The sequence below is a fragment of the Alexandromys fortis genome, unplaced genomic scaffold, assembly GCF_014885135.2.
Source record: "Alexandromys fortis isolate MF-2015 unplaced genomic scaffold, M_Fortis_MF-2015_v1.1 scaffold_11, whole genome shotgun sequence".
NCBI lineage: Eukaryota > Metazoa > Chordata > Mammalia > Rodentia > Cricetidae > Alexandromys > Alexandromys fortis.
Genome location: NW_026067912.1, coordinates 14453936 through 14598114, shown reverse-complemented (window position 1 = coordinate 14598114; position 144179 = coordinate 14453936). Strand labels below are relative to the sequence as shown.

Sequence of the window (144179 nt, the reverse complement as noted above, 5' to 3'; positions counted from 1 at the left end):
AAAAAAAAAAAAAAAAAAAAAAAAAAAAAAAGAAAAAAGAAAAAAAAAAAGGAAAGCAGTATTTCAAACATGATTAATTTGTAGCACTTGGGAACTAAGGTTTTACTGAAAATTTAACTTCAGGAATATTATAATTTAAGTTAGGTTTATTCAAAAGTGAATTTATAACTGAAAGGTTAGCTATGGTGCTTTATTCCTCTGTGAAGCTAAAGGTTGGTCAGAAAGCTATGTTGATCTTTACCCTGAAGCTGGCTAATAAGGAAGCATTCTTACTGATAAGTGGGGAAATTGTATGGGAATGAGTACTCACGCTGGTCAATTGTAACTATCTCGTTCATCTGTTGTTCTTGGCTTGCCAAAACATCTGAAGAACACACAAAAGAAATTCATTTTCACTTAAAACCAAAAATATAATTCCCAATCCAGTAAAACTAAGTTTAGCAAACACAATTTTTTTTAAAAAAATCCCCATAGTAAAACCAAAACCAGTATATATATTAAACAACTGAAACTTAGCAGGATAACAAACACCAAACTCTCGAGATGTTTTAATTATAACATTCACTTTTGAATAAACCTTCCTTAAATTTGTAACATTCCTGAAGTTAAATTTTCAGTAAAACCTTAGTTGTCCTAAATGCTACAAATTAACCATGAGTTCAGTTTATCAGTTCAGTTCCTTAGAGAACTGGAACTAACAGACCTGAACATAATACTCTACAAAACCATTCATTAATCTGTCACTCTTCCCAGATCAAATGCCATTCTTACCCTGTGACAAAAGCACACATCCCAGTTTCCAGCACTTCAGACAACTATGCCGATCATAAGTATGCCTGTGTGTTGAAACTGAACCTGTCAGTGATCATTCTGAGACTGAGTGAGTTCTAAGATTGGGTCCCCAAGAAGATTCTAAAGGATGTACTGCCTGGGTAGAATCTGAGATACAAGAGCAGAGAAGGGCTGGGAGATTAAGACAAGGTCTGGAGCCTACTCACCAGGTGGAATTTTCTTTGGGACTCATAAGTTTCAGGGATTAATTATTTAGGACTAGCTTCAGAGAGACAGGGGTTTAGATCTTAGTAATCACCACTGCTTAGGTAACATTTTGACCCCGATATTCTTCCCAGCTAAGTGAGATCTCATACAGCACAAAAGGCTGTAGTTAATGTTAAAGAAAGCTTTTTAAGATGCACACTACAAAGTTAACTTTTTTGGAAAATTGAGTATTGTATTTTTTTTCAGACCTCTAGTTCTGAATATTCTACCTCAGAACTATTTATTCTCTCTTAAAAGCTTTGTGGTAGATTTTTCCTCAGTACTTTAAAAGATTCAATGAAGAAAAGTGCTATTAAAACTGAAATTATTCCATCTGTTACTAAATGAACAGAAGTGGCTCAGCCTTAAAGGAGACATCAGAAGCCGGGCGGTGGTGGTGCACACCTTTAATCCCAGCACTTGGGAGGCAGAGGCAGGCGGATCTCTGTGAGTTCTAGACCAGCTTGGTCTACAGAGCTAGTTCCAGGACAGGCTCCAAAACCACAGATAAACCCTGTCTCGAAAAACCCAAAAAAAAAAAAAAAAAAAAAAAAAGGAGACATCAGAAAGGAGCCATTAGACAACCTGGAAACTTGCTTCCAAAACCTTCCTTCTCAGACTTGAGTTTGATATTGTTTTTAAGAGACTCTCAAGACAGAAAGCAGAATACACAAAGTGACAGGTTTTTGAATGCTTAATCTAATAAAATAAAGAAGCGTGAATACAATATATCCTCTAAAGTTCCCCAAATCTTGGCCATGCATGAAGGAAACAGAATGTTTAGAAGCAAAGTCCTGGGGGACATGGGCGGCTTATGAGGAAACATTAGACCCTAAGGGCACAAAGCTGAAGCAGTTCCTTTCCCTTAAGACCATAGTCTTTGGCAACAAGACAGATGTTCACATCAAAAGCATGCTGAGGAATTTGTATCCTGAAACATTTTTCTATCTTCACCAAATATAACAGAATCTGAAAGAAATTTTAACTTGGGAACTGCATCAAGAGGGCCAAGTGGTGTGACCAAGGTACAAAAGGAGTCCTCTCTCTTTAGACAGCGTCACAAGAGATCTCTAAGGCTGACGAGGCGGCAGGCTGCTCAGCAGCAGTTCTGTCCCAGGAAACAGTACCTTCCCGAATAAACTATAGGCCTTTCTTCTTTCTGCTCACTTGGGAAGTAATCCAAGAACATTTAAAAACTACAGATAATCTGTCAGAAACAGCCTTATAGATCATCGTGCCCATCTGTAAATAGGCCTTAGATTCAAAAACCAAATGCCATTTCCTTACAAGAGCAGAGCAAAGATGCTGGACAAGCAAGCAAATCTATGAGATATTTACTGAGGCTGTACAACTTCAGTGCAGAGCTTCTCTGAGAAAACTCATTCTACTGTATGGAAAAAGAAGGATAAAAAGACTCTTGCCTCCTGACTAGGAAAAGCAAGTGAGTAATAACTTTTCAGTTTGAGAAACAGCAGGTGAATCAAAATGTGACAAGTACAAGAATGCTATCTGGGAGAGACTATGAAAACCACAACTTCAGAAGAAACTACTTTAAGAATTCCAACAAGAAAATGTTTGAATGAACATGATTCTGGTGAGACTATGAAAGCGCAACCAAGACATTCAACTTACTCGTGTATCAGAACTGAAGCTGGTAGTAACCCTATATACTCAATGGATATACAATCTCTTAATAGCACTTAAAAACCATCTACGAGATTCCACTTAAGAGGCAACAAGCAGAGGTTCTTTCCAGAGCTCATCTCTTACTCAATATCAGAGTGACCCTTGGGTGAAAACGCTAACCATCAAACTGCTGTGTAAGACTCTCTTTCCCTACCAGTATAGCAGAACAAAGTAGGAGTCATGGCATTTCCATCCTAATGTCAACAAAAAGAACAGCATCTATCCACTTAAAAACTGAAAACTAACAGCGGTCTGACTAACATTACTGATAGAAAAAACAGTGAAGAGGGTGGGCTGCTAAGATTGTTTAAGAGATACCATAAAAGTAATTAACGTATGGGATGGATTAAACAAAAAGTTCACATTTATTTGAACTCTAGTCAGCCAGGCAGTTTCCAAGCTTTCCTCATAGTCCCTTAATCATAACCTCCGTGGGAAACTGCAACAAGAGGTTCCTGCATTAGGGCTAGCCTAATAATTAAGGTTAGCACACAGTAACACCTGTCTCAAAAAGAAAAACAAAAAGAGAGACCTTGGAATAAGGTATAAGCCTGAGTTAGAGTCTTAGTTTGGACAATCCCTAGGGGTTCAACACTCTGTAGGGATCTTACAGCCTCAGTCTCACACAGAAAAACTAAAAAAATCAGGAAAGTAATACTTTATGGCGTTACTATAGGAATTGAGATAAAGAAACTCTTCACACTACTTGCAACAATAAATGTCAATTACTATAGCACATGTTTGCTTATTAACAATTAATAAAGTAAAAACATAGTTACAAAAAAATAAAATTAAGCTTTAGTTACAATGCAAATAGATAATAAGTCTAATTTTATACATTTTCGAAGAAGCTCCAGATGACTCCAGAGAATTTCTCCCCGAGGGACCCGCTGAAAAAAATCTTCTTGGTTGAGACTACATAATTCTCTTCCCGAAATGTTGAGTGTGGTGAGGTCTATATCAGTCATGCTGAACTCCTTCATTACCCAAACTACCCAATGCAGGACTTGGTCTGTGGACCACTGTATAGGATCTAGAAAGAAAAATATTACCTTTAGCCTAGTTCCATCTTAGATAAATTTACAGTTCATTTCTCAATACACATATATACACATATGAAATCCAGACAGATGTTTTTCCCAAGTGAAGCAAACTGATTCTATGAAGAACAACTTTTATGCTGATGCTGCATTTTCTCCTTAACTTTTTCCCAAGTTCTCAATCTGGTTCCAAAGGAGTCACTTGGTTCTGTATCAGTTAGTCTGGAATTTTATCACAAAAACCAAACTATAAAATTGTTCTCTGGTGGGCCAGATGACAACTGAAGTATATTATCTTGGAGATAATGGAGAATACTGACCAAGCTCAAAATATTATTTTGTAGCACTATATAGTTTGGTGTCTTAAAAAAAATTAAATGGGATCCTAAGGAGCTGTCGTCACTCTTCAAATTGCGCACAATGCACCCTTTCTCCAGCCCTTCCAATAAAAGATTAGCTACCTTGGTGGCACTTATATGATATTCTACCTGTTCACTCAGTTGCTTCCCCATTGGCAACAAGGCTGTAATTCCAAAGACTGTGTCTGGTAAATCTGACTTCACTGTCTATAAAGTGCCTTGAATAGATATTTGTTGACTTTACACAAAGAATACCCAAATTATTTCATCTTTTCTGCTACTTTTGTATTTATAAGCTAATTGAATTTACAAACAGAAGAAAAAGATTGCCAGTACATGCAAAGACTATGTCACTATATCTCTGGCACCTAAAAGAAAATGTTATCTGTGGGAACTTGATGCTGAATTGATTTTGGCACTGGCATTCATGTTCGAAGATGACTATCTACTCAAATAATAGTGATCGCCCAATGAAAGTTATTCAGTAAGAAAATATGTGAAGTAATAATCAGATTTTTTTCAAGGAACAATCTATAGTAAATATAAACACAGGATTGAAAGCAAGAAGAGAAGTATAGAAAGATGGGAATAAAGTTTGATTTCTCCGAATATACAAAGAGACACAGAAAGCAACTCAGGGTAAAACCAGAAGCCTATAAGTAAATCCTCACAAAAACCAAACAGCAATACCCAGGAGACAAAATATCTACCACAAAGTCCATAATATACACGGATGAAGACAAATCCATTTTTATAAGATACTGGTGTGGTGGAACACTCTTGTAAACCCAACTGTTACGGAAACTTGAGGGCAGCTGAGCCAACAGTCAGCTCTCATCTCAGGTTAAAAAAAAATGCAGAAGAAAGCAGAAAAAAATCATGGAAAAGAATGCAGAGGGAAGCAAAATGGTATGACTCATTCTGAGCACAGGAAGTCTGAATTCAAACAAGAAGCAGTCACTGGAAGCACAGTAGGCCAAAAAATAAAAAACAAAAACAAAGGCTAAGGAATAGTTTTCCGAATGCAGCACCAGCTGAATGCAGGGTCCAGAGAGGGAATGAGAACAAAAGTGAGAAGCACAGGGCCAGACAACAAGGAAATGCACAGAGAAGGCCCAGGTGAAAGGAGATTAGGAAGGAAGAAATAAAAGAAAAAAAAAAAGAACAAAATAGACAATGAGCGTGGTAGTGCAGACCTATAAACCTGGTGTCCTTTTCAATTTCTTTCTTCAAAGACTTAAAGTTCTTGTCAAATAGATCTTTCACTTCCTTGGTCAGAGTTACTCCAAGATATTTTATGCTATTTGTGGCTATCATGAAAGGTGATGCTTCTCTGATTTCCCTCTGTTTCCTTATCCTATGACAATGGGGATGTTCTATCGGGAACTCACCAAGGCCAGCTGGCCTGTGTCTGAAAAAACCTGGGATAAAACCGGACTCGCTGAACATAGCGGACAATGAGGACTACTGAGAACTCAAGAACAATGGCAATGGGCTTTAGATCCTACTGCATGTACTGGCTTTGTGGGAGCCCAGGCAGTTTGGATGCTCACCTTACTAGACCTGGATGGAGATGGGTGGTCCTTGGACTTCCCACAGGGCAGGGAACCCTGATTGCTCTTTGGGCAGACGAGGGAGGGGGACTTGATTGGAGGATGGGGGGGGGGAAATGGGAGGTGGTGGCGGGGAAGAGACAGAAATCTTTAATAAATAAATAAATTAAAAAAAAGATACAATACCAAAAAAAAAGATACAATAATCAAGAACTTGAATTAAGGGGCCTCTAAATGCTTTATATGGCAACAATGACGGAATGGGGTCATCAAATACAAAAGTGAAATTGTCAACATTAATGTACTATACACTACCATAAGTAGATCTGAGTAAAATAAGAATTGTTTGAAAGTGTAAAGCCAAAAATCTTTTTTTTTTTTTTTTTTTTCAAGACAGGGTTTCTCTGTGGTTTTGGAGCCTATCCTGGAACCAGCTCTTGTAGACCAGGCTGGTCTTGAACTCACAGAGATCCACCTGCCTCTGCCTCCCAAGTGCTGGGATTAAAGGTGTGTGCTACCACCGCCAAAAATCTTAAGAAACCCTTTCTAGAGAACCTATAAACAGAATAAAAGATGGGAGTAAAATAGGCTGAAGCTACAAAAACAGGAAGTGGAGGACTCTGCACTACACTGGAAAAAGGCTAAGACAACAGCTCTGAAGATATGGAGACTGCTTCCAGACAGACATGAGAACGAGAACTAATGGCTAATTAAAGCAGGAGAAAGACTGTCTTGATCTGTACACAAGCTTATGTAACTACAGACTTAAGAGGCTGAGCAGGAAGGCCACTTCAAGGACAAGGACAAGCTGGGCTAGATGGTGAATTCTAGGATAGCCTGGGCTACAGTGAGACTGTCTTATAAACAATCAATCAATCCTGAACTTAGGAACCCTAAAAGCTGTCTAACAAGGTTCTACAACCTTGTTAGTCTAGATACCTAGACTAACTTAGACGAAAGTTACAAAGCAGTTTGTAAAAACAGAAAGTGAAGCCAAGTGCCTGAAATTCCAGTAAATGGATAGTCTTAGGCTGGATGACCACAAGCTAAAGTGCATATGGGCGACGTAGGAAGACTTTATCTCAAAGAACACAATAAAGCAAACCATATACACACCACACACCAGCCAAGTCACCAAAATGAAAGAGAGCAAACTCTGCTGTACACAGAAGCCAGATAATTCTCATTCACTACAAGGTGCATTAGTGATGAAGAAAAACAGTAAAGTACAAAGCAGGATTGCTGACAGGAAGGCTGAACAGAACTGGCTTCTGAGAAGCTTTTCTTTCTATCTATCAGACCTGTGAGAGAAGTTAAACAAAGGAGTTTACCAATGTGAAGAAGATAGAGCTATGGAACTGGACAGCCAGCCAGTTAAGACACAATCTTTAATACTTTTCTTGTGTGAATATTATTTATATTCAAGAATTTACATATATGTTCTTGAATGTTAGTATCGGGCAAAAACATGACTTTTTAAAAATTACTTTAAAAAAAGAATACAAACCTAGCTATCATTTCAATATCCATATTTCATAAAGGAAAAATACATATTTGACTGAATTTGTTTTTTATTGTTTTAACATTTTGTATAGCCCATCTCTTTGACAGATTTCTAACTTGTACACAATTATTAACTTCATCTTCAGATTAGTTTAATGGGCAATTCTAAGAAATATTCACATATACAACCACCTGAATGAAGAAGTGTCTAAGTTGCTGTCAAGATAGAAAACTGCTTTATATTAATGTGAACTTTAAGGGATTTCCCAATGTGGGTAAGTAATTCAAAGAGATTTAAAATAGCTTTAAATAGTTAATTATATCCCAGTGATGATTAGAATTAATAAATTTGTCAGGGAACTGCATGTAGATAAAGAAAGAGAAGTTTGAAATGATAGTTTTCTGAGAAAACGCTACTCATCTGTAAGATTGCTGTGGTATTTTGAATGTAACTGAATGTGTGTGTCAGCTGTATCCCTGAATGGAATAGAGAAGCCAGTATGTGAAGCTGTGAAGTTGAAGCCTGGGTTGCCATGGACTGAACCTCTGAACTGTAATCTGCCACCTCAATTAAGTGTTTTCCTTTGTAGGAGTTGCCGTGGTCGGGTGTCCCTTCACAGCAAAAGAAACCCTAAGACAGTTGCCTAGTAGATAAAAATTTCATGACGAAGAATCTAATCAGAAGATGATCTCAAGTATTTTAAATGTACTTTTAAGTAAATGATATTCTTGGTAGGACTTGCGCCACAGAGAATCAATCATTATGCTACCTACGGTCATCTTCATGTATTACTTCCTGTAACTGAAGATGTCTTGTGGAAAATACAGCAAATGCCGCAGAAAAACACTATTCAGAGTTTTCATGTCCCATTCTTCCCTTCTCAGCATTTCCTCTCAGGTGATTCCTAACTTGCTATCAAAAAGGTCAAAAAAAAAAAAAAAATTCCACACTAGCTTCCACATGCCAAAAGTAAATTTCTACATGTCACAGTAAGAACTGCCCCCACTCCTCAGAGATACCAAATTCCCCAGACTCTAAGTCCCCTACAAAAGAGTGCAGCATTTACTTATAAAGGATGTATAGGAACACATGTAACTAACTTCAATCATTTCTAAATAAAATACCTAATGCAATGTGAATACTGTTAAGTTGTTCTATGAGGGAACAGTGATAAGGGCACACTACCAACTTTCCCATTGTACTAACTGTATAATTTGCTTCCCCAATTTTTTTCTTCTATATTGCCTCAAAAAAATTCTAATCAATGTTCTCTATTTCTCAGTTGTTGCCTATCTAACTTAAACCCATCTGAACAATAATTCTATGATTATCAAACTGATGCTACTCCATAGTTTTGACTTTCTCAAAAGAATCTCAAGGGTCTTAACACCTAATAAGTCTCCCTAAATAGCAGTGATATTATACAGTTATTTCCCAGACTTCGGCTGTACCATTGATAAGGGTTTATTTTGGAGACAGGATCTTGCTAGGCAGGCCTGGCTGGCCCAGAACTTAAAGAGATCTGCCTGCCTCTGCCACTGGAGTGCTAAGATTAAAGATGTGTGCTGTTGTACCTGGCATCATTAATGTTTTCTTGTTTCCCTTCTCCTTCCCCTGCCCTACAGGTTATAATGTGTTCTTGTCCATACTGTTTCTCTCAAAAGACTTTCATCTTTATGTTTTTAAAAACAAACCGATCCCGAGAGTTTGTGCTCTTAAAACTATGTTAAGGCTACACTAAACCGATTACATACTTTACTTCAAAATCAAGTGCTATCAACACCCCCCCACCCAAGACATCATTGTATTAGACATCTCTACTTCCTCCAAAAGACGTTCAAAGTATGCCTAGCTGTTAGGAATGTAGTTTAAATGTCAAGTGCTTGCCTAGCTAGAATAAGGCACTGAGGCCAGTCCTATACAGGGTTTGGGGTGTCAAAGGCATGCTCTGTTCTTACATATCATCATTAGCCCAGAATTTACCACAGTGTCTGGTAAACAGTATCATTCCATTGTAATGAAGATGTAACCAATTTGTATAAAAACTATCGCCCTAGTCATTCAAGCTCTCAAAGTTAGGTCAGTGCTTGAATATCCTCTCTCCATGTTTACACTCTGCCAACCTTATCACTGTTTTCACCCATCTCTTCCTTTTTGCTACAAAAGAAACCACATAGTCTATGCTAATCTGAACCACATTACTACTGTACAAATGACAAAAATATGTTCTTGTTTTCTCTCAGTCACAATGTGCCTTATGGGACATTTGGGCAATATTTGTTTTTTTAGTTTTCCCTTTCACTGAGCAAAACCAGTTCTATGATGTCAGAAATAACTCTTGATACGATATGTTCTAAGTACCCTTCGTTCATCCAGGTCTAAGCTTTGTTTTGAATGTTTCCCGTTTGTATAATTTCTCAGAATACACTCCCTCCCATTTTCTTCAGAGTACTCTGATCCCTGTGACACTCTTGTTTGCGTTCTGAGAAAGGGCATGCTACGTAAGCTCGCCCTGAATCCGTGAACTGCTTCAACTCCATTTGTCATTCCTCCAAATGGCTAGGTTATCCCTTTGAGGCTCTAAACACACGCTGTGTTTCTATTAGTCACTGACAGGTTAAACTTCCTATGGCAGTCACCTTTTTTATTTATCTTCTCACTACACTGTGAACATGCTATAGGCAGAATTTCTTCTAATTATTCTTTGTATTTCATGCAATCAGCATAGCATTTGTCCACCATGTGTTCAGTATGTTACAGTTCAAAACTAAATAAGATACATAAAAATCAATAATCTTTCTAAAATATCTACATTACAGAATATTCTATCTTACCCGAGTGGCATTTTCTACATCTAACTGAACTGTTACCGCACCCAACCAACAGTTGTCTCTTTACCATAGGGGATCCCGAGGCGTTCCTGCTCTTTCCTGTAGCCTTCCAGTGCAGCAGCCCATCTTGTCACTTGCTCTGAGGTTTCATCAGAAATAGTTGTGATATGCTTGGTGCCATCTAGAGTTATCACTTGAGCTTCTTCAACGAGATGTGCCTCTGCTTCTGCATGGTGGGCATCTGGATCAATGACCACTTCAACCGTTTCCGCAGTTTTAACAATTTCAAGAATGTTTAGCTTTGGCTCAATTCCTAACAGTGAATAGAAAAAAAAAATACAAATTTAAATAAAACCATAAGACACAAAGAGCTAAAAGTAAAGTTTATTTTTCCAAATTAAGAGTAAAAATGATGTTCCTAAAATAATGAGAAACTGAAAAGATCTTATTTTTAAATACAACTCAACAGAAACAGTACCATTTTAGTAATTATAATGTGATTGCACAGAAGAATGCTCGAGCACTGTTTTACTGCCATGCTGGGGATCAAACACAGGGTCTCACACGTAAGAGGGAAGTACTCTGACACAGTTGTATCCCCAGTCTAGGATCAGAAGCTGATAATATATTTAAAGATCGAAAATAATCATGTCCAAAATTTATCCTGAAATGTTGAAAAATAAAAAAGTGTGCTTGAAGAAAAAAAAAGAGCAAATGTATTAAAATTTAACATCTAGTATTCTAAGGCTTAGCAATAATTCACACCTAAGCACACACACTTTTAAATGTTACCAACATACACCACATGGTGCCACTTCTTACATGAGTAATAAAGAAAAAAGACGAAGGTACTGACAAGAATAAAAAAAAAAAGAAACTAGAGAGTGCAAAGGAGGAGCTACATATTCTTCAAGATTTTACAAACTTTCTAAGAGAGCTAAAAATCAGACTGTCCTCTTTCTCAAACAAACAGGACCTCATGAAGCCCAGCCTAGCAACAAACTCACTACAAAGTTTAGGAGCAGTTCAAATTCCTATTCCCTGCTTCTGCCTTCCAAGTGTCTGGACGACAAACTGACTGTGCTTGGTCATCCGCCTTCTTTTGACTTTACTGCTCGTAGGGTTGTGTGTGTGTGTGTGTGTGTGTGTGTGTGTGTGTGTGTGTGTACAGGTGTGTAAGTAGAGGTATGTGTATGCACATGAAAGGCAGAGTTGATGTGGGGCGTCTTCTATCTTTCTCCACCTTATTTTTTCAGTCAGGATATTTCAGTGAGCCTGACCCTCACCAATTCATTTTGACTGGAAAGTCAGCCAGCCACAAAGGGTTTCCTTTTTCTGTTCCCCAACACTGCCATCACAGGTAAGAACTACTGTGTCCACTTTTACACAGCGCTGGGATCTTGACTCAGTTCTTCATGCTCACTCACAAGCACTGTACAGACTGAGCCATCTCCTCAGCCCTTGTCTTCCATCCTAAACATCCTGCTGACTTTGCTCAATTAAATTCACATCAATTAACCCAAATCCTAAAGATATTCAAACCCTATTATTATTAAGAACTGTAGTTCCTGTGGAAAGGACAGAAACAAAGTTGAAGTGATTATCACTATGGAGACTCCTCCAGTGGAGATTTAGTCAGGCAAAAACTTAAAGCTATTTCAGAATTATGTTTAGAAATTATACCCTAAGAACAATGGTATACAACTAACTGTACATGAGATAAATAGTACTTATTAAAAATAAAATGAAATGTTAAGGGCAGGAGTGGGGTGAATATGATAAAAATAAAATGAAATTCTCAAGGAGTAAAAATGTTAGAAGTCAGGAGGTGGGTGGCACATGCCTTTAAGCCCAGCACTGGGGAGGCAGACCGATCTTTTATTAAGCCATCAGAGAAACAAGAGCTCAATTTGTAAACACCTGCCAATAAAGTAACTCACCTTGGTAAGAAATTACCTGTACACTAAGCTGTACAGTTCCATCTGTTTTGACGCCTTGGTCAAATAAACTTCGCTCTGGATCCAGCTAAACATGTGTAAGAGAGTAAGCAGAGTATTTTAGTTTAATCATCAGACAAGTTACTATCTATGGTTAGTATAAAGCAGTGTACCAAACAGAATAATTTCTGAGCATACTAATCAAATTATAAGAATGCATTTAATTATCAAAGATGTCATACCATTTATTTGCTAAAACTAAAAATATTTTCACCTCTGAAGAAGTGGAAGCCAGCAAAAACCCACCAAATTAATTTTTCTATTCTGGTGGGGCTGAGGACTAACTACAGTCAGGGAGGGCCTCATGTGCCAAGCAGACATTCTGCAGCCATTCCCTACTGCTGCAAAATTATTTTAAGTGGCAGTTTTTCTAGGGGAGCTGCAATCTCAGCTGGGATCTTAAATAACATCCAAGGGGAATTCATTCTGCAATTACATTTAAAGTACAAGATAACGCAATGTTTATCAGAAAAGGAAGGATGTTAATTAGTGGCTGACAACTTATCTACGTTTACTAACATATTCATGCCGTATCGACCTTGTAACCAATGCCACATATTAAATCTTAGGATTCACTCTGAAGTCTCTGACCACAAAGTTAATAAAATTAAAGGACTCACGACCGAATACTGGATCTACTTTGGTCATAATTCCTTATCCTTGGAACACTGGCACTATTTTCCCTGTATATCTCCTTCTAATGAATGCATTTCCTACCATGGCTTATTAAGAAAATAAAAATAATCTTGACCTCTGATATTGTATCACTATCTTAGAACAGACTTCCATCATAAGTACCTTATGTGTCTAGATGTGTCTGCACATACATTGCTGAACACACAAATTGTCCTTTCACTCTTTTTTTTTTTTTTCGAGACAGGGTTTCTCTGTGGCTTTGGAGCCTGTCCTGGCACTAGCTCTGTAGACCAGGCTGGTCTCGAACTCACAGAGATCCGCCTGCCTCTGCCTCCCGAGTGCTGGGATTAAAGGCGTGCGCCACCATCGCCTGGCTTCCTTTCACTCTTAATATCAAGAATTCAGTCATGTTACAATCACAATTTCCATTATTTACAATATCTTATACATAAAACCTACAGTATTAAGTGGACTTTATATCCAATTTTAACAGGAACAAAACAAACATATAACACATTGGATTGGCTACATATGGCAGTTTCTATTCCTTAATGTAAATCTTTGCTAAACACTGAAGTCTTGTCTGGACATCAAGATTTTCCTCCAGGTCTAGGGACACTAGCATTATCCCCTAGAAGCTGTGGTCTATGTCTCAGTTCCTGAATATGGCAGCACACTAAGAGAAGGACAAACAGGGACACAGCTCCAGCATGGTTGCTTGTGTAACATATTCCTCACAGAAGTACATCTCATTGATTGCTCCTGTAACTTTTAAGTTAGCATTTATCTGACGATGCCAAGGCTTTCCCAGAAGTAGCAGGTACTAATGCCAAATGCATGTTTGCACTGAAGGGGAACAGAAGCTGCCAGGCTCACATTCTTTGTTCAGCTGAAGAAACACGTTAGGAGGGTGTGAAAAGCCTACAGACCCAAGTAGCTCAAGTTAATGATATGATTCACACATCCATTTATCCAGAAAATGCTTACTGGGAAACTATGATAAAATAGGTACTTTGTAGGCCATATTTCATTATGAGGCCAAGTATTCTATCTATCATTGCAGATATAACTAATAAAATGGTGATTTTTAATGATAGTTGGGATCATTTGGAAGTGTTTTGCAAGTGTTTAACTCAATATAGCTCTTGCTCAGACTTTTAGTGACTACTTTGAATTCTGAATTTATGTATTGAAAACTCTATTTTAAACATTTACTTTTATGATACTTATAAACATACACTCATGCAGGTGAGCATTATGTAGGAACAATTCCTTGAAGTAAAACTGTTGGGCATTTCATACTTCTAATAAGATACTAAATGTCAATTGCTTTCAAAATACCATATTCATTTATCTTCTCATTACTAAGAAGAAAATTTAACATGTTCTTTTAAGTGCATACAACCATTGTCCCTAATTTTAGAAGAGCAATATCTAATTACCATTAACATTTACCATACACACATTAAAAGAAAAAGGTTAAAATATCACTAATAGCAACTAATGCATAAATTCTATTAACACATTTCAATTTACTTTATAACAGAACCTTGTTTAATAGTAATTGAAGAGGACCTGAATTTTTAAAATATTAAGTCAAAGTTCTGTGATATATGGAAAAATGGTATTTCAAGACAGGCGTGATGATTACAAACAGCAAAGATTAAAGTGAAGCAAGCAATTCCAAAGAATGACAAAATATACATTCATGTTAATGTGAGAAAAGTGAACAGATGCTAGGAGTAAGTTTAAGAAAAGTCTTGAAAAACTATTTCCACAATCTTACTCAGGTTACTACTTCTTATACATCAAAGAAGTATCACCTGGGAAAAGGTGAAACAAGTCTGTGAGAATGACTGAAACATACTATAATTCTACAAGGGAAACATTTCAAACTTAATACCAGAACCAATGCAAACGCAGTTGATGTGGGATTCCCCTCTGTATGTTGTGAATACCATTGGCTACTAAAGGAACTGGCTTGGCCTGTTGATAGGGTAGAACAGAGCTAGGTGGGGAAAACTAAACTGAATGCTGGGAAAAAGAAGGCAGAGTCAAAAGAAGCCATGTAGCCCTGCCGGAGACAGATGCTGGAACTTTATCCCGTAAACCACAGCCTTGTAGAGATACACAGATTAATGGAGATAGGTTAATTTAAGATATGAGCTAGTCCGAGACACGCTAAGTTACTGGCCAAACAGTATTGCAAATAATATGGTTTCTGTGTGATTATTTTGGGGCTGAGTAGTCGGGAAACAAACAAGCGGCCTTCCTACTACAGGCAATACAGTTTAGTCAATGGACCTCCTCCTATAGAAGTCAAGTCAGCCAGCACAGACTGCAGTGCTTCCCATTACTCCATTTTTATATTGATTTTATTTCAGATTTATGAAAGTAAAAAGTAACAAGTGACTTATTATTCAATTTTATTACTCAACCCTTTAAATTTCAGATACAGGTAATTTTATAAAAGAATTTTCATTTCTAAATGGTCAAAAATATAAAATCATAGATTTAGTCTACTTATCAATATCCATAGAGATGAACCTTACCTGAATATCTTGCAGGCAAATTTCATGAGCATCTAAAGAACACTGCAGTCTTGGTTCTAGTAGTTTCTTTAAATTGCCTATTGGTTCATTGATGTCTATGGCCTGGCTTATACATTCAGCTGGTGTATAGGTCTGTTCCACAATGCTAATTATTAATGGAGATGAAGGTTAATAATTACATTATCCTGATGTAAAGGTAACACTATGCTCAAAACAAAATTAATACCAAAACACACAGTCTTTGAAATTCTTGTCTATGTTCTGTACTAGTTTCTTCTTTGATGCTGTTAAGACTAATGTTGTTGATGTGAACACCAATCTCATAGCTAATTTGAAACTTAAAGCACTCCTGAAAACATACTTAGTCATGCATACAAATATATGCCAGCACATAAGTATTAGGTGTATACTCTCTATACAGAAGTGTGCACCTTTATATTACATCTCAAGTTATTTTCAAGATTTTAGGCCTAAAAACATGGCAATACACTATACCCTTAAAATCTGTAAAGCTTATTGGGAAGGTGGCACAAGCCTGTAATCATAGCATTTAGGATCACAGAGGGAAGAGAATCAGTTCAAGGCCATTCTCCAGCCTTAGTTCTACAGAGAAATATAAACCAGCCTGGGCTATATGAGACCCTATGTCAAAACCCAAAACAAAATGAAACAACAATAAAATCAAAACTTTGTATATCATTTCTACTAATCAATTTCCTTCCTGATATAATCTAGTAAATATAAATTGCTAAGGTCTGACAATATAAATACTTCCAATTTGATGTGAATACCAGTTATTGGGTTTTTGAGACACAGTTTCTCTTCATAGCCCTAGCCGTCCTGAACTCACTATACAGACCAAGCTGGCCTAGAATTCATGGAGACCTACCTGCCTCTCTACCTCCTGAGTGCTTAAAGGCTTGCAGCACCACTGCCCAGATGGTCTTGGGAAATTATTGCTCCTTAAACCTTACTTAGCTCTTTTGCCCTGTTACTTCACAATCCAAATAGGTTTAAAGCCTTGACAAGCAGTTGCACACATCTCTTGTAAATGCTTAGAGGGAAAAGAGAAGACTGAGAAAGTAGTATTTACTGAATTAAATTTCACAACATATTTACTTTAAATATAATTTAAATAAAAATCTCTTTACAGTTAATAAAATATGTATCAAAAGTAAGTATGAAGCGGCAGCTGGACATGAGCTGGTTCTGAGCACCCATGTCAGGTGCCTCTCACCTCAACGTTGGCTAGTTGCATGGTGAGCTGATGCTTTTGCCTCTGCTGGTACCTGAATTCACCTACATATACTAAGACACATAACTAAAACACACCTAATTAAAAATAAAGCCAGGTGGTGGTGACATACACCTTAAATCCGAGCACTCAGGAGGCAGAGACAGGTCTATCTCTATGAGTTCAAGGCCAGCCTGGTCTACAGAGTGAGTTCCAGGACAGGCTCTAAAGCTACAGAGAAATCCTTTCTCGAAAAATCAAAAAAAATAAAATAAAATAAAATAATAAAAATAAAAAGGTAAAAATTTTTATTAAAATGCAGCACAGGTGAATGGCTAGGGATGACTCAATAGGCTAGCACTTGCTGTACAGGTCAAGGATCAGCATTTGCATCCTCTGAACCCATGTAAAGCCAGGCATGGTAGCCCACATCTCAGCTGTGCTCCTACAGTAAGATGGGAGACAAGGAAGGAAAGTCTTAGGCCAGTTGGGTGAGACTAGGCAGCAGTAAACACAAGAGCTCTGTTTAAACAAGCTGGATACCGAGGACCCACATCTGAGGCTGACCTCTGACTTCCACATGTGTGCTGTGGCATGCAGGCATCCACATTCAAAACACAAACATGCATAAATGTGTGAGTGTACACACATACATACACAATTTATTATTTTATTTTTACTTATTTTTCAAATATAAGGATATACATATAAATATATACATTTGTCCTTAAAATATTTAAAATTTACAAAACAGAACCATTCATGATTAAAAACAATATTATTTCAAAGTAACAGTACATTATTACTATTGGTCAATGTAATGAATGTTCTGTTGATTAAAAGAACACTTTGGGCATATTTTTTGGCTATTAAGCACAGAAACCTGTCCTTTTTAGTAACAATGATTTTTAAAAGATCCAAATGTTACTTTAAAGCAGATTATAAAATTTCACTTTTATGAATACTGAGTATTAAGTTCTCCAAAGTTTCCTGTTGTAAAGTTACAAACCTTGGGAATCTAAAAATCTTAATATGCAGTTTCTTTTGAAGGAATATGGTTAATCATACATTACTGTTTCTCAATTCCAGCAATGGCCTCCATGTTAGCCACATGGTAACAGCTAGTCTCCCACCCAGACATATGCAAAGGGCCTGTGATAAATACTACAGACTCTATGAAGCATTTGGAGGTGTCTGAGTGCATAGAAAAAGACATGCTAGGCTCCAATTTTGTAGCTCCTTCCAACCTGAACAAGGGTTGAGCTGAGTGACCAAACGCTGCAAGGTTTCTTAGGCTGAGTTATGTAAAAGGCACCATGGCTTCTACCTTGGTCCCCCTCAGCTTAGCTGAAAAGCCATAGAGAAAGCTTCACTGGACACACGGACATTTCCTTCCCAAAATAGCAAGAGTGATCTTTTGGCATATACTATAGCTTCAGATCACTCTCAGGTGACTGCAGACCATACTGACAACTTAACTACACGCTCTTAAACTACTTGAGTCAAAGCCACCCAGCTAGGCTGATCCCTAGTTCCTGACTCTCTGAAACACTCATCAGTAATAAAATAAGAGAATCACTCATTCGGTTCTTCTGCTGCATTAAGGACAAATAAATGGAATGCTCTTTTCAGCACTGATGTTTAAATTTTAGCTATCTTCACAGCTTAGCACCCTCTAGATCTAAGTCATCCCACCGGCCTTTTGCTACTCTACAGAAGTCCACTAGAGCCTTTCAGTTCCACTGTTTTGTCTCCAGCTTTAGAGTAAAAGAGCACCTCAGCTACCACCTCCCACAACCTTCTTATGGACTCCAGTCTGTCTCTATCAGTCTCTCCCTTGACTCTGAATCATCATAGCCTCCTCTGTCATTCCAAGAAGTGGCATGTTTACTGTGCTGGACCAGTATGTCTCCTCAAATATTATAAGACTTTCATAAGGTCATTTCAATATCTTATTTTACTTATTTTATTCCTGACAGTTACCAATATACAGCAGTTATTCATAAATAACTATTGTTAAATTCAGGTTGAATTAAACTGTCTTTGAAATAAAAGTGACCAGCATTTAGTGAAAGAATTAAAAAAAAAAATCAAGGAAATGCCTTTTAGATGGGGGTGGGGCTGGTTTTTTTTTTTTTATAACTGTGTGATCATTAATTATCAACTAAGTTTACTACTGCTTCTATTTCAGAAATGCCTTTCTCCCTGAGCTACAAACCTATTAAGTCAGAGGGAAAACAAAAATAAACATATTGGCCTGCTCCTTGAGGGTAACCCGTATACCAGTAGTAGTAAACCTAATCAGTTCAGAAATGCCAACCTTTCTTCTGTGCACTCAGGTTTCTCAGTTCCATCAATCTCAATTTCTATCAGTTCTTCTGCTTCTCTCTTAGTCATGGCTGAAATATTTCAAATGTTCAGTCCTGGAAGAGTTAAATTTTAAGAGATTTTTAAACATCTTTGGCATAAACAAAAATGCTTTGCAAGAAAAAGACCAAATCTGAATAAAAGAGGGAGAAAACAGACGTGCTCTTTATATACGTGAAAGCTCGCACACAGCATTTATAAACTGGCTTTTGTTTAAATTGCCATTTATTAGCCTGCTTTGGCGATTTCATTATTTATTGGAACTTGCTGGCCCAGTCTAAGTCAGTAAGTTAATTCAAGACACTACAAAAGCAAATGAAAATTATAGCAACTATATTAAAGCAACTTGGTTTCCAACCTGAAGCTTAACATGGAGATGGATTACAAATGTCTAGCTAATGGCCTGGCGGTGGTGGCTCACGTCTTTAATCCCAGCACTTGGGAGGCAGAGGCAGGCGGATCTCTGCAAGTTCGAGGCCAGCCTGGTCTACAAGAGCTAGTTCCAGGACTGGCTCCAAAGACCCAGAGAAACTCTGTCTCGAAACCCCACTCCCCACTCCCCCAAAAAATATCAAATCTGATTAGAAGTTAAAGACTGAAGATCTCCCTTCTGGTGAAGAGCACATGCATTTTCAAAACCACCCTTTTTCTTTCCAGTCCTGTAGATTCAAGGTTTTTTAGTTGCCAGAAGTATCTGGTGAACCATGCTAATTCAGTACTTGGCTTCTGTCTGCACTCCTGACTTTTCCAACTTAACATCTCAGGACTTAATTCACTACTTCACCCAAGATCCACTTCTGTACTTGTAGTACAGGTACAATGGACTTAGGCCCATCTGGGTACGCACGCAAATAAGAAAAAAAAGGTGCTAAAGAGGTGGCCAGTATCTTGTGGAGTTAAAGACTGTGTGGTACCTAAGAACCGAACGACGGTGAATCTGTTCAAATCCTTTGCTCTTGCCAGCACTCAGGCCTAATGTTAGTCCAAACTCCCTATAGGTTTTTAAAACCTGCATTTACTTACTGCTAGGCGTGATGGTACACTCCTTTAATGCGGGTGCTCAGAAAGCAGAGAGGCACACAGACCTCCGCATTCTAGGCCGGCCTAGACTAAATAGCAAGTCTCCGGTCAGCCAGGGCTAGACAGTGAGATATGCGTGTGTCTGCGTGTGCGCACGTGTGGAGGTCAGAGGGCTGCTTGTGGCTGTCAGGTCTCTCCTGGCACTTCAGTTTCAGGGGCTGAGCACAGGCAGCAGTTGGTTTTACCCATCGAGCCATCTCACTGGCCTACCTATGGATTTTCAAATGACTACTCGTCCTCATGAAACGAGGTATTGGCACCATTCTCTGTGCTGTTAACCCCAGGGTGGAATCCCTATACTCCATCGTGTTCGCTGCACTACTGCAACGGGGGAAACGGGAGCTGGCAAGCTACTTAATTAACATCGATCTCTTCGAAAACAGAAAGTCAGTATAAAGATCATCAGTGCGGTGGCACTGGCGCGACTTTCAGACAGTTCTAGAAGGAAAACTAGGGGTGGAGTGCGGGAATCGCTGAGTCGGGCGACAGAGACCCGAGAGGGCCGCGACTACGTGGAGAGTCAGGGCGCCGGGCCCGGATCGCGGCGGGCGACGAGCGCGTCCTCAGCGTCCCGCCGCGCGGCCCCGGACCTGGCCGCTCCCCGCGCCCCTCCCCTCGGCTCCCCGCACAGCCTCTCCCGCCCCTCCCCACCCGGCTCCCTCAAGTCTCCACGAACGGAAATGGGAGTCACAACGCCGGGGACCAGCGGAAACAAAACACAGAGGCGGCCGCGGGGGGGCCGCGGCGAGGGGGAAGAGCCCCGGAACCAGGCCGGCCGCGCGGGCCCGCACTCCCCCGCCAGCCCGCGGCCGCACTCACCAGCTCCGGAATCCGCCCCGTGGCCCTCGGCCGCGCTCCAGAGCCGGCTGGGAACGGCGGCGGCGCGGGTTCCACGTGCAGCGCCTCTCCGGGTAAGCCGCACCGCGCCCGCGACTCGCAGAGTGAGGCCCCGGGGCCCTTCCCGCGGAATCGGCGCCAAGGAACCTCAGCCCCTCTCCCGCCTCCCAGGCACCCCTGGGCCTGGAACTACAACTCCCAGCAGGGTGCGCGACACGAACGCCCGTGGCAACGGAGGCTCACGAGGCACAAACGCCCCAAGCCGCTTGGTTTGACGCGCTCGCTTTACCCCCACACTGCATCCGCCTCCCCAACCCCAAGGAACAAGACGCTGACTCCGAAGGGAGCTTGAACTAGGAGAGAGAACAAAGTACGCATGCGTAAAGGGCACTGTTTCCAAGAGGGAAAGAGAGGTGAAGTTAAGTGAAGGGAAGATGGCGGAGGCTTAGCTAGGGGACCCGGAAGCACTTACCCTCCACTTCCTCCTCCTGTTTGCCTTTTGTCTCACCTAGAGGCGTCCGGTCGCGGACTGTCTCCGAGGCGCTTCCTGTCCGGTGAGCGTCGAACGACTGAAGCGGTGGCCCACAATGCATTGCGATGGCGGTTAGTCGTGTGTAGGCGGAGCCAGGGCCGGAAGTAGAGCGGTGGCGGCGGCGGTGACTCTGGCAGCTCGGGACTGAGTGCAAGGTGACTGGGAGGGTAAAGTAGGCTAGCGCGGCCTCTGGGGACAGCGATTCTGGGTTTCTTCACGAGTCCAGGGCTGCCCATCACCTCTGCTCTAGTGGGAGAGCGTAGCCCTGTGCCCTTGGCACCTTCACGGCCTGGCCTGAGGTCACAGGGTGACCTCGGCCCTGCAGGGTATTCAAGTTTGCCTTAGGCACAATAAATACGACCGTTAATACCCTTTTGGGAGCAGAACGGGCCAGCACGAAAGGCAGAAAGGCGGGGTGGTGGGTCTGCAGCCCGCCTGGGGCAACCCAAGGTCAGAAGAAGCTGGTGAATTAGACCCGAGCAGGTCGTGTTCCTTAAGGCGAGAAAGGGCACCAGTCACATCCCAGAAGTTTGCCTCTGGTCTAGAAACGTTGGTGCTAAAACAGCTTTGTGGATTGACTTCATGAGTAGATACTAACAGGCAGGAAACGGGCTAGCTTTTGCCGGACTTGTCGGTCATCGCTATAAATAGAAGAGCCATGCTCCTTCCCAGTGCTACTCCTCTGGGTTTGAACGTCTTTCGATTTTTTTTCTTCCCCATTCCTTCTCCAGTATTTTAATATTAGAGCCCGAACAGGCAGCTAGCTCCTGATAGTTTATCAGTACAGAATTTGTCACAGAGGATGCTTTACACTTATGGTGGCATTTGCCTTCTATGGACTAGTGAACGGTCCATAGACACTGTTGAATCTGAAACAGTGGAAGGCAATAAAAAAGCAGCACCGAGTAGCTTTGGTAAGAGAATATGTGCTCGTGTTGTGGATGATCGTGTAGGATTTAGGAGGTGAATATACACATACATTCTTGGTTGGGGCTCAGGAAGTAGGTATGTTAGGAGTGTGTGTTGAGAATCAGTACTTTGATGATTCATTATTGAGAAGGAAAGCTGTATTTTGCCTATTTTGTAGAAGAAGTGACAGTGTTTGTAGTCAGCTTGGGAGCAGGTTGGCTGTAGGATGTTTGGTAAACAGTAACCTTCTGTAGACATAATTTTTATCATCTGTAAGCAAGACTAGGAACACCTTGCCCTAATAACTCTTTAAGGGTGTTTTCCTTCACTGAGCAATATAGTTTCCAAATTTCCTAGGGCTAAACAAATATTGTTGCCTTACTGATGTATGTTGTGTCTTCTTAAATTTCCAGAAAAAAGAACAGACATTGAGTTGGGCGATATTTTCTTACTATAAGGTCTTTTTGGTTATTTGTTGGCTTGTAGTCCTTTCACCTGTATAATCCTCTGGTAGATTATGAGTGACACAGTAATCAAGACTTTAATTCCTTCAAATGTTTTTATCCAGGCCAATGAATAATATTTCTCTTATCTGCTTATTTGATTTCTTTAAGGAGTACTAAATGTTATTCCAGGCATTGTTGAAGTTGGTATTATTGACACTTTGGACTGGATAACTCTTTGAAGTGAGGAGCGTGGGGAGGGTTATTTTTCATGTTGTAGGGAGCATAGACTTATTCCTGATCTCTACCCACTAGAGGCCACTTGCATCCACCCTATTCAGGACAACTAAAATTGTCTTCACACAACAAATATGCCCTGGGAGAAAAAAAATTGCTGCTTTCACCTACACTTAGTAACCACTGTGCCAGGCTGCTGGTTTACAGTTAATGTTTTTCAAATTTTCAGCGATAAAGGGGTACTTCAACCCCTCCATGCAGGTCTGTCTGTCTCTCTGACTGTGTGCCTGTCTGTGCATCTGCGTGTGTTTATTTAGGTATATGTGGGCACATCTGCACGTGTTTCTCTACCAGCCAGAGGCCAACCTCAGCTGTTACTCTTCAGTATACTATGCGTCGTGTTTTTTTGAGACAGGGTCAGTCTAAGATCTAGCCTAGAAGACTAGGTTATCAACTGAGCCCCAAACATCTGCCCGCCTCTGCCTCCCCAGTGCTGGCATTATAAGCTTACTGCCAATCTTGACTTTAAAAACAAACAAAACAAAGCAAAACTCACAGGTTCTGGGAATCAAATGCTGTCTCTCTACCACCACTTTTGGAATTGTTGTCATTACTAAATTCAAGAGTCAAATTAGTCAAATTGCTGAAAAGATTTTTAAATCCTTGTTCTAGCTGCTCCATTAACGTAAACCAGTAGCAGTAGCCCACTGCTAGTGGTCCTGTCACAGTTCAGTAGGAGTTCATCAGGCAGGCTCAGAAAAAAATAGATCTAGGGGAGAGCAGGAGAAGGATGTTGGCATAGCAGGTTTTCCTCAGGGGTTTGAAGGGCCCTTTATCACTGACAGTTCGAGAGGCATTAACTATATGACAGCAGACTACGGCACAATCATTGTTAAACAGATGTGAAGTGGCAGAGGGCTGGTTTTATTTCCCAGGGCACATTTATTGTAAAGAGATGTTATGAAGATGTCCATTAAAGTGTGGATACCTTCTATTGCCATTTCACTATTGTTTGTTATAAGCTAAGTCTAGATCAGGAGAAATTTTTCTTCTACTGTTTCATCCTCTCTGTCTTTTCCTTTTGGGCTTACTGCTTGAGTGTATTTGTTGTCATTTGGAATGTTTTTACATTTGATCTTTAGATTATTAAGTCAGGTCTTAAGAATTATCCTGTCCTTTAATGTATCTAGCAACAGTTTTACCTAGAAAATTAATTTGTTTTAGCTTTAGCAGGTCTAAGGACTTGAAAGGTTTTAAGCTCTGATTTTTAAACTTTTGACTTTGACCTCCTGCAAACTCTCTGATGAACTTGTATCATCTAATCTCTGTTACTACAGGACTTACTTGGCGTGGATGCTATTTTTCTTTGCTGTTTCTTTTGGAAGCTGATTTGGTTGTTACAGTGCTAAGTGGCTAGGATCCTGCTGTTAGCAGACAAAACTGTTTCCTTCCTGTGGGCCTGTGAAGTGGAAATTTTCAGCCTCTCATTCCTGGCTAAGACAACTGTCTTTGCTCTCTTTGTCCAGCTCCCTTTTTGCCCTTTGCGGGGTCATGGAAACAGGCACATTATAAGCACATCGTCCTTTCCTCCTGGAGACAAGCAGTGTTTTTGAACAGCCTCACCTCACTGTTTCCTCAGGTCCATCATGGGCAACAAAGCACCACCCCAGATTTTGTGTTTTCTTTCTGCTTTAACCCTAGTAGACCTCTCAACTGTTCCTATGTCCTTGAGCTTTTCAGTAAAAAGCGGAAGAGTCATTCCATATAACTGTGAAAGTCCATCGTGGGTTGCAGCTGCCTGGGAGAGCTGAGCATGGCGTCTCTGCTCCAGCAGAGCTGTCGGGTCTCTCTCCGGAAGCAGAGCAGAGTCTGACCTCACTTCCTCTTCCGCCCAGAATTCTATTCTGTTTACTCCTCCCATCTATGTTCTAAGCTGAGGCCAAGCAGTTGGTTTATTATAATTTAACCAATGAAATCAACAGATTGATATATGACACTCCCACATCAATTAGGTCTCACCATGTGATGTAGTTCAGGTGTTTTATGAAAAGTACATAATCTTCTGATGCTTGTCTAGTACCAGAGACTCACCATGATTCTTCAGAGGATCTTCAGGCTGTCCTCTCTCCTTCGGTCGGCAGTCTCTGTGAACTTGAGGAGGAACATTGGTGTTACAGCGGTGGCGTTTAATAAGGAACTTGATCCGGTACAGAAACTCTTCGTGGACAAGATAAGAGAGTACAAATCAAAGCGACAGTAAGTGGGCAGATTATGAAGCACATTCAAAGTATGTAGATTTCAGGATGTAAGTCCTAACTGTATTGCCTTTATAAAGGCTCCAAGGACAGTTCCAATAAGTCTGTTACCATTAGAAGTGTAGGCACAATAATGTCATTACAGTAAAATAAGTCAGGTCATAGAAGTACACAGCATCCTGAGGTCATTTGTTAGCTATTTATGAAAATTGGGTCCTGTAGACACTGATTACCTTAACATCATAAAACTAAGAATGATTGGGCAAGACATACAATCAGAGCATTCCAACTGTCATGTTTGGCCTTTTCTATGATGTGATTTGGTTATGTACGTAAACAGCATTTTCTCTTTAAGGATGATATATTGTTGATGTATCTCTGGAAATATCAACGGACAAAAGACTCAAAATGACATGAAGTAAGACCTGGAAAAATAGGATTTCAAACCCACCTATGAGATGAATATCCAATTTATTCAGCATTTGGTTCAACCCCTAAATCTTAGGAAAATGATAAACAGGCGTGTATTTCTTTGGTCATCTATCATTTACAAAGAACATGAGGGCTAACTGATATGGGCTGTGTTGTTTTTACAAAATGCAGATTCTTAAAACCTAATGGAAGTAGAAAGCTTATAAACAAATAAATAGAATCAAATGGTTAGTTGCTAGCTGACATCTAATGTTTGGAGATTAGAAAGGAAAACCATTCTTCCCAACTGGAAGCATTAAGAAAGGCATCTTTGAGACGTTCACGTTTGGGTTTGAAGGAAGTGCTTGGGGTCCTGTCACCCTTTTGATGTCTGTCTCCTGGGCAGCGGTAATCATCTTCCCATTGCAAAAAGGGAAAAAAGAAAGAATTTCCTTGTGATTTTGCTTAGAGCTTGTTCTCAAACAACTGGAAGAAATACCTTTACTATACCAGGTTAAGAATAATAATTTTAAAGACTAGATAGGTAGGCCAGGCTGTGATGGAGCACACCTTTAATCCCAGCACTCGGGAGGCAGAGGCAGACAAATCCCTGTGAGTTCGAGGCCAGCCTGGTCTACAAGAAGTTCCAGGACAGCTAGGACTGTTACACAGGGAAACCCTGTCTCAAAAAACAAACAAACAAAACACCAGAAAACAAAAAAAGACTAGGTAATTGGGAATAGGAAGATTATATCCATTAAGATGGAGAAATGTAAGATTAAGGTGTGGAAATTAGAAAGCATGAAATTTGTTTTTAGAGTTACACACTTTTGATCCCAGAGGTATAGGGCATAGGAGTGTGCACAGTTTCAAGCTTCAACTTTGTAAATGACTGTTGAGTTAGTGTTGTACTGGTTGGTTTTATGTCAGCTTAACATAAGCTAGAGTCATCAGAGAGGAGATTGAGAAAATGTCTCCCTGAGATAGGACCATTGGCAAGCTTATAGCACATTTTCTTAATTGGCGATTACACCGCTGTGGGTGCAGCCACCATGGGCTGGAAGTCCCGTGTTCTGTAAGAAAGCAGTGTGAGCAAGCCATGGGGAGTAAGCCAGTAAGCAGCTCACCCTCATGCATAGCCTCTGTACCAGCTCCTGTCTCTTGGTTCCTGCCTACTTGAGTCCCTGTTCTCACTTTCTTGGAAGATGACCGTGATATGGAAGCATAAGTCACATAAACCCTTACCTCCCCAAGGTGTTTTTGGTTATGGTGTTTCATTATAACAGTAGTAACCCTGACTAAGGCAATTTATTGTCAATGGTTGGACCCATTTGGTTAAAGCTGAAGTGCCAGATAACTATTTTGGAATTCTAATGGTAACTAACCGTGGAATCAATAAAAGTCTTGAGGACTGAGAAGATGGTTCAGTTGGTAAACTTCTAGCATAATAAAGAGGGACCAGAGTTTGCATCCCCAGCACCAGTAGTCACAGCAGCATTTGCCTTTAATCTGAGCATTAGCAGATAGAGGCAGGACATCCTTGGGGTCTTGCTGACCAGCCAGTTTAGCCAGTTTGGGAACTCAAGTTCAGTGGGAGACCACGTCTTCGAAAGACAGAGGAAGTCACTGGATGTCATCATTGACCTCTGGCTTCCATTCATGCATACAACATACGGACCTTGGATATTTGAATGACTGTAATAACTACTCTTTTGTTGAGGTTGTTATTTTTTATTAGTGTGTATGAGTGTTTTGCATGTATTTATATGTGTACCACATGTGAGCCTAGTACCATGTAGATCAGAAGGGGTTGTTAATGGTGAACTGGTTAACTGGTGAACTACTGTTTGGGTGCCGGGAACTGAATCCGAGTCCTCTGTAAGAGCAGCAAGTGTTCCAAGCTCTCAGCCATCTCTCCGGCCCCTTTATCATTTTATTGTTCGGCAGCTGCCAGGCTTAACATTTCAGACCTCCGGTATCTAGGTTTTGCTGGGGATTTGTTTTGTTTTGTTTTATTGGTTTGCGTTTCTTCTTTTTTTATCTGGACTACATCATATTCCATATACTGCAACTCAGATCCTAAGAGAGTCTGATTAGTAAGTATCTTTGAAGCTAACAGACCTTCAGTGTTAGAGATTTGTTTGAAGTTACCGTATCTCTGAAAACGATTCTAAAACAAATGTGAATTAAAATTCAGATACTAAAAAGGTTTCCTTTCCCCGCTGTATGTGTACCTTAAAAAAATCTCTTTAAGCGTGATGGTAAAGAGTAATTTCTGTTTTGTTTTGTTTTTTTAATTAATGCATAAAATCAGTTTTCTTTGTTCACTGTACAATAGGACATCTGGAGGACCTGTTGATGCTGGCCCAGAGTATCAGCAAGATCTGGACAAAGAGCTTTTTAAGCTTAAACAAATGTTTGGTAAAGGAGATATGAATACGTTTCCTACCTTCAAATTTGAAGGTAAGTCTGATCCCAAATTAAGTCTGGGGGATGATTGTAGGTGGAGAATATTCATGTACATTTTTGGGGGGCGTTCATGTGAGGGTCCAGCCTAGGGCCTTGCCTCTGTTATTCAAATGCTGTCACGGATGTATACTTCATTCTTGAGAGGTTTTTGGATTGTTTGGAAGTTAAATGACAATTACGTGGGAATTTCATATAGCCATGGTGTGTTCACAAGGAAGCATTCACGCCACTGTTTTACTTGGATACAGGGCAGCACATGTGTAGATGGAAGTTTCTGTCCCACCTGTTCCAGCGGCCATTCAGTCCCAAAGAAGCATACAGAGGCTTACATTAATTATAAACTGTTTTGCCTATTAGCTCAGGCTTATTATTAACTATCTCTTACAACTTAAATTAACCCATAATTCTTGTCTATGTTTAGCCACATGGCTTGATATCTTTTCTCACCTTGCTTCCTCTAAGTCTGGCTGGTTCCTTTCCTCTTCCCAGAATTCTCTTACTCTGGTTGCCCCACCTATAATTCCTACCTGGCTACTGGCCAATCAGTGTTTTATTAAACCAGTACAAGTGACAAATCTCTACAGTATACAAGAGCATTATCCCACAGCACACGTGAACTATGATACCTTTCTCATCTGATTGGTTTAGATACACAACACCGTTTTATTAGTATGGCATACACTAATAGCGAGCCCTGCCCTCAAAAGCTGTTGAAAGTTTGGCAGTTGTTATGTTTCTTCATACATGTTTAAAAGCAGATGTTTTCTTAAAACTGGTAAACTTCAAGCACTGTAGCTAATCTTGTTATTGTAGTGTGTCTAAGCCTGAAATTTTTCCCTCTTTTTAGATCCCAAATTTGAAGTCTTCGACAAACCCCAGTCCTGAAGAATACTATAAAATCCATCTGGTAATTTAGTTGTACGACTAATTTAAAAAAAAATCAATAAACTTTCATTTCACAGTTATCAAATGTTCTTTAAATTCTTTGACGATATGGAGGATGTGCCTGGGGTTGATTTGTCTCTGCGTTGTTTCATTTTGTTAGAATGAAGGAGATGGAGATTTTGGATAAATCGGGTAAAATTGCCTTGTCCCTACTAGACTCTTCCCATTGTCGGTGCTGTCCTCTTTATAGTGGAGACCATCCCCTAAGGGAATGTTTGCTCTGAAGGGAAGGATGTTATAGTTACCTGTAGTATGATTAATAAAAACCCAGAGACAGAAATGGGGGTCAGCCTGAAGACCTGAAAAACAAAGCAGACAGCCACTGGCTCTTACCTCTGCCTCAGTTTGAAATGACTGTCCTGCCTCCAGGAATCTCAGAATGAGACTGTGAGACTCTCCTCCTGTTTTATATTCCTCTTTAGTGCTGGGATTAAAGGCGTGCACCATTACCACCCGGTTTCTATAGCAGCTAGTGTGACTATTGGAATTAAAGGTGTGTGTACCACTGCCTGGTCTGTAAGGCTGATCAGTGCAGCTCTTTTACTCTCTGAACTTCAGGCAAGCTTTGTTTATTAAAATATAAATGAGATATCGCTACATTTACCTCTGTGTGTATGGGAGGGGGTTTCTGTATATACTTGGCTGCCCTGGGTCTCACTCTGTAGACCAAGCTGGCCTCAAACTCACAATAAATCAACTTGCCTCTGCCTCCCAAGTACTGAGATTAAAGGCATGTGCCACCACCACTTAGTAGTTTATATGTACGTTTTTGAAGGAGTGGTCCTATATCCTTTGTCATAGCTTTCTTAGGAAACTCTGTGTAACTTCCTATTCACAGAAATGTCTGTTGTATCTTAACCACTGTCTGATCAAACTGATGTCCTCATTTTTGCCTGCAGTTTATAGTATGTATGGATTCAGGAGGGGACGGTAGCATCGGGCAAAAGGCTCTATAAGATGTAATTGTATTTAATGTTCATTGGCCCAGCCATAAAAGAGCCAGCAGTTATTTCCTGGGGATGTTGCAGGTCAGGAACTTTATTTCCATCAAAGTTTCAGGAACTGTAGGACCTAAAGGAAGCTAGCCTTTTAAAGGGAAATAGCCTTGTCATCTTACATTGACATATGGGTTCATTAAACCTTTAGCTACCTTGGGGGCAACTGGAGAATAAGATTGCTCTTAACTTTGATGGATTCTGACCAAGTCATTCTCTGTCCGTTTTCTATGCGTATCTCTCCTCATTCGTTCTCCTCACTAATACATCCATACCCAATTAGGTGTACATAGACTACATCTCAAGATGGCATTGTCTTCAAGTCATTTCCTGTAGGAAGTGCAACACTTGAGTCTGAGCAGCAGAGCAGCCCTGTTAGCACTGTATATAAGTATGTCTTTATGAGAGAACCTTTATTCTCTCTGCATCTTCAGTTACTTCAGGGAATTCAATGGTAGTGGAATACTTTTTGGAAGGAAAAATCAGTTTACAAGTTAATAAAATGGGTATAATAAGGCCAGGTAGTGGTGGCGCATGCCTTTAATCCCAGCACTCGGGAGACAGAAACAGGTGGATCTCTGTGAGTTGGAGGCTAGCCTGGTCTACAAGAGCTAGGTTCAGCACAGCCAGGGCTGTTACACAGAGAAACCCTGTCTCAAAAAGCAAAAACAAAACCAAAAAAATGGGGATAAATACAATAATTGAGAAATGAAGACAGAAAGATTGGGAGTTCAAGGCCAGCCTGGCTTACATACCGAAACCCTGTCTCAAAACAAAGAAATTGAGAGCAGTAGTTACCAACTATGGATCATAGAAACATGTTCAATTTTTGTGTATCTTTTAGAATGTTAGAGGTAGCATATTAAAAGCAGAAAGCCAATCATAAGATGGATATTAGAAAGTATCTTAATCTTAAACTAAATGGGTCCTTTGTTAACAAACTGTTCATTATTTTGAGAGCATTTTCTTCATTGAAAGTAAAAAGACATAGTGGGTCCTTGTATTTGAATTTGGTAAAGTAAAAATATAACATATTAAAAATTGGCACATATTGGTACCAGCAAATCAAACATGATAGTTCACTTAGATTTCTTTACCAGTTATTACTGCTAATATATTCCCAATCTTACTGAATAAGAAACAAGAGGTGAAAAAGATTTAAGAATTGTGTATATAGGGCTGGAGGGATGTCTCAGTGAGAAGAGAGTTGTCTGCTTTTCCAGAGGATATGAGTTTTGATTTCCAGCACTCATATGGCAGATTACAACCATCTCTAACTCCAGTTCTGGGTGCTCTGATTCTTTCTTCTGATGTCTGATGCACTTTCTTCTGATGTCTGAGACATACATGTAGGCAACTACTCACCAACATAAAAAGAGAATTGTGTGGAAACGAGCACCTTATTGCTAAAAGGGAAACCTAATTTTTGTCCATCTGTAATTCATGTAGTAACAATTCATAGAAGACAAACTTGAGTTGTATCAGAATATAATGTTTTATTAATACTCTAAGTAGATGCTTACATTTAATCATTCTTTGTGCTTCACAGGTATTCAGCAGTTGAGGAATTGTTTTCATGTTAGATACTATTAAATACCTTGGGTTTATGAAGACCTGGGTGTCAGACATGTCCATACCTACCTGTGCTATAACAGAGAGACAAATGAATATCACAAAAGAATCAAACACCTTGGGAATTCAGAGAAGAAGAGTAGTTGAATTTGACTTGTCTGATAGGAGGAGATAGTATTTTCCATAGCTTGTGGAGGGCTAGCATTCCAGAAGAAGTATTGTAAATGAATGTATTTACAAGGGCAGAATAAATTGTAAAGACAAACAGTCCAGTTGATTGGTGAATAATGGTGCAGCACCGAAGACAGGGATGTGGCCGATCAAGTGGGTTATAATATGAGCGAATGTGTAAGAGGACGGGAGGAGCCTTTTTCATCCCCAGCTGTGGAATGTAGACTTGACTAAAGGAAGAGTGAAAGGTGTTCAGCCAGGGGAAGAGAAGCGAGTTGTTATTGTTGACAGTACGTGAGCAGGCTGTCAGAGGGGGTGAGGAGGGGATGCCTTAGAGCAGGAGCCGTTAGGTGACTGGAAGAGGTTCCTGAGAGTAGCCCCAGAAAGAAAAGATGAGGTTACCAAAAGCCTAAGATTCCAGTTTTAATGGCACCATGGGGTGGTTAAAGATGGAGAAAGTTAGGGATGGGTTGGTTGTGTAGCTAGAATTTTACATGTAGCATTGTTTATAACTAACTTTAGCATTTAAAAATAAAAAGTTACAACAGTTTTATTCAGCCATGAAGTCAAATGAAATTGCCAGAAAATGGATGGCACTGGAAAGGATTGGACTCAAACACAATGTCATGGTTCTTGAGTGGATTCTAGCTTCTTGCTGCTGAGTATGTTTGTCTAGGTGGGAGGTAGGAGGAAGACAATAGGACAGAGCGGAAGGAGAATACCCAGGGCCATAAGGGCCCTACATCAGGAAAGGAAATGGGGGTTGATAGTCAACCAAAATGAAATATGCTTGGAAATGTTACTTTGTAAGAGATTTAAAAATACCAGGTCAGAGATGTGGAAGCCAGAGTGGATAAATATGCCCACAATGACAGAATGGATAGAAGACAGGTAGGTTTGAGGGCCAGGGAGGGTTGGACAAGCCAGAGGTTACTGAGGATGAAGACAAAGTATAGGGAACTGAAGAATTCTAAATGAAGAAAAAGTGAGCTATGAATCAGGTGGACGTGTGTTCACAAAGAACCCAGCTCCTCCAGCAACAGCACTGAAACCCGAAATCACCAGCTCTGTAAAACGACAGACTCCTCATGATTCCTCTTTGAAGAGGAATGAGACTTTGCACGTCCTTATCCCCGACCTTTGACATACATAAAGCATCCAGTAAGTTTTCCCTTTTTATTTTCTGACTTTAGGAGTTGGCAGGTGTCTAGCCTGAGCACTGAGAGCCTCATCTTAACTCTGTAGTGCTCCCTCACAGCTGCAGGTGGAAGAGGGAGGGGTTTCCTGGGCTTTACTGAACAATAGGCGAGTGACTTCCCCTGCTCTGTTGAATGGGGCTAAAAAGTTTAGCTGCCTGTAGCTATTTTTGGTAATGTGGACTTTAATCAAAAAGTGAGCCTTACAATAAAGGAAGTTCTTTGTAAAGTTGTATTGAAAAATAAATACTCAGACTTAGTTAAGCTAACTCCCACCCTAACTAAAAATAAATTGGCTCTAGTTACAACAGCAACAATACTAAAAAGTTGTTTCTATAGTTTCTAGAGCGCCATCACAGGTTCACTGTAGAAAAATGAAATCAAAACGCTCTATAAACTATAATTCAACTTTGATACACTGAGTCTCAGAAAAGAGCGAATGGACATGGCAGTGACAACTAGGTTAGTGCTTGCAGTTACAGCCTTCGTGTAGACGACAGCTCTACAGTATTTTAGTTAATGCTGTGTAATAGATACTTGGCACAGACTTTGTTAGGCTTTTTCATTGCATAAAAAGAATCTTCAGGCTTCAGTGTCTTAAAAGGAAGCTTTGCATATCTAAGTAAAGTTAAGGCACTACATAATTGTCCTCTCACTGGATTTGTCGTTGAAGTTGAAGCAGTTGATCTTGTGATGTGGTATATGGCCTGAGGGCATCCTTGAGAGTTCTGTGTCTACTTGGCACTGCAGAGGACAGGATTCCTTCTACCAAAGCAAGTCTCTTAGTCATGGCATATGCAACATTTACCCTGATTTCTTATACACCACACATTTTTGGTATTTGCCATTTGCTACCAGGAATGAGGAGATTGTACCTGTGGGCAAATCCTACCTATGGCACTGATTTTGTCAATTATGTTTTCTTGGAACAGAGCCACATGTAACTTGTTCTCTACATCACGTGACAGAGCTGAGTGACCACAACAGGAACCATGGGGATTAAAATATCTACTGTCTTGTTCTTTGTAGAATTTGCTGGCTCAACTAAGTGTGAATCTGACCTTGAGAGCAGAGCCACATTATAGAAGCTAGACCTTTAGGAAGGAGTCTACTGAGAAGGCTAAAGGCCACATAGTTAAAGGCGAGCAGCACGGCAGTGAACAGCTCCCCCATGACCTGACCACTATTAAGTGCTCAGTGACCACCTACTCCATTGGTCAGTGAATCCTGAGAACCTGCTTTGCCTTTCGGGTAGAAAGAACAAATTCTTTGGAAGCCAACTTGATCGTGTTCAAAGCTGACACAAGGAGCGAAGGACCTTTTCACGCTATTACCCAGAACTGTAACCTCTAGTTACAGTTTGCTTTCAACATGGACTGGTTTTACTATTGAGCCCTGGGAATTTTATATTCAGACATCAGCCGTTGTGGTTAAACATCTAAGAAAACATGAGACCCATGTCTCTTTTCAGCCATGGTTTCTCATGTGCCCTTGCTGTATCAAGCAAGGTGGGCGTCAAAATGAGCTCATTTGTTTACATTTTACAGATAGGGCAAACACCTCTCTCCCCCAAGTCCCTTTTTCATTATAAGCAGATTGACAACCCCTTATCTTCAGCAGTGGGGGACCTGCCCAGCTCTGAATTGCTCTTAGAGATAGGTATAAGATCACCTCAGGCAGAGCAAGGTGTCTGCGAAGTTGTGTAGGTTCTAATAGTGCACTCTGATGTCCAGGTCACTGAGCCCCTCCAAAGGAGGTTCAGGAAATGGAAATAGCAGCAAGAAGCTCTATTCGTGTTGACCTTGGTTCTGAGAAGTGAAAGTAAACAGAAGTGCAAATCCTTGGGCGTAGGCCCGAGTCCTGGGCTTCCCTTACGGATATCTTAGAGCAAAGGACCACAGGAAGATGGGGTATTTTGTGGTAAGAAGGTTCTGGTGGGAATTTTGAGATCAGAGTTTCCATTCTTTAGAGTATTTCCTAAACACACAAGCCACTCTTGCACAGAGAGCACATGCATTGTATACTTGCCTCTTAGGTTAGCTTCACAGTCCATGATATATTAAATTTTCTAAAACTTTGAACATTCATTTGCATTTCACAAAACTCTGAATATTACCAGGTATTTCACTTCTCTTTAGTTCAGACACAGGATCCCAGTCTGTATTTTAAGTGGTGACAAGAACTCTTTGCTTAAAATAACAATTTCAGCTAAACTAGAGGTCATAAAAATTATGATGTCATTTCCTCATTCATCTCTTTGCAAATGTAAGACAAAGCAGGTTTTTATAATATTTTAATAACTTGTATGACAACTGGTTTTGGCGCATCTTGAAAGTGGAATTCTTTTAAATTATAAAGGATTTTGTGTGCTTGAAATCCTAGAAAAGAAAGAAAAAAATCCTAAATATAATGTACTACTTCATATATAAATGCATTCATATAAATCTTAAGAATATTAAACTATAAGATTTTTAGAATTACAGTCAGTATATATGTAACTAAATCTAATTTTATGGACAATTAAGCAAAAGCTAGAAGCGAAAAAGCTTGAACTTTGTTGAGAATAAAGAACTTGGGCAGGAGTTAGTACTAGAGGACCGCGGCTTGTTAGACATGTGATAAGGCACTGTTGCTGCTCATCCAATAGTGCACAAGGCAACACGGCAATGTGACCCAACACTGTGAGGTGGGAAACCCTGCTGCAGGCAAAACTCAACTGGAGGCTTGTGGAGCTGATGAGGGTAACTGAGAGGAAGATCAGAGAGAAAGAGAGAGAGAGGGAGGGAGGGAGGGAGGGAGGGAGGGAGGGAGAGAGAGAGAGAGAGAGAGAGAGAGAGAGAGAGAGAGAGAGAGAGAGAGAGATCCTTTCCCTTTAATTTGGAGACAAAGTCCTTTTTATTGTTTGAAAGGATGAAATTACTTTATTCCAATCTTAGAGACTTTCACTGTAAATTATAGATGATAATAGGACATGGTATTTGTTCCCTAATTAAAGATTAGTGCAATAAACTACAAAATGTAACTTTTGTCGTAGCTCCTAAAGTAAGTAGATTTTAAAGAATTTTACAGGAAAAAAAAAACTTTACAGAGCAATAAATGGGTGTTGTATACATCTTCTACAAGAACCTAAATGTTTAAGTTACTGATGCCTGAATTCTGCTGGAAGAGTCTAGAATCCCTTCCCTAGAGTTCTGAGGGGTTCTGGGAATCCTCTTTTCTCAGGAAAGGGTTTAAGCTTCCTGAGAATGTTAAATTACCAAGTAGTCTAGCAGGTTCCAATGATGTTCTCTAATTGAATTCAGCTAGATGATAATTTCCTTTTACTGCAGTAGCAGATGCTGTTTTATATCCCTAACATTTCCAAATGCTTGGAATAACCAAGTTCTAGAACTGTAGCATGGTAACAGCTGGGTAGACTTCAAAGACACAGGGTACCTGGACTCCACATTCCACCAGTGTTAGCCTGTGAGAACTTGTACTCGGTTTCCTCTTCTATCAAAACTGGCTGAAAATGCCAGACTCAGTCACATTAAGAAGGTAGACTGAGAGCTGAATGCCCCCAACAGAAATAGGATGAAAATCACTTCCTGTAATTGCTCTGTAAATGTCAAATGTCTTTATCATGCCGACCCAGATGGAAAGAAGTGAACATTTACTTAGATCCTTTAGTCTAGCAGTGGTAGACACAAACCTAAAGTATTAAGAATGTCATCACAATATCCATACATCTGCTTCATTTCCCTGCCATAGTCCCTAAATGTGCCTATTCTATAAACATGCTTTATTAGTACTTACGTTTTCACTCATTGCCATGGCTTTAGATGCAGGACTGCCCTTCCTGTTTGTAGAACACAAAGACAGTATTTACTTTATTATTACTTCCAATCATGGAACCCATCCTTATTCAGCAGAACTATCTTAGCCAGGCAAGAAGAAAAAGCAGCAGCCCAGACTGGTTCCTGACATTTATAGACAGTACCCAGAGAAGCCACGTAACAAAGTACAGGTTTGTGTGAAATCCTGAACAACAAAATGTAGCCTAAGGCTAACATGTTAAATTGTTTTTGTGGAATACACAAACAAGGGACTTACTTTCAACCTGATATAATAACATAAATATTTTAAAAGTTTGATTATTATAATCTGAAATTTCATTTGCCCATGGAAAGTTTTACGTGTTGATTAGGGTTCTAGTAGAAGCTCGATGTGAAGACTACAGGTTTCATGAGTAGACATAAGGTGTAAGGAAATAAAATGTTCCTTCCTGGATTATGAAGGTTCCTGCCTGATTTAACAGAGGCTCAAAGAAGGATAGTATAACCCCCCCCCCTTTATTTAAGATTGCTTTCACTCTGTTCAAAAAATGCTCCAATCATTTTGCATCATTAAATAAAAAATTTAAGTGCTCACAGTTGCCTGGGGCGGGGTTGGTGACTATACACCCAGGTTGTTCCGTTCTTCTGAATTTCCCCTTTGCTAATCCTGATATGTAGACTTTGACCTGTACTTATTATACTGGAATGCCATGAGATTGAGACACCAGGGTTGAGGCAGGCATGACAGGTGAGTCCTCAAAAGGATTTAAGAAAAGCCACGCCAGCTGGGAAGAGGGAAGAATGTACAGGGGATTTGCAATGCCCATATATAAAGAGAAGCCATGCCAGCTGGGAAGAGGGAAGAGTGTATAGGGATCTGCAATGCCTGTCTATAAAGGGTGGGCAGTTGTAGAGCAAGTGCAATGAAACTGGGACTTTGATGATCTTATCCATGTCTTAGGCATTACTCCATTTTTTTTTCTCCCAGGGGTGGGAGAGATGTTTTGGTGGTTAAGAACACTTGCAAAAGCCAGGTGGTGGTGGTGCATGCTTTTAACCCCAGCACCTGAGAGGCAGAGGCAGGTGGATCTCTGTGAGTTCGAGGCCAGCCTGGTCTACAAGAGCTAGTTCCAGGACAGGCCCGAAAACTACAGAGAAACCCTGTCTCAAAAAAACAAAAACAAACAAACCAACAAAAAAGAACACTTGCGGCGGTGGTGGCGCACGCCTTTAATCCCAGCACTCGGGAGGCAGAGGCAGGCGGATCTCTGTGAGTTCGAGACCAGCCTGGTCTACAAGAGCTAGTTCCAGTGAAACCCTGTCTCAAAAAATCAAAAAAAAAAAAAAAAAAAAAAAAAAAAAAAAAAAAAAGAACACTTGCTAATCTTGCAGGGAACTGGGCTCCCAGCACCTACACAGTAGCTCACAACCATCTGCAATTCCAACCCCTGGAGATCTGACACCCTCTTCTAGCCTCCATGGATACTGTATGCACTTGGTACACAGTCATACATTCAGGCAAAACACTCAGACACATAAAAATAAACTAAAAAAGAATATTCCCCCCCAAACTTCACATTCATATATATTCTGTTACTGATTATTTTTACTTAAGAGTTTAGTAAGCTTATTGAGTACTGAAAGTTCAAGCACTCTGGACCTCTCTCCCAAGGTCATACCCTCTGCAGTCTTCCAAGCTCAGTAAGTAGAGGATACTCCTTTAACCCTGAAGCCACCTCCCACTTTCCGTTTTTTCCTAACAGCCTGAATAGAGATCAGGTAATTGCTCAGAATATATCCACTATGCTATAAACCCTCCAGGACTCCAACGCCCCCATGGATACTGTATGCACTTGGTACACAGCCATACATTCAGGCAAAACGCTCAGACACATAAAAACAAACTACCATAAGCTATGTTGTCTTGGTTAATATTTGTTTTCTAATTGATCTACCTGCTTTCACCATTTCTTCCTTAAAGTTTATCCTTAACAGAGAAACCAAGATGAACATCAAAGAATTAAAATTTTTCAAGCTGCTTACAGCCCTTCGTGGACTTCCTATGTTCCTTAGAACCAAAGCCAAATGCCTCAAAATCCTCAGACCTCCAATACTCTCACGTGCTCGCTGCCTCTCTTCTCATACTGCTGGAAGCACAATGCTCGTCTTCATATCTTCTGATATGAGCATCCTGACCTTGAGTCCTTTTGGGTTATTTTTCCTCCCCCTTCTGCAAGAACACCAATTGTGGACATCTGCTTGCCTTGCTTTCGTCCTCGGTCTTCACCAAACATCACCTATCGCCCTCCCTGCGAGGCCCTCCGTTTGAATGACAGTCTCCGCTCTCTGTAGTCTCTGCTTTCTTACTTGTTTTATTTTCCTCCATAGCTCTTGTCTCACTCTGAAATGCTCGAGAGTGTACAGGCTTACTTATTTTCTGCTCCTGGAATGTGAGCTCCATAATGATATTTATTTTGACACGTGATTTCCAGTAGTGATTTTGTGGGTGTTTTGGCCTTTGAAAAACTGATTATGGCAGTGCCTAGAACAGTGTGGGGCACAAATCTGATTAAATTTCAACTAAGGGTAAAAATTACTAAATGAAAGCTTATTTAAAAATGTTTAGTGAAACATAGAAACGTGTTTTTAAAGTTGTACTATGGAAATGTCTACAAAATTAGAGACCATGTTCTTCTCCTGCTGTTTGTGAGCAGGCACAGAGGTAGTATGTATTTCTTGACGAAGGCAATTAACTTCTAACAGGATTAGTCTATACAAATAAACCATTTTTGACATTAAACAGATGATAAAGAATAAAAGATATGAAGAAAAACGTGTTACAAAAGGATACTTACTGGAAGGAAGATTCTTCTGCAAAAGAACAAGTATAGATCATTAGTGCAAGAATTAATATGCAGATCTATCTATAGTGACTCTGGCTTGACTCCCTTTAAGTCTCAGCTGTAACATCTATACCTTCTAAATGAAAATTTCCTATAAAATGATATGTACACCAGATGTTTGGGCTTTGAGGGCTCAGGGGTAAATTCAAGAATACTTTGGAATTATATAATCAAGAAGAAAATAAAGTTTCAAAAATGTTATTAAAATTTAAAGAAATAATAATTGTCACATTTGCTTATTAATTAAAATAATAGGATTCTTTAGGGATAAGGCTAACATTTCTTTGAAATGTGGTCCCAAGGTAGTGTTACTATTATTAAGTAATTTGAAATTGATCATAAATTCAAGGTCAGCAGGGCAGTTTAGTGTGACCTGTGTCAAAGAAGCAAAAGGAAAGCTGGCCATGTAGCTCAGTAGCAGATTGGTAGTCTAGTGTGTACAAAGTCTTGGGTTCATTTTCCAGTTCCAGAAGGCAAAAAGTAGAAAGAAAAGAAAAACAGATATAAACTGGGCTTGGCTGGAGGTTAAAGTTTGCAGATGCGGATCCCAAAACACAAGTTTAAAAATACAGTTGCAGGCCAGGCAGTGGTGGCACTCGCCTTTAATCCCAGCACTGGAGACAGAGGCAGGCGGATCTTTGTGAGTTCAAGGTCAGCCTGGTCTACAAGAGCTAGTTCCAGGACAGGCTCCAAAGCTACAGAGAAACCATGTCTCAAAAAACCAAAAAACAGGGTTGCCTTGGACAGGTTTTCTGCCATAGCAAAATGGAAGTAATAATTTTAGCTAATGAACTCTTAAGTCCCATGTCAGTTCTCAGTATTTTAAGAAAAGTATCTTTACTGATTCCTCTTTTTTTTGTTTTGTTTTGTTTTGTTTTGTTTTTCGAGACAGGGTTTCAAGACTGAGTGCTGGGATTAAAGGCGTGTGCCACCAGCGCCCGGCTACTGATTCCTCATTTAAAAGTCATCAGTGTTTTTTTCTAAGTAGGTAAAAATGTCAGGAACTTTGAATGATAATTTTGTTCATACTTTCACTGTTGCCCAGCAGGGGGACACAGCTATATTCTAGTCATAAAATAGGCTAGGCTAGGCTCAACTCTGATTCACAGAACAGTTCACACTCTTATTTTCTTGACACAGGGTCTTACTTTGTAGACCAAGTTGGCCTTGAACTTGATCTTACTGCCTTAACCTTAGGAGTGTTGTAATTACGTGTGTGAACTCTGTGCCCAGCAGTAGCTAAGCATAAGGAATTACCTTGAATCAGCTTCCAAGGAAATATATCTGGGTTTTTTTTTTTTTTTTTTTTTTTTGAAACAGGGTTTCTCTGTGGCTTTGGAGCCTGTCCTGGAACTAGCTCTGTAGACCAGGCTGGTCTCGAACTCAAAGAGATCCGCCTGCCTCTGCCTCCTGAGTGCTGGGATTAAAGGCATGCGCCACCATCGCCCGGCCATGGAAATATATCTGATGCATAACGTTTATTTATGTTATAAGGAACTCCTTTTGATTTTGTTTTATTTTGATATGAATAATTTTCAACCTAAGTTCTAAAACTAATAACCATTATTAAGCAATGGGTCTAAAATTCATGCATGTTTGAACTTATTATTTTAGTTAAAAATTCAACTTCATACACTTTTGTCAATGCAGCAAGTAAAAGCTCTGGAACTTTCATAAATTTAAACACAAGGAGAAAGTGAATACATTAAGAGAATTAGATATGTTTAAATCTCAAAAAGTATAGAAAACTGATTGCATAGTCAAATGTATTTTGAAGTTACAAGAGTTTAACCAGGAGGAACTAAAAACCTTGTCTGGAAGCATCTCTAACTTAGTAGGGTCTATGTGTGCTCATTGGTTTTGTTTGTAGCTTATTTGAAACAGGATCTCACTGTATATAGCCCAGGCTGGTCTCAAACTGACTCTTCTCATGACACCACCCTGCCCTCCTGATCTGGGATCCCAGACATATATCACCATGCCCAACTAGGTGTCTAGTTTTGGTTAACAATTTTCTTTATAGTTGTACGAAATTAGACATTTGACATTCTACAGTTTTATATGAAAACATTTCACTGGTGGTTGTAAAATTAAAAATCAGTGTCTATCCTGAAAGAGATAATTCCAACTTAAAATATAAGGATCCCACAATATGTTAATACACCATAAACATTCGTCTACGTTGAATGTCTGTGTTGTTATAGCCTCCAAGGATAATTCTCACACAGTCCATAGAATTGCCTAGAAGTTTTCAAAAGAGAAGCGTTCTCCACCTCACCCCACCCCCGCTCTGGTTGCCAAGGTGCATCCCAACCCTTATACGTGTTATTGTGGACATTATCTATGGCACAGTGGCGGTAAAACTGCTCTCCAGAGTGGGTAGAACTTCATAGGAGAAACGGTGTACCTTAAAAAGAAATCGCTCTGCTCGCAGGAAATGCCATATCTGAGAGAGGAATTCCACTTACTTGAAAAGTAGCCTTTTCTCTGAGCATAGCACACACTAAGGCCACATACAGAAATCACGAAGGTCACAACTACTACAGCTGCTATGATGCCACTTATGTTGAGAACATCTGGAATGTGAAATAATGCGTGCATGAATTCATGGACACATACCATCATTAAATCCAACAGAGTCATAAAAGCTCTCCTTGGTAACAATGCTAAGGATACATTTAACTAAGTCAATTTAACTAAGTTAATTTCAAGACGTGGCTCAAAGCTGATTGAAAATATTCAGAGAACCAAGTTTTGCTAAAATCTTAAACGTTAGGATTGGCAAGATGGCACAGTGTGTAAAGGTACTTGCTGTCTGTCTAGAACACAATCCCCGAAACCCTTCTCTGACTTCCACTCGTGGCCTGGGTTTGATCCCTATCGGTGGGGGTGGCGGCTATGCTCTCTGAGACTCGTATTTCCTAGGAAAGATTTGTAAGCTGTCATTCTCTTGGATTCTAAATGTCACTTTGTGAAATGTAATATACTGGTAGCAACAGTCTGAATAATCTAGACCTGTAACTAGATTTCGTGTGTCTCTTGGAAAAACCTACTTTGAAATTAGCATAAGCTTAGTGTTTCAGGGCATTGACACAACCATCGCCAGCGCCTTAATAACAATAACCCATGTGGCTAACATGGCTACAGCACGTAAGCACTGCTGTATTATTTTCATGGAACCCCAGGAAGAAAGACATTGTGACATCGAGCACAACGCCTGCCCAGTGTTGTGACTGCAGGGACCGACATGCGCAGCAAGCTGGCAGCACACGTTTATGCGGGCTCCCAGGAACATACTGTAGCACGCTTGGCCGTGATTTTTTTTTTAACACAGATTTTTCTAGAAGCACATTTTAAAACATTTATTTGAAAAATTAAAAACATGGTTATGTATAAGCCAAATTGTCTTGTCTCGATTAGAAGAGAGACTGAAAACAATACTGCTTTTTTTTTTTATATTAAGCTCATTTTACAATTTTTCCAATTGTCCTTCAAATCACTCAGCCCCTTCCATCCCCTGGGTCCTTTAGTCATGACTGTTCCACACTCCACTCCCACACCAGTGCTTACCTACTTGCATCCGTTTCCCGGGGCACCTGCGGTGTCCGACAGAATTACGGGCTTCACAGTAGTACTCTCCACTGTCCATCTTGGAAATCATGTTAAATTGCTATTTGTACAAAGAAAAATATTTTTTTTAACCTTTAAACTGTAAATCTGTGAGTAGACTCCTAAAAAACTAATGAATTTTGTCATCAGCTGGGTCTGTCCTTTGTAATGACTCAGAACTTGATATTTTTCTTGTGAACTGAGTGTGTATCTACTAGAATCTGCCAGGACTTCGAGAAGTAAATAGCTAGGCCTATTTAATTTGACAGAAAAAGCAAGACTCTCTGAGGAAATCTGTCTGTCTGTCTTCCCCCATTCCCTGCTACCTTCAACAGTATGCCACGATGTTGCCCAGGCTGGCTTCACACTCTTCGTCCTCCCTCCGTAGCCTTCCAGAAGCTGGCATTACAGCTACATGTCTCCTCCATACCTCTAGTTTCGGGGAGCGCCATTCATTGGTGCACTTTCTCAGTCCCAGAGGGTTCCCTGCAGGAGCAATCACCAGCACTTTCTCCAAAGAGTCAGAGCTGTGGCCAGGAAGTGGCTCTGGACCCAGGAACCCTCAACGGATGTTTATAGGATTGTAAATTATAGCAATTCCAGAGTGTTTGGAAATTCTGGAAAGATGAAAGTTCAACCCTTACTACTTCTTCCTGCCAAGTCACAAGAGGTAAGAATTGGTATAAAAGGCTTTCTAGTTTGTAGTAGTAATTTGATCGCCTTGGAGAGTTCTGGAAGGGTGGGATCTGGGGGGGGGAAGATCGGAGAGCCCACTCCAGTGTAAGCTGCCTATTAGCAGGAGATGGCCTTCTAGATGCCCCGAGGGCTGAGGTTCCCGCGGAGAGTGTATCCTAGCATTTCAGACTTGCCTCGGGCTTTCATCACCCACTCAGAAAAAAAAATAAATCCAGGAGTAAATATAGCAGAGTGTGACAGCAGGTGTTGTGCCCAACGTCACAGTGTAAAATCGCTCGGACCTGCTGACTGCTCCCGAGGACTGGAAAAGGCTAGGGCATGGCCTTGTTCTGTGCACAGCAGCCTTTCTCTCTCTCTCTCTCTCTCTCTCTCTCTCTCTCTCTCTCTCTCTCTCTCTCTCTCTCTCTCTCTCTCTCTTTCTCTTTCTCTCTCTCGCTCTTCATTTAGCTACAGAACTAGTGTGCTTTTCTGGGCATCAGAAGATCTGGCTTCTATGTGGTACCGCACTAGCAGAATATAAGGAAAGGCTGTATCTTTGTTTCAAAATTCCTAAGACGAATTTTAATGTTGCCTGTAAGAGTGGTAGTGATTTTGAGTTGCTGAAAACAAAACATTTAAAACCCAATGTGATATTATCTGTATTGGAAACAAATGACTTCAAATTAAATGACCTGATTTTTTTCTTTTTCAGCCCACCTCTACTCTGAAAATTCACAGACGAAAAAGTAAACATGGTTTATAAAAATGTCACTAAGCTTGAACAGCGTATTTATGGAGCCTCTCAGTTTCCCCTAGGGAAGGAGCAAACAACCAAATCAATCCAAGTTAAGGTACTAGATAAGTAAGCCACAGAGACTGTAGTGAAAGAAAGATCTGGAGCCTTGGGGAAGTTTAATGACCCCAACATCCTAACATGGTTTTCCTGTGGTCGCTGTTTCCATGGTAGCACTGAGGTCCGTGTGTCCCCAGCTGAGTTTTTTGTGCATTTCCTCTGCAGTGTAAGTTGAGGCTGAGGTCAGTGACTTTCCAGGCCTGAGAGGTAGCTAGAGAGTAGTACTGCCTGATCCATCATGAACAAGGTTTGGCCTGCCCCCTACCTGGTCACACCTTAGCCCCCTGGTTGCCTGTACCGTTTCCCACTTCCCATGATGTCTGTCCCATCATTTATTAATTACATGCGCTATCCTCTCTCCTGCTCCCACCTCCTCTCCCCACTTAGTACGTAATGATATTGATCTGTCATCCTATATAATTTTAGGTTCAAATAACCATTTATTTCATCACAATGACGGTTAGTGTTTAATACCTGAAATGGCCTTACCAGAATTCCAGATTTTGTATTCATTGTGTATGAGCTGTTGTGTTTGCCAAGCTTTTGGTTCCCTAGTAAACTGGTGCCGTCTTTAAACCATGTGTATTCGGGAGCGGGGTTGCCTTCTTTCTCTTGACACCGCAGCTCTACAACACTCCCACTCATGACAGAAGTGGGCACTTCACAGGTAGGAACTGCAGGAGCCACTAGACAATGGAAGCCAAAGGACAGGCTATTCATCGGCTGAACATGAATTTTAATAGTCTGCATTGAGGGGATACCTGAGGTACCGATGGGCCACTAGTCACTAGATGTATTTCCTTTTTTTCCTGGGCAAACAACATACCATACTTTTTACCCTTCTTGCTGCCAGGGGAGTTACATGCATTAGTTTGGGCCAAAGGAATGTAAGTAAAAGTGATACAGCCATTTCTACATCTAACCTATTAAAACTTCACGTACGCTTCATTTGCTCACCTTATCCTCACCTCTTACCAAGTAGTTGTCATTACACTTGCGCTTAGAAAGTCATGTATTGAAGATGCCAGACCGACCAGTATTTTTATGAGTCTCATTAGTTCATAAAGTAGGGTGTTGGGGTTTGGATATGAACTATCCTCCCCATGGGCTGGTTCGTGGGTTTGAACACTGGGCCCACAGATGCTGGTATTGGGAAGGTTGCGAATGACTTGTGAGCAAGTGTGTTGCTGAGGACTGGCCTTGAGGTTCGCACCTTAGTTCTGCTCCTGGCCCCTCTGCTCTCTGATCTGCCAGGATGTGAACAAGCAGCCTCATGCTCCCAAGGCCACAGCTGAGCTGGTCCCATCTCCATGACTTCTCTATCATGCTGGACTTACATACACTCAAAACATGAGCATTCTAGACCAGGCTGGTCTCGAACTCACAGAGATCTGCCTGCCTCTGCCTCCCGAGTGCTGGGATTAAAGGCATGCGCCACCATCGCCCGGCTAACATGAACATTCTTTAAGTTGCTCCTTGTCATGTAGGTGGTCACAAAAATGTGGAAAGTTGGTAATAGCAAAAATTGGCGCCAAGAAGTGGAAACATTGCTGGAACTCTCTGAGCACACATTTCATAAGCTATGGAACTAATTTGCAGAACTGTAATAGAGTTTGGACCTGTAGGCTAGAGAGGCCCTATACTGCTATATACAGAAGCTAATGGTTTATTCTGGTGGGTGTGGGGAAGATAAGAAGGCCAGTAGTATACAGGTAAACAATAAAGACTGTGCTTGCTTACAAGGCTTTCAAGGGGATGAAGGACTTGCCTTGAATCATAAACTGGATCAGAGGCCAATTACTATGACATTCAGACAAAGAATCTGGCTTCATTCTGCCGGTGTCCTGAGAACCCGGGTAAGACTAAATCTAAAGGCAGGGGGCTGGGCTGTTTGGCTGAGGAAATCTCAAGGCAGCATAGTGTGCGGGCTGCGCGTGGTACCTTGTCACTGCTTTCTGTCAGATTTACAAGGAGGAAGTGAAAAGATATACAAGTGAAGTCTGTAACCAGCAGAGGTGCACAGAAGTGTTTGAATTGCAGGCTGAGGGCAAGGTGAGTCCAGACAAAGCAGCTGTAACTGTTAAACACACTGGCACCGTGAAGGAAGAAAGGGTGCCATGAGCGGAAAACCCCTCATCAAGAAGAGTTCCATGGTGTGACAATTCAAATTCCTGTAGAGGGAGCCTTCCTGAAAACACAGCCTTGTAGGCGTCTTTCTGTAAAGCAGACATCAAAGGAAGATTTCTGCCCCAGTTCAGTAGCAAAGGCACATAGAGGCTGTTAGAGCTGAGGTCCAAGATGGTCAGGACCCATCTTAGCCAGCTACAGTACTTGGCATTAGCTCGGTGCTGCTGGTCTGTCTATTTTCAGGCATTCTGGTTCAAGAGGAAGACAGTTATACCAAGAGCCCAGAAAGATGTTCCAACAGCTGTGTAACAGTTTCAGATTCTTTGCATGGAGCTCTTGTGTGGCCTGGATGTGAAACTGTGAGGGTAAAGCCCAAATTAAGTGAGAGCCCAGGGTATTAGAATTGTCAGACGCACAGGACCTTCACTGAGAAATCATTCAGGCACCAAATGGAGCTATCTAAAATGAGAAGCCTGCTGTGTCTCAAGTAACAGAACAGTGGGGCTACCCAAGGTCATTGAGCCCAGGTGACACCACCAAAGGCCCAGGTAGTATACATGGAGCTGTGGAGTTTGGTACTTTTCATTCTGCCTTGGGCTAACTTTGGCCCAGCCTTTCCTTTCCGTGACCCCATTATTCCCCTTTGGAATGGGAATGTTTATTGTGAAACACTGTATATTTTATTTGTTAAGTGTTCATGGTTAAGTGATTGCTTTGAATGATTTAAACTTCAGCCTTTAGAAGAGTGTTTGGGCCATGAGCCTAGTGGTTTCTGAAGTTAGACCAGATGTACTTCCCCTTAGAAAATATCCACAAGTGTATGGGACTCATAGGCAGAATGATAAGATCTGAAATGCCGTGACCCTCATGGACTCCTGTGTTTGAACACTTAGTCCCCCGCTGGTGGTACTTTTGGAGAGGTTGTGGACACTATGAGAAGTGGTCTTTTGTCTTATTATATTTTATTTTATTATAAAATATTTTTAAACTTAAAAAAGAAGTGGGGTCTGATTGGAAAAAGTGGATTTTAGGGATTTGAAGTAAAAGAATTTAGTAGGTAAATATTAATAATCTGGAAAACTCGGGACTGACGATGGTGGACCGAATTCCAAGACAGTCCCCAAATATCTCCATCTTCAGGATGTACACATTGTGTCTCAGATATTCAAAATACAAAAGTACTGTGAAGAAATCCAGCAAATAGAATTGAGATTTGAAATCACCAGGAGGTCGTGGTGGTGCACACCTTTAACTCCAGTACTTGAGAGGCAGAAGCAGGAAAGTTTGAGGCCAACCTCATCTACAAAGTAAGATCCACGACAACCAGAGCTACACAAAGAAACCCTGTTTTTTAAAAAAAGACAAGATTCCAAATCTATTGTCTGTAATATTAAACAGGAGGATTTGGCCGCACAACACGGACCTTTTAAAGATTTACTTATTTATATTTAATGCATACGAATGTATGTATGTATATGCACCAAGTGCATGCAATGCCCATAGAGGCCAGAAGAGGGCAGCAGATCATCAGGACCTGGTGGAGTAACAGGCTTGCCATTTTCCCATGTGGATGCTGGGAAATAAACCTGGGCCAGCTAGGATCATCTAGAGGAGCAACAAGTCCTCTTAACCACTTGTGGCCCATCTCTCCAGTCCCCAGCATGGGGCTTTTAGCTGCAGGGTGAATTCTTCTGAAGGAAATGGCAGCAATGCAAAGTATAAGAAAGACCAAGAATGCCTTTGTTATACTGAAGATGAAAAAGGTAAGGTCACTGGACCATGGGCAGCCTCGAAGAAATGTGTGACTCTAGATGATAGGTAGTTTGATATGAGATCTCAGTCCTACAATCCTAAGGAAATAAAACTCTGCCAACACCTAGAATGAGCTTGGAAACAGATTTTCCCCGGAGCCCAGAGAAAGGAATTCAGTCCATGTAAAACTTTCATTTCAGCCTCGTGGAACACTGAGTAGAACCCAGCCTTGCTACTGGACTTTGCATCCATAGAACAAGAAGTTCATAAAGGACTGTTCTCTTAAGAAAGCGTGTGATCATTTACTGTGCAGCAATAGAAAATGATTATACCAACTAAATCGGCTGCAAGATTCCTGAATTACATTTTCTCTTTACAAGCATGTAAATATACTTTATACTTGGCCTTAGTCAAGAAGCTGAGAGACAATATTACATCAGAAAGATTCTTAGCCGGGCGGTGGTGGCGCACGCCTTTAATCCCAGCACTTGGGAGGCAGAGGCAGGCGGATCTCTGTGAGTTTGAGACCAGCCTGGTCTACAAGAGCTAGTTCCAGGACAGGCTCCAAAANAAACCCTGTCTCAAAAAACCAAAAAAAAAAAAAAAAAAAAAAAACCCAACAACCCAGATTCTTAATGACATTTTTTTAAAGAGAAAAGGTTATTTTTCTTGTTTTTTTTTTTTTAATGTTAACATCATAGAAAAGATGGTCCTACCTACTGCTGTATATGAACTCTTGTGTCTATCAGTCATTCTTATGCTGATTAATCATATTAGCCTTGGAGTTAACCTTATCTGGATGTGGATGACATCTGGATAACATGGTTGGGACTTGTTCTAATTGTGTGGCACTGGGCATATAGTTTAACTTGTTTCTTCATTTGTCAAATTTAATTTTGTAGTGAAGATTGAGTAAAACACTATGTGAAAGCACTTAATGTCTGCTAGCTACCAAATAAATGCTAACTCTTTTGAACCAAGTACTTTCTGATTTTTCTGCTAGTCTAAAATTGCTGTTTCTTTTGTTGATTTTCCATCAACTTATGGGATACCATGAAGAATACTAAAACAAACAAACAACAACAACAACAAAAACCCAGAATCTTGGGCAAGTGTTCATGATCCAGAGAGGAACTATTAGGAGCTACTTCAGTCTTAAACAGAGAGATTGTGGAAATGAATTAGTGATTTCAGCAGCCAGTGAGCTGAGGGGAATAGCCTGGTCTTGCTGAGAAGGCACTTGTAGAATGTGGCGGTCCTGTTGGGGCTGGGTTAGTGTCTCACCCCCAGGGCTGGAGGTGATGGTGGGGTGGCTGACAGGAGTCACACACGTGTGTGCGCATTACCCAAGACTTCTAGGGTGACTGTATCTTCCTGCAGGTTTTGGCCTTGATCAGATGGAGCACTGACTTCACAGCGATACTTTCCGGCATCATTTCTTGTAACATTTTTGATTCGTATATTGAAATCTATCATCTCGGCACGATCTTTAAAGTCGCCTTTTGAGGGGAGAAAAAGATAATAATGTTAGAAACAATGCAAGCAACTTTCCATGTAAGGTCTTCCTCGAGTTACTTCATTCAAAATTAAAGGATTTATTTTCCTGGTAAAACCTTAAATTTAAACTTTGAATTTACACGTGCATATTACGTATTTTGGAAGACATTTCAGACTATTAAAGACTATTTAGTTTCACCACTCTCCCAGGGTCTCTCTATGTAGCCTCGACTGGCCTGAAACTCTCTAAGTAGACTAGGTTGGTCTTGAACTCACAGAGATCTACCCACCTCCGCTTCCTGAGTACAGGGATTTAAGGTGTGTACCACTACCTCCGGCACCACGTTTGATTTTAAAGAACTCAACTGAATGCCTGCCTTGCCACCTGTCTAGTATCTGTTTCTGCTTTCAAAACTAAACAGTTTAATAGCTCAGAACAGAATTTTATATGTGGCCATTCAAGTAATACCAGAGAACATTATGTAGGTGGAAAGGACCTTAAAAGTATTATCTTGATTAGATTTTGATAACTGCAAGTAGTGAATTAAAGTGGGCTTTTTTTTTTTTTGAGCTAGCGAGATGGCCTAGTGGGTACAGGTGCTTGCTGCAGAGTTCAATAATTTGTTTCATCCCAGAGTTCCACATGGTGAAAGGAGAGGAAAATCCTCCTAATTGTCCTCTGACTTCCACATGGCATGCATTCCCCTCTCCCCCAAATAAGTATATGTAATAAAATGAAAAATAAATAAAATAAAATGGGGTTGTATAATATGCAAGTGCCTAAATTGGCAGCTGTAGTAAATGAATGTCAAAATACCTGTTCTATTAGCCATTTGAAATTTGAATCCTATCTTATTGGAGTAGAATCAGATGGAATATTTTATTAATTTGATTTTTTTAATATAGGGTTTTGCCACATGGCTTTGAGTGGCCCACGACTCGTTATATAGATTAGACTGGCCTTAAACCCACAGAGCTCCATCTGCCTCTACCTCCTGAGTGCCTGGAATTAAAGACGTGTGCCCTTCAGTGAGTGTGGTGGTTTAATGAGAAATATCTCTCATGGGCTTATGACTTTGAACATTTGCCCCCCCCCCCAGTTGGTGGCTCTGTTTTGGGAGATTATCAAGCATTTAGGAGGTGAGTATTGCTGGAGGAGATACATCCCTGGACTTCCTTTAGACGTCTTTACTTTCTGTGTATGGATGAAAACGTGATCAGCAAGCTTCCTGACCCACCTGCCACGCCTTCCCTGCTGTGATAGACTCTCTCCCTCTGGAGCGATAAGCCAAAATAAACCCTTTCTTCCTTAAGTTTCCTTCGTTATAGTATTTTCTCACAGCAACAGAAAAGTTACCAACATACAAACTAATGCCATAGTTCAACCACCATCATCACATTTTTATTAGTAATAAATTATAGAATCCGAAGGGAGAGTAGAGAGTGAAAGATGTACAACAAATGAAAAGTACTTGCTAACTGTTATTGTAACTAACGGTCTATGTGTTCCAACTCTCCAGGCTTTGTTTGTATCTATCAGTCCACATATCTGTGTAGCTCGAAGACTAAAAACCCAGAGACAAAAACTGGGATTCAACCCAAAAACCAGAAAAGCAAAGCAGCCTAGTGCACTAGAGGAGTCTTACCTCTTCCAAGGCTCGGCAGCTGCCAACCAAGCAGCCTAAACCTCTCTCTCCTCTCATTTTATATTCCCCTTAGTGCTGGGATTAAAGGTGTGAGGCACCACCACCTGGATTTGTTTCTGCTTTTATCTTGTGTAGTCCAGGGTGGCCTTGACCTCACAGAGATCCATCTGCCTCTGTCTCCCAAATCCTGGGATTAAAGGTGTGTGTCACCCACCAGTACCTGACCTCTAGTGGCTTTAGCTTTGCCTCTGGTCTTCAGGCAAGATTTATTTATTTTTTAAAATACAGATAATATACCACTTTACATCCCAACTTTCCAGGCTTCTCAGTGGTAGGCTTGTTTTCTAGAGGGAAACAGGGAAGGTGGTAAGGCTGCTATTACTGGGCAGCAACCCTAATCCCAATCTCATCTTCTGTTTGTTTTGTTTGAGATAGGGTCTCTCCTTGTAGTCCTATGTAAATCACACTGGCTTTAAACACACAGAGATCTGCATGCCTCTAGAGTGCCAAGATTAAAGGAATGCAGCGCCGTAGGGGTCCAAAGTCAGTGTTTTTCTCCTTACTAACAGCTTAGTTTACCAGGCCAGTGAAATAATTGTGTTTCGTGTTAAGCAACCAAGGATCCCAGGACTCGGTGGAATTCACCTACTTTTGCTCTGTCTGGTTTTTGTGACTTTTGTATTTTAGGTCTCAGACACTATTCATTCCATCTCACACTTACAGAAACACATTTTCAGCAATCAGTCATGTCCTGTTCCGTTCCCACTTGTAAATGAAGGAATATGGGCTGCACTTGATGTCCTCTCACTCTGACCTCTTCAAGTCTGCGGTGTCTTACCTTGCAGAGCCTGTTGGTAGTACACCAAGGAGACACCCTGTCCCAGTTTCTTCCACTCTAATCTGGAGGAGGTTGTCTTCTTTGGGCTTTTACAAGCTAAAATAGCCTCTAGAAACAATAGGGAAAATATGACTTTTAATTGATCCTATGATCTTACGTGTTACTTAATTTAAAAATCTTTAAAAAAAATCTTTAAATGGCTTTTTATAATTTTCTTTGCGTTTCCATCCATCCATTCATCTCCATCCAGTCATACACAGAGACATAAATACATCACATCAATAGGTGCCATGTTTGGCTTCACCCAAAGATGAATTTGGAACATGACAGCTGTTCTCTGTAATAATTATGTGACATAATCCAAGTTCTGGAATCTGAGTTTCCATCGATAAATGGGATAGTGACTCACACAACTGTGAGTCTTCAAAAGCCGCAATTTATGTGAAACATGCAAGCCTAAAAATTGTTAGTACTTAATAATCAGCCACTGTGGCTAATTATTTACTGTTAGACTAAGTCTTGGCATCTGAGGAGTCTAAAGTTTGATGGCAGATGCAGGCAAGACAATGTCATTTCAGGCAAAGATGATGGGCATCAAGAAGGAGGCCAAGGGGAGTACTTAACATTTTCACCTAAGAAAGACCCTTAACCCATCTCAGGCATGCTGGGAAAACGCACAGAAGTTCCTCACAGGCTACATTCCCCCTGGTGACTCACTCTATATACACCTAATATAGCCTTATACTAATTGTAGGTTCCTACTGCAAAAGGACTGCCTATAACTGTGCCTGAATCTGGAGAAATTATTCAAAGACAAATCTCCGCACCGATCTTATTTCAGTGTCGTAAAGATGATCAGTTTTGTAACAGCAATTTGACCACAGTTGGATCATTAAGGAATTTCTGGAGCCTGTGAGGGAGTCACCTCTTTGACTGTCCAAACAAAACGACTAGGGAGAGTCACTCAATACTGGTCTCAGTAGTTCTCCAAGCTGCCAAGCAGAAGCTCCAGCTAGAAGTAATTTAAAAGTATGTCTTGCCGGGCGACGGTTGAACATGCCTTTAATCCCAGCATTCAGGAGGCAGAGGCAGGCGGATCTCTGTGAGTTCGAGGCCAGCCTGGTCTACAAGAGCTAGTTCCAGGGCAGGCTCCAAAGCCACAGAGAAACCCTGTCTTGAAAAACCAAAAACCAAAAACCAAAACAAAAAACCAACAACAATAACAACAACAAAATCTGTTTCAATTAGGCTCCTTTATATTTCGGAAATACTTCAAATTTCTGAGTACTTTTAATCATAAGGCATGTGGTTTGACCTAAAAAAAAAAGCACAGGAACTTTCACTGAATAAAAATTTAAAATCCTTTCCATATGTCTGATTTTGATGTTTAAGAATATTTAATGTCATTTTTAAAGAGCCCCATATCTCATCTGCATAATCACAGGCAAAAAGTCTATAGGCATATGTTTGAATGCTTAAAGCTTTAAGCTTTCACGCCACATGGAGCGATCATTTTCAGAGGTGTTTACAGCTCTGCTCCAAAGACAAATGTGTGCTAAGGGACCTGTCTGAGGAAGCAGTCTGTGCTGCTGATTAAGGAGAAAGGGTGGTAACTTCCGGAGTCTTGAGTTTTAGATAGGCTTCCTTCCCGTATTTTGTTGAGTTTTCCAACAGTTATGCACACACCCACACTCCTTTTCACTGTTTCTCTGTCTTACTCCTACATCTTGAGAGATAATTTGATACCACACCACACTATTTCATATATTTAACTAAACATGTACACTGTCCTGTGGAAAAACCTGAGGAAATTCAATTAGAAAATGTAACCAGTGACTTTCCCTACACTAGTGACTTCACTTTCGTCTCCTTCTTACTAGACATACGTAATGTGAAGAAGTGATCTATCCAATTGTCCAAAATATGTCCAATAATACTGTGGAGCCAGCATTGTTCTTGTACTGGCGCAGAGCAAGGATCCTTTGGCTTTGGGGATCTGCAATCTAGCAAGAAAAGTCAGGCCAACAAGCAACCCAGAAGGTCAGAGATGGGGAAGAGAGAAGCAGCAGAGGAGATGGAGGATTGCTGGAACAAGGGCACAGTGTACATAGCATAGCTGATCTCTTTCAGAAGGTAACATCTGATCAAAGATTTAGAAGCTAGGAAACTTAGTCCTAAGAGTCTCTGAGAAAGTGTCCTGCACAGGGAAGTCAAGGTCCAGAAACCCAACACAGTGGTTCTCAACCTTCCTCATGTTGTGACCCCTTAATACAGTTCCTCATCTTGTGGTGACCCCAATTATAAAGTTATTTTTGTTGCTACTTCACAAAAAAATATATTTTGTTGCTACTTGTGTTTGCTACTGTTATGAATCCTAATGTAAATATCTGTGTTTTCCGGTGGTCTTAGCTGACCCCTGTTAGAGTGTTCTTCCACCCCGCCAGGAGGCACAGGTTGACAACCACTGTTCTAAGACATCAACACCTTGATCTTGAGCTACCATCCTCTAGAACTATCAGAGAACAAGGCTGTTGCTTTAGAGTCTGTAGTATTTTGTTAAGACAGTCTTAGGATATTAATACAGATAGTGAAAATGCCAGAATTATAAGGCTAACATTTCAGGATAAAGAACCTGGATGTTAAGTCTCCCTTTTCTCCAGGCAAAATTCAAAACTCCCAGCTGGCATAATTTTCCTATCTGGCTTGTGGGTTATGGTGACATGGTAGTCACAGCACAGGCATCGGGTTAGACCTTGATCACATATTAGGCCTCAGATAATAGGGGCATCATACTCATATCAGTGGAATGATAAAATAATAATTCTTGTCAAAATTATATATATGTAAATATATATATTAAAACTATGTGTGTGCGTGTGTTTGATATACGTTATCCTTGAATGTGACATGTGCTCCGTAAGTGGCCTGCTTTTTTCATCCATGGGGAAAAACAGTGAGGTCACCTCCACATGATATCACAAGTCTATGTTTACATTGCCCAAATCTGAACTAAAATGGTACCTCTGCTTTGAATAGTAAAACAAGTAGTATTGACATAAATCATATGTCTTCACACAAGACACATTAATACTCAAAAGGTACCAACCTTTTCTATTAAGGTGGATTATGTTGTCAAAACATCTGTTTAATCTTGATGGGAAAAAAAAGACTGTTGTTCAGGAAAATGGTCGCTCTAAGCTCTGATTAATAACTTTCAGGTTTGGACACTGCAGAGAGCTGCTCATGTGATGTACAAGCTGGCAGAGCTGCCCTGATTTCAGCCTTAATCTGCTTTTGGCAGCACCATGGGAAGTGGGGGCAGACCAGCAGCCCGGAGAACCAGGGATTAATTCATAACTTTTGACATCAGAGAAATACGAGGGAAAAAAAACCTGAATGAAACGTGTTTCATATAAACAAATCACAGAATGTCACAGACTTAAAGTTACTGCAAAAACTAAAAACAAAAAAAACACCACCCCCAAAACAAAACTGTGGGAGAAACTACAAATTGATTTGTGCTTAATGGAAGGCCACATTAGAAGCAGATGAAACAGAACTAAAGTGAAGGACAATTTTTAAAAAGTAAATGAAGAAAATGGTAAACATTTACTCTGGACTCAGATTCTCTCTCTCTCCCCCACCTTTGTGTGTGTGTGTGTGTGTGTGTGTGTTCACACGTGTTCTCCCTGCATTAACCCAGCACCTTGTACACAGGTAAGCACTGGCCTTGCCATGAAGCACTTTCCCACTGAGCACAGTAACTTCATCCCTGAGATTAACATTTGATTGTGATAAATTATAGAAAGATTTTCCATGTTAAAAATAAGGCATGTCTTTAAAAAGAAAAGCCGAGTGGGGACAGGATTTCACTTTGGGGTAGAGAAAATGTTCTGGGTCTACGGAAGGTTGTGGTTTAAGAACAGCTTGGATATACTCAGTACCACCGAAGTGTTTACATTATAAGACGTCAGATTTTAAACTCATGTGAATTTTGCCGCAATGTTTTAAAAGTAATGTAAGACTAAAGCACCCAGTGGTGACATTTAACAGCGATATTAGAGCTGAGGCATGCACACCCACCGCATCTGCCTGGACCTACGTAAAAGCCTCTGAGGATGTGAGCAGAAGGCTGAATTTCATTGACTCTCGAGGTCAGGTCACCCTCTCCTGCTGTGCACACTCTGAACCTTCCCAGCCTCCCTTCTTGCTTGTTGCCAGCTCTGTTTGGCCTCCTCTAAGTACTCCAGAGTCCAACTCACTTTCAGTCAATGATATCCTCTTGGCCATCGTCCTCATTTAAAATTGTCCCGCAATACAGTGTGCCTTATTAGCGTCATCACGTAGTATGTTACAACTTCAAGGCCTTAACGGAATTATCTGAGTGCCTTTTGTTATACAGCCCTAATTGTGTACTGCCTAGGTGACCTAATGGAGTTTCTACCCCACCCTTATCTTGCTCATCTCTGAAGATAGGGTGCCTGAAGGCCAAAAGTTCCTCTTCAGGTGAACAGACCAACACCCGGCTGGCTAAAAGATGGCTACCAACGTGGCCACCACAGAAGCTCCCAGTACGTGATCAGTAGCATCCACTACCAGCATCATGACTGATAATAAATGCCATCACAAGAACCAAACAGACCATAGAAGCAGAAAATAAGATGTGAGCAGGCAGAAAGTTAAATGGCTCAGCTGTTATAGAGCTGACCAGAGTTTCATCCCTGGAATCCACATAAGGTAGAAGGAGAAAACTGACTCCACAAAGTTGTCTTCCCACTGTGGATGCTCTCTCCCAACACACACACACACACACACACACACACACACACACACACACACACACACACACACACCATTGGGGGGAACAGTATGTAAACAAACCAATCCAATCAAACCTTTAAAACACCATACCTTGGTACTCTATTACTGTAACTTCTTGGTGGTCTTTTGATGCAGAAAGTCCATTTGTCTTATGATCTAAAACAGTAAAACAGATGGATAGTTAATATGGTAGTCTGTTTTTCAAATGTTTGAGTGGGACACAGCATTCAATAAGCCAGCATAATCTGAGTAACAATTGTTGCATTAATTCAGAACATATACAACACAAATGATCAAAATAGGGAAACCATACCACACATATCACTTTCATTTTCTGTATGGTGATTTGGGCTTTTAGCATTTCCCAAGTGGAATCTATCTCTGGAAGTACACTCTCCTCAGCACCCCTGAAAACGAGCACGCCCTTAATTTACCTTATTATGCAATGTAATGGCTGTCCACCCACCCACCCATCCATCCACCCACCCACCCATCCATCCAACCATCCACATATTCGTCCATCTATCCACCTGCCCCCCACATATCTATCCACTTATGCACCCAACCACATATTCATCCACCTATTCACCCCGTCCACCCACCTACCTACCAACCCACCCACAAATCCATTCATTCAGAGATAGCTTCTCAGAGAAGACTCAACTCTCTTCTTTTTATATAGTCTTTTACTCTCTCATCGACTCCATTACCATTCTTTTGCAAAACCAAACAAAAAACCTTCACAGATTCTTATTAATAGTTCTGATATCTCTTTTGAGATGAAACTTGCAAGCCTCCCTTTCTACTAGACACCTGTATCTCCTTTCTCTACTTCCACCACACACTCATGGGCAAAAGCAACAACCAGCTTGGTTGCAAACCTTCTTTTATTTCTACAAATTTCATCTCAGTGAAATACATCACAATGCACAGGGTTACTCATACCAAAATCTCACACTTTGCCCAGGATACACCCACACAGGCTGAGGATTCTACTATCCACCCAAGTGCTTTGAGTATGTCCTTTTTGCTCTTACATTCATCCACGTTCCTTGTCTCAAGAAGGTACGGAAATACCCAAAATCAAGCAAGAGAAAAATAGGGCACACCTTGCCTCATCACCTTAAAATAAACACTGGTCAGGACAGATGTGAAAAAAATAGATAGCTTAGGCAAGCATTTGAGAAAAGCCACCATTACTAAAATACACCTGTTTCCCAGACTTGTAAAAGAGGAAGTGAGTTGGCCAACATGGATCTTGGTATAGAAAGCACCAATAATAATAATGCTCAATGATGTGGGAGTCCCCTCTGTATGCTAAGCTAAACCACCATATATATTTTAAAGGTATCTTGATTTCATAATTTGGGTCTAAGGATAAATTACTTTGGAAAAGAGCTTCTTCTTTTGTTTCCACAGAGGATGAGAACCTATAAAATCCTTCCAGACTAATGTGGTTTGATGGACGAAGATCCCCCAAAAGGTCACTATAACCACCCCCCAAAATTACTTTGCCCAACAAAAAGCAGGATGCAATTTGGAGAAAACTATGCCCAAATTCCCTAAATGATTGTTTATAAATGTTTGTTTACATTTAAAGGGGAATATGCTATAGAGATTTGCATTGGTATGGATTTTGGTTTATACAAATTTAAGGTCAATTTTGTTATACTGTGTATATGTATTTCTGATCTTGATTAAGGTATTGTGTTTGTGCAGTTCATGTGAAAATGTAATGTTAAAAAATACAGGTTAATAGATAATCATCTATAATAGTCAAGCTTGTAGTTATGTTAGTTAGATTTTCTAGGTATATAGAGATATATTTCAGTTAGTTAGGTATTCTTCAAATCTTTCAAAGAGCTACAGAATACAGCATTTAAAATGTTTTAAAAATTTAGGACTTTTCATGACAGTGAAACACATCTGCTCTTGTCAGCACCAATCTACTTCAAGAGGAAGATGGGCATTGAAGAGGCTCCTTATGGAATTGGTTAGTCATTTGGGCAAGAAACTGCTCTTGCCTGGACTGCCTGATTACTGTGTGAACTGGACATATGAACTGGACATGCATGACCCACAGAAAAATGACTGCTGAACTTGCCTAAAGGTGAGACAGTCCTTTGGGGTTCCTGCTTCATGAAAGAATAGAAAGAGTCTGCTAGACATTCTGCAGAACACAAAAGAAAGTGACTGACAAACTGCCAATATAGGTGGAATTGACTTTGAAAAAAATTTTTTTTTTTTTTTTTGGTTTTTTGAGACAGGGTTTCTCTGTGGCTTTGGAGCCTGTCCTGGAACTAGCTCTGTAGACCAGGCTGGTCTCGAACTCACAGAGACCCGCCTGCCTCTGCCTCTGAAGTGCTGGGATTAAAGGCGTGCGCCACCATCGCCCGGCTGACTTTGAAAATTTCTGCTTCATGGAAAAGTCTACTGGATATTACGGTCCTGTAGGCTGAAGATTGATGCCCCAATGATACAGAAAAACTTTGGGTGACTCTCCAGGCAGTGAGATGTCTCTGTCAATTCTAGAGTTTTCAAAGTTGCTTATAATGCACTTCCTGTTTACTTAGATGGAGTTAAATAATTTATAGTTATAGTTTTCCTTAGTTATAATAAAAGATAAAGTAGATATAAATATTGTAACTGTAATTCTTGCTTGATATCAGTTTTGTTGTATGTAATTTTTCTATGTTAAAGTTAAAACCTTTTTTTTATTTAAAATACAAGACCCACCTCCATCACAGAAAAGGGGAGGTTATGTGGTATTCTCCCCGCCCCCATATCACTGGTTAATAAAGAAGCTGTTTTGTGCCTGTGATAGGATAGAGCAGAACTAGGCGGGGAAAACTAAACTGAATGTTGGGAGAAAAGAGACAGAATCAGGGAGAAGCCATGGAGCACCCTCCGCCAGACAGATGTGCTGAAACTTTGCTGGTAGGCCACAACTTCATGGTATGCGCAGATTAATGAAGATGGGTTAAATTAAGATATAAAAGTTAGCCAATGAAAAGCTAGATCTAAGCCAGGCAGTGGTGCCACATGCCTTTAATCCCAGCACTTGGGAGGCAGAGGCAGGTGGATCTCTGTGAGTTTGAGACCAGACTACTCTAGAAGAGCTAGTTCCAGGACAGGCTCCAAAGCCACAGAGAAACCCTGTCTTGAAAAAAACAACAACCACAACAAAAAGCTAGATCTAATGGACCAAGCAGTGATTTTATTAATACAGTTTCTATGTGGTTATTTCGGGCCTGAGCTGCTGGGCAGTTGGGAAACAAGTGGCCTCCTACTACAGCTCAACATGTACTAAGTTCTTAGATGTCAGACAGCATTGCCAGTGCTTCTAAAGTATGTACTCATGTAACCCTTGTAAGAATTATCTGTGGTTATGGCTTGAATATGAAATGTTCCTCCAACTCTTGGTTTTATTTTGGGACATTTTGGAAACTTTACAAGGTGTGGTCTTGCTGCAGGAAATAAGTCACTGTGGGGTGGGTGGGGTATTGGAGCTAACTTGACCTTGACCCTTTCCCGTCTCCTGCTTTCTGCTTCCTTTCCACCACAGGGTGAAGAAGCTCATTCACCCCATTATAATACTGCTATGATGTTCTTCCCAGGCTCTTTAGGCCAACCAACCATGAAACAGGAGCCAAACTAAAATGTTCCCATCTTAATGTTTTTCTCAGGCATCTTAGTTACAGGTATGCATACATAATTAATACAGTACCCAAGTCCCACATGGTTGCTTACACTCTACTCTGTATTCTAGTCTGTATTATACTGTGCTATGTCAGGCACAGTGCCCCACTTCCCTTCAGTTGAACTGTGAACATGGACTGACAGTTAATACAGATGTCACGTGGAAAGGTCCTAGGTCTATTCTAAGGCAGGACTGGGGAGATGAGAGATTGGTATTGATGAAGACAAAGGTCTGGCTCTGAGCACAGCGGGAAGGTAGAAGTGAAGAGGCCAGTGATAAGGGACACCGTGGGAATCTCAGAAGGCTCTTGACCAGGCTTTCTCAATACTGATATTATGACCTTTGGGAAATCAGGTACTTTCCTGTAGGAGTCTGTCCTGTACACAATCGTGTAGTTACACCATCTCTGGCTTCTATCTACTAGATGCCGGTAGTACCTTGTCCATACCCCGACATCTAAAACTGTAGAGATGGACAGATAAATGTGCCTTGAGAGTGTGCTGTGGAAAAAAGAGAAAGTGTGGTGTGGAAATCACTTGTGGTTGAAAACCCTGCTCCACTCGGACTAGCTAAAGAGAGAGGTATAAAAATACAGCAGCAGGCTTAAGGAGAACAGTTAACTGGGAGCTCCAGGATTTTAAAGTTCTTGGGAAACAGACATTTTATAATGGTAAAAGAGAATTTATCATGTTTCTGGAAGGGGAAAAAATCTTTCACGCGAGATGGCATCTTCTCTTTGACTTATTTATCTGTAGCCATCAAGGCAAAGTTTTCATTTCCTTTTTCACCTCTTTGAAGCATGGTAGCACGTCGCACGGTAAGTTAAAACTTCCCAGGCTCTCCAAGACTTAAGCATCCGGCTCCTCAATCTGGGTTTCGGTCCTAAATTGCAACCTGGTGTGGGTGAAGAATGTAGACCTCCACTGACTCTGGTCCCTAAGAATCAGAAATGCAAATGGCTGTCCAAAGCATGAGGCCACTGGGCTCAGTGATAGAGAGGAGTTAGGGTCACCAAAGAGTCACTTCAAAACAGTTGGCTTTTGTGTTTCAAGAACCATGAAAACGGTCCAGGTAGTCTCTTCAAATCTCCTTTCTGCTTTCCCCATAGACTTCCTTCACCTGCCAGCTATTTCTCTCCCTCTCAAATTCTTCTGAAACCACTCACCTCTCCCTTCTCCAGAGCTACTCCTCTACCGTCGTCTTCTCTCCTTCCCCATTTTACTCTCTAGTGTTCGAAGACAGAGCCTGTACCTTCAGCGAACAGAAGAGGGGTCAAGACTACAGCTAAACGAGATTCTCACAGGCGGGCTTAGGAAAACGTAGGCCTTCTTTTCTCATCCTACATCAAATGATAAAAATCTCTGGATTATGTTCCAAACGTGAAAGGTTTTAACCTTTCCAAGGACACTTTGAAACCTCTGCCTTAGTGTCCACAGCAGCTCTTGGTTATGACCAACATGTCCTGTGATTTTTTTTTTTTTTTGGAAGTACTTTAGTGGACTTTTCAGACAAAACAATGAGGAGTAACATTCTCTGGAAACCAGCTAAGGGGAAACCTGAGCAAAAGAGGAAGAGATAATCTTTGCTCCCTTCACGTTGCCCTGGCTTTGAACTCTCCAAACACCACACACCCAAGTGTTTATTTTCTTCATCTGGCTTGAAGGCTCCCACTTATCCCGGAACTCAGCAATACAGTCTGAGACTGGAAGGTGAATTTTTTTTCCCTTTTTGTCAATTTCAATTTTCTACTTACTAAAACTTCTTCTGAAAAAAAATATATATTTTTAAATTTTAAAGATCACTAAAAGTTCTATGGAAAACAACGACTTCTTCACGAGTTGTACTCACCCGTCCAGAAATTTCACATGCATGTATTTCAAAGTTTAAAACTTTTATTTATTTATTAATTAACACTTTCATTTTTAATTATGACTTTTATTTACTCTTAAGAATTGCATGCACTAAAAAGGATTGCGTACAAATATAAAATGAAATATGATCATCCATCTTTATTCTGTCTTCATTCGCTGCCCTTTAACTCTCTGTTTCCCAAAAACGCATCCCTTACCTCCCAACTTCATGTTCTGTGTGTGTATGTATGTATGTATGTATGTATGTATGTATGTATGTATATACTGGTGACCTGGGTTTGACCCCTGAAACCACACAGTAGAAGGAAAGAACACACACACACATACACACACATTACAAAAGCTTCATTTTGGTCTATACTTGGCTTGTGTTTTATATTTAGTACTCATCCCACTGATCTGGACTTCCTTATAGTTTTGATGAGGTAATAATGAATAAAATAGACAAGTAATAACAGTGGCGACAGTGGAAACCTACTCAGTTCTCTGTCTTAATAGATATAAAATGAGTTCACGGCCTCATCATGAAGTAGAGTGCTGAGGCCAGCATCTTCCGGATTCTAAACTGTCGCTTCGATTCCATCACAGATCCAGTCATGCGCATCTTAAACAGCCATCTCACCTGAACTATGACAAGCAGACTTTCACACGCCACATTTGGCCAAAAAAAACCTTAGTTACTGTCTTTTAATATTTGATTTGAGTGAACTTCAAAAGTTGGACCTCTTCTAGTTGCACACACTCTCCTGATGGCCTGTGACTGTTTCAGGACAAAGCTCCATGGGCCCCAGAGATTCAAATGTGAACAGAAATTCATCCAGCCATTTTTAAAATGTTGGGTGGCTGACTCCAAGTACTGTGTGTTTGTGTGAACTCACAGCTAGGGGTGCAGGGACAGCTTTGGAGTAAGAGTAAGTTAGAGAACCGCTTTTACAAAAAGAAAAAGGGAATTATAATCCTCGGATTTACAAGAAATGAGCGTAGCTAAATGTAAGTAATCTTCGCCTGCCAATCACAAACATGACAGTCAGACAACGCTGCCAGGCCATTGTTTCCATGTTCTGCACTTTAAAATAAATGGTTCTTATTGTTTTGGCTTCCTGAACACTAATCAAAGGAAACCTGAAGCAACAATAAGCAGGGAGGTTTCCCTTGGCTTTCCGAGTCCTTCTGTTAGCGTTTATGTCAGTGGAATATAATTGGTAATGCGTGTGTGAAATGGAAAGGCTCAGATGCTATGAGTCATCATCTCACCAGAGACTTGGAAAATAATATCCATAAAACCCTCTATTTTAAGGATTGGGGTTTGACAGAGCACACGAATGTGTCCATAAGCCATTGGTCCTGTGAGATCCTCAGTGTTTCAAAGGTGGAATTAGCAGACCACAGTCCTTGGAGACCACCTCCTGTATCCAAGTGCTACAGGAGTCAAACTGAGGGCTAAATGAATTCATGAACAAGAACCCCATCCTTGTATGCTGTGAAAGACAGTATAAGGAAGTGTCCTTCAGCTGGACGGTGGTGGTGCACACCTTTGATCCCAGCACTCGGGAGGCAGAGGCAAGTGGATCTTTGTGAGTTCAAGGCCTTAAAAGCCATACAGAGAAACCCTATCTCAAAAAAAAAAAAAAACCATAAATAAATAAATAGTCCTTTTTAAGCTAGAGATGTAGGTTAGTGAGAGAGTATCTGCCTAGCATATATATAAGGCCCTTGGTTCAATTCCTAGTACTATTGAAAACAAAAAAGAAAAAACCTGCTCGTCTTGAAAATTTTACAAAAATATGCTTATTGACGGGTTCTCCCTACCCAGTGTCCAGGGCTTGGATGATACCCAGGCCAAGGCTGGCCAAAATGAGTCTTGCTTGATAAGTCCATTTATTCTACCTTATAAGTCTTCTGCTTCAGAAAAACATTTAAAACATTAGCAAAGTTAATGCAAGATATATCTCACTCAAAGATTATAGATCTGACAGTGTGGTGACATTAGAGAATTCTTTTGATACGTATTTATGCTACACAATTGGTATTCTTACCTGCTTTAAACAAATTGAAAATATTGGAACATTGAGCTGTTCTTAGTGACCAGAAATTGCTTTAAAAAAAAAAAACCCACAGAAGTAGATCTCAAAGGTCACAGAAAGTTTAAAACAATACTAAGCATGGGTGTGGGCAGAGAGCTAGCTTGCATCTGATGCGTAAGTGATTGTTCGTTTAGGATTTTTTTGTATGAGTGTTTTGCCTGTATGAAAGTACATGTACTATGTATGCACCTGGTCCAGTGGAGGTCAGAAGACATCAGATTCCTCGGAACTGGACAACCAGATGATTGTGTCCTGGGAACTGAACCCTGGTCCTCGGCCAGAGCAGTGATTGCTATTACTGCTAGCCCATCTCTCTAGCTCCTGCTTAAGTGATTTTATAAATATTAAAAAAAGTCATGGACTAACCATTTTTCTGTCTCCTGACCAAAACAATCGCTGAACAAATGTTTGAATCTGTGTGTTTAAGACATTTCATGCTGGTTTTCAGATTTTCAGAGAAAGCATTGGTGACTCCGAATCAAAGTTCTCTTCTTGGACTCAAGCTCAAGAACTAGGCTTTAGGCATTTGCCCAGAGCGAGTCAAACTGGAGCAGTCATGTGCAATAGTCGACTCAGACACGATTGGTTGGTAATTCTGTTCCCTTGGTTGTTTTAATTTTTTCATATAACATATTTTATTATACTATATATTCTTTCTTCTCCTCCTGACAATTCTATTATTATGTTCATTTCTATGGAGAAAATAACTACCAAATTTTGACATGGGTTTTGGGCTTTTGGACTTTAAAAGCTATATCAATGTATAGTAATTAGCTAATTAAAATTGCAGTCAAAGCGAGATGGGCCATTTCTCCCGTTGAGGTACACTGCAGAACACCGGTCATCGCTGAAGAGGACACTCAGGCTTGTCCCTCTTCCATGTCATCATGAAGAATGGTATATCCTTGATATCTGATATTTAAATAATTCCAGTGTTTGTTATTGATTTCATCTCAGGAGGAGTCAAGCAGAACATAGAAAGGCAGAATGTCAGCCCTCAGCAATTACAAAATCAAGTGCATGCTTTCTTTTTTTAAAATTGTTTTTATTGAGCTATATATGTTTTCTGCTCCCCTTCCTTCCTCGTTTCTCCCCTTCTACCATCTCCCATGATCCCCACGTTCCCAATTTACTCAGGAGATCTTGCCTTTTTCTACGTCCCATGTAGATTAGACAAGTGCATGTTTTCTGTCTTCTCACATTTTAGTGTGGCTTCTCGCTCTCAGAAAGAAAAAATATCAGTCTTCTTTGAAGCAAGGATCAGAATGTAAAAGTCTGAGAGCATAAGACCTTCTGGACAGATGTTTCTTTGTGCTCTCTCTCTCCCTGCCCCCCTCCCCCCGTGTGCCTCTCTCTCTCTCTCTCTCTCCTTCCTTCTCCTTCATGTCTTTTTTTTTTTTTAAAAAAAGATTTATTTATTATATATACAGCATTCTGCCTGCACGTATCCTTGCAGGCCAAAAGAGAGCACCAGATCTCATTACACATGGTTCAGAGTCACTATGTGTTGCTGGGAATTGAACTCAGGACCTCCGGAAGAGCAATCAGTGCTCTTAACCACTGAGCCACCTGGCCCTCCAGCCCCCTCTCTTCTCTTTTCTATCCTTCTTTCTACTTCTAGTATCGGTGAATGAGAGAGATGACCCATGTTGTCTAATTCTAATCCCTAACTCACTGGGCTGCTTTTTAGCCATATAAAAGTATGTTCATAATAAATTCTACAGTTTCACGTTCCTCTTGATAATTCTGTGCAATTTGTCCTGTCAGTTAGTGTAATCATTATCAGTTATTCTAAAAATACATAGTGATTTAAATATTTATTTTAAAACATAGATAATTTATGCCCAATTTAATAATTTGGTAAGTTTATGCAAGATATTACCTTACTTTACTTTTGAAATAAAAACCCTTACCATACTTCATATTTTGAAGCATGTTTTCAGTGAAATCCGTAATTTAGCTAATATCTTATAGAAGTTGGAAAACGATTATAGTATAAAGTAAATATTTATTCTTATTCCCAGCAGATTATCTTAAATGAGTAACAGAAAACACGAGAACTTTGATTTTTCAGTTAGCACGGTGAGGGGTGGAGAGAAAGAAGGGCTTCATTAGGGAGGAAGGACTTCAGCAGGAGATGTTTGCCGTTATGGAAATAATCATCTCTGCTTCATTTTGTGAACTTCTGCCAGTAGTTTTGGAGTACATCCACAAGAATTAAAGATGTTTGTAGCTAGCTTTAAAATAGCCATTGACCTCAACCACATAGTAATTTATTTTCCTACTTACTTAATTCTGAGAAAGTAAAGAAAAACTTGGTCCAGTAAAGAAGTCAACAGAGACTGCTCCTGACATCTGTTAGTGGAATGCTGAGGTGAATCCAACATTTTGTCTTGGTATTAAGAGTTATTAGGCACAAGTTCTAAAACGCGAAGTCTGGGGAGAAGAAGTAAGGCAGATGTATTAGGGTACTTAAACATTTACAGTAATTTATAAGTTTTCAGATTAGATTAAGAACTTGCTGTTTAAACAAGTTCAGTCTCGGTGACCATGAATTTAATTTTTTTTTATTTCATTTGCAAGCAATGTTTTAAGTAAATGGAATTAAGAGACGTTCAGTACCTAAAAATGATCCTTAAAAGCAAAGAAATAAATATTTAGCTATCAAGAGCAACTACCTGTATGTTAACATATTCAGACTGATCCACAGTACTGGATACTTATCCAACAGAACTGAAACAGCCATGTCAAAGAGACACCCACTGTCCATTGCAGTACCATTCACAATGGACAAGAAATGAAAAGAACCTAGCTGTTTTAGGAAATGGAGGCAGAGGGATCAGATGTTAGTCATTCTTAGCTATACAGCCACTTCAAGGCCATCCTGAGCTACATAGAACCCTATCATGTGTGTGTGTGTGTGCGCGCGCGTGTGAAAGGTTTGTTTTATCACAGAAGTTTGAGACCAGCCTGAGTAAAATAGTGAGAACATCCACACACATAATGGAAGCACAAATTAGGTTTGGTGTGATTTTTACTTGCTGAGCCATCTAAATGGAATCCTTAAACAAAACTCGTTTACTAGTTTTTGAAGTAGAATCTTTCATGTTTCCTGGACTCTGAATCCTGCTTCTTTGGCCTCTTGAACTAGGGCTAGAAGTATGCTATTGGCTTATTAGAACCATCTTTGGTCTTCCAGAGAAGAAACAAGATCAAGTGTGACTCTTGTCACTTTGTGTAAGATAAAGTATTGGTTCCTTTCCAGGTAAAATGAAGCTAGTGTCTTCCTTCACTAGTTGTGAAGATTCAATTCAAGGCCATTATTGCTTAGCCTAGTTATTAGGACACAATAAATTCTCTATAAATGCTTCTTGCTTCTTCCCTTCTCACTGCTTGATGCTCCTTGTACAAAGTGGTCATGCAAATTAAGTGTTCCAAAGTGACTCAACAATATCACACACTGGGATGGACTACCAAAGCATCGAATCACTAGGCTTATGATTTTCTAATAAGAATGATTAGAACAGGGCTGGAGAGATGGCTCAGTGGTTAAGAGCATTGCCTGCTCTTCCAAAGGTTCTGAGTTCAATTCCCAGCAACCACATGGTGGCTCACAACCATCTGTAATGAGGTCTGGTGCCCTCTTCTGGTCTGCATGCATACACACAGACAGAATATTGTATACATAATAAATAAATAAATATTTAAAAAAAAAAGAATGATTAGAACAACTTCCTTCCAGTGGCTACTCAGAGCCGGGGAGGTCCGTGTTTAAATTGTACATCTTCTTTCATTCTTATTATGACATGTTTTGAACAGTCACTGGCTCCTTGGACTGTTCCAGCATCCATGAAGCAGAATTTGCGTCAACGACAGCTTCCACACTACCGTTATCGAGCCAGCTCGTTACACTTTTCTTAACACACTTTCTGCTCTTAGCACCCAGGACAACCCTTTCCTGGTCTTCCTTCCCTCTCATCATGTGGCTCCCTCTACCCACGTTTCTTTTCACGATGTTGTGATCCAGACTCCTGGCATCAAGCACCAAGAAATGCCAACAACTCGTAAATATTTATCTCTGGTCTAGACATCTTTGCAGAACTCCAGGCTTAGATACAAATGTCTGTTCAGCCTTGCCACTTGAAGATTTAAGAGACATTTCAAACCCTGTAGCTAAATATTATCGTTTTAAGCCTATTCTACCTTTCTCATCCCAGACAACGACAGCCCAAGTGCTGCAGTTGCTCTTAGAGTCCACTTTCACAATGCATCTAAACTCTGAACACTTCCTACTGCTCCCGCCCTATCACTAAGATCTGGGCACAGAGACCCCCCGCAGAGACCATTGCAGGGCTTGGGTCTGGCATTCTGCTCCTCCTCTCATCTCAGCACCCTTGCTGGAGTGGCCCTTTCAGATGCTAAGTCACACCATGGAAGGCTTTGCTGGTAAAAGTCCTTCTACTGACCCATATTAACAGTGTACGTATCTAGAGACTTCACAGCATTTCCCACAGGCATTATTTCAGGCACCTCTCTCGCTGAGTTTGTTTCCCACATCAACTAAGAATGAAACTGGGAAAGAGAGTTTTTGTAAAATACAGTATTCAATAAACCTCCTGTCTTCTATCACCACAAACCTAAAGCAATGATGTAGTGATGAAATGCATATAATTTGCATATATTTATTTTAATTCATTGGATCTTAACTCTATCAGAACTTTTGGGTGTTAAGGGAGGGGGTACGGGTATGTGCACATGTGTGCACATGACTGTAGAGGCCAGAGGTTAACATCAGGTGCCGTTCCTGGAGAGCTGTTGACCTTGTTTTTAGAGAAAGGGCCTCTCCCTGGAACCTGGAGCTCACCGATTCAGCTACAATGACCAACAGTGAGTCCAAGAGCTCTTCCTTTCTCTGCTTTACCAGGACTAAGATTACAGTGTGTATCACCCACCCTGACTTATGTGGCCACTGGGAATTGAACTCAAGTCCTCACGCTTGCATGTAGCTGAGCCATCTCCTCAGCGCAGAACCTCTATAAAAAATGCTGGGTGCGTCCTTTTAAATGAAGTATGTTAATAACTATACCAAATAAAATAGAAAAAAAAAGAAGAACCTCATTACTGCAGATATTAGAATAGAAATTTGTATATTTATTTAGATGAGACTGCACAAAATTACTTATAGGTTAAATAGTGTAAATATATGCTTAGATAATTGCACACTTTTCATTTATATGGACAAGTGGTAGGATTTTGGGAAATCATGAAGACTGAAGGGCATGTGCAGAGAAGTCTTCATTTTGATACGTTGATCCAGTAAATGATAATTAACAATCCTGACCCCTGCCTAGTAAATTCACAGCATCTACTTATCATGACGACAATCAAATAGTTCTCCTAAAAAGCACAACACCCTCTTTTTAAAAATTTTTTTTGATTTTTTTAAGATTGTTGAGTATTCTAATGGCATATTTATTTTCATTTTATGTGTATGAGTTTGCTTACGTGCATGTAAGTACATGAAGTTCTGCCTATTGTCCAAGGACACTGGATCTCCTGGAACTGGAGTTACACTTGGCTGTAAGCCCCCATGCGGATGGTAGGAACTAAACTGCCATCCTCCACAAGGACAGAGCAGTTAACTGCTGAACCATATCTCTAGCCCCCTAAATTTATTTTATTTGAGAACCTCATACATGAGCACTGAATCCACACCACTCCTGTCTCCCCATCCCCATCCAGCTGCCCCTATGCCTCTCCCAAATTAATGATCTCCTCTTCAACTATCATCCTTAGATGTATACACATATTTATATGCACATATGTGTATATTATACCAATACGTGTGTGTACGTGTGCACACACACATATACAACCTATTGGGTCCATTTAATGTTGCCTGTACATACCTATGTCCAGGGGCAACCCCTTGGGATTAGACAATCGGTATGGGATCTTGTCCCTGGAGGAGCCTGACTCTCCCTCTTCTGCAGTTGCTGAGCACCTATATAGCTCCTCATCTAGGAGTGAGATGATGTGGGATTTTTTTTCCTGTCAACATTGGTATCTCTCTTGTTGATAGTTCCTGATTTACTTCCTGAACACACTTTCACCTAGAACATCTGGAAAGTTGTGTTTTGTGAACATTTTTTCGCTTATGTGGTAATATAACATGACTTTAAAGTTATATCTTTAAAATATTTATTTATTTATTATGTATACAATATTCTGCCTGCATGTATGCCTGCCTGTCACAAGAGGGCACCAGATCTCATTATAGATGGTTGTGAGTCACCATGTGATTGACTGGGAATTGAACTCAGGACCTCTGGAAGAATCGCCAGTGCTCTTAACATCCCAGCCATCTCTCCAGCCCTAAAATGATTTTATTTTTTTTTTAAATTAAAACCTATCCTCTTCACTATGCTCCATGGACTCTACTTGTTTTCACAACTATAAAAGAGGTACTGTAGAGGACACATGATTTATTCATGGTCACTTTTTGTACAGTTTGAGGCCTTTGACACTTATTTTTATCTGACCTTTCTAGACTTTTAGTTACTCACTGCTCCAAATCTAAGTCCAATATAATTTTTCCTGCTAACAACGTGTGATAAGGGTTCATACGTTTATTTAAGAAGATGTTAAAGCTGGGCGGTGGTGCACGCCTTTAATCCCAGCACTCCGGAGGCAGAGGCAGGCGGATCTCTGAGTTTGAGGCCAGTCTGGTCTATAAGAGTTACTTCCAGGACAGGCTTGATAGCTATAGCAAAACTCTGTCTCAAAAAACCAAAAGAAAAAACAAAGAAAGAAAGAAAGGCAGACAGAAAGACAGACAGACAGAAAGAAAAACAGACAAAAAAAGAAAATATTCATCTATTTAGAATAATTACTGTACCTTTCAATATTTAATTTTCAAGTTATACTATCACATTTTAAAATTATCTTAAGGCTCCTTGATACAAATCTTTAAGGAAATATTTGAAAATGTAAACATATTATAAAGTCATAGCCTGAGTTCCTTTACTTTAAAAAATGCTAACAGACACTCGTGCTAATTAAACTACAATTGTCTGGATCCAAGTTACAAATCCCAGACACAACACTTTAAAATAGTTCCAAACACTTTCTGATTTGCCTTGTTGCCATAGAAACTAAACTTGGGAAGTGGTAAAAGACAAAAGACATAGTGAAATAGGACCGAGGGGATTAGTGAAAAGAGTTCTCCTTTGTTTCACAATACAGCTTGTGTCCGTCTGTACAGCACATTGCTACTGTACAAATTTGCACATGTATAGACTTAAGAACATGTTCGAGGGCTCTTGGGTAGGGGCACACACACGCATACACAAACACACACACATGTACACACGCATGCACACACACGTGCACAAACACATACACACACACACACACACGGAAAAAGAAAATCCAGGACATCTATATCATAAAAAACATTTAATTTTGCTTAAGAAAATATTAACATTTTTAACTTTATAAACTAAGATAGCTTTATCTTTAGAAAAGAACATAATGGGATCTTTTTCTACTTCCTTGTTAAAATAATCTGTGACCCTGTTAGATTGCATAATTAAATAATAAATCTCTCAGAATATTGGATGGGCTTATATCTGGAGATCCCATTTAGTTTAGTATTTTCTATAATAAAATATTTATTGTAGGCTTATGGCTTATGCTTGATTTTAATATTGCTTTGAGATTGGTTTGAGATGTGAATGGGGAAGGCATTTATATAGGTTAAGAGATAGCTATAGTCCAAATAGTGTTGAAAAGTATTTTAAGGATGCATTCGGATATTTAAGCTGTTCTCTTCATGACTAAGACGAGTCCTTTATTACCAGGACAGACAAGAGTCATGCTCACAGCGCCCCTGCGGGATACTCACGCTGATTTCCTCTGTCTGTGCACAAAGACAATCACTCCTGAGCCTGGCCCACCGCTTTAGCACTGAGAAAGGAACGGAACACCGGAGATGAACACTTTCACTTCCTCTGCAGTCACCTCAGCTTCCTCCCTTTCCTTAGCTTTCCAGAACATTCTTCATATCTGGTTTAAAGGAGAGTGTGCGGTTTCTCAGTTGTGAAGCAGTGATACAAATAGTTCCATGTGCCCAACAACATGCTGATGTGAGGACGGAGGATGAAGACCCGGGAAGAGTGTTCTGAACGGAAGGACAGATGCTAAGTTTGTTCTCTGGTTGCCCCTCACTTCCTTCAACCTTTTCCTTCACTCTTCCTGGCCTGCAGACAGATGACTTCACAGAATTCCTCCCTGGGGACCAGGACACTGCTGGTATCTTATTTCTCTGTGCCTTTTCCCACCTGCCTAACACATTCCCCAGCGCTCCCGATTTGTCCTTGCTAATCATCTATCCCCCACCCAGCACTGTTTGTACATTTCAGGGTTAAATGGTGCGCATGGATAACCACTCCGTCCTCTTGCGTCCCAGGCAGTGGGGCTGGAGACCCAGAGACGCTGTTCCATACCGCTATTTGCAGCAGCTTGAGGAATTCGTTTTAGAACTCTCAGGTAGAGTTAGGGTTCTGGGCTTCACTGTGGAAAAGAATGTCCGGGCAAACCAATACTAAGAAGAACTGGCGTTTATGAGGAGATTTTGACCTAGATTTAAGCTCAAGCTTCCTGTAAGAGAGGTGCCCAAGTACAAAATAGACATAACCACATATAGGTGTGGTCTTCTCGAAAACCATGCTGCTTAAAAGTGTCTCAGATATACCTATACATACTATTTTGGTGTTTCTCATGTTATATCTTGAAGGATTGCTAAGACCCCCCCACTCTCCCTTTGCCACAAATGAGACCCAGAGGTAGGCTGGCTAGGATTGCAGCCTGATAAGTAAAACCTCGAGTCCCCAGAATTTCACAAGGGCTCTGACGTGTGCCTTACTGTAGATGTTTCTCGTGAGATTTCTGGAAAATCACAGGTTTACATCTGGGAAGGGAGAAAGGGGTTGTATACAGTTAGGCCTTCAGCGTTCGTTGCTGCTCTGACATTATATTGGAAATATCTCCGTATAACAGAAATCCTGTGACTGTCGTCAACCTTCGCAGCAAACGTTCTGCTGGCCTCCTGACTTTCAGCTTCTAAGGCTTCAGACCCCTGGGGCCAGGAGCGCCTTTCCTTCCCCATGCTTTCTTAATTTTCTCTCTTTCTGTCCTGTCTCATTTCCAATGTCTCACCAGTTCCTGAAACAGAAAAATGCTCATTCCTCGTCCATTCAATGCTAGCCATGTTTTCTCTGGTTCTACGCTTTCATTACTCGCTTTATTTTATCAGTGTCCCCCTACTGAATCTGACCAATCACTAAACTGTGTTTCTATTTTCAATAGCTTTTGGAATTTATATTACTATTGGTATTGATATGGGAACCTCACCACACAGCTCTAGGCTGACATCAAAGTTGTGACTTCTTCCAACAGCAGGGACTGCAATCATGTAGTACAGTACCTGGCCATTTTAACTTGTGCTAAACCGATTTGGATAGTTGTCACTTTAATCCTGGATCCCAATTACCTAATACTTCATTTAGCTTTGGTACTAATTTCCTTCTCCCTAAAGTGAAAAAGATATTTACCCTAAAGGCTACCTATCACTCATTGCTTCATTCTTCTGAACACCCAGCAACTTCCTGTTGCCTATTGTCCCAAAGACTTTACAAGCACACTGTGCACCCAACTCCACAAGAAACAAATAAGTTTTAGTGATCTCCTCCCGACTTTTATTTTGCTTCCTTCCAAAAGCCTGTGTTCTAATCCATAAGAATTCTGAAGGAGACAGTTTAGAACTTAAAAATAAAATGTGTTCTCAACTATACACAAAATAAACTTACCACAGATGAATTATGGCTCGTTTCCCTACTCAGAAATGCGAAATTAAATGTTAGAAGCCATTAATCACCATTAAATCAACCTCTCTTATTGAACAAATAAGGAAAACAAAACTGAATTGAAATAGGGTAACTTTTCTAAGACCATAAATGGAATCACCAGGAGCAGAGCTAATTCAATTTTAGAATGCTAGTTCCATTTTATTGATGTTATGCTTTCTGTTTCTTTTTGAACAAATTCCACATTTATGATTACATTATAAAGAGGTCCTTTGGATATTCCACAAACCATTTAGGTTTTTATTAATTTATCAAGATATAAATGGGCATATATAATATATATATATATATTACAAATATAAGTCATGAAATTAATGAGCTTAAAAAGGGAGAAGGTGATGTTGCCTGCCACCTATGACTCTCAGAGAGCCATGTCAGAGATGGGTAGGACCAGTGTTCTCACTAGTAACCAGGCTCACAGCCTTCTGCAGAGACAAGTGGATGTCAACACATCCATGAAATGGCTTTGTTCTTTATAGGCACTGTTTCTCTGTACACTTCCAAAATTGTTATTGGGTTTCTAATTTTTTTTAAATATTAATTTATTATATATACAATATTCTGTCAGTGTGTATATCTGCAGGCTAGAAGAGGGCACCAGACCTCGTTACAGATGGTTGTGAGCCACCATGTGGTTGCTGGGAATCGAACTCAGGACCTTTGGAAGAGCAGGCAATGCTCTTAACCGCTGAGCCATCTCTCCAGCCCCCGGTTTCTAATATTTAGAATGCTTCCTCAGTCATGCAGGTCCATAGAATTAAAAAGTCTGCTCACGAGTGCTCTCATTGTTACTTAAGAGTTTTTTTTTTTTTTTTTTTTAAGCATTTTCTAACCAAAGATGAGTACTTGAGCAAGAAATGGTGAACGTAACCCGGTGGTGGTGGTGCATGCCTTCAATCCTAGCACCTGGGAGGCAGAGGCAGAAGGGTCTCTGTGAGTTCGCCATCAGCCTGGTCTACAGAGTGAGTTCCAGGACAACCAGGGCTATACAGGGTGGCCCTGTCTCAACCCCCACCCCACCAAAAATAAAATAAAATAAAATGAGGAAGAAGGAGAAGAAGAAACAGTAAAAGCAAGAGAAATAAAACTGTTTATTCAAATCACGAAGACTCTAAATCTATGAAAATGTTGGTGTAATCTTTGTTTTTTTGACTCTAAAAGTGAGAGGTAATGGAGGAGACAGTGGAGTGAAACACCCTCCTCTGTTCACATCCCTTGCTCATGAATTCACAGTGTATTTGAGGAAAGTGGTCCCTAGCATGGAAATAGCTAGTGACATAAATGACTGGGGAATGTGTACATGTTGCTGACACAGGGTCTAGGCTGCTTTTCATTTGGCAGCTAAATGCCTCTACTTCTTCCATCCTTCCCCCACCCCCGCCTGCCCCAAGAGCTTTCCTAGTAGCTTGTGTGTCTTCAAGGTTAAAGGAAGTGTTCATGTTATATAAAGAGCCCACACGGAGCTGGCACAGGGCAGGGGTGTGTGTATGCGGTTCTTATTCTCAGTTAAGTGTTTACTGTGAAAGCATAAGGACTTGAGGTCATTCCCCAGTCCTGTGTAAAAAAAACAGGTAATGTGGTATACGTGTAATGTCAAGACTGAGGATGTGGGGACAGGAGGATGCTAGGGGCTTGTAGTCAGTAGCCAGACTGTCCTACTAGGTAAGCTCAGTAAGATCCTTCCTCAGAAATGAGGGTGAAAGCTCTTGGGGAACCAATGCTTGAAGCTGATCTCAGGCTTCCACATGTACTCTATACATACATGCATTGGTAGGAACACACACACACACACACACACAGAGACAGACAGACAGACAGAGACAGAGACAGAGAGAGACACACAGAGAGAGAGCCAGAGACAGCCAGACAGAGACAGAGAGAGAGACACAGAGAGAGAGAGCCAGAGACAGCCAGACAGAGAGCAAAGAAAGTGTCCATATGAAACTCAACTTTAAGGCTTCGAGTGTTAATGAATTTGAATATTAAATTGATTATTTTAGGAAGTATTAGGAATTTTGAAAGATGCTTGAGTTTATGTCAAATATTAGGTGTATTCTGGCTCTGTAGACCACTATGAGTATTTTCTTTTGTTAATCAGACCAACTAGAGGCTTTGTTAAACTGTCTCCCTTTTGCCAATTGAGGGAACATTTTTAGCTTTAGATTTTTTTTTTTAGGAATAAATCTGCTCCCTAATATTCAACTTTGTTTACCATCAGCCTGTGTCTGCCATGAGCACAGTCTGATGCACATTTTTCTTTTCTGAAGATGTGTTAGCCCCTTTGGAAGGTGATGCGGTGAAAAGCCTGATGACATCATCAACAAAAAGCTGATCTGCAGTGAGCACTAATGGTCTTTGTCCTAAACTCGGGATCTTTAAATTCTCGCTGATGGTGAGAATTTATTCTGGGTATTTTTTAAGGAGTTTTACTTTCCTGCTAGTCTGAAATAGACCGAATGCTAAAAAGAAGGTGCTACTTAAAGATAATTCATGTGTGGTTTTTGTCTGCTTGTTGGCTTGCTTGTTTTGCTTTGTTTTAATGTAGACCACCCTGGTGAAGCTAGAATTTAAGAGTACAGATATTTCATATATTTCCAGCAGGCTCAAGGTTAGTTCGTTCCTACTGGTATGATAAATAACCTTAGGCTGGGTAGTTTATACACAATAGAAATTTATTGCTCAGTCTGGAAGCTGGGACGTCCAAGACAGAGGACAGCAGAGTTGGCTGAGAGGGCCAGCTCCTTATAGACAGGCTTAGAGAGCACATCTCTAAGTTGTCATTCAACAGAAAGAGGAAGAGGAACGACTTCTCCAGTGCCCTTTTCTTTTCTGCCTTCACCTTCTTTCTAGCTCTTTTTGTTCTTTCTTCCCTCCCCCTCCTCTCCTGTTCTCCCCAGGCCTTTTACGTGAGGGCACTAATCTCCTTCCCAAAGGCTGTGCCCTCACACACAACCTAATTATGTCCCAAAGGCCCGCCTCTCTTAACACTGCAGCTCTGGGATTAACAATCAATTTAAGTATGGGGGAGGGGCATGGGAAGGTGGATGGGGCCTTAGACCACAGAGCTCACTCTGGCAGTTTCTTTTGCCTTTTAAACCAGTCAACGCAGAAGTAGACTGTGTAAGATAAGAGAGATGGAGGTAGACAAGAAGTGTTAAAATTATGTGCGTGCATCTCTCTCTCTCTCTCTCTCTCTCTCTCTCTCTCTCTCTCTCTCTCTTTCACACACACACTCACTCATACAACACATCTCATTTGTTCTGGAACTAAACCATGATATGGGTCCAACTGCAATAATCTCCCAGTTTGGATACATTTATCCAATATGTTATTATTTTTTTGTGATATAAAGGGCTGCAGGTTTAGGTTTACTGGAAAAAAAATAGACACTTGAGTCCTGGTTCATTCCATTAAGTCACTTCGGCTGCCACTCAGATCCCATCCCTATTTTTAAATACCTCTAGAGCAGCTTCGAAAACATAAACACCACTCTCCCTTTCGAAATTAGCACTTTCCTAGCGGCTCCCCACGTTCCGTTTTTATCTGTGGTCATTACTTCTTCTCTGGCCTCTTTAAATAGCAGCCATTTGCCCTTGTCTGTGAATCTTAGCTGTAGCTGATGTTCTCTGTGGGTCTGGCACGCACCTTCTTTGGACTTTCTAATTAGATCTAGGTTGGCATTTTTCCCTCCGTAGCCTTGGTCAGTGGTTTGGAAGTCTATTTTCCTCAATTTTGTTAATTACTCTGTTCCATTATTTGCTTTTGTTAGGAGATTGCTTCTTGGTTTGTTAGGAGATTGTTGCATTTTGGCATAGAATCTCTCAAGGCTTCTCTATGTTGTTATCCTGGGTCGCAAGGGTAAGACCTGACTGTGTAGAGGGACGTCTTTACTAGTAAATGAACTTTCAGTAGAGAGAGCGCTACATGTATTCTAACACACTACGCTTGTTGGAGGATGAAAAGCAGCAAACTTTGATTTTTAACTTTTTGTTTTGAGAGATGGTCTCAATAGAGAGCCCAGTTGGCACGGAACGCCTTATGTGACCCAAAATGACCTCTCTGTCTGTCTCTGTCTCTGTCTCTCTCTCTGTGTTCCTACCAATGCACGTATAGAGTACATGTGGAAGCCTGAGATCAGCTTCAAAATGACCTAGAACTGATGGCAATCTGTCTGTCTCAGTGTGTGGCACCATGCTTGTCTCCCTCATTTGTAAAGAAACTACACAGATATAGTCATATTTCACAGGAATGGTTGTTTTCTATTTTCTGGAACTGTATGCCGCTAAGCACGCAAGAGCAATTACCGGTGGGTCACACAACAGGAGTCAAGGGCTGCAAAGGGGGCCTGGCTTCCTTCCGTACCCTTTCCACACTATGTGGCTCTACCACGTGTCTGTCATTTCACATATTGATTATCTAAGTCTTTGAGTCTTACTTTTTTATGTTTGGTTCTGTCTGTGGTAAAATATTCCACAGGTCCTCGTGATGTGAAAAGGTTCTGAGAACAGAGAAAACACTTTCGCAGACTTGAGTGCACTGGACACGCCAAGCCAGAAGGGCACAAGAAATGGTGTCTTCCCTCCCTACAGGCTGAATACAGCTTTGTCTGGATGTCTTGGCACCATCACCGTTTTGGATTATGTACAGACATAATACGATATTCTAGGGAAGGGTCCAAGTCTCAATATAAAATGTGTTTCTATATGGCTCTTGTAACCCGAAGGTAATTTATACAATATTTTCCTTGTACTGGTAACCACAAAAAAATCTTCTACTTCTGGGGCTATATCAGTACTCAGAAAGTTTCTGAGTTTTGAGCAGTGAAAGTTTTCATATAAAGGAGTTCAGTTTCTAAAAGATAAGTTGTCCCTCTGGAGAAGGGAAATGTTGACAACTAAAGCAGAACAAAACCTTACACAACTAATTCAAAACTGGGTGCTAGTGATGGAAGAATGAGGAGAGGGAAAGGGAGGTGGGGCAGAGATTCCAATAAAGAGCCAGATTTCCTGTCAGTTGAGGTCACAAGGATTCTTGCTCAGGACTTTTGGAGCCAAGACAGTGAACAGCTAAGAGTGTACTCTTGAACACTTCACAGGACTGGGTCAGGGCCATCCTTTGTTTAGCTTCTCATAAACTGTAGGACAATTCAGAGCAGAGAACACTTCTAACCCACTCACTGGCCCATCCAAAGGCTGGAGTATAGTAGGCTTGCCAGCTGAGCAGAGGAGACATGTATTTATGTCTTTAAATGTGTGGACATTCATATTCCTTCTCCCTCTCTCTCTTCTCTGTCTGTCTCACTCTCCTATGTGTATGAGAGAGAGAGAGAGAGAGAGAGAGAGAGAGAGAGAGAGAGAGACAGAGAGAGACAGAGAGAGACAGAGACAGAGACAGAGAGGAGAGACAAAGAAAGACAAAGGCAGACTCTTCAATGTATAATATAAACTAAAATAACCTTCCTGAGGGTGGCAACTCAGGGAAATTCAGAAACAAACAAATACTGAAGAAAGATAAACCCAGGGGTGAGAAAAGGAACAAAACTGAAGGAAGGTAAATAGTAACCAAAGAGTGAATGCTGTGTATCTGAACAAGAAGTTGAATATGTCGACTGCAGATAGTTTCTTTCTAAATTACTTAGGGTTTTGAGAAATAGCTCAGCGGTGGAGTGAAAGTTTAGCTTGCACCAGGTTTAATTTCAAGACAGGAAGAGGGAGGGAGAGGAAGAGAGATAGAGATGGAGGGGGGAGACTCATAGAGATCCAAGTATAATTTATCAAGTCCCTCATTAAATTTAACTGCTTTTCAAATATAAGTCAATTCTCTGTGGGACTATAACTTTGTGTAATCAACTATGTGTATATTTTTAAAAAGCCATTAAGAAATGATTATAGAAGCAATTGCCAACATGACAGTCCCCCCTCACTTGTGCATTCTCCACACACCACCCAGTAGGTCCTCTTCCAAATGTAACCTTAACTGATCACACATGTATAGTAGAATAGGGCTGGCTGCCAGCTCACTTAATTCTGCACCAGCACATTTAGTTCTCCCCCAACTGCTATAAGGTCAGCATCATTACAAAGGTATTATCACTGCCACAGATGAGTAAACTGAGACAGAAATTAAATAATTGCTACCACGTTGCCCAGCTGGGGAGTAAGCACGGGAGTTTGGCATCACAGAACATTTTGTGGTGTATTTTTAAACACTGATTTATTATTGTGCAGGGTGCACATGCATGTGGCGGTCAGAAGCCACCTTTAGGGGCTAGTTTTCTCTATAACGTTAAGTCCTAAAGATCAAACCCAAGAAATCAGACTTGGCAGCAGATGCCTTTATGGTCCGAGTCATCACACTGGTCCACAGTACATGTTTTTTACTACTGAACCATACAGCCCAAAGCAAAGCAAGATTATAGCTTTATATAACCATGAATGGCAGCCCATGGCTGAAAGGTTATGCTTCCTTTGTAAGATGTTCTTGACCGTGACACTGACCACACCCCAGCAGGCCACAGATGTCCGTATCCTATTCTCCCAACCTTCATATTCATTACTTTATACTGTAAATGGAAATCAAGGCTATTCATATTGCTGATCAATTGACCTATTGGCTACATTAGCTTGTATCACTCAGATGAAACAGGCAGAAGAGCGAGAGTCACAGAGACAGAGCAGCTTGGCATTGCTGGTTTTGAAGGTAGAGGGATGGGTCCTATCTTGCATTACAAGCTGGACAAGGCTGAGAAACAGGTTCTCCACTGGGACCCCCAGAAGGATTCTTGCTGGTTGATACCTTGCTTTTATGTTGGTTGACACCTTGGTTTTATCCCAGTGTGGTCTATTTCAGACTTCCAGAGCATTAACATAATGAATTGGTGTTGCACCGGCATGGCCAATTGTTTGCACAGCAATAGACTACGCATCATTTGGGTTATTCTTCTGAGTCCTCTACTTGAACACAGCAAGGCCTTCGGAGAAAGCAGTGCTCAGTTTTAAGACTTCCTTTCCTAGCTTTCCCAAAGGAAACACTTGACCCAGCCATAATTCCTCTTCTCTAAATTCACCCTCACCTTCCTCTACAAGTTCAGAAGAATGGGCTCAGAAATTTACCACTGACACCATGTGATGAGACAGACAGACAGATATATAGACAGACACACACACAAACAGAGGTATCTGATATGACAACCTGAACAGAACTCTGGTGGTCTTTGATTTGGGGGGGGGGGAGATGTCAGTTCTTGCCTATTGCCCACTGACAAGTCCCTAGGGGAAAATCCAACACAAAGGAAGTTGTGGGTGGTCCACACCCACACTCTCTCGTGGGCTCCATTCCCTATGCACAGATGAAAGGATAAATAGCGTTCTTGGCCAAGGAAAACTCAATGTTCTCTGTAAGGCTGAAGCTTTTGTTTGAGACTTTTTGAAATGCATTATCCGACAGAGTTTTTAAATGGTAGTCAGGTCCACCAGCAAATTCCCATTTTGGCTTTTATGTTCTTTAGGTAATTGAAACTGTACCAGTTTCAAACCATTATCTTCACCCAGTCCATCATGATGTTTCGTTCTCAACAATGTTTACAGCTGGCAGAAGTTTCCTGTCACTGGTCCCCTGGAGTCTACGACATATCCAGACCTCTCTTTCTTACCATAGCCCTGATCACTCACTTTAGGACAGACTGCAGACTCAGGCCTAGTGGCTGGGTAGGGTTCCAGTACACAGCTGAAGACTCAGCTGCACTCAGACTGTTAAGAGGCTGGAAGTGCTCTCCAAGAGATCCCAATACCCACAAGAGCCCCATTTCCAATGCCAAACACCCATTCCATTTCTCCTGTGTTTAGAAATAACAGCTATCACTTTACAGAAACACTTGACACTCTCTCTCCTCACTCAACACGAAGTTGGTGCTTCATGATTACAGTATAATCATTAATTTACTCTATACACTTTGTGTATACACACACACACACACACACACACACACACACACACACACACACACACACAATGTCCATCTCCCAAACCTCATCTCCATCCCAATCTATGGCCTTAATGCTGGTGTCTACCAGAATCATTTGTGGAAACCTGATTACCAACATAACAGATGACATTAGGACAAGGAACTGTTGGAAAGGGATTAGGCCATAGAAGGAGCCTTTGCAAAGGAGATTATAAAACAGGTCCCCAGAGAGCTTCCCTGTCCTTTCTACCTCATGAGGATGCCATGAGGAATACATATGAACCAAACACTGGGCCCTCATCAGAAATACTGGAAATACTCTTGCCTTATTTGTAGACTTCCCAGCTTCTGTAGTTGTGTGTGAGAGAAAATATTTGTTTATAAGCAACCCAGTATATGGTATTTTGTCATAGCAGTCTGAATGGACCAAGGTATCATCTGATCAACAGATACATGCTCACATGAAAGATGAACCAGATACTTTGTTTAGTAATGGGCATAAGAATGGCAGTCAAAGATCAAAGACATTCTGTCCCACTGGAGGAAAAAAAATAGTCTAACTGTTTAGAGCTTGGACACATATTCTCTAAAGACTTGGTCTTGGCCTGTGGCAATATTGTGAAGTGGTAAACCTTCAGGAGATGAGGCCTCCTGGATGTTCTATCATGGGTGGTGTAGCCTTGGAAAACAGGAACCTTCCTCTTTCCTCTCCTTTGGTTCTTTCTTGGGCAGAACTCTGTTTCTCTCGTTCCCCATGTGTTATGTCAACACTGCAGTGAAGGCAGAGGGCAGGCATAGATTGAAACCACTGAAACTGGGAGGCAAAAAAAAAAAAAACCAAACCTTTGATCTTTCTAATATGATTATCCTAGGTGCTTCGTTACAGTAGCTGATAGGGGACTAATACATCAACTAAATACAAAAGTGAATATCCATACATTAATAAAGGATGTTGAATTCATGCTTTAAAAAGTCATAACAAAAGTTCTTTAGATTACTGTGAAGTATAGTAGCAACTGACTGGTAGTAGAAAGAATTGATATGCATGATATTGTAATTATACACGGTTGGATTGGGACAAAGGAGCAGTACCGCTAAATTTGAGAGGAATATTTTTAAAATTACAGATAAGAGATGCTCTAGTTATTTAATACAAATGCTATTGTATTATCAACTAAATCTATATTATTTACATACTTGTTAATAAGCTCACGGTGATATTAAAATAAGCGATTAAGTAAGTGTGTAAAGAAATTCAAGAAGACATATCTGTGATGGATACAAATCCCAAGTAATGTGTGAAGAAATATCACCCTGAAGGAAGTGAAATCCACGCTCCTTCCTGTGTGTGTACATGTGCTTGCACAGATATATTCATATGTGTGTATATGTTCATGTTCTACAAGTACTTATTTCCAACCCCTTTTTCTACGAACTCTGAGCTCCACCCCCACCTTATTTCTGGATTGTTTTTGGAGATAGTCACGCCCACAATCACAGGCTGGCCTTGAATCTTGTATGGCCTTGAATGAGCCTCCTGCCTCCCTCCTGGGTGTCTGGGTGCTGAGATTGTAGTCCGGTATCACCACCCTAGCCTCCTTTCTTGAGTGTGAGTTGCAAATATTGGCCTCCCTCTAAAGAATGGGAATGAGGACACCAGGCAGAGAACACACACTGCCTCCACCGGGCAATGAGGGTTCATCTCAACAGTGGCAGACCCTGTCAACATGCTCCCTGGGCTATGATTGGATGGAATATACACTTGCTCTGTGCTCTTCCTCCAAAAGTCCCATAGCCTCATCTAACCACAAAGGAAGCGTCTGAGATATACCTGTTGAAGGCAATCTAACAGAATACTTGACCAGCACAAACAAGAGGCATCTAAGATACTGCCTCAGCCAAGAGGAGGGTAGAGACACATGGCTATTAAGCACAATGTGGAATACCAGAACAGAAAAGGACATTCCGCGGAAATGAGAAAAACCTGAGCAGAGTGTTCCAGATGACATTATAATAGGACAGCAATGGTGGCAACTGGATATGGGATACATGGGAACTTTCTATACTAACATAGTTTTTTTTAATTTGAATTTTTAAATGTTTAAAACCCATTAAAAGGAAAGAAACACCCATGAAATGCCAGACTTTCTGTATGGAAATAGTGTGGAAAAGGTTCCCAAACATTCCTTACAAGTATTCAAATTAGTAGATCCCACAAAAAACTAAGAAGTCAAAGAGAACATTCTGCCCATTGAGTAAGCCTTTGCTTGCTTCTGAGTTCTTGACAATTTCAAACAGCTCCTATTGTTTCTACTTTGATGACTGAAGGGGAATAACAGAGGAAAAACTATTTCTGTTTTTTTAATGAGCAATTTTACACCACAGTTCACACTCCTGTTAAAGTGAGATTTAAGAGCTCAGAGGAACACACAACTTTGCCAGCAGGGTTTTGTTAACTTCCTCCAGATCCCAGCTTCCTTGCTCATTTTCATTGTGAGTACCTTACCTCTCAACCCCCATGTGTTCCGTTTGATACCAGTTGATATTTCAAAATGCATAAAGGTTTCACTGTGAATCTTCAGCTTCCTGGTTTGCCATGTCTTTCCTGAGACAGCAGGCACTCTGATCGACACACCGCTTTGTGAGCTCCCTCCACTTTGGTCTGGGGTTAAGGGAGTTTGAGCAAAAGCCTTAGTGCGGCAGCGTTAAGACATTCATCAGGCAAAATAATCTATTGTGAGTATCGTGATTAGAACTTGAAGGTCAACAAAAACACGTCTCCCCTCCCCAAAGGAAACTAAACAAAACAAAAGAAAACATGTGGGGTATTAAAAAAAAAAACTAACAAAAAGTTTAAAAAAAAGAATAAACAACACCAAGACCATGTCGCTTAAAATGTATCCTTATTTTCTCCATTTTCCTAAAAAGTTAACGCGAAGAAAACAAAATCAAATTTCAAATCACATGAGCCCGCTATTCGTGCAAATCCATTTTAAAAGCATCCAGAGAAACTGGCTTTGGGACATCTCCTGGCTACACCAGCTGCCAGCTCGCTCATTCATCTCCTGAGCCTTTCTAACAATCGTCCTGCTGGCCGGATGTCCCCTGAGGACACGGCAGCTGGCTAGAGTGGCCAGACAAGACTTCTCTAACTAGATTTTGCAGGCGGAGAGGCTAAAAGCTACTGGGGCTCAGCAGCCTCGAACTTTTGCTCACCCTGGCCCCTCAAGTGTTTCACAAACACCTTCCCTGCACAGTCGGGACTCCGCCACTGACCCTTTGGCCGCTGGCACTTAAGAGTGCCCTGCGCCAATCCCGGATGCCATCTTTCTTGGGCTTTTTGCATCTTGAATACGTTATGAGTTTTGCATTCTGATCACGTCCTTGTGTCTTTGAAAACTTCCCCCAACTTTACAAGATGAGAATCTTCTAGTAGGGACCCTTAATTTTCTCCAACTTGAACTGGCAAAACCTGACACTAACTATTTACAAGACACTCAAGACTCCAGTCTCCCCGCCCAGAGCCTTTCTGTATCCGGATTACCCTCCGTGCTCCCAGAGTGCAAAACCTGGTGCCCCGTGGCAGAGCCCCAAACCCTGAGCGTCCCCGCTTGCCGGCAAGTGCCCAGAAGGTTGATATAGCGGGACTCGAGAGTGGGTAGGAGGGTGGCGGGGTTGAGGTACCCCAGAGACTTACAGTCCAGGGCGACCATTAAGTAGTGCAGCAGCAGCAGCATCAGGAGGCCTTGGGGGCTCCTCGCCATCTACGCGGGCGCCAGCTGACTGCGTAGCTGAGGGTCCCCCTGCCGGAGCGTGACAGCCGCGCCGGCCCCCAGCACTTGGCGGGGCGGTGGAGCAGCAGAGGTCTGGGAGAGGTGGAGGCAGAGGGGCGGGTCCTGTCGCGTTGTCAGTCTCTGTGGTCGGGTTGTCTCCACTGGCTGCCCTGTGGCAGGTCTTCTGGCCCTGGGACGCCGGGTCAGAGACTTTTCTTCTTTTTAAGGATGGGGGGGCTTGAGGAGAGGGCGTGGACGCGGGGCGTGGTGTCCGCAGGGTGCTAAGGGAGGGGTGGCTGAAGGCCGGTGCTGGAAGGAGAGTCCCGCAGGTCGGCCCCCTCCCCCAGGCTGATCCGCTTTGTGTCTGGTCCCGCGCTGGGCTGCCAGCTGTCCCCAGGCCGAGGAGATGGGGGCGGGAGAGCGCAGCCGGGTGGGATGGGCACCGTTGTGTGTGTGTGTGTGTGTGTGTGTGTGTGTGTGTGTGTGTGTTGTTGGGGGTGGGGGTGGCTCGATCTGTCTCGCCACGTTTCTTCTTCTCTTGTGTAGAAAACTTCGTTTTCAGTATTTTGCCAAGGGTGGGAGATTTTTTTGGAAATTTTCTACCTAGCAGACAAAACCGTTGGGAAAGCGCTCCTAAGAATTGGTTCGTGAGTTCTGCCGTGGACTCTAGTTAGGAGGAGAAAAGCCAGCTTTCATTAGTGCTGCAAGTCAGGTCCCAGATTTTATCAGGGGCCCCTCCCTCCCGCCTCCCTCCCGCCCCCCTAAAGAGTTAAGGTGTATTCTGAGTTCTTCACATTTTCCGTCGTCATTTGGAAGTTCATCTGGCCGTGTGAAATATTTATCTTGTTTCTTTCCCGTTATGTAAGTGTCGCCTGTGGAGTTTTCCACATGTTAAAACTCTACAGCTGCCCTTTTGTCAGGTTTATTTTTGGTCTCCTGTGCTTTTAAAAGGGAAATCCATTATGAATGCTGTAGTGCGTGGTGTAAAATTGACCCGCGCTTCGGAAGCGCGCACTTGCAAAGGAGATGTCCACATTTGCTCTCCAGAACTGATGTCCTGGGGCATTCAAGAAAATTGTATATATACGTGTGTGTGTGAGAGAGAGAGTGTGTGTGTAGACAGGTTTAAATAAGGTAAAATATTGAATAAAGTTTTGTGTAGAAGGTAGTTGGTTTAGTGGTAGACCCCTTACAAAGAACTGAGCCAGCTCTGTGGACAAAGGCTAAGATATACTTAGATATGCAGAGCTCTGAAGAATGAGGCATCCCCTCTGTTGCCTTGGTAACAGTGATGGAAGCTTTGTCCCCTTAGGGAAGGGGAGGGGACACAGGACCCCTGGGGGCAAGAAAAGGAAAGTTAAAAAAAAAAGTGGCAAAAATGTTGGCGCTGGTAGTCCAAGCACACAAGCAGCAGGAGGGTCATCTCACTTAAGGATCATGACCTGTGCTCCGAGGCAGGTTAGGTCACTCATCCTCAACAAGCCAACTAAAAAAGTCAAATTAGCAGTGGAAGAGAGAGAGAGAGAGAGAGAGAGAGAGAGAGAGAGAGAGAGAGAGAAAGAGAGAGAGAGAGAGAGAGAGAAGAGAGAAGAGAGAATGAATAGAGGTCTGCTCAACCCCCTAATCTGTCTTTGGGTCCAGAGCCAAAGATATGAAAAACTAAGCACTCCATCTCCAACTCATTTTCTGGGCTTCATTGTCTCATCCTATAGTATGCTATAGTATAGTATGGTATGACACATTGTTACAACTGTATGAAGTCTCTTTTCCGGAGACAAATGGCCCCTCTGGATGGTGTCTTTTCCTTTTCCTAGCATGGGATTCCTGGGGAAATTCCTATTCCTTTGGCATTTAAAGGATGCAGAAGTCAAAAAGCTGCTCAGACTGCTTAACCTTTCTGGAAAGTGCCAGTTTTGTTGTTGTTGTTGTGTTATGAGTCAGGGATCACTCAGAGATTCACCTTGATCACGAATAAATTTTAATACGAAGAGGCTTTTTATTTAGGTACTGGCACCCAGTGTGGGGCCAGTACTGCACCTGAGAGCTCTCCCAAGAGGCAGCCCCTAGTCATATCAGCCCAAGGCTTATTATGAAGGCAAACCTCACAAGATTATATGAGTTCTGTCTATGTTTAGGCAGGGACTAGTTTTAACATGGATGTCTTGTCGTTCTCTTAGTCATCTTTTTGAGCAGAGTGAGCAAGTTTGATTACAAAAACAGAAATAGCAGTTAGTCTTGTGACCCACTATTGTCTTCTGAAAACAGTGAATTTTGCATCATCAGTGCTTTTTTGGGGGGGTGGGGGGTGTTTTTTGAGACAAGGTTTTACTGTAGCTTTGGAGCCTGTCCTGGAACTAGCTCTTGTAGACCAGGCTGGCCTCAAACTCACAGAAATCCACATGCCTCTGCCTCCCGAGTGCTGGGATTAAAGGTGTACACCACCACCACCAGGCTGCATCATCAGTCATTTTAAGGATGGTCTTCAACATCTGGGACAAAAGGGAGGTGGGCTGGTAGGGTTCAGTCTGTACAAGTTAAAGGTTACATGTTAGACACATGTTTCGATTTTTGCAAAGTAAGACTAAGCTGTAAATGTAATGCTTCATTTATTTGTTTGTTTGTTTATGGTTTCTTTGAGATGAGTTTTCTCTGTATAACAGCCCTGGTTGGCATGGAACTCAATTTGTAAACCAGGCTGGCCTTGAACTCACAGAGATTTGCCTGCCTCTGCCTCCTGTGCTGGGATTTAAGGTGTGTGCCACCATTACTAACCATTACAGTTGTTGGTTTTTCAGACAGGGGCTCTCTACATAGCCCTGGCTGTCCTGGAACTTATTATGTAGACCAGGCTGCCCTACCATGCACCACCACACCTGGCCTCAAAATTTTTTAATACATTTTTACAAGACAAAGCTTTTAGAGGGCAGGGGTGGTGCAAGGCTTTAGTCGCAGCACTCTGGTGGCAGAAGCAGGTGGATCTCTGTAAGAAGCCAGCTTGGTCCACAGAGCTAGTTCTAGGACAGCCAAGGCTACACAAAGAAACCTTATCTCAAAAAAAAAAAAAAAGGCATACTCAGAACTTATTCTATTTAGTTATTGACTCATTTGTTAGAGGCATCTGTCCAGTGGCTACATTGTATCTCCAGGGAGAGCACTGCATAAGACCAATCCTTGCTGTTAAGAAATTCAGTCTCTAGGAGAGACAGTTCCGTTTGGACACATTTCTAATATCCCATTGATAACTGTTGGGGTGGGGACAACAGCAGCTGGTTTTATCTCATCTTTCTCAGTGGTAGAGTCTAAAAGTCACAATACTTAATCCTCCCCCAAAGAGAAAATGTTGTTGCTCTCATTTTATAGATGAGGAAAACTAGGTTGAGAGATGCCAGAAGGCTCACCTAAGATCAAGGAGAAGGCGATCGTTTCCCCGATGGGGATGAGGTTAGCGCTTTATTATTAGGCCTTGAAATATGGAACATTTGAAAGGAAAGAAACAAAAGATGGGCATTTTCATCAGAGCAGAGAACAGGGTTGATAACTGGAAGATCTAAAACTGGGTTTTGCTTAGGAGAAGCAGGGAAGACTCTGAGGTCTATAATTGTAGTTGGACAGAGGACATTAGTGGTGGAAAGCAAAAGATTGGGTTACAAATGCCATTCAACACCATACCACTGGCTCTGGACATTACAATACAAAAAAAATGAGTGCTTTGAAAGCAATGTGGTAAGGGAAGAAACGATTTGCATTAACTAATTAAAGCAATGTCTTGCCATATAGTTCATGCTAATTCCTTTCTTACAGTTTAGGGTTATTTTTCTGTGTGCTTTCTCTGCATTTTCATCCAGCTTCTTTGTTGCTATTTTTTTTGAGACAAGCAAGTTTTTTGTTTTTCTGTGTAGCTCTGGCTGTCCTGGAACCCACTCTGTAGACCAGACTGGTCTAGAAATCAGAGATTCAGAGATATGCCTGCCTCTACCTCCAAGTGTTGGAGTTAAAGAGGTGGGCTGCCACCACACCTGGCTCTCTCTACTTTTAACTGTAGCTATTCACGCTCCTTTCCCCCTCTCATGGCTGACAACAGTTACTCTCATGGCTTCTCTTGCCTTCCAGAACCAACTTCTGCCTCAGATTTTCCATCCTGTACCTCTGTTACTGTAATCAGCTTAAGATCCATATTTTGGAACTGCATTGTCCAGTGTGGTGGCCTCTATATTCAAATGATTGCACAGGTTTGAATTTAATTCTATTTAAAATTCAGTTCCTCAGTCCCACTTGCCATAGCTGTAGTTCTCAATAGGTGCCCCGAGGAAGGAACTGCAATATAGAATAACATAATTTTTGTCGTCACAGAACGCAGAGGGTGGGTTGGAGACAAGAGAAACGAAAGTGTTAGCTAAGTCTAAAGCCATTGTTATGGTCTGCGAAAAGGGACGAGGGTGCGAAGTGAGTGGTCAGAGCACAGTAAGTGAGAAGTTTGAAAACTCAGTAGGCATTTCACAAACCTGATGAGCAGGACTAGCAGTAGATAAGTAAGGGTGAGAGGGGCAAGAAGGCAGGGGAGTGGGAGCAGAGCTACAGTGCTCCTGGATAAGAAACACCGCTCTACTCTAATCTCCACATGCACCCCACCTGCCAGACTCATTTTCGCTTAGCGATAAGAACAGGGTTTTTCAGGTAACCACACACGGAGATTTGGTATTTTGGGACTTGTCACCATTTTTTTTTTTTTATCCTTCCCACCCACTCTAATTCTGAATTCAAATAAAGATGAGGAGGTGTGGAGGCACATTTCCTAAAAGCAGCAATGAAGAGAAGGGCTGGGTTTAAACTGAGTGACTTCTCACAGTGTCTCAGATGTGGTGTTTCTGTGTTGCATGGGTTATTTTTCCTCTGGGTGTGGAGAAGGTGCTGGGAAGTGTGCCCACGCTGTAATTTAGAGACAAGAGCACAAAACAAGTCTCCATTTCCAGTACCACATGAATTCTCAGTTATCTCACAGATAAAATTTAACTTTGTACGGAAAAAAAAAAAAGTCAAGGTCTTCGATAAGTTCCCCCATTGCCCAGCTGTCCTATCTCATGTCATCTCTTCAGACCATTTTCCGAAGTGTGCCTGGTTTCAACATTTCACCCTGCGGTGCCCGCAGGTCCACACTCCTGCTCCTGTTGCCCTTCTATGGCCTGGTGTTTCCCCCACAAGTCCTCATCTAAATGTTTGGTCCTGCAAGGGGTGGGGGTGTGGTGATCCTGGAAGGTCCCGTGGACATTTAGGAGTTGGAGTGCAGTAAAAGGGGGTGTGGCCTTGTTGGAGTAGGTGTGTCTTTGTATCTTTGTTGTTGGAAGTGTCACTGGGGGTAGGCTTTGAGGTTTCAAAGGCCTAAGTCAGGCCCAGTTTCTCTCTCTCTCTCTCTCTCTCTCTCTCTCTCTCTCTCTCTCTCTCTCTCTCTCTTCCTGCTGCCTGGCGATCCAGTTGTAGAACTCAGCTCCTTCCCCAGCTCCATGTCTGCCTGTGTGCCACTGTGCTGCTCACCATGAGTGTAGTGGACTAAACTTATGAAGCTGTAAACCAGCTCCAGTTAAATGTTTTTCCTTTATAAGGGCTGTTGTGGCCATGGTGTCTCTTTGGGGCAGTAGAACTTTGACGAAGACAAGGTTTGTCCTCAGAAGGTTTGGCAGCCCCCAGCCTGACTTGATATTATTCTCTCCTCCCCCTCTCTTACTCCTGATTCAATATGTAACCATCAGCTTACTTCAGGTATACCCCCCATGCGCCTGTCCTCTGAAACATGATTCAGCCAATCAGGGGCCACCAAAACAGCGCCGTACTGTATGGACTTTTAGCCTCCAAAACTGTAAGCCAAAAGGACCTTTTTCTCTTTATGGTTCATCCACCTTCATATTTTATTATAATAACATGAAACTAATTCATGCACACATCCAGGCAAATACGCTTCTGTAGAGAACCCCATGCTATCTGAGGCCTAAGTTGTTCTCCTAGCGTGATGCCTTTCTCCAGTGTCTTGTAACAACACGCTGCTCAAAACTTAGTCCCGAGAGGCGCGTGGGAACTATTTAATTGCATTGCTTGTTTCTAATTACTGCAATCAGGAATGTTCCTTCCTCTGCATGTTTTATTCCTAAATTAGTGATTACCACTGAGTGAGTTCTGCCTTCCAATTTAAGTGAAGTTTGTTAGCAATTTATCTATAAAGGTATTACATTTTTTCTTTCTTAAAAAGCATATTTATTATCATCAGAGTAGTTGGAGTCTTCATTAGTAACGTGGTAGAGGAGCAGCTGAGAACCTTAGCGTGTTTGTGGGTGCAGCACAGGGGGAGGGGCTGGCTAGTCTTGACTGGGAACTTTCTGTAGGTAAGCATCTCAGGCTGTAAACATCCTGGGGGAGGAAGCTGCAGTTGCTAGTTTTTTGTATGCTCTGGTAAATCGTTCATAAACACTCACAGTCGGACCTCTCAGGGAAGCTTTGTTATGCCCCTTGAACTTAACCTGGACAGGACCCGTGGGATGGTGGCATCAGAGTCCTCAACATTGTCATACCCTTGTCAACAACACAAACTCACTCAGGACTTCATTCAGGGATTTCTCCACTCCCTACAAAGTATGAACATTGAGCTGAGAAAATTGCCTGTATAAGCGCTAGCCATGCAAGCCCAAAGACCTGAGTTCAGCCCCTGAAACCCATGTAAAAGGCTAGATGTGGCGGCATACGTTTGTAATTCCTACACTCCTGCTGGGATATGGGAAGCAAAGACAGAAGAGCATGGGCCAGACAACCTGGAGTACGCACTGAAGTAACAGAAATGAAAGTTACTCTGCTTCAAAATAGGTGAAAGGTGAGAAGGGACTTCAGAAATCCTGCCCTTTGATCTTCACAGGGATACCACGGCTCACGTGAAGGCCTCCTCCCAATAGATAAACAAATCAAAATGTAAATGGTGGGAAAGGTGAGCAGGATACAGCGGTGCACACCCGTGATTGTGAGCCCAGCACTGAGTGCACATCTGTGATTGTAATCTCAGCACACTGAAGTAGAAGGATCGTGACTTCCAGGATAGCGTGGGCCTTCTAGTGAAACTATCTCAGTGGACAGGAGGCAGAGGGCTGCTCAGAGAGGCAGAAAGAAAATACACAGACGTGACACGTACCAGAGAAGGGAAGGAGTCCGCTGAGGCTGCAGCGTTAAGTCAAGAGGAGGGTGGAACCTACAAGACACTGCCTCTTGAAATCCTCAGGAGCTCCCGGCGGCTTTTAGGACAAAAGCAGAAATGAAGCCAAACTCTCGTCCTTTTTCATTTTCATCAAGTTTCACAGCACCTTTGCACATGCTGTTCCTCCTCTTGATTCTTAACTCTTACTTAAAATTATTAATTTTGGGCAGCTATCAAATATATGCTATGGGAGATAGGATGTCCAAGCCTTGCCATGCTCTTGAACTTTATCTTCATAACAACCATATTAAATCAGTGAAAATAACTTCATTTTTGTTTTATAGGTGAGCTGTGTGGAACAGAAAGGTTGAACAACATGCCAGAGTCATCATGGCTTCTGAGTGCTTGTGGATGAATGCTTGCACCTCCCCCAGATTTGTCTGTGGAAGTCCTGACGGCCACAGCGATGGTGTTAGGAGCTGTAGTCTTTGGACTGTTGTTTCACAGTGATGAGAGAGCCCACATAGACAGGATTAGTTCCTTTAGAGCAGGACACACAGGGTCTTAAGATACTCAGAAGCCATGATGACTCTGGCATGTTGTTCGTGGTTTTTCAAAAGCTAATAGACTGGTTCCATGAAGGCAGTCTATGTAGTTTTGGACCATTTTATATTCTAATTTTCTAATAATTTGCTTATCAGTTAATGAACATGCAGTGAACATTTGGCTACTGAATGACTATATAGATGTAACAAGAATGTAGTATTTTTAACATATCAAGGTCATTTTAAGGTCAACAAAAATTTGAGCTTTAATATCTTTCTTCAGCACCAGGACTGCAAACAAGATGTAGAACCTGACCGTATCAGCCTAAGAATTACAAAGTCAAACACTATAAGATTATATGTTTTCTGTCTAAGTGTAAGCAGGATCTAAATTTAACATATATGTCTTGCAGTTGCCCTAGCCATAGGGTATAGAAAAGGCAAGCTCGATTGATGGAGGAAGGTAATTAGTTAATTATAATAAACCAACTGCTTGGCCTCATAGCTTAGAACATAGGTGGGTGGAATAAACAGAATAGGATGCTGGGCGGAAGAGGAAGTGAGGTCAGACTCTGCTCTGCTCCGAGAGAGAGAGCCGACAGCTCGGGAGCAGAGACGCCATGCTCAGCTCTCCTGGGTAGACGCAATAGCTCTGCTCTCTGAGGCACACGCGATGAAGATGGACATAGGCTAGAATCTTCCCGGTAAGCACACCTTGGGGTGCTTACACACATCATTAGAAATGGGCTAGACCAGGTGCGAGAATTAGCCTGTAAGGGCTAGAGTTCATGGGCCAAGCAGTTCTTTAAATGAATACAGTTTGTGTGTTGTTATTTCGGGCATGAGCCAGCCAAGCGGCCGGGGTGTTGGGGACGCAGCCCTGCCGTTCTTATTTCAACACTTGATGACAAAAGCAGAAATAGCAATTAGTCTTATGATCTACTGTCTTGCTAGAATAGAAAAAATTATAAAATCAGTCAATTTAAGAATCGAGAGGGAGGGGGAATGGAGTGGGGGGAGGGGGGAAAGGGGCGATGTGTGGGAGGAGGGGGAGGGAAATGGGAACCAGGGAGGAGGCAGAAATTTTTTTCAACAACAACAACAACAACAACAAAAAGAATAGTCTTAGCTGAGCAGTGGTGCAAGCCTTTAATCCCAGCACTCAGGAAGCAGAAGCAGGCAGTTCTTTGAGTTCAAGGCTACCCTAATCTACAGAATGAGCTCTAGAATATCCAGGACGACATAGAGAATCCTTGTCTTGAAAAACCTCTTGTGAGGACCTTCTTGCTGGTGAGGACTCTGATGGGTCCTGAGGTAGAGCATAACGGCACATCTATAGAGGGGCGCAAATAAGAGAGAGTCAAGTTAGCCCCCCTATTTATAGTATTGGGAATCAAACCCAGAATTTTGCACACTCTAGGCATGTTACCTACCAGAAAGCTGCATCTCCAGCCCAAGTGACTTTTGTAATACATCCAGTCTGGAGATAATCCATTGTTGTGTTTGAATCCTAAAACCCCCCAAGAAGACCACCATGGAGCCACAATGCAAATTCCAAATGCAAAAGCAAGGTTTTGTTTATTAAGTACTGGCTAGCACAGGTCCTTTGCCTCACAGTCTGACACAGCAGATGGAGGGAGAAGGACCCTGCCTATTATTTTAAGGGGTTTATAAAGAGAAAAACCACAAAGCAGTCACAAGACTACAGTCTCAAGATACAGAATTCCTTATCCTGTATCACAATTGGCTAAAGGTTAGGTAAAGCTCAGCTGTTATTCTCTGAAAGGCTGTCATTGCCTTGGGGGACATTTAAATGTCCACCCATAGCAACTGGTCTCTGGTCATGTCCTTGGGACATCTGTGGACCCTTTGCTAACCACAGGGGCTGCTTGGAAACTTACCGGATTGGTCTCTTGTTACTCAACTGGTAAGGGAAGTTAGGTGGCCAGCATCTTGTCAGAAGTTTTGTGTAGCTTAGGTTTTCTCCTTTAGCTAATACTTCCCCCTAAAAGGGGGCTAGCGACCCCCGGCTTTCCTCAGGGGTAGGGGTGAAGTTCGAAGTCCCACAAGGTCCCAGTATAAAAATGGAATCTTTTCTGGCCTCACACCATCAATCAACAAATTGATCTATTACTAGGGTAGATTCTCCATGGCCCAATCCCTTCCTCTAGGCTATTACTTCACAATAAAGATTACATTTCAACCTCTGTGTCTGTGTGCATATGAATGTGTGTGTATGTGTGCATGTGCACACACAGCTGCAAGCATAGACCAAGCGACAATGCCAGTATCTTCACTCGTTCTCTACTTTATTTTTGCAATTCAGCTAGACTGGTTCTCTGTATGCGGAATGATCTTTAGAGCTGTACTTCTGAGTTTGGAATGTGTGAGTTTATTAAGTACATAGCAACCAAAAGTTAAAGGAAACAGATAGCAAGTAGCAGATAGAAACAATATATAGATAGCAAAAATATCATCATATCAGATGGGGAAGCCCTTCTGAAATAGCCGTGCTGCAGTTCTTTTTTTTAAACATTTTTTTTTTCATTTCATTTTATGTGGATGGTGTTTGGACTGCATGTATGTCTGCACATATGTGTGTTTGGCATGCAGTGCCAACAGAGGCCAGAAGAGGAACTGGACTTACAGACAGCTGAGAGTTATCTGTCATGTGGATGCTGGGGAAATGTAAGTGGGTCCTCTCTGAGGTCAACCAGTGCTCTTAACCACTGAACCACCCCTCCCGCTCCTATACTGAAGTTATCAGCAGTGATGTCCAGGCAGGGCAGAGCTACCTCTCCACAGAGGACCTTCCACCTTCTGGTTCCCACTGTTTTTCTGCCATTCCACGGACAATAGTAATCTCTGTTGGAAAAGATTTCTCCTCTAGCTGTTCTAAGGACACACTGGTTTCTTTGTTTCTTTTTTTTTCTCAAATGATTTACTCTCTTTCTGTTTTCAAGGGCACCTTGTGTTAACTCCTGGGATGTTTGGCTGTTTTCTGTTCTCTCTGTTGCAGGGGCAGGTGACTAGCCTATCCCATGAAGGGAAGTTTGTGAGGACGTTCACATTAAACATCCCTGAGGTCTAAGACAAGGTAGCCTGTCTTGTCCTTGGGGTCAGTTCTTAACAGTCACAAATAGCACATGACAATTTATGAGTGTAATTTATATTATAATGACTGGCCAGCAAGCCTAAGGGGTCTTATCTCGGGCTCCCCTTTCCTGGCATTAGAGGTACACTCCATAGCATGTCAGGCTTTTCATATGAATCCTGGGGATCAGGTCCCCACACTAGTACAGCAAGTGTTCTACCAACCGAGACAGTCCCCCAGCTCCCAACCTGAATTTTGGGAAGAACATTTAATTCTATTTAAACCACAGCAAGAAGTTGAAAAGCTAGTCAGTTCTAAAAGTTCTTTTTTTGTTGTTGTTTTGATGCATGTGGCTAAACTAGCAACATTAATACCTGAATTTTAGCAACAGATTCTATTACTTGCCTATTTGCTGAGAGAATATTTTTGCCACTGTATCCCCCCAAAAAAACTGTAGAAGAAAAAAATAAAAGAAATGATAGATTCCTTTGGATTCCTTTCCTTGTGTAACTACTTTTCAAGGCACTCTTTTGGAGGGTTGAATTTAATTTGTTCACCTTAAATAAGTAGATAAATAAGGGTAAATGCAGCAAATATAGGTGGTTTATGGTTTATTTGTGTCTCTAATTTATCTCCACAAAGGAATACACATACATGTGAAACAATGTTGCTTACCAGCATCCCAGATTCATATTTTCACCTTAAAAGAGTGATTATCTCGAGGGCAACAGAGAGCATGAACAAATAGGATCTATGTGTGAACTGACTGTCATAGACATGAAACAGAGTGATGATGTCTTCTCCTTCCCAAAGACCAGGGAATTCTGTGTTCTTGGATCTGTCCCCTCTAACAGGTGGATGATTTTAGTCTTTCTGGAATGCTCTTTTTGGCTGATGAAAACATTTTAGACTAGAATAGCAGCAGAAGATTAACACTTAGTTCCATGATGGATAACAGTGTGACAATCCTCTCCTCCCCATGGGCCAAAATGTTTTCTCCTTAGGGAATTAGAGGGAGGGTGGTATTAGAAGTTATTTGAATACTGTTGAGCAAAGTAATAGGGATGTGTTCTCCCCTAGGGCCCATGACCTATCTAGCTACAGGGTCTTGGCCCCCTTTAATAACAGTGTCATGTATAGATTCCATTTCATAGAGTGGGCCCTCGACCCACTCTGGAAGTGGTCAGATACTTTCATTGCATTTGTAGTGTGCCTGTCTTGTTGGGCCATTCACTGTTGTAACTTCCAGGGATCACAGCTGGATGTGATTGAGATTTATTTTTTCTCCTTCTGGCACCTTCCAGTATGATGGATGCTAGCCAGCAGGTAAGTATCCGCTTGATGTTTTCATGTTCTGTGGTTCAAGTATGTGGTGTCTTCAGCAAGAAGGTCTAACTGACAAGTTCTGGTGGGTGAACCAGGAGTATTGGCAGTAACCTGCAATGTTTGGGGGATCTCTGTGACACCATTGGCCAACAACTCAAAACGAAGTAAACTCATTCCCAGGGTGTGACCTCTGGCAAGCTGACCACACACCAGAGCAGGTCATAATCCCAAGACTAGATGGGAAACACAAACTGGGCTTGATGGGGAGAGAAGAAAAGAAAAGAACTGATCTCAAAGATGAACGGGAAGGGACCAGAAGCTTGAGAAGGGTGGGAAGGGCAGAGAGCATGCTCAAAATACACGGTGCAAAATTCTCAAAGAATAAAAAGTATTTTCATAGAGGGGGGATGCTTACTCACGGAGCACTTCCTTATTCACGTCTTTGATTGGAAAGCTTGCCTTGAACTTTCCAGATGGGAATGCTCAGAACTAGGACAGGCTTCTGCCGTGCTCTCTTTCCTGGCGTGGTAACATGAAGAAAGCCTGCCTGTTGGTTCTTAAGGTGCTAAGATCAGAGACAGAAATTCAAACTTTTGTCTGCACACAAGAAGACTGAAGCTGGACTATGGGGCACACGACACAGGGTTAGAGTCTGGGCAGAAGTTGTGGTCCCTGCCTCCCCTTTGTAGAATAGGTACTAACCATTCTAGAGTACTGAAAATCAAGGATTTTCAAGATTCACAGGCCGCTCCAGAATCATTGATAATTTTTTTCTTGAAACCCTATAAGTTGACACCTTATACACTCATATGTTTGCAAAGCTTTTAATGTCAGAAACAGGACCGAGATATGGAATTTTAAAGACATTTTCAAGAATAAAATGACACTGCCATTATATTAGAGTCTTTGAATTTAGAATTAAATTCTTATAACAAAACTGCCTTTTTATTAATTGATTTGTTTGTTGACATGTACATTTCATAAAACTGTATAATGCATCCTAATTGCTCTCACCACACCTTTTTTTTTTTAAATCTCCATTCCACTCTTTTTTTTTTTTTTTTTTTTTTTTTTTTTTTTTTTTTTTTTTTTTTTTTTTTTTTTTTTTNTTCTCTGTGGCTTTGGAGCCTGTCCTGGAACTAGCTCTGTAGACCAGGCTGGTCTCGAACTCACAGAGATCCGCCTGCCTCTGCCTCCCGAGTGCTGGGATTAAAGGCGTGCGACACCACCGCCCGGCCTCCATTCCACTCTTGCTAACTCCTTACAATCCCTTTCTCTCAATCATGTCTTTTGGGTTGATTTTGTGGTGCTCTGAGTTCAATCACAGCTGTCTGTGTGGCTATGGGTTTGGAACAAGCCAGTGGAGCTTGGTAGGCTCACCAGTGGGAACAAAGCTTAAGGTAATGACTCTTCTCTTCCAGAATATTTCAGTAGTCAGCAGTTCAGGGGGCAGGAGCAGGACTCCAGGAGTTCCTGGAGTTGACCGGTACAGATCAGGGCAGCTGCTGTTAATTCGTAATTACAATGACTGTGTCACGCCCAGAAGAGCACATTTCAGGCCCTGCTCCCCATCTTTTGGCTTTTAAATATTCTTTCCGTCTTCTCTTTCTCTGAGTTCCCTGAACCTTAGAAATGGGTGATATAAACGACTTGTTTATGGCTAAGTAATCAACTGTTACTCATTCTCAGCACCCTGAGAAGATGTGAATCTCTGTGCTTGCCATCATTCAAAGAAAATACGATTTTTTTTTTCTGGTTAGGGCTGAGAGAAGCATTTGTCTCTGCGCATAAACATAAATATTTAGAAGGTGTTTTAACTCTGTGTCAATTTAACTAATAAATCAGCGAGTTCTCTCCTAGAACCTCTGGCTTTGCCAGCTGTATTTTTTGACCAGACTTACAGAACTAGGAAGTGGGCTAGAGAGATGTCTCGGTGGTTAAGAGCACTTGTTGCCCTTGCAGAAAGTCCCGGTTTGACTTCCTGTACCCACCCTGTGGCTCACAGCCATCCCTAAGTCCATTTCCAGGTGATCTGTTGCTCTCTTCTGACCTTGAAGGAACCATGCAAACAAAACACTTATACACATAAAATAAAAAAGGAAATATTAACTTTTTAATGTCCAAAGAGGAATACAAGGGATACAAGCAGAGAGAAGAAAGGAAGGTTTGACGGTGGTGTATTACTTGGGTTTATAGGGTCAACTCCCTTCACCCCGCTTCTCTCTTCAAATATTTCTTTTGTACTTTTCTATATTCTCTCCTTTCTGCCTTCACAATTTCAATATATTGACTGAGATTCTCTCTGTGTGTGCACATGCACATGTGTGTGTAGTATCAAGCACATATGATCATTGTGCATGTGGAAGCCAGAGGTGTATGTCAGCTTCTTCAAAAGCTCTCCACCCTTTGATGCAGGGTTTCTCACTAAACCTGGAGCTCATGGATTTGATTAGATTACTGGTCAGTACGCCTCACAGACGCTTTCTTGTCTGTTTTCTTATCTGAGATGATAGCCCCCAGCTGTTTATATCTATATCTCTATATAAATCTTGTTTTAAAACTAGTTCACAAGTAGGTTCCCTTAAGGCATTTTTGTACACATCTAATTTTGATCCCTTCCTTCGTCTCTGTCTCCCCCTCATTTCAGTGATCCCCATCACTACTTAAATCATTGCACTTTCAATCCCCCCGACTTTTTTCTTGCAGGAGTACTGAGTATTAAACTCAGGTCCTTGCAGGCAGTGGTGGCGCATGCCCCACAGCATGCGGGAGGCAGAGGCAGGTGGATTGCTGAGTTTGGGGCCTGCCAGGTCTACAGAGTGAGTTCCAGCACACTCTGGGCTACACAGAGAGACCTTGTCTCTAAAAACCAACAAACAAAACCAAAGTAAACTCATGCTTGGGTGGAAAGCACTTCATTGACTGGCCCATCTTCCCAGCCCCCTTGACTAAATTCTTAAGCAAAAACATCCAGTATTTAGCGAAATCTTTGTATAGCACTTTCCAATGAGAGGAGCTTTCGCTTTTGGCCTAACTTGACCACAGCCATCACCAATAGTTCAAGATGAAAAAGAACTTGGCTTCCTCTTGTCAGGGCCTTTCTGTAAACACCAAAATAGAAAGTCTCAGCTGTTACTTGGACCTATTTTAACAAGTCCAAGTATTTTTTTCTTTTCCTTTGCTAGTAGAAGATACAGTGATGAGAATAGTAATGAATGCTTTTTAATACCAGAAAAGCCTTCTTTTAATCTTAAAGATTTCAGAAGTAAAATTCACTTTTTATATAAGAAAATAGTATGTTTATAAAAGATATACACTGAAGAAAAATTATATACTACCTATGGATTATGATAAAATACTTCACAAGAATAAAGCGGCAGCAGTGTGACTGATCATTAACCCAGGTACCTTACTTTGTTGAGACTGCTGCAGCAACATGCTGTAAGCTGGAGAGCTTGTAAACAACAGAGCTGTGCCGCTTGCAGTTGTAGAGGCAGGGACCTTCACGGTCTAGGTAAGGGCAGCTCCAGTATCTACACTCTGAGGTATAGATGAATCTCTTTCATTGCATCTTTGGACTGTGGGAGGGGAAAGGCAGATGCCCAAGACATGTTTTATAAAGGCATTAGTTCCATTCTTGAGGATGCTACCCAATGACCTAATCGCTTCCCACTGGTCCTGTCCCTGATGCTATCACATTTGGGATCAGGCTCAGTATGGTGATTACGAGGACCCAGCATCCAGACAGTAGCACCGCAGGTAGCTACAGTTACCTATTTGTTACACTATTTGTTCCTTCTTTCCCGTAGGTCTAAAATATTTAACACACATAAACATCATTAATTAACCCTACCTTCACCAAAAAGAGACCTTAGTATACTGGATTGCCCTGTGCCCTTTTCTTCCTTAAGTTAATTTGCTGCCTTGCTAAGTTTAAGAAGCTGCAATTCTCTGACTAAGTCACAATTATGCTAAAGATCCTGCAGGATGACCTTGGCCTGGAACACTGTGATTGCGGAGGGGTGGATATAATAGTTCTAGAACTATCGTAGGCCCTTTAATAGTATTCACATTAACTTTCATGTCTTAGCTTACTTTATGAATTTATAGGCAAACTCATATCTTCTAAGCATAGTGGATCTCTATCCTTAAAGCTGCAATAAAATGCTATGGTAACTAAAGCCCCTAGAAGAGACTTCCAAGTCTGCTATGTCCTATTTACCTAATGCCCCATCAGTATATTGTTTACATGTGCTGAGGGATGACCTCTCTCTTTGGCTATAAAATTCTTGCAAAGTTTCCCACACTGGACCACTTCAATCTAGGTAATTTAAATCTTTTCCCTGGGTCAGGGTTACTCATATTCATACTTGGTTCTGAATAGATTGTTTTCTATTTTTACTGGTAAAATAGGCACACTCTCTTTCTGATCTCTGGCTCTACTTATTTACTTGATCCAAAGCAAATAATCACTGCCAAAACAACTTTATTTATTGTGGAGGCTTTGAAAGTCAAATTAACTGTGGAGAAAAACAGACACTCCAGTTCCTCTTCATTTTATCTTGCTTTCTACAGTGATATAAAACCCTGTCCCGGAACCACATAAGAAATTCAGGTGTGGTGGCCATTGCTGTGTCCTCTGCACTGAGCTGGGTAGACACAGGCAGAGCCCGGGGGTTCACTGACCAGTCTAGCCTACTTGAAGTACTCCACAACAGTGAAAGATCTTGTCTCCAAGAACATGACAACATGAGGATAATACCTGAAGTTGTCCTTTCTGTTTTACACACACACACACACACACACACACACACACACACACACGTACTCTTAAACATATGCAACAGCAGACATCTACATAAAAAGGGCAACTTTGGAGAGCGGTAAAGTGAGAAAAAGTTTGAGAGAGACTGCTTCAAACTATCATAAAATCTTAGAGAACTTGGAGAAATAAAAAGTCAGTCTACAAGGCTGCTTAAATATTAAATAACCAATTACTAATACTTGGGACACTAGCTATATATCACCATGTAGATTCTCAAAATCTCATTAACAAACACAAAAAGAATTTATTATTAATGTAAGAAGAAATGATTAAATTTTGCACCTGAATATTGTAGATTGTAAAGAAAAAAGAGAAAAATAAAATATATCATGACCACCAAGATGATTTATGTCAAGTAGGGAATTGCAGTGTATATAAATGATCAAGTTACAACTAAGTGCAAAGTTAAAAAGTTATAATTTCAATGTTTATACATTTACTGCCCTCTGAATGCCATGGATATCTCCACCTAAGAAGATTAGCTGGTATGAGAGGTCCTTCTGTATATGTGTTGCTTTTATTGGTTAATGAGTAAAGAAGTTGTTTCAGCCAGTGGCTTAGCAGAATAGAGCTAGGCAGGGAAAACTAAACTGAATGCTGAGAGAAAGAAGGTGGAGTCAGAGAGGGAAGCCATATAGCCCCTCGGGAGACAGACACCGAAACTTTACCTGGTAAGCCACAGACTTGTGGAGCTACACAGATTAATGGAGATGGGTTAATTTAAGATATGAGTTAGCCAGAAATACGTTTAAACTATTGGCCAAACAATATTCCAAGTAATATGGTTTCTGTGTGATAATTTCAGGGCTGAGCAGCTGAGAATGAACAGGTGGCCTCTTACTACAATTAGCCCTGCAGTGCCTGTGGGGATTGCAATAGCCTCTGTCTGAGACAGTTGACTGTCTGACAATGCTGACTCTCCTCGAAGCCACCATCCCCATTATTTTTGCTTCTAGTCTTATAACTGCAGTTAACTCCCAGTAGATTCCTGGAAGGTTGGGTTCAAAATATGGCCCATATGTACTGCACTTCAGAAAAATATTTGAGGTTTCTAATTGACATAGACAGAAATGTGGGGAGCATATGCAGGGGTGGACATTGAGGGCATGGGATAGTGTGAGAAGAACAGAAAGCTAGATCCAGCCAAATCTATTGATATGAGCTCTCCAGAACAAGGTTCTATCACTGTTACAGCTCTGGCTGTCCAAAGCGACTCTAACACATGAAATAGCCAGCACTTATGTCAAACTGCTCCACATATATCACCAGTCCTCATCAAGATGCAAATCATCTACAGTGCAGCATTTACCCAAATTAGAATCTTTGGTGCCAATCAAATGGAGAAATAAATAGCAAATGCTGGTCAGAATGCAAACAAGGAGGAGGTCTTGTACATTGTGATGAAAATATAAATCAATGAAGAAAAGCATGTATGATTTGAAAGATGTTAAATGTAGAGCTTTACCATATGATCCAACAATCCTGTTGCTGAATATACAGCTGGAGGATTTGAAACAGGTGTGCCAAAAGGCATCTGCCTTCCCAGGTTTAATTGGCACTATTCACAGCACCCGAGACACACATTCTACCTAAATGTCCATCAGCAGATGTCTAGATAAACAAAATGTGCATGTACAAAATGCTAGAATACCGCGGATGAAATCCTGCCATTTACAATAGCATGGATAGTCCTGGCAGCCATAAAGAGTCAGGCACAGATGGGCAAACACTGCTTGATTCGCTCATATTACATCTAAGGAAGCTGAGTGCATAGGAGCTGAAAGTAGAAGCGTGGACGCTGGGGGTGGGGTAGGTATGGGATGAGGGAGAGATTAGTTAACAGTACAGAATCCCAGCCAGAGAGGAGGAATGTGCTCTGGTGTGTTACTACCCAGAAGGGTGATCGCAGGTAACAATGGTGTGCCACACAACTCACATAACCATAAGAGAGGATCTTCAGCATTCTCATACAAAAAAAAAAAAAAAACAAAAAACAAAAAACAACAAAAACCAAAAACAAAAAGAAAAAACGACGTGGCTGAAGTAAGCGAACAAATCTAAACATCCTACGTTGACCACTGCAAATCTATTAAAACACATTCTATTCTATAGAAAGTATAGCTATTGCCTGCCAATTAGGGAATAAATAAAAAAAAATTTTACACAGAAAGCAAATGAATGAACATATGAATAAGTAGGGCTCTAGCAGCTTGGTTGTCTGCCAGAAACATGGACCACAGGTGTTCCACTGTGGATGAGTATCAGACAATCAAACTCCCCCTGTTTAGTGCCGAGTGAGGAATGCCAAGGCCTAGGAAGACTGGACTGTTAGAATGAATCATTCAGTTCAGATCTACTGCCCCATGCTGAGAGGGTCAAGATGACACATTTCTTTCTTTTTTTTTCCCACTTAGGATAATATTCTTTTTAAAAATTTTATTCTTTTAAAAAGAAAACAAACTACTTTTTTTTTTCATTTTACATACCAATCCCAGTTCCCACACCTTCCCTGCCTCCCACTCCCTTAACTTCCCCCTTTTCACCCATTCCTTGATGTGGGAGTGATTTCTTATTAATAAAGAAACTGCCTTGGCCCATTTTATTGGATAGAAAATTAGGTAGGCGGAGTAGACAGAGGAGAATGCTGGGAAAAAGAAGCTATGTGAGGAGTCGCCATGGTTCTCCCGCTCCAGACAGACGCAGGTTAAGATCCTCCCTGGTAAGCCAGCTCGTGGGCTACACAGAATATTAGAAATGGGTTAGAACAATATGTAAGAGCTAGCCATAAGGAACTGGAACTATCCGGGCCAGGCAGTGTTTGAAAGAATACAGTTTCCGTGTAATTATTTCTGGGCATAAGCTAGCCATGCGGGCGGCCGGGTGCCGGGGATGCAGCCCCGCCGCTCCTATTTCAACAGATGGCGCCCAACGTGGGGCACGAACCCACGACCCTGAGATTAAGAGTCTCATGCTCTACCGACTGAGCTCAGAGAAGGTAAGGCACATTGCTCTGAGGAAGGACCAAGAAGGCTCTCCCCACTATATCCAGGCTGAGCAAGGTATCCACCCAAAAAGAATGCATTACAAAAAGTCAGTACATGCAGAAGGCACAAATCCTGTTCCCATTGCCAATGGCTCCACAGTCTGCCCCAGCCATATAACTGTTAACCACGTTCATAGGGTCCTATGCTGGTTCTTTCCCTATCTGGCCAGAGTTGGTGAGCTCCCATTAACTCAGGTAAGCTGTTTCAGTGGGTGTCCCCATCATGGTCTTGACCTCTTTGTTCATATTCTCACTCCTCCCACTCTTCAATTGGACTTTGGGAGCTCAGCCCAGTGCTCCACTGTGGGTCTCTGGCCCTGTCTCCAGTAGTTGCTGGATGAAGGTTCTATGGTGAGATTTAAGATATTCATAAATCTGATTACAAGGCAAGGCCAGTTCAGGCACCCTCCCCATTATTGCTTAGGGTCTTAGCTCGGGTTATTCTTGTGGATTCCTGGAACATTCTCTAGGGCCAGGTTTCTTGCTCTCCTCATAATGGCTTCCTCAATCAAAATATCTTTTTCCTTGCTCTCCGCCTCTGTCATTCCCCCATCTCGACTATCCTGTACCCTCAAGTTCTCCTCCCCTCTCCCCATCTCCTCTTCCCCTTCCCTTCAGCCTTCCCTTCTCTCTCCACTCCCATTCTTCCAATTTTGTCAGGAGATCTTGTTTATTTACCCTTCCCAGGGGGATCTATATATGTTTCTCTTAACAGTGTGTGAAGTAAACAGTTTAAACAGTTCAAGACTTGAAGACTGAAATGATGCAATAAGGAAACACAAACTGAGGGAATTCTGGAAATGAAAAACCTGAGTAAATGAATGGGAACTACAGAGGCAAGCATAACTAACAGAATACAAGAGAGGGAAGAGAGCATCTCAGGTGTTGAAGATACTATAGAGGAAATAGATTCATCGGTCAAAGAAAACATTAAATCCAACAAATTCTTAACATAAACCATCCAGGAAATATGGGACACCATGAAAGTACCAAGAATAATAGGGATAGAAGAAAGAGAAGAAATCCAGCTCAAAGACACAGAAAATATATTCAACAAAATTATAGAAGGATATCCCTATGAATGTAAAAGAAGCTTATAGAACACCAACTAGACCAAACCAGAAATAAGTCCCCTTGCCATATAATAATCAAAATGCAAAACATACAGAATAAAGACAGAATATTAAGAAATACAAAGGAACAAGGTCAAGTAACATATAGAGGCAGACCTATCAGAATTACACCCAACTTCTCAAAGATGACACATTTCACAGTGATGGTGAGGGGAGCTCTGGAAACTTTGTACAGCTCATGGCCTCTGTATAATAAGGATAAAAAGAGGATGCTCTCAATCACCACAGGTAGTGGGTACAGTGATGTGATGGGCAGTAGGGTCACAGCAGCAATCCGAATGAGCTGTTTTGTTCAAACCTCCAGTGTTGCTGGTTGATCATGGTGTTTTTGGAAATGAAGCAGATAATCTGTATACCTTCTTTCTTGGCCTAATGTAAATCCTAAAACAGTCATAACATGGTCTGGATAGACTGTGAAATGTCCTCCATAGGCTCATGTACTTAGAACACTTTGTTCCCAGTGGGAGCCTGAGCCCTAACTGGTGTCAGTGGGTCACCAGGATGAGACTTGAAGGTTTTACCCCCTGCTGATTCTTGTCTGTGTTCTCTGCTTTCAGATCCAAGATATGAAGAGAGGCCGGCTCATACTTCCTCCTATATGGACCACTGTGCTTGCCGTCATGCCTTCTCCATCAGGATGGACTGAAACCTCTGAACCTGTGAGCCAAGATAAATCTTTCCTCTCCTCAGTCAAGTGGTTTTTTTTTTTTCAGCTAGGAGAAAAACAATCAACACACAGCTTCCATCCACTTTCAGATCTGAGCTAATCAATAGGTCCATACCCTTTCAGTGAGCAGGAGGGACATTTGATAAAGGACTCTAACACTGAAACTTAATACTGTTAATCTTTCCATTAGTTTTCCCACAATTTTTTTAATTGATGATTTTTTTTTACTAGGGAATTTAGCATTGGAAAAGAATAAGGCATCAGACATTTGAGGAACTCATGGACTTTGGTCACCAGCTCCACATGGACACTTGGCCTCCTGTGGTTAGAACAGGAGGTTGTGGTGTCAGGAGATCAATAGAATTTTAGCTTGAGTGCATTTTGCAGTGAGCCTTGTAGGTTTCCTAATCTATCCTGTGGCTATTTCTCCGGTTTCAGAATGTATTATTGGACTGGATCTACTTGATAGCATGCAGACACCCTACATTGATTTTATGACCTTTGCAGTGAGGGCATGGGAAAGTCTAAATTGAATTCACTAGAATTGACTTTTCCTTGGAAACAAGCTCAAAGCATACCACATTTCTGGAGAAACTGCAGAAATGAGTGCCAATAATAAGGCTTTTCAAGGGTCAAAATTCTCACCACATATCCATTCAATTTTGCCTGTTCTTACAATGCAGGCAGTCAAGTCTATAGACATTTAGGAAGGAACAGGTACTATTTTAGCCTGGAGAGTTAATAATATGATAGAAACCTATGAAGACTGAATTAGTGGCCAGTAAGATGGTTCAGTGCATAAGGACACTTGCCACCAAGCCTGAGTTTGGTCCATAGGACCGATTTGGTGGAAGGAAAAAAGTATCTCCCGTCAGTCGTCTGACATGCACGTGCATACCATGGCATGCAACCCACTTACTAACTGCATACATGTAAAAAAGAGATTGAATTGGGGATGGTGAGATGGCTTTGGAGGTAAGAGCATGTGTTTTGAAAGTAAGAGGACTAGGGTTCAGATTTCAGCACTCAGGTAAGTATCTGGGCATGCCATATGTGTCTGTAACTCCAGTGTTTTTGGGGTAGAGACAGGTGAGTTCTTGGGAACACAGTGACCAGAAAACGTAGCTTAAGTGGCAAGCTTCAGGTTCAGCTAAAGACCCTGCCATAAGGCTGAGAGAGACAGGCACCAGACCCTCCCATTTCCTTACTCCTGCGGGCACTCAGACACACCCCTGTTTTCACACACCTGCCCCCCGTCACGTAAAAACAGTGTTACGTAAGATTCCACTTCGATTCCTGAGTCGCTTCAGATTCTCCAGCTGAACACCAAAATGCACACGTTAAATATAGAAAGTCCCAGCACGGCTTTAGCTTTAGCAGTTCCAATTATTCAAAGGGTTCATGGAATTATTAAATTGGAAGGATGAGTTACTCGGTGAAAATTGTGTAAAGCATTCTGGAACCTGTCACGTGTAGCAATTCTGCAGCCCGAGAAATTGCTACTGGCATTTGCAAACGCGGCAGAAATTTAAGAAACGGTCGCCAAACCATTTGCTTGTTTGAACGCCAACGTTTCCTGTCCTACATCACATGCCCTGCCCTGCTGCCAACACTTATCAAAACTCTCCCACGGTTGTCACAGAGTGAACTCTTCTGGGGGTTACTGATTCTTTATTCTCGATGTCCTCACAAACTCCTTGACTTGCCACTTTCTGGAGATTTATTTGAATAATATGAATAATGTATGGTGCAGTGGTTAGATTCTAAAACTTGGACTGAGGGTCACCTACAGCCATAGAACGAAGACTGGAAAGTATAGGTTTCATGCTTTCTGTCTATGTGTGCTGTGTTCTTAATGTTTGCATTTTTATAGGGCAGCTGTTTGTGCCAAGTGAAACAATGAGAACGCCTCTCAAAAGCTCTAGAGAGAAAGATTATAGAGAAAGGATCACACAAGTCGGGCTGGACATATTTATTCTAGTCAAAGTGTGTAATTGTGTGGTGCAAAAATGTAACGGAAGATTCGGAGATAGTCCACAGTCCTTAGAAACAGACTGAGGCTGAGTTTGTCGGTTCTGTGATGACCCCAGTGGGTCGGTACCAACCTGGGTTGGAAAACTATTGCATAAGAAGCAGAAAAGGTGGAAGACTGGGGAAGTGTGGTCCTGGACCTCAGCCACAAACTCAAAGATGCAGCAAACGTAGCCCTTCTTCACAAGGATAATTATTCACAATTATCTGAAATATAGTTGTGAATACATTTATCTACTTTGTTTTGTATGTTAGTGGCTTTTAGTGGTCCCCTTAGCAGTTCTATCAAAATGGTAAGTTCATATACTCTTGGGCAAGGACTTCCATATACCTTTCCAGAAAAAAAAAAAAAAAACAGAAAGGACAGACAGATGCTTACTGCAGCAAAATTCTCAATCTCAAATATACTACAGGAGCAGAGAGAGAAACAGACACAAAGATTATATTTATACTGTACAAACAAAAGACTGCTGAGTCCTTTGAGCATTGTCTGTATGTACATGTTTTCAAGGCTTTGTCCTGGATAACCAACTGGGGGCTCATCTCAAGGGAAGACTATTTCTCCTTCTAGAGAGACAGTTCTTTTCTTTTCTTTTTTTTTTCCTAGCAATTCCAAGGTTAAAGGTGGAATGGAGAACTGGGAAAGGTTAGAAGTTCAAAGGCCCTGACCCAGGAGTCTTCACCTTTTACGTGTGATTGACGCAGTGTCCAGCTTCTGCATTTGGAGAATGTGTTCTTTTCTTACACATTCTCTATCACTTATATGTAGCTGGTTTACATTCTTCCTGCAACTGTCTTCTTTTGTAGATAGATGTCTCTTTCTCTGCCCTAATCTCCATGAAAGTTCAGGGTGGGGAGAGATTGAAAAGCAGGAAAGTTTCAGTCAAGGGATTAGGAACAAGGAAAGGTTGGCCAAGAATTTGAAACAAGAAAATGAAGGTGTAATTATTCATAATTAAGAAAAAAGTGTTCTTAGGGAGTACAATTCAATTTACTTACACTGAAACAGGCTTCCTAAATAGGACCCAGAAGTATTAAGAACAATTGACAAGAGGTACCTCGGGAAACTAAGATAAAAGGATACAGAAGACACACACACACACGCCTGTGCATTTGTAGCACGAATAATAAAAACTCAGAGACAGATACTGGGGTTCCGAAAACCAGAAAAGCAAAAGAGCCCAACCACTAGAGAAGTCTTACTTCTACCAAGGCTGGGTGACTGTAGACTAAGCAGAGTAAGCCTTTTTCTTCTCCCATTTTATATTCCCTCTAGTGCTGGGACTAAAGGTGTACGACTCCCTAGTGCTGGGGTTAAAGGTGTAAGGCACTGTTTCTGCACCGATCTTGTGTAGCCCAGAGTGGCCTTGAACTCACAAAGATCCTTCTGCTGTGGTCTCCCAAATCCTGGGATTAAAGGTGTGCACCACCGATGCCGGACCTCTACTGGCTTAGCTTTGCACTTCTGATCTTTAGGCAAGCATTATTTATTAAAACATAAATAAAATATTACTATACTCACACATGAAAAAGAAAAGAAACAGAAACTCTAACCAATTTTTACTCTATTCTCCAGGATCTATGCATTTCCATTCTAAAACTTTATGTGAGTTTGTATTCTGATTGGTCTGATAGGTGCTCTCAATCTGAAGAAGGGTATCGGTTCCCAGCTAAACAGAACATTCTTTCATTCAAAGAAAATTCCTATGAACATATGTTTGTCACTTTGAAATCTTAAACAAATGGGTGTGGGAATTCTTGTGATGTTCCCTCCAAACTATGAAGCGAGGGATTTTTACGTGGCTGTCCCACGCTGGGATAAATCTGAATGGTTTAAGGACCACATGCCGCAAGCTTTGGGAGTCTTGGCATTTTTGGCATACTCTAGTGTTTCCAAGAAACCCAGGCGTCAAACTAGAGTCCCAGATGACCTTGAGCCAAATACCATCTCTTTATGATTCACTTTCTCTGGCTTCTAACTGAGGGGAAGGAATGCAATAAATAATCTGTACTATCTTTTCAACTTGTGATTATATTTGGAATTTTCAGCACTTACTGAATCATCATTTTAAGTGAACATTATTTATGTTTATGAGTGAAGGTAAAAATACTTAACATATATACATGTATATACATTATTACCTGTATTTTTGTAAAATGAAACAGAAAAGTATTACCTGCAAAAAATGCTATAGCTTCATGGTCTATATCCTTGATTCCCTCTTTAAGAACTGATAAGATTTTATTATAGCTTAAGGACAGACAGGGATGGTGTAAACAGGAATGATAATTAAAGGGGTCAATTGTATTGTACATCAAAATCTTTTTGCAGTGCCAGGATCAAACCCAGGGCTATGTGCATGTTAGGCAAACATTCTACTACACAGCCATATCCCTGGCTTTTACAATCAACAGCCTTTTATCTTCCAGGGACATCTGACACACACAGACAGGTTCACAGCCAAGTCAGTTCACAAAGGAGTTGATAAAGCTAGTAGAAGAACCCTACCATTTAACTTCATGGGGTCATGCATCAACAGAGAGGGAAAAAAAATTTAATTTGCTTTTATCTTGGGTTATTCTGCAGCACCATGCATCACTGAAATCAGGTGGAACTAGATTCTTGATGCAAAAAGAAAAAGATAGAAGTGTGTGTGTGTCCAAATGAATAAAGCTACCAGCTGCTGGGCCGTGCTTCGAATAGTAAACGTGGCTTTCTGTGAGCTTGCTCATTGTTAAGTGCCACTGTTCTCCCTGTCAAAGTCATTCATTCCTTTTTGATGCTATGGGACCTGAAGGAGAGAGTGGTTATTGCACAGATCACATTTTTCTTCTAAATATTCATCTCCCCCTTCTACTACATTCTGCTCTGATGCTAAGTTGTTTTGCCCTGTTTCAGCTTTGTATTGAATTAAACCTCTTGCCAGGGTGGGGTTCATGCCTTTAATCCAAGCACTCAGGAGGAAGAGACAGATAGATATCTGAGTTTGAGGCCAAACTAGTCTATAGAGTGAGTTCCAGGACAGTCAGTGCTACACAGAGAAACCCCATCTTGAAAAAAACAAAAAACAAAAAACAAAACAACAAAACAAAACACAAATCCTTGTATAGTATAAAGTCCATTCAACAATTATTTCATGGAAATAAGCTGTTGACAAAAAATCTTGGTTAAATGATACGAATTAAATGTGATTTATCAAGTTGAATCAATGAAATAATAAAGCATATTTCTATTAAAAAAGAAGTGTGTGTGTGTGTGCACGAGCGCGTTTGTGTTACTCAGTGCATGTAAAATATGTATCAACTGCTTCATAAATTAGTAGATTTTGAAATGTAACTTATTTCAAGTGCTTCAGAGACCTCCAGCTACAGGTACCATGGCTGATCCTCCACCTCCTAAGGAATTCTAAAGCTCAAATTCTCGTGTGTACTCTGAGGCTACAGTCCCCACTTCTCAGGAGCTGCTCCCACTAAAACACTGAACGTGGAAAGGATGCTGAGGTAAGCTAGTTCCTGGGACACCAAAGTTCTTGGTGAACTTGGACTCAAGGTTCCCTGATGGTTCTGACAAACCTTTAGACTGCCTGGGTGGTCATGAATGTTTCTAGTTAATTTTCCTTCCTTTGGAACTTATGTGTGGTCAGCCTTACCAGGCTGCTTATTCTTTTCCTTCACAGGCTATCCTGGTTAGTTTTTTGCAAACTTGACACAAACTAGGGTTTTCTAGCAGAGGGAATCTCAATTGAGGGAATGCCTCCATAAGATGGCCTGTAAACAAGCCTATGGGGGGTATTTTCTTGATTAATGATGGATTGGGAAAGTCCATTTCCAGTAGTGCTTTCCCTGGACAAGTGGTCCAGAGGGTATACGAAAGCAAACTGAGCAATTCAGGCCAAACAAGTATTCATCACTTCTCCACGGCTTCTGCTTCAGTGCCTGCTTCCAGATTCCTGCCTTGACTTCCTTTAGTGATGGAGTGTGATCTGAGAGTTGTGAGATGAAGTGAACCCTTTCCTCTCCAAGTTACTTCTGGTCATCTTTTATCATAGTAATAGAAATCCTGAAACACAGGCATTGCCCCTGCTAAAATCTTTGCCTGCTGAACTCTGCCTTTTCCCAGTTACATGCCGAACCTTCTTCCTCTATGGGACTCCACTAACATACACTATACTGTTTTTCCAGACACATATGTTTGGTATGTTGAATTTGGATCAGAAGAGTGAAAAGATACATATTTGGCTTAATTTAGGGTATGCATGTGTGTGCATCTCTCTCTCTCTCTCTCTCTCTCTCTCTCTCTCTCTCTCTGTCTCTCTCTCTCTCTCTCACGTGTGTGAAAAGAGCTGGGATGAAAATGATTCACTATGCACTTCTAACAATTTTTTTTAAAAATTTCATTCAAATGAATGCTTAGTAATTTGAAATATAAAATCGAATGCTGAGATTAAAAAATACAAACTTTTAAAACACAAAATCAAAGGCTTTGGAGATAGTATACAACATTTGCCCGACTGAAAAGGAACAACTTTTGCTCTGTGGTTAGTTAAGTAATACTTAAGATTAAGTGAATTTCACGGCTAGAGAGAACTCAATCAGCAAAGTGATTGGCATGAAACCATCAGCAGCCGACTTTGAGTTTTGGAGCCCGTGTACAAAGGTAGGCTTGGAAGCACACCTTTATAGTTGTAGCACCAGGAGGCAGATTTGGATTCCTGGGAGTAGATAACAAGACAACCTGATTATTCGGTGAGCTCCAGGCCAGTGAGAGAAACAAACAAGCTGGACAATGCCTGAGGAGCATCCGAAGCTAACTTCTGGCCTCCACAGGCATGCCCCCACACAGGCACAAAACTTGGCCTATTTAATTTTACTGTTTTTGAGGTAGGGCCTCACTAGATAACTGGCAGGCCTGGGACTTGCTATATAGACCAGGTTGACCTCACAGAGATCCTCCTGCCCCTATATCCTGAATGCTGGGATTAAAGGCGTGAGCTAAAATGCTTGCCAACCTCCCTCCCTTTAGCATTCCAGGAAGATTTCCGTCACCTGAACCAGTTATGAGACCCACAGCTGCAGAATGTTGATTCCTTTCCATTCATTAACCAGCGCTTTTTCTTGGTAAAGAAATCTCTTCCTTCATTCCCTAATGCCATTTGATTCTGAATGCTACTACGGATTTGGTGATTTTTAGTATGTATATCTTAATTCCTTGTTCTTTTTGTTACTAAAATACCTGTGTACTGAATTCTGCCTACTGAACTCTGCCTTTGTGTCTGCTCTTCAGAGGACTCCACTAACACACAGATTGGAAACCCAGTGTTAACAAACAGTGGGCAGTCTGAGGGAAGGGATCAGCAAGTCTGGCACAGGAGGGGTGGGGAACAATTGGAAATGTTTAATGACATGAAATTTCTGTAACAAACCCAATATGTTGTATACTAAATTAAAAAAATAATGAAAGGGGGTGTCTTAGGATTTTTATTGCTGTGAAAAGACACTATGTCATGACAACTGATATACAGAAAAATATTTAATTGGGTGGCTTACAGTTCAGCGGTTCAATCCATTATCATCATGGTGGGACACGGCAGTATATAGGCAGACGTGGTACTGGAAAAGGAGCTGAGAATTTTACTTCTTGAGCAGGCAACAGGAAGTGAACTAAGATACTGGGCGTAATTTGGGCACATATGCGACCTCAAAAACCCAAAGGCACACTGAGACTCCTCCTAATAGTGCTATTCTCTAAGAGCCTATGGAGGGTGGGGGGATTACATTCAAACTACCACAGCCGGGAGAAGCAGTTCTTAAATTTGGGCAACAAGAGCCTCTGTAATGGATGTGGTGGTACGTGCCTTTAGTCCCAGCCCTCAGGAGGCAGAGACAAGTGGACCTCTGAGTTCAAACCATAGTGTTTCTAGGTGGGGTTAAATGAATACAGTCTCTAAAAGGCCGGTGAAATTGAAAGCTTTCCGGGAACAATAGTACATTTAAAGAAGTAACACGCACGCACGCATATACTTTTCCAGGTTTGAATTAGAATTTTGGTCGTTGATCAGAAAAGGTCTGTCAAAGCTTTAGCTCCTCCAGCTCTGGTCCTCCCTCCTAAGACTCTTTGAGGAAGGACGGCCGAAGTGCGTCACCCTTCCCGTTGGAATCAGTGTATTAGAGAGCAGTAAAATGGTTGAACCCCAACTTACATTTCTTACCGTAAGGTTGAGGACAGGTCTTAACACTTTCCCTAGGCAGTTGTAAATATGTATTATTTGGACCAGGGAGCCAGCACATTTGTGGTGGCGTAAGACAGAGTATTTGTGTCCCAGCTGACACCGCAAGTTAAGAGGTCATGTGAAGTCCCAGGCTAAATTTATTGAACTATATTGGTCCAGCTTTGCATAAGTATAGAACTGTATGCTGCTTCAACTGTAACACTGCACCACAAAGGCCTTAGACGCAGCAGTACTTTTACACGAACAGTCATAACAAAGATTTGTTGAGCGCCAACCGTGCAGAACGGTTGCTCTTTTGGGATCCATCCACGGATGAGACTCACATTCCAGTTTACTGTGCTCTGGTTAAAGGCTCCATGCAAACTTTCCTAGACCATTCACAAAGAGTTCTAGGGCGTTCTCTCCAAAATCAACATGATGTTTTCCCAAGACCACAGAAACGTGGCACAGATCCACTGCAGCCGACCTAAACACTCACCCTTGCAAAACTCTTTATCCCACCACCCAGAGTTGTATCCCGGGTGGCTGGCCAGGCTGTCAAAAAAGCAAAAGCGTAACTTTTCTGCCCGGAAACTGGAAGCCTCGGAAGACAAAGGCGCGTGTGTGACTCGCGCGTGTCCCCTGAACAGGAGAAATCTCTGCTACTCGACCAAGCAGCCTCGCACCGGGTCGTCCCTGCACCTTGGAGAACATTTCCTGTTCTGCAACCAAGGATTGATCAGATCAATCCTCAGAGAAGGGCGATGGCGCCCCCTTGTGGCGCCACGCAGCTCCAGCGCCGGGTCCGGAACTGAGCGGCCCTACGGAACCTCGGCCGTGCGGTTCTGGTGTCCGGGGGGAAGAGGGACGAGAAGGACCCAGGCCAAGAGGCTCCCTTGGCTTCCTTGGCGATCATGGCTACTACGGTCGGAAGGCTGCTGCTTTGCCGGCCCAGCCCGGGCGGCGGGGCCCGCTGGAGTGAGTTTTCGCGTTCCCAGCCTGGGAAGACAATCTGCTGTGCAGAATCGGGGAAAGAGAGGGACGCGCGCACGGGCGGCGCTTGCGGGGCCTTTAGGAAGCAGCCCTAGCCTCCTGCAAACGTCCCCATACTTGTGCTTGCCTGGCCAAGTCTCTTGCTTTGGGGTTTGGAAGAAAAGTCCAGCGTCTCTTGTGCTATATATTGATAGTTTGGGCATGGGCTTTCCCCTCTCATGGAACTTTCTTGTCCCCTCCCAGACACTTTCCAACATTGCTTCCTTTCCACCGAGCCTGGTTTCCTCCCACTTGCTTTTGGGACGCCACTGAGAAGATCGGTGGATGTGAGAGAAAACCAGAGTTGCGGGCCTATGCTAAGCTAAATTATTAATGCTATAAAGTGGTATAAGTATGCCCCGGTCGAATTTTTGACCTATGTTCTGCAAAAGTTCTGTTGCTTTCTCTACTTGTTACAGGCCTCTAGTAAGCTATTCATTTATTCAGTCTTTCATTTCTTCATAGGATTTATAGCGACATCGCCAGCTGCTCAGCTGTCACCCACCGAACTGACAGAAATGAGGAACGAACTTTTTAATAAAGAGAAAAGTAGGCAGTTATCGTTAACTCCCCGAACAGAAAAGATCGAAGTTAAGCATGTTGGGAAAACTGATCCTGGCGTCGTCTTCTTGATGAACAAAAACATTTCAACTCCCTACAGTTGTGCCATGCGTAAGTAGCAGAATCAGTGTATGGCCCTGACGATTTGACGCGAGCTACACAGAACACTGCGGAGGGAAAAGTGCTGTAATTGCTTTGCGAGGCTAAGGAATTTCTTTATTTGGCACTTGGTAGTCCTTCATGGTCCCTTTTACTTTGTGGGTACTGCAGATAATGCAGCGTTTCTGTGGCATGCAGGTTGTCTTCAAATTTGCTTGAATGTGGCTAGGGTAATAGAACAGATTAGAGGTGATTGGTTTACGTTTGAATTCACATTTATAATTTTACAGTTGTAACTACATTATTTTATTTGAAATGTCTGTAATGTAATAATGTAAGAAAGAGGAGGTTTGGGAGCAAGACTCAAGGATAATTTAAACAAATTTATGTGAATATATAGATATATTTTCCTTTTCGTCTGACTTGTGTGTGAATGAATCCATGTATCTATGTTGTTTCCCTTTGACTATTAATTATAACTCTTTGAATATTATTTTATTAGTTGGCAAATGAAGACTACACTTAGCTGTAATAGATTTTGTTAAAGGTTTTGGTAGTTTGTTGGCAATGCTTTTGTGTGTTGTTTTCTTTTTAAATTCATCATATATAAAATATGTAATATTTCTGCAAAAATAGTTGGTAGAATTTTGCTCTCCATTATTTTGTTTTGGAACCTATCAGTTAAACATGTAACTTTTCACGTTGGATTTTGTTAGATTTAGATCATCAATTCAGTTTGCATTCACAGATTTAAGTGAGTGGTACTGCAGGAAGTCCATTCTGGCGCTTGTGGACGGACAGCCTTGGGACATGTATAAGCCTTTGACCAAGTCCTGTGAGATTAAATTTCTTACTTTCAAAGACCCTGACCCAAGAGAAGTGAATAAGGTATTTTCTTGGCTCCTCCAGCTTTTTTCTTCTTTTTACAAATCAGACCTATGTTCCATGAAGTAGAAAATCTATAAATAAGGCCAGACTCCTCTGTGGTATTCTACTAGTGTTTTACGTCAGCTTAAGTATTTTTGTAGCTCAAAATACTAGTGGTATCAACTAGTTTGTATTTCGGATTGATAAGACTATAGGGCATGTCATTTATGCTTATAACTTTTGGTAACCCTCTATGTATTTGGGAGTTCCACTTCTACTGATATAACTTGAATTTGGTCTGAAATCAAACCATTGTCTGTGGATGATTTTAGTAATTTTCTGACTCTTTTCCACCCCAACTACCTCTTAGAACATCATCCTTTGCAGCTCTGTTACATTTTATGAGTGACTTTTTGGGGGTCTTGTCATTGATACCTGAAGAACTTGCGTGCATAGTAAAGTGGACATAGCTTTCTGGGGGTCTTGTCACTTGTTCCCGAAGAACTTGCCTGCATGGTAAAGTGGACGTAGCTTTCTGGGTTTGCATGATGTGCCTCCAGCCTGCTGTTTTAATCTTACCGTCTATTGGATCTCCACCCCCCCCCCCCCCCCCCCCCCCCTTTCTTGCTCTGGCCACATGAGAGTACTTGGTGGTGAATGAGTTATACATTATTATCCTCCCTGCCTTTGCTGTGCTCTTCCTTCATGCGGATCGCTGTCTTTCCCCTTTAGCGCTCTGTTTATGGTTCAGTTAAAATGCCATCTGCACTGTGGAATCTACTAGGTTTCATCTTGTCAAAATTCTTTAGGCTCTAGCAACACTTGGCTAGAGTCTCTAAATAAAGTATTTTCATCTTATTACTGGGTACATTAGACTCCTTCTGTGAATACAGAGATAATTTCTGTTTTAGATCTAGTCTTTCACTTCAGGAAATGTTCAATAAACATCTGTTGAAATAACATACTTAAACAAGAAGATGTTAAGAGCCTTTAGTAGTAGTAACACTGAGGTACTGGTTTAAGTAATTGACAGATGTTCATTTGATCTCATATAAACTCTAGAGAGTAGGTGGTTTTCTTTCTATTTTCCATGAATAAATGATAAAGTCACACCTTGACTAAGGTTACGAGTTACAAAATAGTAAGGTCTGGATGTGAACCTGGGTATTTTGGCAAAAGCGTAATAGATTTTTGATTGTATTAATGTTATAATTGCCCTGGATGAGTGGGCAGGTATTGGAAAAATATGTGCTAAGCCAAGAGTTGATTTTAGTTTTAATACTGTAGAAACTTTAGTGAATCTTAGTATGTTACATTTATGTGTGTATTTCTTTCTTTAGGCCTACTGGCATTCTTGTGCCATGATCATGGGCTGTGTAGTAGAAAGGGCCTTCAAAGATGAGTATGCAGTCAGCTTGGTGAGAGCACCAGAAGTTCCTGGTAATATATACATCAATATTTATACTTTTAAGATCTGTGAATGTTTTGGTATTGATTTTTGATTTTATCTAGTATAAGACTATGCATGTGGTTCATGTATTGTAGGTAATACAGTTACTATGTTAGGATGAAATGTGAAGTAATCAGATGTCAGTAATTAACACATTGAAATTAGTTACTCTTACATACAATGTTATGGAATTACACTGTTATAGTGTTCTTTTCCATAGTAAGACTATTTCTAAACTGAATTTGTGGGAGGGTGCAAGAATGGGCAGATGCGTAGGCTGCTGAGAAGAGCTGTGCTTTAGGGGGGTTCTGTTCTTCAGAAGCAGACCAGAGGGGCAGCTTGGTGATGGTGCAAGGGTAAGAGTCTATAAGTTAGTTTACCCCAGAAGTTCTCGTCATTAGGTATAGCAGCAATGTATGAAATTAATGTGTGTGTGTGTGTGTGTGTGTGTGTGTGAGAGAGAGAGAGAGAGAGAGAGAGAGAGAGAGAGAGAGAGACAGAATGAAAGAAGCTCAGATGAGTCTAAGAACAAAAAATTAAAAAATGAAGTTTTCTAAGAGATAAGAATTTGGGCATTTCCTGTAGAGTCATATTTGTATCCATTTGTAGAGTTAGGGGTGATTGCTAACTTTTCATTCTGTGATCTAACTAATTGATTGTTGCAGATTAGAAACTTCTTGCTCTAACAGATTTGGCTTGCTTTTTTTTTTTTCTTGCTGTTGGATTCACAGTAATCGCTGGGGCCTTCTGCTATGATATAGTTTTGGATAAGAGGCTGGATGAATGGATGCCAACAAAAGTAAGTCTACTCTTTGGAGCATTGTTTTCGGAGTGTGTTGTTCTCTGCTAAAATAGTGCTGTCAGTACTGCTGAATGGTTCTGCACATTGAGGACAGTTAGAGAATCTCTCTCCAAAAATAAGATCTCCCTGTTATCTGTGTGCCTGTCAGTCACTAATCTCTCATCCACCCATTCATCTTTTTTCTATCACTCTATATTGTAAACACATCTGTTGGTGATTTTTTTTTAGCTTATTTGTATATTTATTTGGATTAGGATATCCTATGCCTTGCTTGACCTTCTCTTTTTTGTTTGTCTATTTATTTATTTATTTATTTTTTTGCATGAGACGAGAACCTTACAGTATAGCTCTGGCTGCCGTGGAAATAACTTACAAGGTTAGTTGGCCTCAGACTCACAGAGGTCTGCCTTCCTTTGCCTTCTGAGTGCTGGGGTTAGTAGTATGAGGACATCCAGAATATAAGATACAGAAGCTGGACTGGAGAGTTGGCTCAGTAAGAAGCTTGCTGTGTGCGGTCTAGCTTTTTGTTAACTTGACAGATGCTAGAGTCCTAGGGGAAGAATGACTTCAGCTGAGAAGTGTTCCTCTCAGATTGGCCTGTGGACAACTCTGTATAGAGTTTTCTTAGTTAATGATTAGTGTAGGAGGGCCCAATCCATTGTGGGTAGTGCTATCCCTGGGCTGGTGCTCTTGGATGCTATAAGAAGGCAGGCTGAGCAAGCAATGGGAGCAGACTATTAAGTAGCACTACTCCATGGCCTCTGCATCAGCTCCTGCTTTTGGTTCCTGCCCTGCCTTCCTTTGATGATGAGTTGTGATGTAGAAGTGTGAGTGAAGTAAACTCTCCTCCATGACCGTGCTTGTGGTCATGGTGTTTTCACAGCAGTAAGAATCCTCAGATGCTGTGACAGCGTGTGGTTCTCAGTGCAGATCTCCAGTTTCCCTGCAAAAAGCTGAGTGGGACTGTACCTGCTTGTCACCCCTTGTACTGGGTGCTGGAGGAGAGATGGGGGGATCAACTGGGTTTGCTAAGCATCAGCCTGGCTTCAGGTCCTGTGACCGACACTGATGGGAATATGGTAAAGAGTGACAGAGCAGGACACCTGATACCTGATGTTCTCTTAAGGCCTCAGCATGCATCCCTCACCCCAGCAGGTTTATATATACCCAATATACAGACATGCACGTATGCACGCACACCGAATACATATATATCATACACATACACACACACCATATACATATGCATGTATATGCATGAGCTTACCTTGTTGGTTAATGTTGTGTTAGGGGACCTGGAGCCATACTTACTTGGGTCCCCAGAGCAGAGTTTGAAAACTGTCACCTTACACTGTTTTAGCATTGTGCATACAGTGAGCGTTCTGTATATGCAGCAGTCATAGCAAGAGCCAGATGAGGCTGCAGAGATGACTTGGCAATGAAAAGGGCACTTGCTGTCCTGACTGAGGCCCTGGGTTCTGTTGCTGCCACCTATATCAGGCAGCTCACAACTGTCTGTAACTCCAGTTCCAGTCGATTGGACACACTCTTCTGGCTTCTGTGGGCACTTGCACACACACACAGGCATACTTATAAAATAAATAAAGTTTTTTTTTTTTTTTTTTAAAGGAGTGAGTTTAACTAAGATTCAAACACGAAAAAGTGTCCCAAATAGCAATGACATATGTAAAACCTTAACTAATTGTGTATTTTCTGCCTCATTAAAAAATGTCGGTCCTCCCAAAGAAAATCATATAGGCTTCCTCCTGAATATTAACCTTCATCAGGCGATGAAAGGAGACAGAGACAGAGACCCACATTGGAGCACCGGACTGAAATCTCAAGGTTCAAATCAGAAGCAGAAGGAGAGAGAGCACAAGCAAGGAACTCAGGACCGCGAGGGGTGCACCCATACACAGAGACAATGGGGATGTTCTATCGGGAACTCACCAAGGCCAGCTGGCCTGGGTCTGAAAAAGCCCGGGTTAAAACCGGTCTCGCTGAACATAGTGGACAATGAGGACTACTGAGACCTCAAGAACAATGGCAGTGGGTTTTTGATCCTACTGTACCTATTGGTTTCGTGGGAGCATAGGCAGTTTCGTGGATGCTCTCCTTACTAGACCTGGATGGAGGTGGGTGGTCCTTGGACTTCCCACAGGGCAGGGAACCCTGATTGCTCTTTGGGCTGACGAGGGAGGGGGACTTGATGGGGGAGGGGAAGGGGAGGCGGTGGTGGGGAAGAGACAGAAATTTTTAATAAATAAATAAATACTTCTCTGACAATAAATAAACTGAAGTTATATCAATAAAAAAAATGTCGGTCCTGATTGATCTGGTATATGCTAACATTAACCAGCGAAACCGAGGGATAAAAACAATACTTTTTCTCCTGCATTTATTTATTTATTTGTTATTTATTTTATTGAGCTATACATTTTTCTCTGTCCCTTCCTTTCCTCTCTGTTCCCCTCCCCTCCCCTTCAATCCTCTCCCATGTTCCTAATTTACTCAGGGGATTTTATCTTTTTCTACTTCCCATGTGTGATGTGTGTTTCTCTTAGGGTCCTCATTGTTGTCTAGGTTCTCTGGGATTATGAATTGTGGGCTTGCTTTATTTTTTTGCTAAAAATTTTATTTATTTATTTATTTGTTTTGTCTAAAAGCCACTTATGAATGAGTACATGTGATATTTGTCTTTTTGAGTCTGGGTTACCTCACTCAATATGATGTTTTCTAGATCCGTCTGTGTGTCTGCAAAATTCAAAATGTCATTTTTTTCTGCAGTGTAGTACTCCATTGTGTAAATGTACCACATTTTCCTTATCCATTCTTTAGTCGAGGGACATTTAGGTTGTTTCCAGGTTCTGGCTATGACAAACAATGCTGCTATGAACATGGTTGAGCACATGTCCTTGTGGCATGATTGAGCATCCTTTGGATATATACCCAAAAGTGGTATTGCTGGGTCTTAAGGAGGATGTTTCCTAATTTCCTGAGAAATCACCATGCTGATATCCAAAAGGGTTGTGCCAGCTTGTATTTCCACCAGCAATTCAGAAGTGTTCCCTATTCCCCTCATCCTCTCCAGCATAAGTTGTCATCAGTGTTTTTTGTCTTGGCCATTCTTACAGGTATAAGATGGAATCTCAGTGTCGTTTCTTGCATTTATTAAACATAGTTTTAGTCATGTGTACACAGTATGCAGTCTTTAATGCCTCGCTGCTTATTAATGTTTCTACTTGTGTTATAATTTTAGTAAACATTTGTTTGTATATTTTGGGTGAAATGTTAAGATTTTCTCTGCAGATTTATCTTTAACAGTTTTACTATCTTACAAGATTTTTAGTTTGTGAAATTGAAAAGATATTGTGAATGAAAAGGGTCTTCATAAATGAGTTTTTCCTTCTTTTAAGCAAAGATCTGCAGCACTAAGTATGTGTTTTTATCTTTGTGACTTATGGAGAAAAGATTTTGGGTGAATGGTTTCTAGCAGTTTGTTTGTTTTTTTCCCCAGGAGAACCTGCGTTCTTTCACAAAAGATGCCCATGCTTTAATGTTTCGGGACCTTCCCTTTGAAACTCTGGAAGTTGATGCAAAAGTAGCCTTAGAAATCTTTCAACATAACAAGTAAGTGTTGGCTGCATTCTCTTAAGAATAGCATATAATGATGAAAACTCAGCTTTTAAGTAGTTTTGTGTTTTTATTTTACTTAGTATACATATTTTTCAAGTACTGCTGGTCGAGCCTTGGGTCTTGTTCTGCTGTTGTGTTGTATCTCCAGCTCTCCTTTCCTGCTGAGTGTGAGGCACAGTGTCACTAAGTTGTGCAGGCCGACTTTGCAGTCCTCATCATCCTGTCTTAGTGTTTGGAAACCTGGGGTTATAGGGCCCTTACACTTCCATACTCAACAGGAATGTTTATCTTTGGTTTGCGTAAGGCACCATTTTAATTTTTTTGCCCTAAGATTTATTTTTCTTTATCACATTTCTCTTTCTGTTTTGTCTGTGTTCACCTCATTGCTGATTCTCTGAGGAAAGTGGTCCCTAGTCCCTCAATAATTTCCTCACTGGGTTTTAGTGTCTGTTTTTAGGTCAGCCCTTCTCTTTTTTTATCAAGATAGTGAGTTTCCTTGTTTCCACTCTGAAGTGATGACCTATGTTTAAGAACGGTATTCTTTTGTGCATACAGCAGCCTTTCCCTGATGGTCTTCTAGTCTCAGAAGGTTAAGACTGAAAATGCAAGTAGTTTGGACAGTGTTGATGCATTTAGGTCATACTTTTCTCTGTATGAAATAGCCATATGATGGATTTGCCAACATTTCAAATCCTGCTTGGCTTCTCAAGTCTCTTTCTCCCTTAAAATTTATAGTTTCTCTCCTACTTGTGTTGTTAAGAGCAAACTGAATTTGAGAATTCATGTACTAGAAAACATTACAGAGACTTTAAAGGGAGATCTGTGTTGAAAACAGAAAACATTGTGGCCTAAAGCTACAGTGTACACCTTGGAATTAGTGAAGGGTGTGGATGAGAATTTCCTTAGGTGTGTAGCCACGAACTCAGACTCGTATAGGAATATTTTGTCATAAATGTATCAAGAGGCTCCTCACCTTGTTGTCTAGGTTGGCATCTTGTAAAGCAGCATACCTCTTTGCAAGTACCTTCCAGAGACACCGAGGCTGAAGTGATAAGCCCACACCTAGCACACTTGCAAAGCAAGGCCTCCTGGGAGGTAGAAGACAGCGTCCAAAGGACTGGCTGGGAAGCCCTTTCCCGTGAAGTGTTTGTGACATATCCTAGTCCAGTGCACTTTGTACTAACGTATGTTTAACTGAACTAGAGAATAGGTAGTAACTAGTGCCATAGGTCAAACCATCCTGTAGCATTGATGCCCTAAGACAATTCCTGGGTTATCAGAGCTTATCAGCTTCCTTTCTGACAAAAGTCAAGATATACATATAGAAATATGATTAAGCCATTTATCTAATTTTATTAAATTTTCTTGTGGCTATATAAAAATGTCAAAAGAAAATCTGTGATACTAAAATGTTAATTTAACATGCTATCAGTATCAAAGCTGCTAAGTATTTATATTCTCTCCATTCTGAAGTGTTCAGAGTCCAGTGTGCATTTACATTTAGGACATATCCAAGGGAACGGGTCCTCCATCTGCCTTGGGTATAAATCTGTGCATCCCACTGCATCCACAGTTCACGACCTCATGTTCATGCCCACTGGATATCTACTTGGGGCTTGAGGATAAACGAACAAGTTCTTAGTAAGCGTTTATCTGGGCTTTGCGTTCTGCATGTGTACATTAGTTATAGTGACAGCTGGGTAAACTCAGTGACTTCAGGCACTGACATTGGTAGGATTTGGTGGTAGTGATACAAAGTGTGGTGATAGAAGAATCAAAGAAATCTCTGGTTATTCACTGAGACACCCGAAGAGTTTTCTTACCATATTAAGATAGGAAATTCATGAGAAAAGAAGTTTTTGTTGTTCCATTTGGTGACTGGTGGGTTAAGGTGTTTGTGGGTTGTCAGGAAGTTTTGGATCTCCAGCACAGCGGAGAGACATGGTTGGGGGCAGGGTGTGGGAGAACTAACTGCGTCAGTGGAAGCTAACACTTGTAAGTCAAGAAGTGACTTTAAGGCAGATGCGTAAGTGAAAATGAGGGTCTAGGATAGCCTGGCCTTAAAAGGAGGGGAAGTGAAGGGTGGCTAAGGAGCTGGGTTAGCAGGCAGCTGGCATGTCACTGAGGCCACGGAAAGGATACTGCGAGAAGTGGAGAGGAGCAAAGTGTCCTTTAATCCCAGCACTCAGGAGGCAGAGGCAGGTGCGGTCTCTGTGAGTTCAAGGCCAGCCTAGTCTGCAAGAGCTAGTTTCAGGACAGGCTCCAAAGCTGCAGAGAAACCCTATCTTGAAAAAAAACCACACACACACACACACACACACACACACACACACACACACACGTCCACTCAGTTGGCAACCATCGTGCTGTGAATTTAGTGAGAGGAGTCTAGTGGTGCCGTGGGACCGGAGCCTGAGAAGAGGGAAGTGAGGATTAGGAAGTTACAGTTGAAGTGAAAATGGCATCTTTAGGTGTTTCTGGATAGTTGAAGTTTGAATTTTTTTTTTCTTTTTTGGTGCTGCTTTTCAGGTATAAGTTGGACTTCATAGAGGAGAAGGCATCTCAGAATCCTGAGAGAATAGTCAAGTTACACAGGTAAGCGCCTGAAATTGGGTGGCTATGCTATAGGGAGCCTGGCTGTGTTCCCCTAGAGCAGTAGAGGTGTGTACAGTCTTGTGCTGTCACTGCCTTCCTCTGTTGCTTTGTGAGTGTTTATGTGGCAACTGGGAGTTTCACATGATCTCTAGGGACAGTTGTGTTTTTCATTTTTCATTTTATGTATTTTCTACCTTTTTGTGTTTGTTTGAGACAGGGCTTCTTATAAACTGGCCTCAAATATGTGATACTCCTGCTTCAGCTTCCTGCGTATTAGGATTACATGTAGGTGGAAGTTTCCTGTCTCACAGCCGCTCAGTCCCAAATACTTGGCAGTTGCTTCCCAAATTACCACACAGAGGCTTTATATTACTTATAAATGCTTGACTAATAGCTCAGGCTTATTACTAACTCTTTCATTTTAAGTTAACCGATATTCCTTATTTACACTCCGCCACGGGGCAGTACCTATTCTCAGTATGGCATGCCCATTTTGCTTTCTCCATGTCTGGCAGGCGTCTCCTGACTCTGCCCTTCTTCTTCCCATCATCCTTAGTTTGGTTGCCCCTCCTGTCCTGCCTGCTTGGCTACTGGCCAATCAGCATTTTATTAAACCAATTGTAACAGTGTACAAGAGGATTATTCCACAGCATTTACAGCCATGTGCTACCACATGTGATCTTATGATTTATTTTTATTCAGTTGATGATTTTAGTATGTTAAAAATGAAATTTTTGAGTTGATTCTGAAATTGGGCAAAATATTTAGATAGGAATTGGAAATGGTTGTATAGAACCATGTGTCTTAATTTGTTATTTATGATTCATGTCTATTAAGTTGGAATGTACTCTCTGCAGAAATGAAGAAAATCCACTGCTTATGTTAATGGTTTCTCATGGAGAGCAGTTTCCAGGCACGGGGGTGGAGGGAGGAAAGGAGGGAAAAGAGAGAGAGCGCATGGGTGCATACTCTTTCAGAGGTGGATACTGAGTATCCTCTGTCACTCTCTGCCTTATCCTTTGAGAAAAGGCTCTCAGTAACAGGAAGCTTGTAGCTTCAGCTCTACTGGCTAGTCAGTGAAGTCCTGGGATTTGTCTGTCCCTGCCCCTCATGTAACAGCGGTTATAGGCATACATAGCTGTGCTTGGCTTTTGTGTGCTTGCTGAGCATCATACTCAAGTCTTTATGCTTGTGCATCAAGTCCTCTTATAACTCTGAGCTTTTCCCAGCTCCAAAGTTCCAGGGTATTTTCTTGTAGAAACAGTTCTTTTATTCTGCGTACCAAATTGAAGACTTAGCTACTGTGAGTTATTGCAAGGTTGTAGGTTGTCAGTCATAGACAAGTTGGATGTGTTTGATAACATGATGTGTCCCATGACTCTCAAAATCCTTCATAGTTAGATGAATCCTAATTAAAAAAATGAGTTCTCTTACAATTTCCAGGTTATTTTCTTGGCATTGTATGTCAGGGTTGATACAAGTGGATTATTCTTGGCATTGTATGTCAGGGTTGTCACAGGTGAATTCTCTTGACATTGTATGTCAGGGTTGTTACAGGTGGATTGGTGGATTATTCTCTTAGCGTTGTATGTCAGAGTTGTTAAAGGTGGATTATTTTTGGCATTGTATGTCAGGGTTGTTACAGGTGGATTGGTGGATTATTCTTGGCATTGTATGTCAGGGTTGTTACAGGTGGATTCTCTTGGCATTGTATGTCAGGGTTTTCACAGGTGGATTGGTGGATTATTCTTGGCATTGTATGTCAGGGTTGTTACAGGTGGATTGTTCTCTCGGCATTGTATATCAGACTTATTAGAAGTAATGGGGCGGATTATTTTTGCCTTGCAATCTAGCGGAAAGAAGTCGATTTTTCACACTACTGTGATTTGATATTAATGTTTTCTTTGCTTATTTTTTAACATCACACCAGAATTGGTGACTTCATCGATGTGAGTGAAGGCCCTCTTATCCCAAGAACAAGCATCTGTTTCCAGTACGAAGTGTCAGCAGTCCATAATCTCCACTCCACTCAGGCGAGCCTCACGAGGAGATTTCAGGGCCTGTCTTTACCCACCCACTTGAGAGTAAGTGAAACCGAAGCTCCACAGCTTGTAGCGCAGGGATGGACAGATTCTAGACTTGATTTTATAGAAATTGGAAGAACAAGCGTTTTCATTTCCTCAGGGGTCCACTAATAATTTTGCAAGCTCTTTCATAATGTAAAACAGAAGGTTCATTCAAGGAATCAAATTGAGATAGTATTTTTAATTTTCCAAAGTAGCCTAGGAGAAACAGGTAATGATGAATTGAGAGGCCTCTGGAACACCTGAGCCTTGGGAGTTGCCCTCTCCTCTCCTGTTAGGGTCGCTCATAAATCAAGGAGACTGTTGTTTCCCCCACCGCCTCTACCTCTTACTAATGCTCTTCCTTTCACTTCTTTTTTTAAACATTGGTTTTTGTGATAATTATAGTTATAAGAAATAATATGTGTCATGCAGACACAGAAGAAACCCGTGTCTGGTTTCTTCAGTGGTAATGTCTTAGAAGACAAATACATTGTGGCTGTCAGGGTATGGACACGACGATAGGAAAAATCCGGTGGGTGGGGCGGCTTCTGGGTTTCAGTTCTGTTCCATCGGTCACCTTCTCTCTACATACCCACAGTGTTAATCACTGTGGCTATAAATAGGGCACTTAATAGGGTCAATAATTTATTCCATTTTATTGTCCTTTGGACTCCTAGCTCAGCACAGTCTGATTCTAACCCATCTGCTGCATAACACCATCCCACCTCCTGCTTTCATCCTTACCGTCTATAGTGTAGCCTTAAATTTGTAGTCAGAACCATCTGTTTGCTTACTCTTTGTTGTTTTTTGAGACAGGGTTTGTCTGTATCCCTGGCTGTCCTGGTTCTAGCTCTATAGATCAGGCTGGCCTTATACTCAGAGATCTGCCTGCCTCTGCCTCCCAAGTGCTAGGATTAAAGGTGTGTGCACCACCGCCCGACTGTTCACTTAAATAAATTATTATTTTTATGTGTTTTGTCTGTAAATATATCTGTGCACTACATGGTCAGTGGAGGCCAGAAGATGGCATCAGGTCTTATGGAACTAGGATGGCTATGAGCCAGCATGTAGGTGCTAGGAATTGAACCTGGCTCCTTTAAAACAGCCAGTGCTTTTCACCCCCAGCCCCTGACTGCCCACTCTTTGTTTCCTTCTTTTGAGACAAGATCTCCTGTAGTCCAGATTGACCTTGAAGTCACTGTGTATAAGGTGACCTTGATCTTCTCCTGCCTTTGCTTCCTAAAGCTGGGATTACAGGTGTGAGCCATATACAAATTGTCTAATTCTTCATGCCCCAACTCTCCAGTGGTCTGCCTGAAACAAACCTGACTGTTCCGTGTCCCTAAGCCCTTCAGTGTCTCCCCTGCTTGCCTTGCTGACTGCGCTGCAGGCCACTCCTTCCTCCGTCCGCTCTGTCCCCGCACAGGCTAAGTTCTCTCACCGGTTGTCCCTTCTGCCTCAGGAGGGTTGTTTTCCTCTCTGGCGTTCCATGCCGTCTGTAGAAGGGTTTGCATGTAGATAGTTAATAATTTTGCCTTTTGTTGCAGACTGAGCTCATTTTTGTGTGAAATGGTCACTGACCACCCCTGTGCCTCACTGATGGTGGCAGTGAGCTTTCTGCTCATTCTTTGGGGTGTCATTTTCTGAGCCATGGCTCTGGCATTGCAGTGTCACAGCGTTGCAGCTGGTTCCTGATGACATGCCCTGGGGCGCTTGTGGTCTCACAGGAAGGATGACCTCTAGAGGGTGACATGGGCTAGTCAGGGAAAGAGCTGTAGTCTTTGGAAAGTGGGGCACAGTTTTGCTTCCCATTAGGGAGAATGCTTCCTATGATAGACGTGAAGTACATGAAGTAGCAGGACAAAGACGGGAAAATGGTATATCCCAGCCACATGAGGTGAGGGGTCTGTGTACGTCCTTCCTCTGGTCACTTTTGTTTATTTATTCCCAGCATAATATTTTGTTGATTATCTGGGAATTTCACATAATGTAACCTGATCATACTTACTTCCCAGTCCTCCAAGGTCTCTTCCCTACCTTTGACCCGTTTACCCCTAATAAAAAGAGAAGTAGGAAAGAAGGAAAGGAAGGAAGGAAGAAAAAAGTCCAATTTGTATTCACTGGTGCATGGCCAAACTCCCAGTGGCCGTCTTCTTGAAGAAAACTGAGTCCTTCCCCACCTGCACCCTGCCAGAATCCATCAGTTGTGGAGAGCTGCACTTTAATATCTTTATCACATTTATTCTTCTCCTATATTCCATCCTGACCACAGTTTCCTCCCCCTCCTCTCCTTCCAGTCCCCCATTCTCGCTTCTGTTTCCCTTTAGAAAGGGCAGGCCTCCCAGGGATATCAACCATACGTAACATATCAAGTTGCTATAAGATTAGGCACCTTCCCTCATATTAAGGGTGGGCAAGGCAGCCCAGTAAGAAGAAAAGGGTCTCAAAAGCAGGTGAATAGGGCAGAGGCTGTCTCAGTCCACACTGTTAGGAGTCCCACCAGAGGAAAGCAGTGAACTCTCACATGGATGTGTCAGACCATTCAGACTCCCTGGTTGTTGGTTTAGTCTCTACGAGCTCCTATGAGACTCATAGGTTAGTTGACTGTGGGTTTTCTTGTGCCCTTGGCCCCTCCGGCTCCTACAATCCCCCCTCATAAGATGGCTCATAACAAACCCTGGGATGTGATGGCCCTCTGAGATGTCCACAGGCACCAGGCACAGATGTGGTGCATGTACATATACGCAGGGGAAGCACTTAACACATTAAAATAAATCTAAAACTCCAGCTTCCTCCTGTATGCATTCATAGCAGATCTTCTCTTTTCAGGCACATTTTACAATATGGGACAAGCTATTGGAAAGATCACGGAAAATGGTAAGTTTTCACTGCAAAAATTTTCTTCTGTGAAGGGGATGTCTTAGAAATTAAGTAACAACCAAAAACCAAACAAAAATAAAAAATACCACCCCCCCAAAACAAACAAACAAAAAAACCCCAACAAAATAGAGGTAGTGGCCTTGGAGAGAAGCAAAATAAAAACAGTTCTAATTTGTCTTGTTAGTAGTGATTGTTCACTGATGGTCTTTTTGGCAAGAATAAAGCTATAATTTGCCTTTTAAATTTGTTAATATCATTAAAATGATAGCATAGAACTGAAACAGAAGGGATGTGATGGTGATTGTTCTTAGTAGCTCTGTTAGTCCTAATTGAGTTCTTTTAAAAAAATTTTGTGAACTTAATGAACATTTGAAGAATGAAGGCTTATGAGGTTTAAGTAAGAGTGCCACATTTCTTGACCTCAGCTCCATGTTGTCAACCGTGTTGTGAGAGCTGCCTGAGACTTGCCTCAGCTTTTCTGGCCTACTCAGCCACTCTGTGAACAATAAATTAAGGCTAACCAACAAACTTATTAAGCACATGACCAGCTTATTTTCAAGTTGCTTATTTCTTCATGACGGCCTGTCCATAGAATGGGACCACGGGCTGTGCTGGCACCTTTTTGCACTAGGTCTGTAACGCAGTCTGGTGCAAACACAACTGTGCCCACACAAGACACCTTGAGTAGAACACCTTGTGTTTCACAGCTGGTGATTTTTCCTATAGTGATGCTTTTGTTCCATAGATAGAAAGAATAAGGTAAGAAGCTTGGGTAGCCTACATGTACTATGCCTCTGATTATGTGGTTTTAAATGGGATACATTTGGGGATCTATATTGGCAACTTGTTTTTTAACTCTCTGTTCTTGTTTAGCTTTCCATAATAATCACCGAGGGAAAGTGGGACAGGTGTTCATAGGAGGAGTTGGGGGTTGGACTGTGGGTTAGGGTGAATTTTGAAAGGTCTGTTTGAGAAGTAAAGCTGTTGGTGTCTTTACAGGTTACTGAAGATGAAATCAGACAGACAGAGAACACTGTATCTACCCAGTAACTTTCTAAAATTTAAGTATGTACAGTAAGTTAAAATAAAAGCCTTTAATATAATATGTTTGCTTTAGCTCTGGCTACGTCAGCAAAGTCCATGCCCCACAACCTCTATTTATTAACATATGTGGAAATACACTGTGTCTGTTACCTTCTCTTGCTTTGTTAAACAGTGGTGTGGTAAACATCCTTGTCTAAAATCATGCCTTTGTAGTTAGAAGATGCTATTAACTGTGTAGTTGTTACTTTGTGCCAACATGGTAAGACCGCCACAGAAAGTTTTTCTGTGTTTTTGTCTGAGACAGGGTCTCAGTATGTAGTCAGGCCTAGCCTGGAACTTGCTATGCTGTCCTCCTGCCTCAGCCTCCAGAGTGCTGGGATTAGGGTGCGCGCCCGCCTTTTAGTTAATTGTCACAATTTGTTCAGATGGTGTTTCCATTTCATAAGCGAGGAAACAGAGTTTGAATGCAGGTGATTTGTCTCCGCTACTTTGTGCTGCCTCTTGGATGAAAACCCGCATCGGGTTGCAGTTCCGGTAGTGAAGCTACTGCTAGATGCTGCAGATGCTAGCCTCCAAAGGGCTTGGTTTTTGTATTTTTTAAAAATATATAAAACTTTTTTTATATATTTAAATATTAAACTTTTAGTAAACTTTATTATTAAATGTTGCAAATAAAAAATACCGTACACCAAAATTAACTAGACCCCAAGTCTGTACACATACTCAGTGAACTTCCATGCAGTTAGAATAGCCATTTGGAGTGGAGGCCGTGGAGTGTCATATCGGATTTTCATACTTTAACTATTGAATATATCTGTGTGCACTTAGCCATCACCAGCTGTGAAAGACCCATGACAGTGTTTTAGCTGGAAAAGGAATTAGCTTTATACCCCTTTTGGTGCGGGAGAATTGTCTGTATTCTGTCAATCATGTTATAAATAAAGGCTGATTGGCCAGGCAGGAAATATAGGGAAAACCAGACAGGAAGTAGAAATGATGTAATGAAAACAGGAGAATTCTGGGAAGGAGGAAGCTGATTCCTCCCACTCCTGCCCAGACTACCAAAGCAGCAGGATGTGATCTGCCTCACTGAAAAAAGGTACTGAGCCACATGGCTAACATAGATTAGAAAAAATGGGTTAATCAAGATGTGAGAGTTAGCCAGTGAGAGGCTAGAGCTAATAGGCCAATCAGCTTATAATTTATGGAGACCTATGTGTGATTTTCTTTGGGGCTAAACAGTTGTGCGGTACTGGGTGGGGCAGAAAACCCCAACAACAAGCAGGCTCCCCTCATGTTACACCCTTTCCTCTCTCATGTCCATTACTTGCATTCAGGTTTTGACAAGGGATATTCTCCACAGTGTTTGAAAATACCTGCTTCATCTCACCTTTGAGCAGACTTTGATTACTGGATTTTCTTCTTTTTTGGAAGCCTTTGCCAAAACTTTTTTTCTTTTCCAGTCTGAATACTTTTGAACTGGTGCCCAGGCTTTGTCTGAAGCTATTATTTCCTGTGTAATATATATTTCGCCTCTCCAGTTTATTGTCTATTTCTTGGCCAATTTTCATTTTCCTGGAGTTGATCTTTCCGGTCCTTCCTACAGGAAAAGGGAAGGCGAACTGAGTTTTTAACTGGCTTTTCTCTGTACTTGCCTCTGCGCAACTCTCTGGCCAGATGCCGAAGTCTTCTTTGAAATTCCCCATCAGCCTTTAGAAGTAGTTCAGTTGGCATCTAGCAAGTGATGCTCTTAAGTTCTTGTTTGGTTTTGGATCTGAAGCTGTCCACCTCCTAAGACCCAGCACATTCTGGTCACTCTGGACCATCTTTTGTTCTAGAACGATAACTTTCTGTAGCTGTGCCAGTCTCAAGCAATTATTTTTCTTGATACTTACTGGGTCTGCTTAAAAAATTTTAAATGTATTTTTCATTTTATGTGAATGCATATTTTTTGTGCATCCATTTTTCTTCAAGTTCCCATTTCTCTTACAGTTTCCCCATTCTTTCAGGTACTGGCCATTTGTTTTCAGAAAATTTCTTACATGCCACATTCTCTGCTTCAGTCTCCCAACTCCCTGTCCCAACCCTCTCTGCTAGTTTGTAGTTGTTGATAAAATGTTACAAATAAAAAAATCATAATTTTAGTTTAGTTTCAAGCTCAGCAAGTGTCTGGGAGAGAGTGTGAGTGCTCAGCCAGTTCCCATTGTGTCCTGTGTCATTCAGTCTTCTGCGTACAAAACCAGGATTGCTATTTCCTTCCTCAACCCCATAAAACTGCCCTTCGTGTAAATCAGTCCCGGCCAAGGTAGGGCACTTCACTTCCTCATGACTCGCCTTCCACCCAAACACACCCAGTCTTACTCAGGCTCCAAGAACTTTTGGAATGGCTGGAAATATTGGTCCAGAGTAATCCCATCTGTGATGAACAGATCAACAGATAGAAGCCCAGGAGAGTTGGGCATCAGAAGACCGACCTTTGGGCCACATCTGGGTTATGGCTGGAGAGCTAGAGTGTTAGGGACACCTACTATCGTAGATCTCTCAGTTTAGGTGATGGAAATGGAAATGCTCAAGGTTTGTGTTTTCACAGTACTGGTATTGATAGAGCCATTGTGCTCTATCCTGTGTATTTCATCTTAGCCTGCCATCCTTAAAAACAGACAAGTCATAGAGATGCATACACTGATGGGGAAACTGAGGCTGGATCAGGTAATTTGCCGAGGCATGCAGTATAGCCCAGAGCTCGTCACAGAAGGCATCAAAGTTCATAGCTTTTGACTAGAACTGCAGGACGGGAAGGACGGGAATTTAGAAAACCTAGTCATTATTGACGTGCTCTGATGTTGTGGCTGTAGCAGCAAAAGGACTCTGAAGAATTGAGACTGAAAACAAGGAGTCCTGAAGCTAGACTGTGGCCAGAGAACAGCAGTCCAAAGAAACACCTTGGTGTGATCATTTCCACAGAACCTCTCTGGAACCACAGGATCGGTCCAAGAGTTGAGAAGAGGAATTTGTCTTGGCAGCACACACAGCAGAAAGCCATGGGGCCATGGGATGGGGGTGGGGGAACACTGTGTCCTAGCAGGAGGGAACATTCCCCACACTGTCCTTATAACTCTTTTCCGTTGTCTTCTTGTGTAAATAGCTTCAGAAATTACACTCTGTACTTTGCTAAGGAAAAAGATCACACACACACACACACACACACACACACATACACACACACACACAATTTTCTAAGCCAGCTGAAGACTCATGAAATTTATTTGTCTATGGTGAAAAAGGAGCTTGACAAAATGTTCAGGAAAACTGTCAGAACAGGTATACATTAAATATAATGTCAATACAACTGTCTAAATATAGTTTATAAGTAATGGAGAGAATGACATAGAAATTCAAACATTAAACATTGGTTCTGCAAATCAAATTATTCATTATAACGAAGCAGCAGACAATGTTTTGAATTAACTTTGAGAGAGCATTAATGTGGCACTTTACTATTTTATGAATAGTTCTGTATCTCCACGAAGTCACACACCAGCCTTGAAAGTGTCATCCCGTTCAGTGCATGAAGAAACAGAAGCTTTACTGTGGGGCTCAGCTATTGAACCTAGATTTGGGGTTTCATTTCAAATCAGAATTTTTCTGAGTTAAATTTTTGTGCCTTGTGAGGAAAATACAGGTAGCTCTCAGGGGTTATATCAGTGTTGTAATACTTTATTATATATAATGTGTGTGTGTGTATGTATGTATGCTTTTTGAGTTTTTTTTTTTTTTTTTTTTTTTTTTTTTTTTTTTTTTTTTTTTTTTTTTTTTATGCGTAGCCCTGGTTGTCCTGGAACTCGCTCTATAGACCAGGCTGACCTCCAACTCAGAGATTTGCTTGCCTTTGCCCTTGAGTGCTCAGATTAAAGGTGTGTGCTACCACCTGGATAATACTTCATTTTAAAAATCATTCAGTGTTGTCTCAATTAGCCCTTAAAATAAAATATAAATTGAGAGTAAGAACTTTAATCAAAGCTGACTAAATAAGACATCATAACAGGGAAAAATGCTAATTCCAAGTCTTACAACAGCTACTTTCAGATAATCCTTGATGTTAGTGGAGAATGGCAGCCCTGAACTTTAACTACAGAGATAATTATAGATATGCTTTATATATAGTATATTCAGCCTGTATTCTGGTTGAATCATCAAAAGTGCTTATGAGCATCATTTTGGATTACAAATGATACAAGTTTCATTTTCCATTAAAGATAAAAAAACATGCTGTGGGCTTGAAGTTGAAATGTTGTTTGGGATACTGCTGATAAATCTTTTAAATGACATTTATCTTAACACTTACAGTGGAACATCCTAGTAACCAGATTATGATTAGTACATTAAGAAACGATAGAGTCTGAAGTCTGTGCTCCTCCAGCAGAGTGACTAATGGTCCTGTCATCCTCCCACGGCAGCCATTTGTTCCGTGTGAACGCTAGTAACAGGCACCGTATCCTGTTAATGCTAACATGTAGGAGTCAGTCAGAGGCAAAACCCCTATCACGATTAGCATTAACAGCATACAGCCTCTAGCGAGCCTCCAGCGAGCGTTGGGCATCCAGACGATGAGGCGCAAGCAACTTAAACCACAGGCTCCCCTTCCTGGTTCTCACCACCTGCAGAGAGAGAAAAATAAATAGTTTTGTGTGCACGTGCAGTGATAAAGACAGAGTGACTGACTGTACATCTGAAGGCAAGATGAATTTTAGCTTTGAAAGGAAAGAGCTGGCTAAATGCTAATTAATTTGTGGAAAAATTTTTGAAAGATTTGCATTTAATAGGCTAATTTTAAAATTACATTTTAAATTGTGTGGGTGAGAATAATTTGTATACATGTATCATCTCTAAAATAAAACCACTGTTGACAGTTCCAAAATGCTGAACTTCAAAGGACAGCTTCAGTTCCAGTCTAGTTAGACTCTGATTTGTATCCTACGGGTCCCTAGACAACTCAAGAAAACAACCCCGGTATTTAGAATAGCACTTTCTGACTTATGAAACTTCAACTCAGTGAACTCATTTTCAGTCTGTAATGAGTAGTTGAGGTTTCCCCTTCATCTTTTTTTCCAAGTAGTGCGATGCAGGCAGTACAGGTCTGCTCTGAAAATGTATCTGAAGCGTTCCCACTGCTCTGTAGGGATTCCTTTGGGGAAAGCACAGGCCAGTGACTTCAGTTTCATCTGTGTAAAGGAAGTGCAACTTAAAGAGCTCTGGCTCCAGGGACTTGGTCTCCAGCAGAGAGTCGAGTAGAAAAAGAAAAAGATGAATTTGCTGTTTCCTGTTAGAGTTTGATTTTACTCTCTCAGATAAAGTGACATTTCTCCCACAAGTTTCTGGTTTCGGTGTTACTGTAGGCGAACCTAGAAGTTAGACCATCATTCAAGGCTGTGGTTCCCTTCAGGACCAGAGGGGAACCACCTTCTCTTTTATTTAATAATGAAACCAGCTAGATGTAAAAATGTGATTCAGTTCAAAAGAAATGCATCAAGTGAAAAATTCCCCAGTGAATATATTTTGACAGGGCAGAATATCGTGGCTTGGAAATTTCCAAACCAAGGAAATCTATCATACTTACTGATAGTATTGTTTTAAACTTTGCTGTTTTCTCAGATGAGTTGGTTTCATGATGAAAATCTTTGAATTAAACAGTCTCAATCCAGGATTTTATTTTATAAACTTTCAGCCAAAACAAGATACTTTCCCCCTTCACGGTGCATTGGACGCAGTGAATGCTCAGTAATTCTATTAACATTCTGTTCATTCTACTTCAGGCAATGTTATTTGACCCATTTTAGGGAGAATACACACGTGTGCATGTACACACATGCACGCACACACAGTTCTATTAACTGAATAGGTTTGGTATCTGTAAATCTTATTTTGTAAAGACATCATCTGAATAAAGGAATTCACATGAATATATTTAGTATAGGTAGCCAAGGGTGCCCTATGTAACCCAGGTTGGTCTTGAACTCATGACCTTACACTTCAGTCTCCCAAATTATAGCTGGCATTATAGCTGTACAACACCACACCTGGCATATTTTATCTGTAAAAAAAAAATACATGAAACCTGAGGTTCAATCCTCAACTAACACATATACTGGACACTGGTGCAGGCCTAGAATTCTAGGACTTGAGAGATGGACTCAGGAGGATCATTGGTTCAAGATTGTTATCAACTATTCAGCACCTCTGAGCAGGTCAGCTTGGGTTACCCAAGCTTCTGTCTCAATAAATGACAAACATAACACTTTAATTGCTACTCACCATTACTGAAAAATCATTCTTGACCTTGGGTAGAAATCTAGCCCAGTGGTAAGCACTATATAGTTCAGACAAATGGCTGATACCAGATAGCACTCACTGAATGGCAAATTACTCTTTCCCTGTAGTATGATCTGAACCTAAGGGACACTCCAGGAAATTTTAATTAGGTTTTTCTGCCTGATAATTATTTGAGGTATGAGAAAGATTTCACAGTCTTTCTAGTCTTACCATATTGATTTGCCAGGGATGATGTTATCATCTTATCTATTCAGAGAAGACTATGACCCGGGCTTAATCTTTTTTATTTTCCGTAATTTCTTTGCGGTGAAACATATATACAAAGTTTGCTGTTGTAACCAGTTTTAAGTTTATGATGGGGTTCTCCAACTCATTTGTTAATGTTCTGCATCCATCCCTACTGTTCTTCTCAAATAGCTCCATTCATCTTCTCTCACTGTATAAAAAGTCATGAGTTCTAGGCCAGCTATGTTGATACACACCCTTAATCTCAGCACTCAGGAGGCAGAGGCAGGCAGATCTCTAGGAGTTCCAGGATACCCTAGTTTATGTTGGGAGAGACTTTTTCTCAGACAGACAAACAAACAAGAAAATTATGAGGTCTAGCTTCCCACAATTATATATATCTTCATATTTTTGTTTTGCTGTTTATTCTCAGCATCAACCATTCAATTGTTATTACCAAAGAAACTCTATGTTAAAAAATTTTCTTTATAGAAAGCCAGTGGTTGCATTTCTGACCAGCATCGTTGTGGGATAGCCCTAGCTATTCACTCTGACATACAAATATTTAGAAACTGACTTCAATGTTCTGAAGTGAATCCACTTCTATGGAAAGCCATGGTTGTGTGTTGGTAGAGCAACACAAATTTAAGTTCTAAAGTCCCTAGGGTGAAAACAAAGTCATGTTTTTGGAAATTGAAATGATTTAGTTCAGATGACCTCATCTAATTTCTCATGCTTCTATTTATTTATTTATTTATTTATTACCTTTAAAAACATAACGATAAAGATAGAATTTACTAAAATCAATTCCATATACTTTCATCTGTGGAGCATCTGGCTTTCCCACCAGAGTTTATCCTGTTCCTAAGTATTCTGAAGCTGCAGTTCTGGGTTAGACCAGGGAAGTAGGAAGTAAAAGTTAAGGCAGATGTGTAAAAACAAAATCAAGATCCAGGGAAGCTCCGGGCTAGTTCTAGTTAATTAATTTCTTGGTTGCTTTTTGACCTAAGATGAAAGCTGAAGATGGCTGAACATGATGCCCTACGTTCTTGCACCCCCACAGGCTCTTCCTCTGCTCTAGTGTCTGGCTTCCATTCTCAGCCTGCGTCTCCAGCTGTCAGGACCATTCCTTCAGAGTGGGAGAAGTAGGGCTGGAAGGCAAGTTCCTAAAGTGCATGCAGGAGGGTTGGGGTGGGGTTTAAGTCCTCAGTAACTTGCACATACTGGACCAATTAACTAGTCGTGACGCAGAGCAGAGGCTGGGAGAAAGGACCCACATATTGGTAGTTAGGCTTTAACTGGAATAAAGCATGACTTGGACCAAAGTCTGGTTTATCTCAAATACTTTTATGTTTGACATTAGAGTTATGCTTTTGAATGGCATTATCTAAGATTTGGTTGTTCTCTGTATTTTGAACATCATTAGAATGCATTTCAATAATGCTTCATATAAAGACCAGTCTCAAGGAATAGTTCAGTTTCTGCTGTCCTAAAGTGTGTTTATGCAAAGCACGTTTGTTTTCTGTAGAACATTATTTTTCTGTGTCACATCTCAGTCACTTATTTTAAGGATAGATCTCCTTCTCTGCTATCAGGAAATGGAATAAATAATATTCTACTTCCTCCTGAGTCCACGAGTTCCATCATTAGAGAGGCATGTGTGGTGTGACCAGCTACTGACTGCTTCTAAAGCAAAAATGCGTATCCTAGAGGTAAAATGATTGCTTTATGGTGATAGCCTCTATCCTGAACTCAGAGTGAATTACAAAAGATTACATTTCATATATATTTCTTATTTATGAGAAAAAATATTGGGGGAATTATTAATTCTTTATTTCATAATATTTTCTTTCATAAAGCACTTAATTCCACCTTTGCTCTTATTTCTAATTAAGAGCTCTTTATTAAAAGTCCCTAACATTTCTAAATTATGAGTTCCTTATTAAAAGGAGCCTAAGGATACTGAATAGCTTAAATATACATACATTTATATATTTGAGAATTTGCCAGTAAGATTAATATATGCAAGCAAAAATATGGCATACTTTTGAACTGTCTCAGAAGAATGCCAGTGTGCTAATTTGGGATCACTATGGAAATATAATTCTGAGAGAACATTTAATTATGAATGCAGAAAAGAGAAAGAATATTGGTCTTAGAAGAGTCTGTCTTTCCCAGTTTTAACTAGAATATTTTTACAAAATGACCCGTGGACCTGAAGTAACCATCCCAATAGTTTTATTGTGGACTGTGATTAATATCTTCACTCATCAGATAAGGATGTGGAAAAAACCAGGTTAGGCTCTTTTTCCCCAGAGTCTGGGAGTGGAGTAAGCAGCTAATGTTGAGTGGAGTTAGCCTGAGTCCAGCTTTCTCCCCATATCAGTGCATCACAGGGAGGGACCAACTTCCTTACTTTAGTGACCTCACTGGCTTAGTGAAGGCCCGAAACTCTGTAAAAATATTATGAAATAAACATGGAAAAAACAAGAGTCAGGAAGGGGAGAGCTCATTGGTGAGACATGATCTCTGGATTTATTCTTTATTTCATATTTATGCAAAGGTTTGTCATGTACTGGGCAGACTTTGTAATGCCATGACTCCAATAAGAAGATTTTAATAACTATTTTCTTTTTTTTTTTTTTTTTACTAATAATTTATTTTGATAACCTTACCTTTTTCTCCTCTTGGGAGAGAAATGTATAGCAGTTACTAATTCTATAGTATTTTATATCACTCTTTAAGGGTCCCCTCTTCATAAATTTTCTCTGTATATTTAAGGTCATGTATTAATTGCCAACAATTAATTTTAATAGAATTCCCCTTTGAAACTTATGTGCTATCTATTAGTTACAGCCACCTTGAAAAGCAACAGTTCATATCTTTTTTTCTTCCCATACACTATGACTCCAAGTATGCAAGGATTTATGTAACAAAAATTATGTGAAGTTCTACAATAAAAGGATTTGCTTTTGTCTTGTTAAAAAGTAGTTGTGTGAGATACAGGTGGGCGATTACTCTGAGCTAAAAGGCAAAGTAAGTCCATACCATTTACTTTATGCACACCACAGCATTTGCCAGTGCTTTAACGAACCAAATGAGGATTACAGTTTTGCTCTTCCAGATGTCACTGTGAGACAGCGCACCCTCAGGCAGTCAGCGTGTGTGCTCCACAGGCTCAAGTATGGACTTTCTCACCTTGCCTTTCGCCATGGTCTCAAGTAGGACATTCCCAGAGGATCGGCTCTGCTTGCTGCTTGAAGGGTTGTCCTGCCTTTCCCCAGGTGGTCCATTCTCTCTTGCCCCTCAATCACATTGCAGGGTAACTGGTGTCTGCATTTCTGCTACCGACCTAGTTTGTATATGAGGGCAGAAACTGGGTCTCCGTGCTTGGTCCAGAGCACTTAGTCCAGAATAAGCACAAGGCACTTTTTAAAGACCTTTTCCTCCTGCACGGTGGGCTTAGACTGACGCTGGAACATTTCAGTGTGACTGAAATAATAGGCACGTTCTTGAATTAGTGTGGTAGAAAGTTGTGACATGGAAATATATTAGTAAATTTGTTGACATTCCAGATGAGACACCGACCCATTTAGAGGACTCTCTATTGGGATCTCATTGTGCGGTTGAAGTGACACTGGTGTCAAAGGCTATCAGCTGCTGTGACATCATCAACCGAGATGACATCAACTTTTTGTGTATTAATCTCATGCTAATATTGCCAGTTCATTTTATATGGAGCTGGGGATTGAACCTATGGTTCATGCTTTCTAGTCAAGCACTCTACCCTAAGTTATCCCTGAGATCTTAGGGATCTTTAACCCTGCCATTTTAAATGTGCAAATGCAA

General features: G+C 41.2%; 4 protein-coding genes across 10 annotated transcripts in view; 2 read left to right on the top strand and 2 right to left on the bottom strand.

The window, feature by feature from the left end:
• Window positions 1-21294, bottom strand: part of Gabpa (GA binding protein transcription factor subunit alpha) — a 32288-nt gene extending 10994 nt beyond the window's left edge. The window contains exons 1-7 of one of the 4 annotated variants that reach the window (XM_050138548.1): window positions 21187-21294; window positions 18751-18853; window positions 15197-15341; window positions 11952-12036; window positions 10079-10324; window positions 3563-3757; window positions 311-364 (exon numbers count right to left, since the gene is read on the bottom strand). In XM_050138548.1, the coding sequence (XP_049994505.1) occupies window positions 311-364; window positions 3563-3757; window positions 10079-10324; window positions 11952-12036; window positions 15197-15341; window positions 18751-18827 (802 nt within the window). In that variant the 5' untranslated portion in view covers window positions 18828-18853; window positions 21187-21294. Of the gene's footprint in view, window positions 1-310; window positions 365-3562; window positions 3758-10078; window positions 10325-11951; window positions 12037-15196; window positions 15342-18750; window positions 18854-19820; window positions 20461-20696; window positions 20846-21186 lie in introns of those variants that run through there. The other 3 variants (XM_050138547.1, XM_050138549.1, XM_050138550.1) reach the window with 3 other exon arrangements.
• Window positions 21253-28940, top strand: Atp5pf (ATP synthase peripheral stalk subunit F6). The gene is made up of 4 exons (XM_050138560.1): window positions 21253-21401; window positions 24913-25091; window positions 27840-27964; window positions 28818-28940. The coding sequence occupies exons 2-4, from the start codon at window positions 24928-24930 to the stop codon at window positions 28853-28855; spliced, it is 327 nt and encodes a 108-aa protein (XP_049994517.1). The 5' UTR covers window positions 21253-21401; window positions 24913-24927; the 3' UTR covers window positions 28856-28940.
• Window positions 28941-35125: 6185 nt separating this feature from the next.
• Window positions 35126-87106, bottom strand: Jam2 (junctional adhesion molecule 2). The gene is made up of 10 exons (XM_050138555.1): window positions 86627-87106; window positions 57476-57541; window positions 52565-52672; window positions 49930-50082; window positions 45194-45390; window positions 43138-43237; window positions 42036-42143; window positions 39520-39535; window positions 36645-36687; window positions 35126-35227 (listed from the first exon to the last, which is right to left on the bottom strand). Exons 1-10 carry the CDS (start codon window positions 86691-86693, stop codon window positions 35195-35197), a joined length of 891 nt encoding a protein of 296 aa, XP_049994512.1. The 5' UTR covers window positions 86694-87106; the 3' UTR covers window positions 35126-35194.
• A 30457-nt stretch (window positions 87107-117563) lies between these two features.
• Window positions 117564-133834, top strand: Mrpl39 (mitochondrial ribosomal protein L39). 4 transcript variants are annotated; one of them, XM_050138551.1, is made up of 10 exons: window positions 117564-117721; window positions 118241-118447; window positions 119184-119323; window positions 120643-120742; window positions 121484-121551; window positions 125072-125184; window positions 127720-127785; window positions 129716-129869; window positions 132681-132728; window positions 133731-133834. In XM_050138551.1, the coding sequence occupies exons 1-10, from the start codon at window positions 117658-117660 to the stop codon at window positions 133779-133781; spliced, it is 1011 nt and encodes a 336-aa protein (XP_049994508.1). In that variant the 5' UTR covers window positions 117564-117657; the 3' UTR covers window positions 133782-133834. The 4 variants fall into 4 exon arrangements, with proteins under 4 accessions (XP_049994508.1, XP_049994510.1, XP_049994509.1 ...); XM_050138553.1 differs by lacking the exon at window positions 129716-129869; XM_050138552.1 differs by lacking the exons at window positions 125072-125184; window positions 127720-127785; window positions 129716-129869; window positions 132681-132728; window positions 133731-133834 and adding exons at window positions 121882-121930; window positions 123301-123754.
• The last annotated feature ends 10345 nt before the right edge of the window (window positions 133835-144179 follow it).

What these genes read in the sequence shown, in the direction of transcription:
- Atp5pf (XM_050138560.1), top strand. Translation starts at nt 24,928, where the DNA reads ATGATTCTTCAGAGGATCTTCAGGCTGTCCTCTCTCCTTCGGTCGGCA. An exon ending in GAGTACAAATCAAAGCGACA is followed by an intron (nt 25,092 to 27,839) that starts GTAAGTGGGCAG and finishes ACTGTACAATAG; the next exon opens with GACATCTGGAGGACCTGTTG. An exon ending in TCCTACCTTCAAATTTGAAG is followed by an intron (nt 27,965 to 28,817) that starts GTAAGTCTGATC and finishes CCCTCTTTTTAG; the next exon opens with ATCCCAAATTTGAAGTCTTC.
- Jam2 (XM_050138555.1), bottom strand. Translation starts at nt 86,693, where the DNA reads ATGGCGAGGAGCCCCCAAGGCCTCCTGATGCTGCTGCTGCTGCACTAC. An exon ending in CTTAATGGTCGCCCTGGACT is followed by an intron (nt 57,542 to 86,626) that starts GTAAGTCTCTGG and finishes TTACTGTTTTAG; the next exon opens with ATCATAAGACAAATGGACTT. An exon ending in CCATGGCAATGAGTGAAAAC is followed by an intron (nt 35,228 to 36,644) that starts GTAAGTACTAAT and finishes TTTCTTTTCTAG; the next exon opens with GATTTCAAGCACACAAAATC.
- Mrpl39 (XM_050138551.1), top strand. Translation starts at nt 117,658, where the DNA reads ATGGCTACTACGGTCGGAAGGCTGCTGCTTTGCCGGCCCAGCCCGGGC. An exon ending in GGGCGGCGGGGCCCGCTGGA is followed by an intron (nt 117,722 to 118,240) that starts GTGAGTTTTCGC and finishes ATTTCTTCATAG; the next exon opens with GATTTATAGCGACATCGCCA. An exon ending in TCCCTACAGTTGTGCCATGC is followed by an intron (nt 118,448 to 119,183) that starts GTAAGTAGCAGA and finishes TTGCATTCACAG; the next exon opens with ATTTAAGTGAGTGGTACTGC.